This window comes from Salvia splendens, chromosome 4, assembly GCF_004379255.2.
Source record: "Salvia splendens isolate huo1 chromosome 4, SspV2, whole genome shotgun sequence".
Lineage (NCBI taxonomy): Eukaryota > Viridiplantae > Streptophyta > Magnoliopsida > Lamiales > Lamiaceae > Salvia > Salvia splendens.
Genome location: NC_056035.1, coordinates 15599935 through 15709603, shown reverse-complemented (window position 1 = coordinate 15709603; position 109669 = coordinate 15599935). Strand labels below are relative to the sequence as shown.

Here is a 109669-nt window from a genome sequence, read left to right as displayed (position 1 = left end):
CGCCCAACCGCCCCGGCCAAGCCACATGTGTGGCGCTCAGTTGGTCTCCCCCCCTGCCGCGGCTCTTCGTGGCCCTAGCAATAAGGAACCGCGGCCCAGCCACCCCTGGGCCGGGAGCCGCGACTCCCCTATTGTAGATGCTCTAACTCATTTTACTCATATTTTATTACTATAAAATTGGAAATGTATAAAAATGAGTCTCACATTCTACTGAGTATTTTTTTATCCACTTTTCATTGTATATTTTTTAAAATTCATGACAAAAAGAGTACTCCCTCTGCCCGCGAATAGGAGTCTCATTTTTCCATTTTAGTCCATCTGCGAATAGGAGTCACGGTTCACTTTTACCATAAATGGTAATAGGGTCATCACATTCCACTAACTCATTACACTCACATTTCATTTAAAATTAATATATACAAGTGGGACCCATATTCCACTAACTTTTTTTCACCCACTCTTCTTAACATTTCTTAAAACCCGTGCCGCCCATAAATGAAACTCCTAATGGCGGACGGAGGGAGTATTCTTTATAAAATCGACCATCTTTGACTAAAATCGAAAGTGAATTATTTTATTAGTGACATAAGTGCTATATGGACTACATAAATTACTATCCCCCGTCCTATTCAAGATGTTCACATTCTTGAATGGTACGGGATTTTAGGTGAAGTAATTGAGTATGATAAAGCAGAGTAAAAAAGTTGATTGAATATTCTAATGAGGAGATAGAGATTTATTTCCAAATATTGAAAATAGACATCTTAAATTAGACAAACTAAAAATGAAAAAAATGAACCTCTTGAATGTGAAAGAAATAGTAACTCAAAGTGATACATTTTTTCTTTTTTATTATCCTACTCAAACTAATGTACTTTTAAAAATTACAAACATTACTTTCTCTGTTTTATCATTTCTTACTCTTAATATTATTTGGAAGGACCTATTCTTACAAATTTGATCGAATTTACATGTAGTATATTTGAAATGTACATTAATTATAGAAGGGATATAGGCCTCTAAGCTTTGGCAAAATTTTAATATTTTTTAAAATTTTAAAAGTAATCTAAAATATCACAAACTTTACATATTTTTTTTTTATTTTCCAACCTAATCCAAATAAGATATATTAAGCAAAAACTTATCATACTTAGGCAATGGTGAAATGTTTATTATTTTAGACCACTTTTTAAGTTCGTAACAGGTAGACTAAAAAGTCACATAGAAAATCATCTTGATTAGTCAAGTGGGATAAAAAAATGCACGTAAGTTTGTCGGATATGATGAATGATCTGACATGGAAAATAACAAATAAAAAGTTTGTGAAATTTTAGACCAATTTTAAAGTTTGTAGAGCATATCAAAGTTTGGCCAAAATTGATGATTTTAAGGACCTATATCTCTTAATAAAATAAAATATTAATCTCAAATAATATAAAGTAGCATGATATATACTTAGTGTACTTATTAACGGAGTATATTAAGTCTAATAATAAATTTGATACAAGTATCTTAATTTGATACTCTCTCCGTTACGAAAAAATTTGTTACATTTCAACTTCCGCACTCGTTTTAAAAAAATGATAATAAATTCTCTACATTATTCCCTCTCTCCACTTTAAGGTATTTATTATTATTTTTTAAAAATGAGTGCAAAAATTGAAATATGACAATTATTTATAAAAATAAATCTAAATTGAGATGAGTTCTTATAGAAAATGAGGGAGAAATAACTTAAATAAATAAATAAATAAATAAAGGCATGAAATGTTGGGTAGGTAATGATCGAATATAACTAAAAGATATTTGTCGCAGCAACCCTTTACCCAAATAAAATAAACAGTATGATGCACATAATTCAATGATTGAATTAACATCGGAATGAAAATATCAATATAAGGATGTGTATTGTGATTTGCATGATTGATTGGGTAGGCAACAATAGGTCAATAACGATATAAGAAATTATTTGAGTGTGTGGTATTAAACAAAAGACAACATTCCTCTTCATATCTTTTCCTTTTTCTCCTTTGTCGTATCTAAACTTTGATGCTTCTAAAATTTAATCTCTTTTCTTTAAAATAAGTACTGTATTTTTTTTTTTGAGAGAATAAGAGAAATAATAATCACAAAATGTTGAGTTGTTAGCGTGATACCAATAAATAATTTATAAAATAAAATCCAATGCGGGGAGGAAGACGAGTTTGACCAGTCTAAAATTATAGTCCAAATTATTCGTTTGGTTCGACTCTTAATTTTATTAATTTGATGCCATTTTTAAGGTGTAGAATTAAGGTTCTTAATCAGAGTTTTGGATCCATTCACAGTTCCACATGTGTGTAGTGTAATCGAATTGCGCTAATATCCTTCTCAAGTTAAATTAATTTATTATTCAGTCAATCCATGATCGTTATTTTCCGAATAATTGGATTTCACAAGCTTAATTTAATTGAGTCCGAAAAAAACTTTTCATTAGATAAAATAAAATTAATTTAAGACTTAATGTAATACTTACTCCAATTGATAAGATGTAATTTTGTATACTCCTATGCTTTTTTTTCCCTTGACGCATGCTCCTATGCCAACTAATTAATAAAAGAAATTGATCATTCACATTGACTAATAGTACTATAATTTTGAAATATTATGAGAAATTTATGACACATTTATATATATATTAATAACTTTTTAAATTATTTTAGTCCTTCTTCCGTCCATAAAAAAATAGTTTCATTTTGTCATTTTGTGATGCCACAAATATAGTCTCATTTTTATAAATTCATACTCTATCCACTTTTTCTATCTCTCCCATGTTTTACCAACTTTTTCTCAATATTTCTTACTTTACCTATTTTTTTCTTCTTGTATCTTAATTTACCATTTTTTTTTATTAAAACTCGCGCTGTCCACACATGAGATTATTTTTTTGTGGACGGAGAGAGTATTACTTAATTGCAAATTGGAGCAGTTGAAACCTTAGATCATACTTAGTTTGTTAAACTTTGTAAATCACAATATGGTCGGCTAAGAAAATATTAGACTTGTTTAACTACAATCTTAATCATTAAAAGTTAGCTTCTATCTAGATTTTTAACAGCCTTTTATCAAGGAAGTCATGAGGTAATTCTTAATCAAATAAACATATATAAAAAGTTGTTGGAAAATATGCTTTTAATTAGAAGTTAACATTATGAAAATGCCAAATAGTAATATAACATATTTTGATAGAAATATTGATTTTGTGACTCAGAATTGTATGGTTTCCTGTGGAACAATCTCTCTCCTTTCTTGTGGAATAATCTCTCATATGAAGAGGAGTTGTTGATGACTTTGGAGGGCATTAGATTAATCAAATGAACTGCTGTAATGAAGGCATCATCCCAAAAAGGTTGAGGTAAAAAAGACTGAGCCAAAAGGGCCAAACCAGTCTCCATTATATGCCTATGTTTTCTCTCAGCTGGGCCGTTTTGTTGGGGAGTATAAGGATAGGAAACTCTATGCATGATCCCACACTCCTTAAGGTAAGGTACTAGACCTTGAAATTCACCTCCCCAATCAGACTGCAGGGTTTTGATGTTAGAACCTAAGAGGTTTTCAGCTAAGGCCTTGAAATGTTTAAAAACTGAATTCAGATGACTTTTAGCCTTGAGAAGAAAAATCCAGGTAAATCTAGAAAAGTGATCAACATATGACACATAGTAAAAGTATCCATTTCTGGATTTGACAGGAGATGGACCCCATAGATCACTATGATCAAGTTCAAGAGGAGAATGACATTATGATCCAGAGTTAGAATATGGCAATCTATGTGCTTTGGAGACTGAACAAGGCAAACAAAGTGAAGAATCTTTCATTTCATTAAAAGGGATGTTACAACTGTTCAGAACAAGCCTTACTACATCAAGAGTAGGATGACCTAATCTATTATGCCACAAGGACAAATTTTGACTAGATACACGGGAAAAGCTACTGCTGGATTTAGTATTGGCTAAACTCAAAGAGTGAACTGCAGGAAATCCTTGACTGGAGGGAGAAATGGAGCTAGTGCTTCTCTTGATTGGTGAATGGTCTACTAGAAAGTGATAAAGGCCTCTCTCAAGGGTTCCTTTGAGCACAACTTCCCTGGTGCTCAGGTCATTAACAAAACAGAAATTAGGGTGAAACTCAAAGAACACAGAGTTATCTTGAGCAAAATTGGATACACTAAGGAGGTTTTTAGTAATGTTAGGGACATGCAATAGATTTTTAAGATGAAGCTTTCTGAAAAAATTAGCTGAATGAGATTTAAAAGTACTCTCACCAATATTTGCAATATTAACACCATCTCCATTACCAAGCAAGAGTGTCTTACCTCCAGTATACTCTGAGTTGATGTTGAGATTGTTGAGATCATTTGACACATGATGAGTGGCTCCTGAGTCAGGGTACCAGCTTGAAGAAGAGCTTGTCCCATAGTTAAATTCTGATGGAGTGGCAATCGAGTAGGAACTTGATGGAGACCTTGGAACTAATTGAAGCAGGTGTGCAGAGGGATTAAAGAACCCCTGTTGTTGTTGCTGTGGTGCACTGTAACGAGCCGCTAAGCCAATATTATTATTAATTATATTATTAGCTTGATTATCTATATAAGTAACTTTTATGCGATTAAATCCGAACTACGTTAAATTATCGTTGTTTGTTTGACGATAGGGAAGTGAATAAATAATTAAGACCCCAAAATTTAAAATCTTAATGTCCGATACATCCAACAAAAGTCCAACAAAATTTAATCTATACATCATGCGTTCTAAGAAAATCGGGTACTTCAGCGCAGACAGCCACGAACATGAACCGATTATACCTACATCAAATTAAAAGAATAAGTAAACAAATACTTAAATAATTAATTCAATAAATAAATAAAAAGGGTCGATCCTATGTATCAACAGCATTAAATGCTGCATTAAAATATTTAATGTAGATAACCTTATCCTCTGACAGAATATTTGAAAGATACACGGCACTTGCCATTTTTTATGCCACTTGCCACTATCTTTTATGCCACTTGCCATCTTCTATATATATATTTTTTTTTTTTTTTTTTTTTTTTTTTACCAAGAGTGTCCACTGGCGGGTCTAAACTTGCCATCTTCTATGTATATGTACGTTTATGCAAATCATTTTCTTTCACTCACCCACATCACCATCACACATCCAAATTTCTCTGTACACACCAACCCCACAAAGGAAAGAGGAGTCCGAGGAGGGAGATTGCGTAGACTCAAACACTACAATCCAACACTTTACCTTCCACATCAACAAGGTAAACCCCAAACCTTCCTTTTTATTCATATATGTGCAAGCATGCATATATGTAGTTGGAAGTAGAATCTACCCAAATATTAACAATAAACACCAAGATTAACTTGTTTCACCATTAAGTCTTCCCAGTAGATACGATAGTTCAAAATTCACCAAATTTATAAAATAGACAATTTAGTTCTACAGCTAATAATAACCACTTAGTTGGAAAACTTATCTCGTGAGTACGATTCTGTGCTCTTCGGCAGCCCGGAGTCGACGGTGACAGCCCCCACCCCTCCAAATCCATCACTAAAATCGCAGCCTTGACGACTCTACAATTTAAAACCCAAACTTTTAAATCCAGGATTTAATCTATAGAAAATATAACAAAGGGGGAAAACGATAAAAATAAAATTTTCCTACCTCACCTGTCGGAGAATGGCGAGGTGCAGAGGAGAGGCGGCGAAGCCACTGCCTGTGAATGCACAGCAGCGACGGTCAGCCGCCGCGCGCGCAGCAGCGGTGGTGGCGGTATGAGTAGATCCGAGAGGGGGAGAGATAGAGGAGAAAGAAAAGAAAGAGGGAGAGATGAGAGAGAGAAGAGAAACGGACGGATGGAGAAAGAGAGAAGGCTGAGGCGGTGCGTGGCAGCGGCGACCGGAGATGGCGGCGGATACCGAGAGAGAGAGAGGTGGAGGGATGCGACGGCGAGCCGCCGCGCGTACAGCAACAACAGTGACGGACCCAAGGGGAGAGGAAGATCTGGAGATTACGACGGCGACTGGGGGCTGCACGCGGTGGAAGCAACATCTGTGGCTGTGCCGGAGAGAGAGAAACAAAGAGAGAGGGTAGATCGGCGATGCATGACGGCAGAGAGTCGATGTGCTCACCGCAGCGTCGGCGGTGGAGTAGGCCGTGAGAGAGAGGGAGAGAGAGGAGATGGAGGCCGCCGCCGGCGGCAGACGGCGGTGCTGGAAGTTGCAGCAGCGGAAGTAAGAGGAGAAAAGGGGGCTGTTCCATTTTGTGGAGGGATTTAGGGATTTAGTGGTGAAGGAGGAAAGGGAGAATGTTTATATGTGGGTCTCTTTGAATTGTAATTATTTTGGGCCTATCATAGAGTCGTAGAATATTTAGGGAATAAGTTAGGTTGTAGTGAAATAATCCCAGAAGTCCCATTTCTGAAAATCTAATTAATTAGACTACAATTTGAGAAAGAAATCTTGGCCTATCTTTGAAAATAACTCTTTACGGAAGAGATGCAAGCAATTTTCTTTGCCTACGTTGAGTTCAACTAATTTTTTTATATATACTAATTAAATTAGTATTGGTTCTTCTATTAGTGAAATTAAGTTTAAATATCTGAATTTAATTTAGTAATCGAACGGTGCCAAATTAATTGAAGAGATGGGCTTAAAAAAGAAGCAAAATAAAATATTATGCATGTCATCAAGTTATTGTATACTCTTGAAGCTAAATTTACCTTGCATTTTGTGTTCAAAAGGGGAGAATTGAGAGAAAGGTAAAAATTATGGAGCGGGGAATTGTTTTCAAAAAAATATTGGAAAGCATGCGAGGTGAGCTTTCTTATACTAAAAATACAAATCGTATTTTGTGAAAACACGAACTCATGTTCGTTATTTTTAAGGATGTTGTCTTGCCATAAATATTTTGTGTATGATGCCTATCTGTTGGCTACGGCCAAGTGAATTATGAATGATGATATATGTGAATCGATTCGAGTTTGAGTCCTGGTAGGGTGGTGTCCCTACTTGGAACCTCTGACTGTGAACGGCAGAGAAGGTGACCCTGGAAGGTGGCCACCTTCCCGGCACAAGAATACCTCTGACATGATGGGCAGGGAAGGTGACCGTGCGAGAACACCATCTCAACTGCACAATGTGATCAGATATGGCTAAGTACAGGAAAAAGGGACTGCAGTCCAATGTGAATATTTTTAGTAAACTCAGGCATTTTCAATAAACCCTCGAGTGTTACTGTGACGATGGCTTGACAATATTTTTAAATGTATATTTGTATTTTTCGGCAATGTGTTCACTGAGTACTTTTGTACTCAGCCCTGCATATATTTCTAAATGTGCAGGTTGAGCAGCGAAGTGGTGAAGGAAGTGCTATTGAGACAAGACATTTAATTCAGTCAGATTTTGACTCTCGGAGGTTCATGTCTTCATACATGGAACCGCGTTCATTTGCTTCCGTTGTGCATCTTAAAAGACTCATGTCTATTTTGTTCGAAACTATGATATTTTGAAATTTTACGAATAATTACTCGAATTTTCATGATCGAGTATCTTTTCTTCTATGTATCAGCACTTGATTAGTCATGTCTCGCAACCAATGTTTGATTTTATTTTCCCTTAATTCTTTTCCCGCTTCTTACACCCCCACCACTAGTCACGGTTCCCCGACTATGCTATCTTTCCAATATGAAAACAACGTCCAAAACTCACAACAAAAAATATCCATGATTTTTATGCTAAAATTCTCAGCTCAAGTGACGTCATCTTCCCGACCACTCCCTTGTTTTCTCATTAAATGTGAGCTTCACTTGCTCTTCTTTTTCCATATAGACTTCAAATAAACAACTAACTATTCCTTCTTTTATAACAGAGGAGTATGGGGCATCTATCAACAGCAAAGCAGAAGCGTGATGGAAATGGAAGAGACGCCCAGAAAAATGAGTTGGTGTTGAGGAGCTCAGGCACTCTCAATTCCGCTTCTGTTTTCACGAAGAAAGGCGACAAGGCCACCAACTAAGACCGCTGGCATCTATCTATATCTATCTATCTACTTCGCATTTATCCATATATAAATAGCATGATGATCTTGTTGAATTTTAGGACTTTGGATGCCAAAGTGACATGATCTTCGACGGGCACGGGGCGTGGGGCCATTTCGTGGCGAATCAAGTGAGAGAGGCCATGCATTCCTCTCTCCTCTGCACTTGGCAACACACGCTAATTGCTCAACCTTCCTCCTCTCCCTTCAACATATGGAAACCCTCGTATCTCAAGACGTGCGCTGCAATCGACAAGGAGCTTCAGCACCCTCGACGCATTCTACAATATATATCTTAATTAAAACTCTTTAGTGTTGATGCTTGATTTAAAACTTGTTTTGTTAAATAGGGAGATGACATATTCATAGCCAACGTTGGGGACTGTCGCGCTGTGTTGGCCACCTACTCTGAGACCACTGGCAACTTGGTGGCAGAGCTGCTCACGGTTGACATGAAGCCTAAGTGTCCGCTTTGTGATCATTTTTCATACTCGAATATTGCTGAGTGAATATGTTTGTATATATATATATATATATGCGAATAACTTGGTCACAGATTAGTGAGTGCAACGGGGCGGGTGTACCTAGGCTGTGGCTGCCACACGAGGAGTCTCCGGGGCTGGCCATATCGAGGGCCTTCGGGGACTACTGCCTCATTTCTGTGCCTCACCTCACCCACAGCCGCATAACTACTCATCACCACTTTATTGTGCTCGCAACCGATGGGGTATTATTCAATTATATATATATATATATTATATATATATATATATATATATATATATATATATATATATATATAGGGTCATGTTAATGTCCTTTTCTATCATTAGATTTAAGTTCCAATTCGATTTGGATCATTGGATCTACGAGATGAACGACCCGGATTTGATTAGTAATTAAGCACCCCGTAGTTCATTATTTCGACTATTTCGTGCATTATGAGGGTGAATTAGTAATTTTATAGTATCAAATCTGGGGAAAACGAGGAGGCGCGAATTTAGCGGGATACACCCACTGAATTCCATCTACCGCCTCATTCTTTACAAACCGCATTTACTCCCCTTATCTCTCCACTATCCTTCTCAAATTCCATCCGACTAGCAAATCCCTAGCCGCCGCGGACATTGTTATCGGTAATTAAACCGTTTTTCAATCGAATTCCATGCTTGTCGTCGGTTCCGAACATTACTCCAACGCGTTCTAAGCAGAGGTAGGGTTTTTCCGAATGTTATTGAACTGCTTCACTTTTCGAGTTTGAATAACCCTTTCTCCAATAATCGATAGGAACACAACACCCACACCACAATTAACCCGATTACCACCAATCGACCGGATTTGGTACTACAATCTAACTCCCTGTTGTTTGGTTGAATTCCTGCGTAGATCTTAAAATGCCGAAAAGAGGACGGCCCACCAATTCGCAGCAATCCCAGCAAGATTGGTGAGCTTTTGTGTTTCGCGTTCAACTGTAATTGCTTTGTATGTTTGGATTGTAATCCCACATGGTTTACCATAATTTGCACAGTATTTTAATAATTTTTGTGAATTAATTTGTCCACTGTATCCATTATGCGTGTTGTTTTTAATTTTTTGTGCATAAAATCAGTCAATGTTGGCTTGTTCCAGCATTACTTGATATTAAATGTGCATTATTTGTCAAAGTGATTACATTATTTTAATATGTGAATGCAGTTTGCGCATATGCGATTTCAATCGGCATATAACGAATGCACTTTGTTTATATTCATTTAATCACATGGTCTATGCATTATTTTGGTATGTCAATGCATTATGTTTCTTGTATGAGTACATTGTTAATGTTGTTGCTTTGGTTTTAGATTGTGATTAAGTAAATTGAAAATGTGTTTGTTCATTACAAGACATGATCTCTTCATTATTTTTAAAATGTGCCTACATTATTTTAATATGTGAATGCATTATGGTCATTTCTGATGTAAATTGGTAGATAACAAATATGATTGCATTATTTGGATGGTTAAGTGGCTACATGTATATATATATATCATGTATGCTGCAGCATGCTTGTCTTATGATTGCATTATTCCACTATGTGATTGCATTATTTGCTGATGTGATTTCATTATTTGAAAATGTGATTGCATTATGTTGGATCCTGTTGTAAATCTGTTTGTTCATTACTTGGTATAACATCTTCATTATTTGATTCTGTGATTGCATTATTTGGATGGTTAAGTGGTTACATGTATATATATCCAGCAAGAGGGTGAGCCTATAGTAAAAGAGGAAAGGTATTTAGTGTTACATTCTGTGTATTGAAACTGTACATCAATGCATTATGTACATATATGATTACATTATGAATGTTGTTAGCATGGTTATAGATTGTGAAAGAGTACATTGAAAATCTGCTTGTTCTGTACTTGTTAAAATCTCTTCATTATTTGCCATTGTGACTACATTTTTTTAACATGTGAATGAATTATGGTCATCTCTGTTTTAAATTGTCAGATAACAAATGTAATATTTATGCATTCATTAGTTCATATAATCTCCGCATTATGTTCATATGTGAATGCATTATTTTCTATATCATTTAATTATGTGTAATTTTGTGTTATACAGTAAAAGAGGAAATGTATTTAGTGTAATATGTTGTGTATTAAAACTGTACACCAATGCATTATGTACCTATATGATAACATTATGAATGTTTTTAGTGTGGTTATAGATTGTGAAAGAGTAAATTGAAAATATGCTTGTTCATTACTTGTTAAAATCGCTTCATCATTTGCCAATGTGACTACATTATTGTAACATGTTAATGCATTACGGTCATTATTTGAAAATGTGATTGCATTATGTTGGATCCTGTTGTAAATCTGTTTGTTCATTACTTGGTATAACATCTTCATTATTTGATTCTGTGATTGCATTATTTGGATGGTTAAGTGGTTACATGTATATATATCCAGCAAGAGGGTGAGCCTATAGTAAAAGAGGAAAGGTATTTAGTGTTACATTCTGTGTATTGAATTTGTACATCAATGCATTATGTACATATATGATTACATTATGAATGTTGTTAGCATGGTTATAGATTGTGAAAGAGTACATTGAAAATCTGCTTGTTCTGTACTTGTTAAAATCTCTTCATTATTTGCCATTGTGACTACATTTTTTTAACATGTGAATGAATTATGGTCATCTCTGTTTTAAATTGTCAGATAACAAATGTAATATTTATGCATTCATTAGTTCATATAATCTCCGCATTATGTTCATATGTGAATGCATTATTTTCTATATCATTTAATTATGTGTAATTTTGTGTTATACAGTAAAAGAGGAAATGTATTTAGTGTAATATGTTGTGTATTAAAACTGTACACCAATGCATTATGTACCTATATGATAACATTATGAATGTTTTTAGTGTGGTTATAGATTGTGAAAGAGTAAATTGAAAATATGCTTGTTCATTACTTGTTAAAATCGCTTCATCATTTGCCAATGTGACTACATTATTGTAACATGTTAATGCATTACGGTCATTTCTGTTTTAAATTGTCAGATAACAAATGTAATATTTATACATTCATTATTTCATATAATATCTGCGTTATGTTCATATTTGAATGCATTATTTTCCTAAATCCTTGAATTATGTGTAATTCTGAGTTATACATAAAAACCTGAAAGGTATTTAGTGTTACATTCTTTGTATTATAAGTACATATCAATGCATTATTTACCTATGTGATTACATTATGAATGTTGTTAGCATGGTTATAGATTGTGAAAGAGTAAATTGAAAATCTGCTTGTTCATTACTTGTTAAAATCTCTTCATTATTTGCGATTGTGACTACATTATTTGAAAATATGAATGCATTATGGTCATTGTTGTTGTAAATTGTCAGATAACAAATGTAATATTTATACATTCATTAGTTCATATAATCTCTGCATTATGTTCATATGTGAATGCATTATTTTCCTATATCCTTGAATTATGTTTCTTTTTCATGATGCATGTTGCTGCTGCTTGACAGGGACTAAGCAACTGAGAATGAACATAGAGAAGGCGGTTGATGTTTTAATTTACTCTCCAAGGGTTTAGCAATCTCGTGGGCTAGGGTGTACTATGGAGTAAGTAACACAACCGTCGGCAAAGTCCACGAGTTCCAGTCATACCTCTAGGGTTTAGATATCATCAACGTTAGGGATTAGTTATAACTAATAGACATTATGTAAAAATATTTATGTGTAATGTATTTTATTCACCCAGTAATGGACGATATGTGTCATGTAATGGATATGTTTCAGAGACGTTTTTGTTCTGATTTTATGAGTAGTTATAACTTATTAACATAATGTGGAAACATTTCAGTGTAATGGATTTTATTTACTCAGTAATGGACGATTTGTGTCCTATAATGTATATGTGTATGAGACGCTTTTGTTCTGATTTGTATGAGTAGTTTTACAAAATAAAATTGAATTCTTGTGGTGGTGCTATAACCTAGCCCCATGTGTTGCTAAACCCAAGGGGAATGATTCATACTCTCTTCCATTTGTGAAGGTTCCGTTTGTGAGTGGGTACTACAACCTAGCCCCATGGATTGCAAAACCCAAAGGGCAAGAATTCAATTTCCTTTCAACATTATTCTCTTCAATCTGTGCATTATTCAATTATCCGTGCGCATTATTAGATACTTTTGGTACATTATTTGTCGTACCAAATCTTAAACGCATTAAAAAATAAAATTGAATTCTTGTGGTGGTGCTATAACCTAGCCCCATGGGTTGCTAAACTCAAGGGGAATGATTCATACTCTCTTCCCTTTGTGATGGTTCCGTTTGTGAGTGGGTACTACAACCTAGCCCCATAGATTGCTAAACCCAAAGGGCAAGAATTCAATTTCCTTTCAACATTATTCTATTAAATCTATGCATTATTCAATGATCCGTGCGCATTATTAGATACTTTTGGTACATTATTTGTCGTACCAAATCTTAAACGCATTAAAAAATAAAATTGAATTCTTGTGGTGGTGCTATAATCTAGCCCCATGGGTTGCTAAACCCAAGGGGAATGATTCATACTCTCTTCCCTTTGTGATGGTTCCGTTTGTGAGTGGGTACTACAACCTAGCCCCATAGATTGCTAAACCCAAAGGGCAAGAATTCAATTTCCTTTCAACATTATTCTATTAAATCTATGCATTATTCAATGATCCGTGCGCATTATTAGATACTTTTGGTACATTATTTGTCGTACCAAATCTTAAACGCATTAAAAAAATAAAATTGAATTCTTGTGGTGGTGCTATAACCTAGCCCCATGGGTTGCTAAACCCAAGGGGAATGATTCATACTCTCTTCCCTTTGTGATGGTTCCGTTTGTGAGTGGGTACTACAACCTAGCCCCATAGATTGCTAAACCCAAAGGGCAAGAATTCAATTTCCTTTCAACATTATTCTCTTCAATCTGTGCATTATTCAATGATCAGTGCGCATTATTAGATACTTTTGGTACATTATTTGTCGTACCAAATCGTAAACGCATTAAAAAATAAAATTGAATTCCTGTGGTGGTGCTATAACCTAGCCACATGGGTTGCTAAACCCAAGGGGAATGATTCATACTCTCTTCCCTTTGTGATGGTTCCGTTTGTGAGTGGGTACTACAACCTAGCCCCATAGATTGCTAAACCCAAAGGGCCTGAATTCAATTTCCTTTCAACATTATTCTATTAAATATATGCATTATTCAATTATCCGTGCGCATTATTAGATACTTTTGGTACATTATTTGTCGTACCAAATCTTAAACGCATTAAAAAATAAAATTGAATTATGTGGTGGTGCTATAACCTAGCCCCATGGGTTGCTAAACCCAAGGGGAATTATTCATACTCTCTTCCCTTTGTGATGGTTCCGTTTGTGAGTGGGTACTACAACCTAGCCCCATAGATTGCTAAACCCAAAGAGCATGAATTCAATTTCCTTTCCACATTATTCTATTAAATCTGTGCATTATTCAATGATCCGTGCGCATTATTAGATACTTTTCGTACATTATTTGCTGCAATACAATGAAGAAATTAACTAAATTACTTTCTTATTGTTAAAAAAAATGAAACCAATCGAGGAATACCTCCAGAATTTGTGTTTAGGCGAGAAACTACACCACCATACGTGTTCAACGTAGAAAAGCGAGTCAAGTATGTGAGAGAAGAAAGAGAAATTACGAAGGAATACGAAATAAAAACAAACTAAAATACCTTCTTCCCTAATTGAAAACACCAAAACTTATGAAGAAAATCTATAGTAACTTCTCCAAATTAATGCAGACGAATTGAATTTGAGTTTTCTGATTTGCAGCAATGTAAACGGTGAAAATGGATGAGAGAAGAATTAAATATGGAAAATAAATTAGAAAATATACTTACCAAACTTAATGGAGAGAATTATGGAATTGAAATAACCGCTGCAACAAAACTCTCCCAACAATGCCCTTTTCGAATTAATTTAATAATATAAATAATGAAAACAAGCTTAAATTTCGGCCATCAGATCGTGAAAATAGAGGGTCGAGATTGAGAAGGAAATAGAACAAAAGATGGGAAAAGGATATGATCACATCCCTATATATATATATATATATATATATATATATATATATATATATAGGGTCATGATCTATGGCAAACACCCTTAAACCTATAACTAGAGAATAAATCATGGCCACAAGATCAAAAAAATCAAGGGCTAGTATTAATTTTTGAATTTAAGGAGATATTAACTCCCTCAATCACAAATTTACTCCACAATAACAAGGCAGGGTATAATTGTCATTACAACCAAAATTACGTCATTGGCAAATTCACAAATTCAATTCTTTGAGAACGAACCCGCGTTCTTCGTTGAGCTCCGAGAATCCGAGCAAGCGGAAGTAGGCGGCGGAGAAGAAGCCCTACCGCGGGGATTTCGGCGACGGCGTGTGATAAGTCGTATTCTAGGCCTCGGTTACTGGTCAGTATTACAGGTTTAAATGATTATATTTGCAAAGCAGTTGCTCAAAGTGTGCAGGATAAGTGTTCTGGCCAGTAGGGAAGTTCCGGAGTGTTCGGGTAGAAAAAGCGCCAGCATGGTCTCATACTGATCCGTATACGTGCTAAAACGGCTTGAGATGAAGAAGACGGATAGCCGGGACGGATTACCCACAATTAAGGGCAAAGAAGTCAAATTGCAGCGAGGATTTACCCTAAAATCAAGGGTAGCCTCCCTATAAAAGGTAGCCAAGTTGGAGAGAGAAGGAGCCTCGGATAGACTTCAATTCACCATCATCTTTAGGTAGAGAGTTCTCTCGGTAATTTCAGTCTTTCAGCCGTGTCCCACTTCTTGCCTCGCCGAGCCATGATCACCTGACGTTCAGAATGTTCCCGAGTTCCAGTCATCGTCCGTTCCAGTTAGCTAGATCGTAGTTCCAGTCAGAGATTTTATCGCCCGGAGTGGCAAACAATCTTTAAATTGCTTTCGTAGTTTAATTAGTTCTCCGTCTTTACGTTGGATTTCTGTTACATTTTGGGATTTTGTTGTTTTGAAATGCTTGCTTTGGATATCCGAACGTGTTAATGCTATGAAGTTGATTTCCGTTTCGTTCATTGTAGTGTTCTTTTCTTTCCTTGTCTAGTTAGCTTAGATCTAAGGTTTCTCGGTGTTTTAAGTGCTAAATCTCTAAATTCTGTTACGTAACAAATTTCTTTAGGATAGGTAAACAAGTACTGTTTGATCTGGAAGTAGATCGTTGCATGCAAGGCTTCGTTTTAGTTTCTGAATCGATCTTTCATGTTGACCAGCATGCAGAAGTCCAGTTTCAGCGTTTGATTTCAGATTTGATTCCTTAGTTTTAGATCTGTGTTCGCGAGTTGTTAATCTGTGTTTGCCGGGTTGGATCTGGAATTGTTATCTGAGTTTAATTTGTGTTGTTGGAGAAGATGATGTCTACATCCAGATTGGGGACCACCTTACTTTTATTTACTTTTGCTTTCTTTTGTCCTTCACCTCTGGTTGTACCTGCAGATCTGTCAGCCTAGTCACCACTACCTCCACTACACTCTGAATATTCTGTTTAGCCAAAAATAGAAATACCGTCCTTTCCAAACAATTTCTGTTACACCATGTCCCCTCATTTCCACGTACACAGTTGCATTCCATGATCTGCTCCCCCATCCTAGTCAGTAGGACGCCACCCTTTAATTACTCGCCTAGGTAGAAACTCAACCCGAGCGTGGTAGCTAACCAACCCTCCAAAATATCACCGCAGTAGTTTAAACGCACCATCTCTGTGGGATTCGACCCTTACCTCCACTATACTGATCAGTAGAAGTGGGTTGAGGAATCTTTGAAGACGAGGTCTAGGCTTAGTTAGGATCTTTATCCTGCCAGTAGGATATATCCTCACTTGAACGACACCTACGCACCTCGTACCTCTTCAGCGTGCCATTTTTTTCGTTTTGGCAATTGAATTGCGGCGGGTGGTTGGCGGCGTGAGGTTGGGGGAATTCGGAGGGGTGTGAGAGTGAAGGGATAGGATCTGTTGGGAGATAAGAAGGATGTTTGGAGCGGCAGGACTGCAGAGTGGTGGCGATGGCTCTGCAAATTCTGAGCTTCAAATTCTTTGCCATTGCTATTTTAAGCTGCCATAGAATGCAGTGTAAAAGGATTTAAATATTGAGGGAATTGAAGCTCACTTTTCATCTACCCTGGTTTTGATTTTTTTTATTTTTGTTAGTTTGAAGATTTAAATCAAAAAGATGTAAATCTGGTGGGGAAAATGGAATTAATTATAGAGAAGGTATTTTTAATTTTAGTTTCTTGATGAAATTAATTTAGTGACTCATGTTTTGTAAACAAGAGTGAAGTAAAATCATGTTAAGAGTGAAGTGTTTTGTAAACAAGAGTGAAGTAAAATCATGTTAAGAGTGAAGTGTTTTGTAAACAAGAGTGAAGTAAAATCATGCCTAAGAGTGAAGTGTTTTGTATACAAGAGTGAAGTAAAATCATGTTAAGAGTGAAGTGTTTTGTAAACAAGAGTGAAGTAAAATCATGCTAAGAGTGAAGTGTTTTGTAAACAAGAGTGAAGTAAAATCATGTTAAGAGTGAAGTGTTTTGTAAACAAGAGTGAAGTAAAATCATGCCTAAGAGTGAAGTGTTTTGTATACAAGAGTGAAGTAAAATCATGTTAAGAGTGAAGTGTTTTGTAAACAAGAGTGAAGTAAAATCATGTTAAGAGTGAAGTGTTTTGTAAACAAGAGTGAAGTAAAATCATGTTAAGAGTGAAGTGTTTTGTAAACAAGAGTGAAGTAAAATCATGCTAAGAGTGATGTGTTTTTTAAACAAGAGTGAAGTAAAATCATGCTAAGAGTGAAGTGTTTTGTAAACAAGAGTGAAGTAAAATCACGCTAAGAGTGAAGTGTTTTGTAAACAAGAGTGAAGTAAAATCTGAGTAAGAGTGAAGTGTTTTGTAAACAAGAGTGAAGTAAAATCTGAGTAAGAGTGATGTGTTTTGTGAATAAGAGTGAAGTAAAATCTGAGTAAAATTGATGTGTTTTGTGAACAAGAGTGAAGTAAAATCTGAGTAAGAGTGATGTGTTTTGTGAATAAGAGTGAAGTAAAATCATGCTAAGAGTGATGTGCCAATTTATCCATATTTTTATAGAGTTATCCCAAATTGATATTGACATTCATTATCTATTTGAGTTTAGATACATAAAAATCTATTTTCACAATTCCTGCATGAAGTAGGGTGTTATTACCATGAACGTATATATTATGTGTTGAAAATTGATTCCCTCTCTATTAAAACTATTAACCCTCTTTTGGAAAAACAAAGCTAAGAAATTGCGAAGAAATCGTAATCACAGAGATCTCCTAAATTAAAACTTATTCAATTATATCATACACTACGCGATAAAGCATACACACAAGAAATCTGCATTCTAAGCAGATGATCCAGAAACACTGCCTAAGGCGCAGAGGAAATTCTGTGAATCGGCGACGTAATTGATGCAGATTGGAAGGAGAAAGAAAAGGAAACCACGTAATTTCCGCATTCTTGACGACGCAGATTTCCCTTTCCGGAAATTCGATCCCGTCGTCTATGGGTCGTGATTTCCGCATTAACGTTAACCACCACAGTGCCCCCTCCTCGCCGACTGCCACCACCCACCGACCGGAAACACCCACCGACCTCTCGTCTTCGTTCAGCGAGATCGGAGGACTCAATCGCGATGAGCTCCGCGAAGCGGCCTACGAGGTCTTCTTCAATTTGTGAAGAGAGGAATTCACTCAACCAGCGTGAAGAAGATGGGGGAGGTTTAAATTTCATATTGTAATTTCCTAAAATACCCTCAGCATATTTTCAATAATTAAAATAAATAATATTTGTTCCATTAAGATGTGTGGCTGAGATTTGTTCTCTAGTTATACACTTAAGATTAGTTATATCTTGATCACTATCCTATATATATATAAATATATATATGGACTGTGATCAATACCAAACTAGTCTTAAACCTTAAACGCCGAACAACATCATTACAAGACAACCTGAAGTTCATTATAATGAACTAATAACAAACTTATAATAAACTTCAGATCTTTATATTATGCTAGATGATGTCATTGTTTTTAAATCTTTGAATTCCATATAATGAACTACAAATAAAATTGTAATGAACTCCGCGTTGTTTTATAAAGATGTGTTTGATGTTTAGCGTTTAAAATTAGTTTGGTATATAAAACAACCCTATATATATATATATATATATATATATATATATATATAGTGGAGCGTTATTCTCCTATTCATCCCTTAGATCCTTTATTCTTCTTAATATAAGCCGTTAGATCTCATTCATCAACGGTCCAGATGATCTGCATTATTACACTATAATGGTGCATTATTAGTTGGTGTGCATTATTCAACTGAAAATCTGCATTATTACACTATAATGGTGCATTATAAGTCGGTGTGCATTATTCAACTGAAAATCTGCATTATTAAATGAAACGTGGCACCAATCTAACTGTCGGATGACAAAATCGTGGGGTTGAGATTAAAAAGAACAAAGAACAAAAGATACAAAAAGAAAATGAATACATCCCTATATATATATATATATATAGGGTTGTATTCATCCCGATGCCTTACTGACCAGGAAGGAACCTCCTCAAGAGAAAAATCCCAGAATGGAGGCTCGGACCCAAGAGCTACCAAAGAAAGTTGCTGAGGAACCCGTAGAAGAGAAAAAAGGGGAGAAACCATTCCCATTCCGATTTGTTACAAAGAGGAAGAAAGAGAACCCGGTCGACTACTTGTCGATTTTTGGAAGGTTGGACGTCACCATACCATTCCTCCAAGCCGTGAAACTACCCCCGCTCGGAAAATTCATTAAGGATTTCATAGCCGGGAAAGCTCAAAAAGATGGACAAATCATGGTGGAAGGGATCGCATCCGCAATTGTGCAAGAGAAACTGCCGCCCAAGAGGGCCGATCCAGGTATGTTCACTTTACCCATAACTATAGGGGATGTGAAGGTTGAACATGCGATGTGTGATCTTGGAGCTTCCATTAATGTCATGCCATTATCGATCTATAACCGACTGAAAGGAGTGAGGCTGTCAAACACTAGGGTGTTGATCCAGCTGGCTGATAGGTCGTGCATAAGCCCTGAGGGAGTTTTAGAGAACGTGTTGGTTAGAGTACAGGAGTTCACATACCCTGCTGATTTTTATGTGATCAAAATGAGTGAGCATGAAGCGAGAGAGTCTAGTGGAGTCTTGTTAGGGAGACCTTTTTTGAGAACGGCTAAGACAATAGTGGACATGGCCGAGGGGACTATTTGCATTGATTTTAATGGTGAGAAGTTTACTTTTGATATAAATGATGCCATGAAGAAACCCATTGATTCTGAAAATCTATGCTTTGTTGATGTGATTGACCCTCTAGTCCAAGATTTTCTTGAGACCGAACTATTACAGGAAAAACTCCAAGCTTTAGATGCTTGTGATCAGGCCGACGAAGAAGCTGCTGCGTGGTGTGATTTGATCAGTAGCCAGGGGTTGACCGACGAAGAAATAGAAGGAGCGATCAAGGAATTCTGTCAAAAGTCGGCGTTCATTGGAGCCGCAGGGGCCAAGCTTCCAGTCAGTACGGAAGAACCTTCAGGGGAAGACTTAAAGAAAGACGGGGAGGCCCAGAAAAACCCTCTACCCGAAGACACACTTCCACCCCAAGTCGAGTTAAAAAAGTTACCATCGAACTTGAAGTATGCCTACCTCGGGGAGGAGAACTCATATCCCGTAATCATCAACAGCAGTCTCACAAAAGAACAAGAATCGCGGCTACTGACTGTGTTGAATAGGAATAAGAAGGCAATCGGATGGAGCCTTACAGATCTAGTAGGGATAAGCCCCGACGTTTGCATGCACCACATCAGGCTAGAAGAGGGAGCGAAGGCTCATCGAGATGCTCAAAGGAAGGTAAACCCTAACATGCGAGAGGAAATTTTAAAGGAAATCTTGAAGTTGTTGTCGCTAGGGATTATCTATTCAGTGCCGGACAGTGAGTGGGTCAGCCCGATCCACATGGTTCCAAAGAAATCCGGGATCCAAGTTGTCAAGAATGAGAGGAACGAGCTGATTCCAACAAGGCTGGTCACGGGTTGGCGAATGTGCATCGACTACCGGAAGCTGAACAACGCAACAAGGAAGGACCATTTTCCTTTGCCTTTCATGGACCAGATATTAGAGAGATTAGCTGGGAAAAAAATTTTCTGCTTCCTAGATGGGTACAGCGGGTACTTCCAAATTCACGTGGATCCTGAGGACCAGGACAAAACCACTTTTACTTGCCCGTTTGGAACCTATGCATACCGTCGCATGCCTTTCGGTTTATGCAACGCTCCAGGTACGTTTCAACGATGCATGATGAGCATATTTTCCGATTTGATTGAGGAGTGCATAGAAATATTTATGGATGACTTCACGGTTTACGGAGACTCGTTCGACTCTTGCCTTTATCATTTGGACATAGTTTTGGAAAGGTGTCAAGCAAAGAGTCTGGTTTTGAACTTCGAGAAGTGCCATTTTATGGTCACCGAAGGGATAGTCCTAGGACACGTAGTCTCAGAAAGAGGTATCCAGGTGGATCGAGCCAAGGTGGATGTCATATCCAAATTACCATTCCCTACTGATCAGAAGGGAATAAGGGGTTTCCTGGGACATGCTGGATTTTATCGAAGATTTATAAAGGATTTCTCCAAAATCGCCCAACCCCTTACCAGACTGCTTCAAAATGATGTGGAGTTCGTTTTTGATGAGCAATGCAAGGCAGCTTTCGATCTTCTCAAAGAAAAATTAGTATCCGCACCTATCATACGAGCTCCTGATTGGAACCATCCTTTCGAAGTAATGTGCGACGCCGGCGACTTTGCGGTAGGGGCCGTGCTGGGTCAGAAGATCGATGGGAGGAGGCACATAATTTTTTATGCGTCCAAGACTCTAAATCAAGCCCAGCGGAATTACGATACCACCGAAAAGGAGATGCTGGCAGTGGTGTTTTCTTTCGAGAAGTTCCGGCCATATTTGCTGGGATCTAAGGTCGTAGTATACACTGACCATGCAGCCCTTAAGTATCTAGTTACCAAGAGAGAATCAAAACCACGCTTGATCCGATGGGTACTCTTGTTGCAAGAATTTGATTGGGAGGTGGAAGATAAGAGAGGAGTCGAAAACAAGGTGGCAGACCATTTGAGCAGAATAGTGCAAGAAGGAAACAACGAGGAGGTGCACGACAAGTTTCCAGAGGAACACTTATGTGAGGTGATTTTTGCACCCAGAAAAATTGATTGGGAAGAAGTGTACAAACTTACTGGTCAGAATGATGCAGCAAAAGGAAAAGAGAAGGTAGGGCAGGAGCCATGGTATGCGGACCTGGCCAACTACCTAGTAACTGGAGAACTTCCAGAGGTACCAAGTGTTACCAAAGCCCAACGAATGAAGATCAAGAGTGAGGCAAAATATTATTTTTGGGACGACCCTTACCTATGGAGGGTAGGATCCGATCAAGTGATAAGAAGGTGCATTCCTGACTGGGAACAGCGGGATGTGTTGACCCACTGCCATTCGTTAGCATGTGGAGGGCACTTCGGATCCAAGAAGACGGCAAGGAAGATTTTGGATAGCGGCTTTTACTGGCCAACTCTCAACAAAGATGCATACGAGTTCTGCCGGAGCTGTGAGCGTTGCCAACTGACCGGTGGAATATCTGCCCGAGATGAAATGCCGCAGGTGCCCATAATAGTTTGTGAGCTATTCGACATATGGGGGATGGACTTCATGGGTCCGTTTCCTTCATCCTATGGGAATCTGTATATCCTAGTTGCTGTAGATTACGTCTCCAAATGGGTAGAAGCCAAGGCCACAAGCACGTGCGAAGCCAAGGAAGTGGCTAAGTTCTTAAAGAGTCATATCTTCAGTCGATTCGGTGTGCCCAGGGCGATCATATCAGATCAAGGTACGCACTTTTGTAATCGCACAATTGAAGCCTTAATGAAGAAATACGGTGTGCACCATAGACTTTCTAGCCCGTACCATCCGCAAGCCAATGGTCAAGCGGAGATCTCTAATCGAGAGATAAAGAAGATTTTGGAGAAAACTGTAAATCCTTCTCGGAAGGATTGGAGCGTGAGATTAGAGGATGCTCTCTGGGCATATCGAACAGCCTACAAGACCCCCATTGGTATGTCCCCTTACCGAATAGTTTTTGGAAAAATGTGCCACTTACCTGTAGGGATCGAGCACCGAGCATACTGGGCAGTACAGAAAGTGAATATGGATGCTACAGCCTGTGGGGAGGAAAGGAAGCTGCAATTACAGGAGCTTGAGGAACTTAGATTGGAATCTTTCGACTCGGCCATGTGGTACAAGGAGCGAACGAAATTATGGCATGATAGAAATCTGAGAACCAAGGAGCTCCATGTTGGCCAGAAAGTACTACTCTTCCAGTCGAGATTGAAGTTAATGCCCGGGAAACTCAAATCTAAGTGGACAGGACCGTACATCGTAACAGCCCTCCGAGCTAATGGAGCGGTGGAGATTTCAGGGAGTCTTTCTAACTCTGAGCCTTTTGTTGTGAATGGACATAGGTTGAAAATCTTTAGGGATAATAGTGAGGTGGGGGTAGTGGATGAAATTCCACTACTACCACATACTAAGGTCACATACTGATTAGTAAGATAGGAATTTGGAATTCCACGTGGCTAGTTTCATTTTTGATAATATTCTGCATATACTGGCCAGGTAGGATTCCAAATTACCTAAGGAGAATGTAAATACTGTATATACGTAATTAATTTTTGCATGCTTGAAAATTTTCTAAAAATCCAAAAATATATTTTCGGGCCTTAAATTTAGGTTGGGGTACACTTTGACCAAGAGATTACCTATTTAGTGTCACTCCAATTTGTATTTAAGTGCCATTTTGAATTATTTTCCGTAATAGGTAAGTATAGAGGGAAATTGTGGATAGGACGTAAATTTGAATTAAGCGTGTGCAGCTTTTGCAGGGTGGCAGTGCTGGAATGGTGTCGAGCAGAGAGAGTACACACGCTAGCCAATCAGGAACCAACGCCTGTCGCCCAACCACTTTTCACATGAAGCGGCATGACCGGTAACCACTGATAGCCGGTTGAAACCACCTGCAACTGCCATTTCTAATCCGAACTAAACCAACCGACCCTCCCTTTCTCCCTCAAAAACCCTCATTTCCAAAATACCTTTCAAGAAATTCTCCTCTATCCCTCTCACAGAACCATCGTTCTCAAACCAAACCCTAATTTCTACCGTCAAATCACAAATTACAGTCATGGGTAAGAAAGCTATCGCGAGGAAAATCAAGCCCCGTCGTGCGAACACCCAAGATACGCAGCCGCTGCGAGAAGAAACCCCGGAGGCCCAACCACAGTCGAACCAACCACCCGCACCGACTGCTCAACCGCCGGCCACTATTTCTTTGGATGCCGTAATGGTATTCCTTCGCCAACAAGACCCGACTAGGGACTGGACGGCGGCATTGACCAATTTCGGCCACACGGGGGGCATAGGAACCTCACCCAGTGGAATTCCTCATGCACAGGTCAGACACGCAGAACTACAGTCGGAGGAAGGATCTCCCTCAGCCACCGCGGCATCGGAACCCTCGGTACCAGATTCGGCAGACCTGGAAGCTATCGCCGCGTTTTACAGCTCCGACTCTGAGGAGCGAAAGAAAAGGTCCAGCCAAGTAAGGGAAACCCAGGGAGAGAGTGGCGGAGCAAAAATGACGCCCGAGAAGGACCCAGTATTTCAAGAAGTAAGACGGCCAGAGATAGATCTGAACGAATCAGCCAGGAAACAGGGCCTCATGACGGACGAGGAGTTTGACTCGATAATGAACAGGGTAAACCGAAGAGAGGAGACAACTGACTTGGTGGCTGAGGGTCTGGACCTCGCACCAAGATCAGTAGGAGAGAATGAACAAGCTCTTAGAGAACCCATACCGAAGGATAAGACATCCCAGTCAGAAGGAGAAGAGGAGAGGGAAAAGCAGAGTGAAGCCAAGGAAGCAGGAACAGAGACAACAGAACCAGAGGTAGAGGCATCCACCCCAGGGGCACCTCCGGTAGTTAAACCGATCCCCGTCAGAAGGAAACTGGTAGTGAAGACAGGCTCCAAGGCAGAGCCACCCAAACCGCAGAGGAAATCGCAACGTTGTTTGGGTAAGTGGGCACCCAACAGGGCGAAACCGAACACGGCGGAGGATCCCCTAGAGATCGTGAGTGACGACGAACCCTGTCCGGCGCAAGAGGATCAGGGTGTGGAAGCCGAGCGGGTGGCTGAGGGACTGGACCTCGCACCCGAGTCAGTGAGCCCCGAACAATTGGAGAAGGAAGATGCCAAGAAAGAGTGTAGCTCCACTACCCAGGAGACGCCACCAACCGAGGCGGAAGAGGAAGCTAGATACCAAGTAGAAAGGAAAAGAAAGGGCAAGACCGTTGTGGAGGAAAAATCAAAAACCAAAAGAATGCGTACCCCGAACACAGGCATAGTGATCACTGAGGCTGCCCGGAGGACCCCATCAAACCGGCAGACACAGAGTGATAGTGAGTACGAGGCCAGTGAAGAATCTGAATCAGATAGCGACACAACCATGGAAGAGGAGGAATACAAGGAGCGGGAACTCCCCAACGATCATCGAGAACTGTTGCATCCACCTGCCGAACCACTCCGGTATAAGCGTTGGACGGTGGAACTCACGGATGACGTTGTGGAAGAGATGAAGTTGTTTGACGACAAGAAGCTCCAGTCAGTTTACCGCACAAAGAACGCAAAAGGCAAGAAGGTTAAGTGTGGAAAGGTAATTCATCTCCCATCCTTAGATGAATTGCAAATTAGTGAATCGTTTCTAGCCCTTTTGCATGAGTTGGGTTTTGAATGGTTATTGAGGAATGAGAAGTTAAGTGTCCCGGTCGATTGGCCAAGGAGTTTTTCGTAACTTTTCGATTCGAAGTCACAACTGATTTGGATATAGAGTGTGTTAGCTTCAGGGTATTTGGAGGAGAAATTAGGATGAATCTGATTGAGTGGACTGTGAGGTTGGGTATATGCAGTTTGGAGGAGGCAATAGGACTTGAATGGAGAAACAGGGAGCGGGGGATTCCCCGCCGGCATGTGGAATTTGAGCCCCAGTCGGCTTGGGAGGAACTTACTCACCCCGGAGCAGGGCAGTTCAAATCCACGATCTCCCGATCGATCCACCTTAGCGACCCCGTTTTACGCCTGGTTCAACTTTTTTTAGACTACAATCTTTGGGACAGTCTAATTCGGCAGTCCGGACATCAATGACGGAGTTGTACCTTATATGGTGTGCAAAAAAAGGGCAAGAAGCTGCACTTAGGGTTCTGGACTGCATACACATGTCACCTCGTCGCAACTCACCAGCACGGAATATTTCCCTCTGCCATATATTGGGAATCTTCATGAGGAACAACATCACCGTTTCGGAGGACGAAGACCAAACCCCACTAACGATGGTGAGCGCCCCAGGATTGTTCGACACCCCTCTGTTCGTCCGAACGAACACGGTGTACATGAGGCAGGGCGTGCTCCACTTTTATGCGATGGGAGAAGAGGCAATACCCACTGCTCGGATAGCAACAGCTCAGGAAGCACCAGGACATGACCAGAGGCGAGACAGAATTGAAACAATCTGTGGAAAAGATGGCTGAGGAAAATAGACAGATGAGGGAAGGATGATTCGTTTAGCGTCAGCAATGGAACAGGTATTGAAGGAGTCTGCGGAGCAGAGAATACTGACTCAGAGGCAAGCCGCTCTAGAAAGGACAGTCACTGAAATGGCAGAGGAGAATCAGCAATTGAAGGCAGAGGTGATCAAGCTGGCAGGAGTTGTGGAAAGGATGTTGAAGGGCTCTGCCAGAGCAGGATATGATGCATCAGAGGCAGGCGGCCATGGAAGCTATCGTATCAGATCTCGGGGAGGAAAACTCCAAGATGCAAAAAGCAATGAACAGAATGTTAGCCAGTATGGATAACATCTTAGAAGAAATGACCTACCTGAGGAGGGAAGGAGCAAGCTGCAGGACCGAGTGGCCATGGTGGCGGACTGATGAACCACATATCCTAGAGACCGGAGTAGTAGCAGATGAGCAAGAGACAGCGGACGCCGAGGTGCCGGCAAGAGCAGAGGAGCCGGCGAAGGAAAATGAAACTGGAACGGAAGAGGACAACCCGAAGGAACAACCGGCACCACCTGCCCCACGAAGGAGCAGGCGACTTCGATAGACCCCCCCCTACTGACCAAGTTAGTTTTTTTTAAGCTTTTTTAACTTTTCGTATTTTGTTATGTTGTGGTATTCGGTTAGGTAGTATAATCTGTGTTTGCGAGCAAACCCCACTTCATAACACTTAGCCTATTCCATAGTCTAAGTGTGAGATTCTTGTTAGGGTTTGTTTCTTGGTAGCATGTTTCTGGTTTCTTTTGTATATACGTGTTTTTGTTTAGTGGTTTTGTCCGGTGTTCAAACCTCCCCACTTAGCCTATTCCATAGCCTAAGTGTGAGAAGTTTCTGTTTGAGTGTTATTTTGTTTGATGTTTGTTGTCCTTGTGTCTACCACACTGGCCAGTACCTTTTTCCACTTCCCAGCCTTATCTGGGGCAGACACTTGAGAAGGGGTGGGGGGGACGTAATGGCCAGTATGATGAATATATGTGTGTTATGTGTTTGTGCTCGTTTTGTGTTTTTTAGGTCTAGTTTTTTATGTTGTGTGCTGATTTGGGCTTAAAACTCAACCGTCCTGAGCTGGAGGTGAGGGGAATTGAGGGAGATAAGACAAGCGGAAAACCGAAAACCACTCTCCTTAGTACCTCCTGACCAGTATGGATGATGTGAGTATGAGAGAGAAAAGCCCACAACTTAGAGCCAAACACGAAAGCCCTCTAAAATGTGAGTTATAAGCCTTAAAGTGGAACCACTTTCCACATACACTTAAAGAAAAAGAGAGGCTGCCACAATTTGCTAGGGTGAAGTGATCACGGGGTAGCAAATACTGAAGGCAGTAGGAACCCCGTTTTAAAAAAAAAAAAACAAAAAAAACCAAAAAAACAAAAAAAACAAAAAAAAGGAAAGGAACACCACCTTTAGAACCCTTTTTTCTTAACCTTTTATACCCAGATAAACACCCCTAGCCCCTGGGACTGTGTGTAAGGCATGAAACAAATGGAGCTTACTGGCCAGGAAGAAGTGTGTGAAAAAAGCAGAGAAACAGCTGGGCAGGAAAGTTAGAAGAAAATCGACCAGGGAGACATTCCAGGTCCAAAAAAAGAAGGGGATAAGGGTGGCGAAGGACACGAAAAAAAAAAAAAGAGGAAGAAAGAAAGAAAGAAAAGAGAAAATGGTCAGAGATTTGACCACTCCAAAAAAATGAAGGAATTAAGGGTGCGAAGCCACGGAGAAGCCTACTAACAGTTGGAAAACTAAGCCAGAAGAGCACCAGATAAGAAAAGACAATGATAGAAGACGATGCACACAAGTACCCCTTCATAAATTAAATAGAAGTTTTGTGAACCTTAGAGCCTTAGGAAAAAAATACCCAAAACAATACAAAACCCACAAGCCACCGTTACAAGCCTTAAAAGTCCTTCAGTAGCTGCAAGTGGGGATCCAAGTCCAAAGCAATGTGGTTTAGCATGATGAGAGATTCAGTACTAACGTTCTGGTAAGTGCGAGGACTGAGTGAACCTCGTGGTTTGACCAAGAGTGTGGGCGATCTTGACAAGCGATGGACTGAGGGAGAGAAAGGGGGGGCGGCAGAAGTTCAAGGCTTCTAAGGCGGATTGCACCTGATCCCGAGGGAGGGAGGTTGGAAATGTTGCCCAATGGTTCGTGTTTTATGGTTTCTGTGTGTTGTGTTTGTGTGTTCCTTTCTTCTTCGTCGTCGTAGTCTAGAGTCCAGTTTTAGGTAGAGTCGGGGCAGGGAAGTTATAAACCCAGGCTAGAATTTCCATTCATCGTCCGTTCCAGTTAGCTAGATCGTAGTTCCAGTCAGAGATTTTATCGCCCGGAGTGGCAAACAATCTTTAAATTGCTTTCGTAGTTTAATTAGTTCTCCGTCTTTACGTTGGATTTCTGTTGCATTTTGGGATTTTATTGTTTTGAAGTGCTTGCTTTGGATATCCGAACGTGTTAATGCTATGAAGTTGATTTCCGTTTCGTTCATTGTAGTGTTCTTTTCTTTCCTTGTCTAGTTAGCTTAGATCTAAGGTTTCTCGGTGTTTTAAGTGCTAAATCTCTAAATTCTGTTACGTAACAAATTTCTTTAGGATAGGTAAACAAGTACTGTTTGATCTGGAAGTAGATCGTTGCATGCAAGGCTTCGTTTTATTTTCTGAATCGATCTTTCATGTTGACCAGCATGCAGAAGTCCAGTTTCAGCGTTTGATTTCAGATTTGATTTCTTAGTTTTAGATCTGTGTTTGCGAGTTGTTAATCTGCGTTTGCCGGGTTGGATCTGGAATTGTTATCTGAGTTTAATTTGTGTTGTTGGAGAAGATGATGTCCACATCCAGATTGGGGACCACCTTACTTTTATTTACTTTTGCTTTCTTTTGTCCTTCACATCTGGTTGTACCTGCAGATCTGTCAGCCTAGTCACCACTACCTCCACTACACTCTGAATATTCTGTTTAGCCAAAAATAGAAATACCGTCCTTTCCAAACAATTTCTGTTACACCATGTCCCCTCATTTCCACGTACACAGTTGCATTCCATGATCTGCTCCCCCATCCTAGTCAGTAGGACGCCACCCTTTAATTACTCGCCTAGGTAGAAACTCAACCCGAGCGTGGTAGCTAACCAACCCTCCAAATTATCACCGCAGTAGTTTAAACGCACCATCTCTGTGGGATTCGACCCTTACCTCCACTATACTGATCAGTAGAAGTGGGTTGAGGAATCTTTGAAGACGAGGTCTAGGCTTAGTTAGGATCTTTATCCTGCCAGTAGGATATATCTTCACTTGAACGACACCTACGCACCACGTAGCCTCTTCAAATGGCGCCGTTGCCGGGGATGGATGGCGTTTTAGATACTATTGTGTGTGATACTTTGGCGTAAATATTGTGTATAATTTTTTTTCTCTTTTTCTTTTGTTTCAGTTTATGAGAAGCAGTTCGGATCCTAATCCGTGGAAACCGAAGATACTTCAGCGAGGATCCATACTTGTGACCACTCGTTCTGGCCTGTCAACAACTCTGTCTGACCTAGACACGAGTAGCGACGAAGAACAGTACACCATAGAAGGACCAATTCCCGTGGAGTTGCCACTGTTGGAAGGCAATCCAGGAATGGCTGCCAACATGGACGAAGATCCAGAGATCGGTACGCTGAATGCGCATACCGAAGGAGAACCACCGCAAGCTATCGTGGTCACCCCGGGACAGACTGCTTGTGACGTGAAGCCTCATGTCATAGCGATTCTACCTACATACTGCGGGAAAAGCTATGAAGGGCCGTATGAGTTCCTTCACGAATTTTGTAAGATTTGTAGAGCGCAGAGAAGACCAGCAGGAGCGACTGAAGATGATTATAGGCTGAAAGCTCTGCCATTTGTGCTCAAGGGGGAAGCGAACACCTGGTTCATGCGCTTGCCCCCTGACTCTATTGAGACTTGGGCCGACTTCAAGTCAGCATTCCTGGGCGAGTTTTTTCCGTCATCTAAGACAAGCGCACTGAAGAGAGAAATAACGAATGTGAAGCAAGGATATGACGAGCCCTTGAGCGACTATTGGGCAAGATACATGGGTCTTTTGGAATCGTGTCCCAACCATCGCATGGCGGACATTGAAGTACATCATACTTTCTACGAGGGCATGAACGCGGTAACCAAAGACCCTGGCCAATTCATCTTCGGGAGGAAGCTTCACGCAATTACGGGTCAGCGAAGCAAAGAGAGTCCTAAGGAAGCTACTGAATGCAAAGAAAGAGTATGACCATTCAAGGGAAGGATACAACCGAGAGCGGGCTGCTGTTGCATCGACTACTGATCAGGAGAACAAGCTGGAGCAGAAAATGGACTTGAAGATGGATGAGCTGAAGAAGTCACTTTTGAGTGCCATCGAGAAGAGCACTCCACCACCTCTCCCAACTGGGAACTACAAGGGTGCAGAGCAGGGGAATCAAGGGGCCCAATACGAGCATCCGAATGACTTGATCAGTACGGAGCAAGCTAACGCTGCTGGGTATTTTAACCAGAATGGGAATTGGATCCAGGGGAGACAACGGGACGCACCATGGAGGGACCACCCGAATTTTCGATGGGGAGAAGGGAACCAAAACCAGAACCAATATAACCCTTACCCGAACCAAAACCCTAACCGTGGACCAGCAAACCCAGACTTCCAGCCCAACTGGTCAGGAAGAAACCAACAAGCCCAAAACCATAACCCACAAAGCTCAAACTCGAACCCTGTTTACGTGCCACCCCATCAGAGAAATTTCCAAAACTACCAAAATCAACCAAACCAAGCATCCCAACACCATCAGAACCAGAATCAATTCCAAGCCCAGCACCAGAATCAATATCCTCAAGATCAGTACACTCCTCCTGCCCAATATAACCAATACCCGCCTAATCAAGGACAGCAAACCTTCCAGAACTATCAACACCAAGGGCCGGGTCATTTCCAAAACTCGAACAGGCCGAGGAGATCCGTTGAGGACATGATGAGTGAAATGCTAGCATCACAACAGAACATCAAAGGAGAATTGCAAGCCCATAATGAGGTCGTGCAGGGGATGCAAAATGCCCAGAAAGAACATAAGGCGAACATGGATATGATGAATAGGCAGTTAGCTCAACTGGCCAGTTCGATGGGTGATTTGAAGGGAAATGCAGGAAAACTCCCATCTACAGTCCAAATGCCCGAGAAGGCAAATGTGAGTAAGGTCACGTTGAGGTCAGGAACTACTTATGATGCACCTCAACCGAAACAGCCGAGTGAAGGATCGAATGGAACGAAGATAGGAGGCGAGACAATTTCAGCTGAGGAAATAGGGAATTTCATGCCTCGAATGCAGGATCCATTCTTCCTGGATGATACACCAAGTATAAGAGGTGAACCCGATGCCTTACTGACCAGGAAGGAACCTCCTCAAGAGAAAAATCCCAGAATGGAGGCTCGGACCCAAGAGCTACCAAAGAAAGTTGCTGAGGAACCCGTAGAAGAGAAAAAAGGGGAGAAACCATTCCCATTCCGATTTGTTACAAAGAGGAAGAAAGAGAACCCGGTCGACTACTTGTCGATTTTTGGAAGGTTGGACGTCACCATACCATTCCTCCAAGCCGTGAAACTACCCCGCTCGGAAAATTCATTAAGGATTTCATAGCCGGGAAAGCTCAAAAAGATGGACAAATCATGGTGGAAGGGATCGCATCCGCAATTGTGCAAGAGAAACTGCCGCCCAAGAGGGCCGATCCAGGTATGTTCACTTTACCCATAACTATAGGGGATGTGAAAGTTGAACATGCGATGTGTGATCTTGGAGCTTCCATTAATGTCATGCCATTATCAATCTATAACCGACTGAAAGGAGTGAGGCTGTCAAACACTAGGGTGTTGATCCAGCTGGCTGATAGGTCGTGCATAAGCCCTGAGGGAGTTTTAGAGAATGTGTTGGTTAGAGTACATGAGTTCACATACCCTGCTGATTTTTATGTGATCAAAATGAGTGAGCATGAAGCGAGAGAGTCTAGTGGAGTCTTGTTAGGGAGACCTTTTTTGAGAACGGCTAAGACAATAGTGGACATGGCCGAGGGGACTATTTGCATTGATTTTAATGGTGAGAAGTTTACTTTTGATATAAATGATGCCATGAAGAAACCCATTGATTCTGAAAATCTATGCTTTGTTGATGTGATTGACCCTCTAGTCCAAGATTTTCTTGAGACCGAACTATTACAGGAAAAACCTCCAGGCTTTAGATGCTTGTGATCAGGCCGACGAAGAAGCTGCTGCGTGGTGTGAGTTGATCAGTAGCCAGGGGTTGACCGACGAAGAAATAGAAGGAGCGATCAAGGAATTCTGTCAAAAGTCGGCGTTCATTGGAGCCGCAGGGGCCAAGCTTCCAGTCAGTACGGAAGAACCTTCAGGGGAAGACTTAAAGAAAGACGGGGAGGCCCAGAAAAACCCTCTACCCGAAGACACACTTCCACCCCAAGTCGAGCTAAAAAAGTTACCATCGAACTTGAAGTATGCCTACCTCGGGGAGGAGAACTCATATCCCGTAATCATCAACAGCAGTCTCACAAAAGAACAAGAAGCGCGGCTACTGGCTGTGTTGAATAGGAATAAGAAGGCAATCGGATGGAGCCTTACAGATCTAGTAGGGATAAGCCCCGACGTTTGCATGCACCACATCAGGCTAGAAGAGGGAGCGAAGGCTCATCGAGATGCTCAAAGGAAGGTAAACCCTAACATGCGAGAGGAAATTTTAAAGGAAATCTTGAAGTTGTTGTCGCTAGGGATTATCTATTCAGTGCCGGACAGTGAGTGGGTCAGCCCGATCCACATGGTTCCAAAGAAATCCGGGATCCAAGTTGTCAAGAATGAGAGGAACGAGCTGATTCCAACAAGGCTGGTCACGGGTTGGCGAATGTGCATCGACTACCGGAAGCTGAACAACGCAACAAGGAAGGACCATTTTCCTTTGCCTTTCATCGACCAGATATTAGAGAGATTAGCTGGGAAAAAATTTTTCTGCTTCCTAGATGGGTACAGCGGGTACTTCCAAATTCACGTGGATCCTGAGGACCAGGACAAAACCACTTTTACTTGCCCGTTTGGAACCTATGCATACCGTCGCATGCCTTTCGGTTTATGCAACGCTCCAGGTACGTTTCAACGATGCATGATGAGCATATTTTCCGATTTGATTGAGGAGTGCATAGAAATATTTATGGATGACTTCACGGTTTACGGAGACTCGTTCGACTCTTGCCTTCATCATTTGGACATAGTTTTGGAAAGGTGTCAAGCAAAGAGTCTGGTTTTGAACTTCGAGAAGTGCCATTTTATGGTCACCGAAGGGATAGTCCTAGGACACGTAGTCTCAGAAAGAGGTATCCAGGTGGATCGAGCCAAGGTGGATGTCATATCCAAATTACCATTCCCTACTGATCAGAAGGGAATAAGGGGTTTCCTGGGACATGCTGGATTTTATCGAAGATTTATAAAGGATTTCTCCAAAATCGCCCAACCCCTTACCAGACTGCTTCAAAATGATGTGGAGTTCGTTTTTGATTAGCAATGCAAGGCAGCTTTCGATCTTCTCAAAGAAAAATTAGTATCCGCACCTATCATACGAGCTCCTGATTGGAACCATCCTTTCGAAGTAATGTGCGACGCCAGGCGACTTTGCGGTAGGGGTCCGTGCTGGGTCAGAAGATCGATGGGAGGAGGCACGTAATTTTTTATGCGTCCAAGACTCTAAATCAAGCCCAGCGGAATTACGATACCACCGAAAGGAGATGCTGGCAGTGGTGTTTTCTTTCGAGAAGTTCCGGCCATATTTGCTGGGATCTAAGGTCGTAGTATACACTGACCATGCAGCCCTTAAGTATCTAGTTACCAAGAGAGAATCAAAACCACGCTTGATCCGATGGGTACTCTTGTTGCAAGAATTTGATTGGGAGGTGGAAGATAAGAGAGGAGTCGAAAACAAGGTGGCAGACCATTTGAGCAGAATAGTGCAAGAAGGAAACAACGAGGAGGTGCACGACAAGTTTCCAGAGGAACACTTATGTGAGGTGATTTTTGCACCCAGAAAAATTGATTGGGAAGAAGTGTACAAACTTACTGGTCAGAATGATGCAGCAAAAGGAAAAGAGAAGGTAGGGCAGGAGCCATGGTATGCGGACCTGGCCAACTACCTAGTAACTGGAGAACTTCCAGAGGTACCAAGTGTTACCAAAGCCCAACGAATGAAGATCAAGAGTGAGGCAAAATATTATTTTTGGGACGACCCTTACCTATGGAGGGTAGGATCCGATCAAGTGATAAGAAGGTGCATTCCTGACTGGGAACAGCGGGATGTTCTAACCCACTGCCATTCGTTAGCATGTGGAGGGCACTTCGGATCCAAGAAGACGGCAAGGAAGATTTTGGATAGCGGCTTTTACTGGCCAACTCTCAACAAAGATGCATACGAGTTTCTGCCGGAGCTGTGAGCGTTGCCAACTGACCGGTGGAATATCTGCCCGAGATGAAATGCCGCAGGTGCCCATAATAGTTTGTGAGCTATTCGACATATGGGGGATGGATTTCATGGGGCCTTTTCCCTCGTCCTATGGCAATCTGTATATCCTAGTTGCTGTAGATTACGTCTCCAAATGGGTAGAAGCAAGGCCACAAGCACGTGCGAAGCCAAGGAAGTGGCTAAGTTCTTAAAGAGTCATATCTTCAGTCGATTCGGTGTGCCCAGGGCGATCATATCAGATCAAGGTACGCACTTTTGTAATCGCACAATTGAAGCCTTAATGAAGAAATACGGTGTGCACCATAGACTTTCTAGCCCGTACCATCCGCAAGCCAATGGTCAAGCGGAGATCTCTAATCGAGAGATAAAGAAGATTTTGGAGAAAACTGTAAATCCTTCTCGGAAGGATTGGAGCGTGAGATTAGAGGATGCTCTCTGGGCATATCGAACAGCCTACAAGACCCCCATTGGTATGTCCCCTTACCGAATAGTTTTTGGAAAAATGTGCCACTTACCTGTAGGGATCGAGCACCGAGCATACTGGGCAGTACAGAAAGTGAATATGGATGCTACAGCCTGTGGGGAGGAAAGGAAGCTGCAATTACAGGAGCTTGAGGAACTTAGATTGGAATCTTTCGACTCGGCCATGTGGTACAAGGAGCGAACGAAATTATGGCATGATAGAAATCTGAGAACCAAGGAGCTCCATGTTGGCCAGAAAGTACTACTCTTCCAGTCGAGATTGAAGTTAATGCCCGGGAAACTCAAATCTAAGTGGACAGGACCGTACATCGTAACAGCCCTCCGAGCTAATGGAGCGGTGGAGATTTCAGGGAGTCTTTCTAACTCTGAGCCTTTTGTTGTGAATGGACATAGGTTGAAAATCTTTAGGGATAATAGTGAGGTGGGGGTAGTGGATGAAATTCCACTACTACCACATACTAAGGTCACATACTGATTAGTAAGATAGGAATTTGGAATTCCACGTGGCTAGTTTCATTTTGATAATATTCTGCATATACTGGCCAGGTAGGATTCCAAATTACCTAAGGAGAATGTAAATACTGTATATACGTAATTAATTTTTGCATGCTTGAAAATTTTCTAAAAATCCAAAAATATATTTTCGGGCCTTAAATTTAGGTTGGGGTACACTTTGACCAAGAGATTACCTATTTAGTGTCACTCCAATTTGTATTTAAGTGCCATTTTGAATTATTTTCCGTAATAGGTAAGTATAGAGGGAAATTGTGGATAGGACGTAAATTTGAATTAAGCGTGTGCAGCTTTTGCAGGGTGGCAGTGCTGGAATGGTGTCGAGCAGAGAGAGTACACACGCTAGCCAATCAGGAACCAACGCCTGTCGCCCAACCACTTTTCACATGAAGCGGCATGACCGGTAACCACTGATAGCCGGTTGAAACCACCTGCAACTGCCATTTCTAATCCGAACTAAACCAACCGACCCTCCCTTTCTCCCTCAAAAACCCTCATTTCCAAAATACCTTTCAAGAAATTCTCCTCTATCCCTCTCACAGAACCATCGTTCTCAAACCAAACCCTAATTTCTACCGTCAAATCACAAATTACAGTCATGGGTAAGAAAGCTATCGCGAGGAAATCAAGCCCCGTCGTGCGAACACCCAAGATACGCAGCCGCTGCGAGAAGAAACCCCGGAGGCCCAACCACAGTCGAACCAACCACCCGCACCGACTGCTCAACCGCCGGCCACTATTTCTTTGGATGCCGTAATGGTATTCCTTCGCCAACAAGACCCGACTAGGGACTGGACGGCGGCATTGACCAATTTCGGCCACACGGGGGGCATAGGAACCTCACCCAGTGGAATTCCTCATGCACAGGTCAGACACGCAGAACTACAGTCGGAGGAAGGATCTCCCTCAGCCACCGCGGCATCGGAACCCTCGGTACCAGATTCGGCAGACCTGGAAGCTATCGCCGCGTTTTACAGCTCCGACTCTGAGGAGCGAAAGAAAAGGTCCAGCCAAGTAAGGGAAACCCAGGGAGAGAGTGGCGGAGCAAAAATGACGCCCGAGAAGGACCCAGTATTTCAAGAAGTAAGACGGCCAGAGATAGATCTGAACGAATCAGCCAGGAAACAGGGCCTCATGACGGACGAGGAGTTTGACTCGATAATGAACAGGGTAAACCGAAGAGAGGAGACAACTGACTTGGTGGCTGAGGGTCTGGACCTCGCACCAAGATCAGTAGGAGAGAATGAACAAGCTCTTAGAGAACCCATACCGAAGGATAAGACATCCCAGTCAGAAGGAGAAGAGGAGAGGGAAAAGCAGAGTGAAGCCAAGGAAGCAGGAACAGAGACAACAGAACCAGAGGTAGAGGCATCCACCCCAGGGGCACCTCCGGTAGTTAAACCGATCCCCGTCAGAAGGAAACTGGTAGTGAAGACAGGCTCCAAGGCAGAGCCACCCAAACCGCAGAGGAAATCGCAACGTTGTTTGGGTAAGTGGGCACCCAACAGGGCGAAACCGAACACGGCGGAGGATCCCCTAGAGATCGTGAGTGACGACGAACCCTGTCCGGCGCAAGAGGATCAGGGTGTGGAAGCCGAGCGGGTGGCTGAGGGACTGGACCTCGCACCCGAGTCAGTGAGCCCCGAACAATTGGAGAAGGAAGATGCCAAGAAAGAGTGTAGCTCCACTACCCAGGAGACGCCACCAACCGAGGCGGAAGAGGAAGCTAGATACCAAGTAGAAAGGAAAAGAAAGGGCAAGACCGTTGTGGAGGAAAAATCAAAAACCAAAAGAATGCGTACCCCGAACACAGGCATAGTGATCACTGAGGCTGCCCGGAGGACCCCATCAAACCGGCAGACACAGAGTGATAGTGAGTACGAGGCCAGTGAAGAATCTGAATCAGATAGCGACACAACCATGGAAGAGGAGGAATACAAGGAGCGGGAACTCCCCAACGATCATCGAGAACTGTTGCATCCACCTGCCGAACCACTCCGGTATAAGCGTTGGACGGTGGAACTCACGGATGACGTTGTGGAAGAGATGAAGTTGTTTGACGACAAGAAGCTCCAGTCAGTTTACCGCACAAAGAACGCAAAAGGCAAGAAGGTTAAGTGTGGAAAGGTAATTCATCTCCCATCCTTAGATGAATTGCAAATTAGTGAATCGTTTCTAGCCCTTTTGCATGAGTTGGGTTTTGAATGGTTATTGAGGAATGAGAAGTTAAGTGTCCCGGTCGATTTGGCCAAGGAGTTTTTCGTAACTTTTCGATTCGAAGTCACAACTGATTTGGATATAGAGTGTGTTAGCTTCAGGGTATTTGGAGGAGAAATTAGGATGAATCTGATTGAGTGGACTGTGAGGTTGGGTATATGCAGTTTGGAGGAGGCAATAGGACTTGAATGGAGAAACAGGGAGCGGGGGATTCCCCGCCGGCATGTGGAATTTGAGCCCCAGTCGGCTTGGGAGGAACTTACTCACCCCGGAGCAGGGCAGTTCAAATCCACGATCTCCCGATCGATCCACCTTAGCGACCCCGTTTTACGCCTGGTTCAACTTTTTTTAGACTACAATCTTTTGGGACAGTCTAATTCGGCAGTCCGGACATCAATGACGGAGTTGTACCTTATATGGTGTGCAAAAAAGGGCAAGAAGCTGCACTTAGGGTTCTGGACTGCATACACATGTCACCTCGTCGCAACTCACCCAGCACGGAATATTTCCCTCTGCCATATATTGGGAATCTTCATGAGGAACAACATCACCGTTTCGGAGGACGAAGACCTAACCCCACTAACGATGGTGAGCGCCCCAGGATTGTTCGACACCCCTCTGTTCGTCCGAACGAACACGATGTACATGAGGCAGGGCGTGCTCCACTTTTATGCGATGGGAGAAGAGGCAATACCCACTGCTCGGATAGCAACAGCTCAGGAAGCACCAGGACATGACCAGAGGCGAGACAGAATTGAACAATCTGTGGAAAAGATGGCTGAGGAAAATAGACAGATGAGGGAAGAGATGATTCGTTTAGCGTCAGCAATGGAACAGGTATTGAAGGAGTCTGCGGAGCAGAGAATACTGACTCAGAGGCAAGCCGCTCTAGAAAGGACAGTCACTGAAATGGCAGAGGAGAATCAGCAATTGAAGGCAGAGGTGATCAAGCTGGCAGGAGTTGTGGAAAGGATGTTGAAGGGCTCTGCAGAGCAGGATATGATGCATCAGAGGCAGGCGGCCATGGAAGCTATCGTATCAGATCTCGGGGAGGAAAACTCCAAGATGCAAAAAGCAATGAACAGAATGTTAGCCAGTATGGATAACATCTTAGAAGAAATGACCTACCTGAGGAAGGAGCAAGCTGCAGGACCGAGTGGCCATGGTGGCCGGACTGATGAACCACATATCCTAGAGACCGGAGTAGCAGATGAGCAAGAGACAGCGGACGCCGAGGTGCCGGCAAGAGCAGAGGAGCCGGCGAAGGAAAATGAAACTGGAACGGAAGAGGACAACCCGAAGGAACAACCTGCACCACCTGCCCCACGAAGGAGCAGGCGACTTCGATAGACCCCCCCCTACTGACCAAGTTAGTTTTTTTAAGCTTTTTTTAACTTTTCGTATTTTTGTTATGTTGTGGTATTCGGTTAGGTAGTATAATCTGTGTTTGCGAGCAAACCCCACTTCATAACACTTAGCCTATTCCATAGTCTAAGTGTGAGAAGTTAGGGTTTGTTTCTTGGTAGCATGTTTTCTGTGTTTCTTTTGTATATACGTGTTTCTTTGTTTAGTGGATTTTGTCCGGTGTTCAAACCTCTCCCACTTAGCCTATTCCATAGCCTAAGTGTGAGAAGTTTCTGTTTGAGTTGTTATTTTTGTTTGATGTTTTGTTGTCCTTGTGTCTACCACACTGGCCAGTACCTTTTTCCACTTCCCAGCCTTATCTGGGGGCAGACACTTGAGAAGTGGGTGGGGGGACGTAATGGCCAGTATGATGAATATATGTGTGTTATGTGTTTGTGCTCGTTTTGTGTTTTTTAGGTCTAGTTTTTTTATGTTGTGTGCTGATTTGGGCTTAAAACTCAACCGTCCTGAGCTGGAGGTGAGGGGAATTGAGGGAGATAAGACAAGCTGGAAAACCGAAACCACTCTCCTTAGTACCTCCTGACCAGTATGGATGATGTGAGTATGAGAGAAAAGCCCACACTTAGAGCCAAACACGAAAGCCCTCTAAAATGTGAGTTATAAGCCTTAAAGTGGAACCACTTTCCACATACACTTAAAGAAAAGAGAGGCTGCCACAATTTGCCTAGGGTGAAGTGATCACGGGTAGCAAATACTGAAGGCAGTAGGAACCCCCCGTTTAAAAAAAAAAAAAAACAAAAAAAACAAAAAAAACAAAAAAAACAAAAAAAAGGAAACCACCACCTTTAGAACCCTTTTTTCTTAACCTTTTATACCCAGATAAACACCCCTAGCCCCTGGGACTGTGTGTAAGGCATGAAACAAATGGAGCTTACTGGCCAGGAAGAAGTGTGAAAAAAGCAGAAACCAGCTGGGCAGGAAAGTTAGAAGAAAATCGACCAGGGAGACATTCCAGGTCCAAAAAAAGAAGGGATAAGGGTGGCGAAGCCACGAAAAAAAAAAAAAGAGGAAGAAAGAAAGAAAAGAAGAAAATGGTCAGAGATTTGACCACACAAAAAAATGAAGGAATAAGGGTGGCGAAGCCACGAGAAGCCTACTAACCAGTTGGAAACTCAAGCCAGAAGCACCAGCTAAGAAAAGCAACTGATCAGAAGCCTGATGCACACAATCCCCCTTCATAAATTAAATAGAAGTTTTTGAACCTTAGAGCCTTAGGAACATCTACCCAAAACACTACAACCCAACAGCCCCGTTACAAGCCTTAAAGTCCTTCAGTAGCTGCACGTGGGATCCAAGTCCAAAGCAATTGTGGTTGAGCATGATGAGAGAATTCAGTCCTAACGTTCCTGGTAAGGTGCGAGTGACTGAGTGAACCTAGTGGTTGACCAAGAGTGTGGGCGATCTTGACAAGCAGATGTACTGACTGGGAGAGAAAGGGGGGGCGGCAGAAGTTCAAGGCTGTCTAAGGCCGGATTGCACCTGATCCCGAGGGGAGGGATGGTTGAAAATGTAGCCCAATCTGTTAGTGTTTTATGTGTTTCTGTGTTTGTGTTTGTGTTTTCTTTCTTCTTCGTCGTTGTAGTCTAGAGTCCAGTTTTAGGTAGAGTCGGGCAGGGAAGTAACCAGGCTAGAATGCGACTTATTGCTTTTTGTTTGTTCTTCACGCTTGAGGGCAAGCATGTGGTAAGTGTGAGCAGTTTGATAAGTCGTATTCTAGGCCTCGGTTACTGGTCAGTATTACAGGTTTAAATGATTATATTTGCAAAGCAGTTGCTCAAAGTGTGCAGGATAAGTGTTCTGGCCAGTAGGGAAGTTCCGGAGTGTTCGGGTAGAAAAAGCGCCAGCATGGTCTCATACTGATCCGTATACGTGCTAAAACGGCTTGAGATGAAGAAGACGGATAGCTGGGACGGATTACCCACAATTAAGGGCAAAGAAGTCAAATTGCAGCGAGGATTTACCCTAAAATCAAGGGTAGCCTCCCTATAAAAGGTAGCCAAGTTGGAGAGAGAAGGAGCCTCGGATAGACTTCAATTCACCATCATCTTTAGGTAGAGAGTTCTCTCGGTAATTTCAGTCTTTCAGCCGTGTCCCACTTCTTGCCTCGCCGAGCCATGATCACCTGACGTTCAGAATGTTCCCGAGTTCCAGTCATCGTCCGTTCCAGTTAGCTAGATCGTAGTTCCAGTCAGAGATTTTATCGCCCGGAGTGGCAAACAATCTTTAAATTGCTTTCGTAGTTTAATTAGTTCTCCGTCTTTACGTTGGATTTCTGTTACATTTTGGGATTTTGTTGTTTTGAAATGCTTGCTTTGGATATCCGAACGTGTTAATGCTATGAAGTTGATTTCCGTTTCGTTCATTGTAGTGTTCTTTTCTTTCCTTGTCTAGTTAGCTTAGATCTAAGGTTTCTCGGTGTTTTAAGTGCTAAATCTCTAAATTCTGTTACGTAACAAATTTCTTTAGGATAGGTAAACAAGTACTGTTTGATCTGGAAGTAGATCGTTGCATGCAAGGCTTCGTTTTAGTTTCTGAATCGATCTTTCATGTTGACCAGCATGCAGAAGTCCAGTTTCAGCGTTTGATTTCAGATTTGATTCCTTAGTTTTAGATCTGTGTTCGCGAGTTGTTAATCTGTGTTTGCCGGGTTGGATCTGGAATTGTTATCTGAGTTTAATTTGTGTTGTTGGAGAAGATGATGTCTACATCCAGATTGGGGACCACCTTACTTTTATTTACTTTTGCTTTCTTTTGTCCTTCACCTCTGGTTGTACCTGCAGATCTGTCAGCCTAGTCACCACTACCTCCACTACACTCTGAATATTCTGTTTAGCCAAAAATAGAAATACCGTCCTTTCCAAACAATTTCTGTTACACCATGTCCCCTCATTTCCACGTACACAGTTGCATTCCATGATCTGCTCCCCCATCCTAGTCAGTAGGACGCCACCCTTTAATTACTCGCCTAGGTAGAAACTCAACCCGAGCGTGGTAGCTAACCAACCCTCCAAAATATCACCGCAGTAGTTTAAACGCACCATCTCTGTGGGATTCGACCCTTACCTCCACTATACTGATCAGTAGAAGTGGGTTGAGGAATCTTTGAAGACGAGGTCTAGGCTTAGTTAGGATCTTTATCCTGCCAGTAGGATATATCCTCACTTGAACGACACCTACGCACCTCGTACCTCTTCAGCGTGCCATTTTTTTCGTTTTGGCAATTGAATTGCGGCGGGTGGTTGGCGGCGTGAGGTTGGGGGAATTCGGAGGGGTGTGAGAGTGAAGGGATAGGATCTGTTGGGAGATAAGAAGGATGTTTGGAGCGGCAGGACTGCAGAGTGGTGGCGATGGCTCTGCAAATTCTGAGCTTCAAATTCTTTGCCATTGCTATTTTAAGCTGCCATAGAATGCAGTGTAAAAGGATTTAAATATTGAGGGAATTGAAGCTCACTTTTCATCTACCCTGGTTTTGATTTTTTTTATTTTTGTTAGTTTGAAGATTTAAATCAAAAAGATGTAAATCTGGTGGGGAAAATGGAATTAATTATAGAGAAGGTATTTTTAATTTTAGTTTCTTGATGAAATTAATTTAGTGACTCATGTTTTGTAAACAAGAGTGAAGTAAAATCATGTTAAGAGTGAAGTGTTTTGTAAACAAGAGTGAAGTAAAATCATGTTAAGAGTGAAGTGTTTTGTAAACAAGAGTGAAGTAAAATCATGCCTAAGAGTGAAGTGTTTTGTATACAAGAGTGAAGTAAAATCATGTTAAGAGTGAAGTGTTTTGTAAACAAGAGTGAAGTAAAATCATGCTAAGAGTGAAGTGTTTTGTAAACAAGAGTGAAGTAAAATCATGTTAAGAGTGAAGTGTTTTGTAAACAAGAGTGAAGTAAAATCATGCCTAAGAGTGAAGTGTTTTGTATACAAGAGTGAAGTAAAATCATGTTAAGAGTGAAGTGTTTTGTAAACAAGAGTGAAGTAAAATCATGTTAAGAGTGAAGTGTTTTGTAAACAAGAGTGAAGTAAAATCATGTTAAGAGTGAAGTGTTTTGTAAACAAGAGTGAAGTAAAATCATGCTAAGAGTGATGTGTTTTTTAAACAAGAGTGAAGTAAAATCATGCTAAGAGTGAAGTGTTTTGTAAACAAGAGTGAAGTAAAATCACGCTAAGAGTGAAGTGTTTTGTAAACAAGAGTGAAGTAAAATCTGAGTAAGAGTGAAGTGTTTTGTAAACAAGAGTGAAGTAAAATCTGAGTAAGAGTGATGTGTTTTGTGAATAAGAGTGAAGTAAAATCTGAGTAAAATTGATGTGTTTTGTGAACAAGAGTGAAGTAAAATCTGAGTAAGAGTGATGTGTTTTGTGAATAAGAGTGAAGTAAAATCATGCTAAGAGTGATGTGCCAATTTATCCATATTTTTATAGAGCTATCCCAAATTGATATTGACATTCATTATCTATTTGAGTTTAGATACATAAAATTCTATTTTCACAATTCCTGCATGAAGTAGGGTGTTATTACCATGAACGTATATATTATGTGTTGAAAATTGATTCCCTCTCTATTAAAACTATTAACCCTCTTTTGGAAAAACAAAGCTAAGAAATTGCGAAGAAATCGTAATCACAGAGATCTCCTAAATTAAAACTTATTCAATTATATCATACACTACGCGATAAAGCATACACACAAGAAATCTGCATTCTAAGCAGATGATCCAGAAACACTGCCTAAGGCGCAGAGGAAATTCTGTGAATCGGCGACGTAATTGATGCAGATTGGAAGGAGAAAGAAAAGGAAACCACGTAATTTCCGCATTCTTGACGACGCAGATTTCCCTTTCCGGAAATTCGATCCCGTCGTCTATGGGTCGTGATTTCCGCATTAACGTTAACCACCACAGTGCCCCCTCCTCGCCGACTGCCACCACCCACCGACCGGAAACACCCACCGACCTCTCGTCTTCGTTCAGCGAGATCGGAGGACTCAATCGCGATGAGCTCCGCGAAGCGGCCTACGAGGTCTTCTTCAATTTGTGAAGAGAGGAATTCACTCAACCAGCGTGAAGAAGATGGGGGAGGTTTAAATTTCATATTGTAATTTCCTAAAATACCCTCAGCATATTTTCAATAATTAAAATAAATAATATTTGTTCCATTAAGATGTGTGGCTGAGATTTGTTCTCTAGTTATACACTTAAGATTAGTTATATCTTGATCACTATCCTATATATATATAAATATATATATGGACTGTGATCAATACCAAACTAGTCTTAAACCTTAAACGCCGAACAACATCATTACAAGACAACCTGAAGTTCATTATAATGAACTAATAACAAACTTATAATAAACTTCAGATCTTTATATTATGCTAGATGATGTCATTGTTTTTAAATCTTTGAATTCCATATAATGAACTACAAATAAAATTGTAATGAACTTCGCGTTGTTTTATAAAGATGTGTTTGATGTTTAGCGTTTAAAATTAGTTTGGTATATAAAACAACCCTATATATATATATATATATATATATATATATATATATATATATATAGTGGAGCGTTATTCTCCTATTCATCCCTTAGATCCTTTATTCTTCTTAATATAAGCCGTTAGATCTCATTCATCAACGGTCCAGATGATCTGCATTATTACACTATAATGGTGCATTATTAGTTGGTGTGCATTATTCAACTGAAAATCTGCATTATTACACTATAATGGTGCATTATAAGTCGGTGTGCATTATTCAACTGAAAATCTGCATTATTAAATGAAACGTGGCACCAATCTAACTGTCGGATGACAAAATCGTGGGGTTGAGATTAAAAAGAACAAAGAACAAAAGATACAAAAAGAAAATGAATACATCCCTATATATATATATATATATAGGGTTGTATTCATTTCCTTTTCCTATATTTCCTCCTTTTTCCTTCTTAATATCAGCCATTAGATTAGAGAAATGGACGGTCAAGATCAACATTGGGTAATTAATCCCGTGTTGCATTATTTGTCCTATTTTATGCATTATGAGGGTACAATAGTAATCTAATAATGGCTTGAAACCGCTACGAATAATGCACCACATGGTCACGAGTAATGCATATAATTGTCTATATAATGCACAATATGTGAACTGCAATGCATACGAACAAGATGTGTTGTGTTATGATATTTGACACACGTTTCTTGTTTCCCCTAAGGGTTTAATAAGCTTAGGGGCTAGGGTATAGTACGTAGACATGTATGTAATCTTTACATGGTAACGAGTAATAGATATATTTGACTATATAATGCACAATTTGTGAACTGCAATGCATACGAACAAGTTGTGCTGTGTTATGATGTTTGACACACGTTTCTTGTTTCCCCTAAGGGTTTAATAAGCTTAGGGGCTAGGGTATAGTACGTACGCATTAATAACAAATTATAAAACGATACGAATAATTCACCAAATTGTCACGAGTAATGGATGATATTAACTATATAATGCACAATATGTGAACTACAATGCATACGAATAAGATGTACCATGTTATGATGTTTGACACACGTTTCTTGTTTCCCCTAAGGGTTTAATAAGCTTAGTGGCTAGGGTATAGACATTACTAAATGCACGTATGTAATCTTCAATTCGTTGATTAACCCATATACACAATACCTCTAGTAATGCATAATATACTGAGATAATGACAATTAACAGCTACATAATGCACTACCTAAACCAAATAATGCACATACGTATATTCCAATAACAACAATTTGTTAGTAATGTCTACGTACTATACCCTAGCCCCTAAGCTTATTAAACCCTTAGGGGAAACAAGAAACGTGTGTCAAACATCATAACATGGTACATCTTATTCGTATGCATTGCAGTTCACATATTGTGCATTATATAGTTAATAACATCCATTACTCGTGACAATTTGGTGAATTATTCGTATCGTTTTATAATTTGTTATTAATGCGTACGTACTATACCCTAGCCCCTAAGCTTATTAAACCCTTAGGGGAAACAAGAAACGTGTGTCAAACATCATAACACAGCACATCTTGTTCGTATGCATTGCAGTTCACAAATTGTGCATTATATAGTCAATTATATCCATTACTCGTTACCATGTGAAGATTACATACGTGTCTACGTACTATACCCTAGCCCCTAAGCTTATTAAACCCTTAGGGGAAACAAGAAACGTGTGTCCAAACATCATAACATGGTACATCTTATTCGTATGCATTGCAGTTCACATATTGTGCATTATATAGTCAATTATATGCATTACTCGTGACCATGTGGTGCATTATTCGCAGATACCAAAATGTGGCAGTTACTTTTCCGTCAAATGTCAATAATAACCCTGTAATGCATACAACCACCTTCTATAATGCAACACAGAACCAGTTTTATAGAATCAATCTGATCCGTTGATGCCTTAGATCTAACGCGTAATATTAAGAAGGAAAAAGGATCTAAGATGTGAAAAGGAGAATAACGCTCCCCTAGCTTCTTTTTAATCACAACACTTGGATCCTTGAATTGGATGGTTGTGATGATCTGCATTATTACACTATAATGGTGCATTATTAGTCGGTGTGCATTATTCAACTGAAAATCTGCATTATTACACTATAATGATGCATTATTAGTCGGTGTGCATTATTCAACTAAAAATCTGCATTATTAAATGACACATGACATCAATCTAACCGACGGATGATAAAATCGTGGGACTGAAATTAAAAAGAACAATAGAACAAAAGATAAAAAAGGAAATGAATACACCTATATATATATATATATATATATATATATATATATATATAGGTTTTAAATTAAAATGTTTGTTTAATTATGGGTTGATGAATCAACTTAATTGACGAATTGAAGGTTTGGGATGTTATATCGAACGAAGAAGCAGTGGAAATCGTGGTAGGGACAGAAAGGGAGAAGTCTGGGAAGCGTGCTCGTGCGAAGCGGAAGAGAAAGGGGATTGCCATGGATGATATCTCTGCCATTCTACTTTTCCTCCATTCTAATCGCACTTTGTTTTTCTTGTATAACCGCACTCCAACATATGCATCTAACCTTTGTATATATTTATGACTATCTATCAATCTTCACTCTAACAATCACCTTTTTTTTGTTTTTAGTGAAAAATACTATCTCCTTCAACCAATGAATTGTTGATCCTACATGGAACGAGTGTAACTTTGTTTATATTTCCATGTTCAAAAAGATATACTCCTTCTGTTCTATAAGTAATAAATGAAAAATGTAAAGAGATAAAAAAATATAAGTGAGAAGAAATGAGTTAATTTTTACTAAAAAAGAAAATCACTCTCGTTTCCAAGGTGGGCAAACTCTTAAACATAAAAGATAACACTTCCTGAGGCCCCGCAGCTAGTTTGCAAATGCAATTTTCAAATGAGTAATTAGTTGACAATTGCAAAATGCATATAACATGTGAAACAATAGCTAAAGAAAAATAGTCCATTTTTTTTTAGAATTTTGCTCGAAGAAAATGTTATACAAATACAAGAAGACCATAGTTGCTTTAAATTTTTACTATTTCAATTTCTTAAATTTTATAATTTTTTTAATAAATTTTATTATTATATTTTGGCTCTTAGAAAATGGAGTACGTATATAAATTTGATAAAAAAATGAAGAAATTATTACTATGAGTCGATTGATGCGTCTGGAAATATTGTGCACCGTAAAATGGAATCTGATTAAAAAATTTACCGTTAAATTTAATTGGATACTGAAATTAGAGAGTCGAGGAATATGTAGTGTACTCCATATTGAAGCTACAACGTTGCAGGAATGGATTTTAGGACTCCACGCCCATCCATCTTCTCCACCGCTCAATCCATCCACCCATGAATAAATTGAATTGAAATACAAACCATCATAAATTTATCTCATGCTTCTTCTGACTTGGCGTTGCTCTTAAAAATCCAGATTTTGTTGTTGGGCAATGGCGTTGCGCTCGAAAGGTGCGATTTTCACAAACATTATTGGCATGTGGGGCATGTTAATTTTATGTTGTTTGCTGTGATCGATTCTATTTTTATGTGAATTTTGCTTGTAAATCATCATGTATTATACTGCAGAAGACAGGTATGGATGCTGTAGTGAATAGATTTTTAGACGCCACATGTCTTTGAGGGTTTTTGCTTGATAGTATTCTATTTGTGTATGGGGGCATATTTCTATGCAGAATTTGGAGTTGCACTACTGAACCGGACACATTTTTAGGAAATTTCTGTTTTTGAGTTAAGTCGTTCAAATTAGAAATTGTGTGTGCATTTTTTTGGTATGTGTGAGTGTGTGTGTCGACAAGCTTTAATTTACTGGAAGTAGAATATAAGGTAGAGGGGCAAGGTCTTCCATTCGAATATAAGATTGCTTATTGCAAATTTCTTACTCCTCTGGCCACAGTACTTGAGAGTTGAAACTTGTAGCCTTGACACATTTAGATGGAGATAACATGAACGTTTCCTTCTTTTCTCATAGCTAACAGATTTGGACACGAACCATTGGTTCTTTTCTGTTGCCCAAGACAATTAGCTTTTGGACCTCGCCAGTTCAAGCAGCAAGTTACTGAATAGAACATATTTTTCTACCTCGGAGTGATAAGCTACTAGTATAATAATGCTATGCACGTTCTACCTCTCACACTTTGTTATGATTGTGTTACAGTTCTACAGAAGAAGGCAGAAAAGTTTGAACTGAAGAAATTGCAGGCTATTAAAGTAACTAAGGAAGGAGTATCTTCCCTTGACACCCTGCTTCAAGATGTTTATGTCAATCGGCGCCCAAAGCAAACTGATTATGAAGCTCGAAAAGAATTAATTCGCGTCTTCAATGAGATAGCAAAGGAACTTTATGGTAACCTCTCTGCCTTTATGGGATTTCATTGCCTTACAGCGCTTCTGGAAATAATTTGATTTTGTTATCATTTGTGTTATTTTCTGGAAGAAGCTAGGGTCATGTATTCTCCTTTCAAATTGAACCATGAACTTGGTAGTGTAGTTCAATACTATCTACTTGTTCTCTTTCAAGATGTCAAATGAATGTATATGAATTATGTTGATATTTCTTGTTAATGTTTGTCTTTTCAGGCACCTCAAAGGACATTCCCATAGTTGTGGAATTTGGTTCTTTTGTAATGGATCTTTTCAGCACTACAAGTGATCTGGACCTCTCAGTAAATTTTAGCACCGGTGGAGTTAATTTTCCGCGTGAAAAGAAGATCCAGACTTTGAGAAAGTTTGCAAGAAAGCTGTATGCTATACAGAGTATAATTTCCAGTTCACATTTTTACTTATTCTTACAATTTTAATATTTCATTGTATTTCGGAATATATTTCTTGCTATCTTGCTAACTTAGAAAAGATTCTAGTCTAATTTAACCTTAAAAAAAAGTAGAACACAGTTTTCAAAGGACAACCGATATGTACTCCCTCCGTTCCACAGTAATAGAGGCATTTCATTTTGAGCACTCGTTTTGAAAAAATGATAATAAATGGTTAAAGTATAGAAAGAGTAAAGTAAGATAGAGAATAGTGTAGAGAAGAGTATTAGCTACCCTATTCTCTATCTTACTTTACTATTTCTCTACTTTAACCATTTATTATCATTTTTCCAAAACGAGTGCTCAAAATGAAATGTCTCTATTACTGTGGAACGGAGGGAGTACTTTTTTATTGCAAAACCAACTTGAAGGAACTTGAGTATCCTTGAACTTTACCAAGTTCAATTTGGATACATTTTTACATTTTCACTCTTATGTGACCTTTGCCTGCCAAAACTATTCTTGTGTAAAATTCAAATAGTATGGGGCATATTTCTTCTTTAGGTATGGGGCATGTTTCCGGTGTCCTTCCTATCACTACTGCAAAGGTACCCATTCTGAAATGTGTTGACCGTGGAACTGGAGTTGAGTGTGATATATCAGTCGAAAATAGAGATGGGATTTCAAAATCACAGATTATTTGGATGATCTCATCCATTGATGAAAGGTTTAAAAAGCTTAGCTTTTTGGTGAGACATCATCTCCAACTCTTTGTTAGTATGTTTTATTATGCCATTTACCATTTCAGCCTTTAGTTATCCATATTTGACCTTTACAGTACAGACCATTCCATTTTTGTTTGCTATTTTTGGGTTGGACAATGTGATGGCAATTTCGTAGAAATGTGCTTTGTAATCTTATTACGGTGGATATGTATTTTTTTACTATGCCGAGTTCTGAATCAGCTCTTGATAATTATGACCGCAGACCTAAATTCTTACCAATCATTAGGGTCATCTCATATACCAGTTTAAATTGTGAAGGATCTTCTAGGTTTTCGTGGAGCACTGCTAACAACTAAGACTCATATAGTCAGTTTGTACTCAGTTTATTAGTTTATTGACTGTTAGCTACTTTTAGATCTTTAATTGTTCATTGGAAATGAACTTCTGATATTTTGTTGCCAGTGCCACTCTAACACTGGCTTATTTCCCTGTTCAAAGTCTTGTGGGTTTGTGATGCCCTTCTGGCACTGGAATTGAATTATATGTGGTAATTGATTTGAAAGGCATGGTAATGAATTTGGTGGTACAGAAATGGATAAAAAGAATGAGAGGTGATGGGCGTGAAGGTGGTCATTGCGCTACACATGAAAATTATGCGTGTCAATAATTTTAAAGGATTAAGGAACGAGTCTTGCTAGAGCTGATGTCTCCTCCAATTTAGCTTGTGACAGTTGACTTTCCAATTCTAGTTTTAGAAGATCAATATATATGCATTTTCTAGCCTTTCCTACAGAGAGTAACTGAGGATTGTTACAACTTACGTGGCATATTTTTGTTGTTAACTAGTAATAAATTTTCTATTGCATGTTCTAAACTCTAATAAACATCAACTTATCTGCCTCACAGATGAAGACTTGGGCTAAAGCATACAACATCAACAGTTCAAAAGATAAAACCCTTAATTCTCTCTCCATAATTCTCTTGGTTGCATTTCATTTACAGGTATTGTTTTTTGATGCTCATTCCATGCCTATATTATATCTGTCGTTGCAATTTGTCATGTTTCTTGCTTTATGGTTTGTTCTTATTGTCATTTTTCTTTTTCTTGTTGGTTGGGGGTTCAGTTGTTACAGGCTTACAGGCTAATTCCCTTTTGGGTCCATGCTTGGCCTGGACGTGTTTCTTAAGCTGTCTTCATTTTAATGAAAAGTATCAGTTAAATCTGTTTTAGAGACGAACATTGAACATCACCTGTAATAGACATGCCTTAAAATGACTATACACAGTATCGGATATATAGATGTGGATAGATGTAAGTGGAAAACATAGCATAACCTTTCACAAGCTCACTCAGTTCTTTAGCCAATATCTTATCCCCCTTTCATCTTTCCGTCTTTCTTTGTTTCTTCTTCCTAACTTTTTCCTCTCTTCGCTTTCTTATTTTTTTTCGTTAAATGCCTTTGCAGTCAAAATTCTTGTGATATCTGACTTGTCAGGCCTATTGCAGACTAACAATTAAAAAGGCAGATTAAGGAGAAGATGTGTTAAAACAATCTTATAGGCTTAGTGGTTTATCGATATAATGGGACTGGTAGAAGAAGAATGATAAGGATCTTCAGTTTTTAATTTTTCGAGTTGGCTTTGGGCAATGGAACTGTTGGGCTGTGTTTGGGCAATGGAACTGTTGGGCTGTGTAGGTTTGATTAATGAACAGTGAATTTTGGCTAACTGTTTTCATTTTAAGTGAACTCAGCAAACTTAAAACGGTGCAAATATTAATTCCCCAAAAAAGTTGCCAAATTTTACTCGATTTTTGTTTTAGACACATTATTTGTAGCGGAATAGATTTTCCTAAAGAATCCATTAACCAGAAAAATGCTGTGAAATAATCTTTTTATTCTTGAAGTGTCAGAAATCCCAATAAAACAAACGGTTGATCTTGAAAAATTATTCCATAATATTTTTCCAATTTCCAGTCGGTGAAATTTGAGAGTGTCTATTTTTGCTATGAAATAAAATAATGGGATTGTTATTAAACGTTTTATAAAGCTCGTTGAAAACCAAAATTGGGCCAATTAGGTACTTTTCTGTTTTTCTCAAGAAAATGATTGTTAGCTTTACCCGTGATTTATTTTCTAAGTTAGTATTTTTCTTGCAATATCATATTGTAGAATAAACTATTACTGCTCTTTGGTTTGACACTGAGCTATGACTTGTGGCATTCCTTAACCGACGCCTCACTGCTGGTTTAGCTTCTCTTTTTGCCTGAAATGATCTTCTGGGGTTTCGCCATTATTAATTTCCTTTCGTCCTTTATAGTACAATACATCTTTATATACTGAAGTTTATTCTGTCTTCCTTATTCCATGGTCTTCCTATTCCCACAGACTCGGACTCCTCCTATTCTTCCTCCATTTTCTGCCATATTCAAAGGTAGATATCCTGCACCGAACTTGTTTCTTTCACATTCTTCAGTGTACAAGGTAGCCATAGCCTCCAGTGTTGTATTCTTGTCACCATCCCTATCTTCGGCATACATTTTCCTTGCATTATCATCTCTCTCTCCTTCATCATTCATGTATTATTCTAAATATGGAATGTATTTCTCTTAGAAAGGACACCTTTCTGTCCACACTACAAAGGTGTGGGCACATGCTTCTAAATATTTGTTTTGAGTTTGAGTTATTCAAACTAAATATAAACATTAATATGAATAGAAGATATTTCTCTTAATTTATTTGTATATGTACATTAATATAAATATAAACATTAGAAAGGAGTACCTTCTGTCCAATTGAAAATTGTGTTTTGGTCTAAATAAGTACTAGGAAAAACTGTAAACATTAATAATATTACTTCGTTATGCTCTTGTTATTTATTTGCATATTGTAACATAATTACAATAAAAAATATATTTTGGGATGGATAATATAATTACCAAGATATTAGTCACATAGAATATTATGCTTTAGTAATAACTTATCAAGATTTTCAAAAGTAAAAAAATAATTAATAGAGGAAATTACTAAAAGCTAAACACATTAAGTTGAAGTGATTATTTAAACAAGAAAACCAAAATCACTAAGATGTTGGTTCTGTGGTACCCCTGGGCCCTGGAGAAATAATTCTGGTGTTACTTAACCGTGTGTTTCCATATGTTCACATCCATGCCCTCATGTAATCCGGAAATCCATGGGTATAATTATTCTCATATAATTTCTCCAGCAGTAGCATAAGACCACTCTTTAAAGGTTAGTTACTTTTGAGTTTGTGTTTTGGGATAAAGTACATGATTAAATTGCTGCACAGTTTGGGAGCTGGTAATTGTCTTTAATAATTGCTTAGTCGCGTCATGTGAATGTAAGTTCAACCCCACTTTCTTTCATATCTACTTACTAAGTGACCTTTAAATGGTTATCACGTAGATGGCACTGATCCCGCAACAGTTGAAAAATCAATTCCTAATTTTGTAAATTATGGGAAAAGAAATAAGGAATCTTTGGCTGAGCTCTTCATCACTCTACTTCTCAAGGTACTCAGTTACTTATCAATTTTAAGAGAAATGCCTATTTCTAATCCTTAAAGTTAAAACCCATTTTATATCATTTTGTGATGGGAGAGGATCAACAGTAATGGGTTTTGTTAAATTTGCAGTTATCTTCGGTTGAAATACTTTGGGCGAAAGGTCTCTGTGCAAGCACATGCACTGCTTCTTGGACATCCAAAACTTGGAATTCTAAAGTTGGCTGTATCAGTGTAATTACTATATCTACTTTTCTTTTGTCTCTAAATTTGATGATCTTTGATGCAACATGACGAGTACCAGTTCCACAGGTAGAGGATTTTACTGATATATCCCAGAATGTTGCTCGGGCTGTTGGACCCGGAGAAGTGAAACAGATCTATAATTGTATAGAGATATCTATTCAACATCTCACCTCCTTCATGGGGGGGCAGATTGGACTTCAACTCAAGGATCTTCTGTTTGGGGTTGATGGCATCCCTTCCTCAATTCCTAGAGTTATTGCAAATTTCAATATGACTGCACAATTCCCTCATGTCCAGTCTCATGGAAAAAGAAAAGTAACTGGGAAACGAGAGAAAAAATCAATGCGTCTTCTCAATAAGAATAGTACAGCCCACATGATAAGACAGTCAGGGAAGGGGAAGCAAGTAGAGCAAGCTGTGCTGGTTGAGACTTCGTTGGCAAAGAGGATGCGGACAGATGAGGGATGGACAGCAGCACGTGGAACTCCAACAAATAGTCAGCAGTGGGAGGTGACGCGTGCAGGAGCAGGTTGGGAACAAGCTGCAGCGGGATATGAAGCTAGAGGTAGTGGGGGTTGGGGGGTATCTGAGCAAAACAGATGGGGAGGCTGGGGAAGGGGAAATCAGCAACAGCAAAGCAGTTGGGGATGGGGAGCCGTTCAGCAGGGCGGTGGTTGGGGAGAAGGAAATCAGCAAAGCAGCGGGGGTTGGGATAAGGGAGGTTTGGGAGCAATGCAGCAAGGCAGTGGTTGGGATGGTGGAATACGGCAGGGTGGTGGTTGGGGAGATGGAAACTACGTGGGTCGGGGTTGGGGTGGTGGAGGTTGGGAAAGAAGTGAGCAGGGAAATGTTGGAGGTTGGGGTTATCAGCAAGGCTCAAACCTATGTTGATAGGCTGCTGCAGCTATGTAAGAAAACTTGAGGACAATAGAGTTTTTTTCCATTGTCTTCTACTCCTCATGAGCATTTAGCTTAGTTATAATATAAAAGGAAGCTTTAAATCTTTCCCAAGAAGGTTAGATGAATGGATAAACAGGTAAAAAATCGTAATTTTAAAAAGTCGAAAGCAAAAAGCATTAGAAAAGAAGAGCTGTTAATGTGTTGATAAAATCTTGAATCTTAATCCTTGTCTCCAGTTTTGAAGAGGTGTTGGGGAGGTCCTTGATATAGGTTTTCCATAAAGATGTTTAATTCAACGAACAAAATTAATGTCAGCCAAACAACAAAATGAATTTCAGGTTTACATATCAGTTGCTATGTTTTCAAACTTACATGTGGAGCCCAGAAATTTACATATGTGCATGCAAGACTCACATGTAATCTGCAATATATAATACATAGTCAAGCAAGATTCCAAGCAATGAGATACAAAATCAGAGCACTATCGTGACACCATAGTTAAAATGATAACCTAGGCAAGCAATTTGCGATACATAGACAAATAACTCGGCATATGATTCCAAGCAATATGTGATACGAAATCAAAGATAATCAAACAATCTACGATACACAGGCAAGCAAGCCTACAACGTGGCAGACTAAGATTGAATCTGCTCCTAAATTTAAGGGATCTCATTGGTGGTACATTGTTATTTTAATACAATCATATTTATGTTACATGTATAAAAGAATTTTTAAATAAAGATCATATGTTAATTTGTGCTACACTATCATATATTTTTGTTATATCTCTTATTTGACTATTATATGATCCACATCTAGTATCAATATACCTGAAAATGAGATGCACCAAACTTGTAGTCAAGTTATATCCACACAATTTGTGAATGACATACAGTACCATAATCCAAATAAAATGGTATATATTGAAAAAGAATTTAATGCAAAAAATGAGGTATATTTTGTTTAAAAAAACATTACCTCAAAACCACTAGTAATGCTGCATTATTTATACGCATCTACATATACCTATATTTTCCTCATTTTGTTCACGTCTCACTCAAACATGGACACACTTGTTTTCTTCGTCGGCGTCATAGGTAACACCATTAAATCTCTAAGAATTCCTTTTTTTTCACTTAGGATTATGAATTGATTGACATATGTATTTGAACTTTACATTTCAGGGAATGTAATCTCAGTTCTTATGCTTCTTTCTCCGGGGTAATCAGTTGAGTTACATAGTATAAATTAGTATATGAATAGATGTAATAAATGTATGGATAAATTGGTTGCAGGAAGACGTTTGTTCGAATAGTGAAGAAGAAATCGACAGAGGAATTCGAGAGCCTTCCATACATTTGCACGCTCCTCAACTGTGAGCTTTGGACTTACTATGGAATCATCAAGCCTGACAGCTATCTCGTTGCCACCATCAATGCTTTTGGAGTCGTGGCCGAGATCACATACATCGCCTTGTTCCTCATCTTCGCCCCCCCTAACTCTAACAAACGCCTTAACACAGCATTACTTGTGGGAATAGTGAATGTTGGATTTGTAGCATCAACCTTTTTAGTAACGTGTTTTGTTTTGGATGGAGAAGACTTGAGGATTGATAGCATCGGATTCCTAAGCGCAGCCCTTAACATCATCATGTACGCTTCACCTCTTTCTGCCCTCGTAAGTTCACATCTCAAATTAATCAATATACACATTCCATGTTAAGTAATTTATTGATGCAGAAAACAGTGGTGACAACAAAGAGTGCCGAGTTTATGCCCTTTCTTCTCACATTTTTTCTATTCTTGAATGGTGGGATTTGGACTTTCTACGCTTTTCTTGTGCAAGACTGGTTTCTTGGAGTAAGTCTTCTCTTCTACCTTTTTTTATCTTTAATTATTAAAGTATATATATACTAAACCTTTAATTAATTTGACGTACACGCAAATACATCTTCATGTGATAACTTAATCTACTACTACGCCTTAATTAATTTGACGTGCACAACAAAGTTTGTATGAGTTGTTTCATTCAAGTTGCGTGTTTTAGGAAAGTCTAATTAACATGTTTCATGGAGTGTATATATATATATATATACCCTATATACATATATATATATATATATAGAGAGAGAGAGAGAGAGAGGAGAGGTAGCTCAGGTAGGTATATATTCTAAAACCTTAGCGTACAAGTTGAAAATGTAACAATATAATCCAATCTTTGAACCCTCACAAAATTTCAGGACTATCTTTCCTTAATTAACTTTATGGTTTTTAATCCTTTCAAATTGTAAGAGTAATTGTTTGATAATTCGACACCATATAAGCAAATTGTAATTAACAATGAGTGGTGCAATTTGTCCACTTTAATGAAAGTGGCTTTTCCGTAGCATGGTGGGGTGCTGCATAAATGGCTGAGATTCTGCCGTACTAAAAACATCTGATATATAAAAAAAATCATTTGTCGGGAATTTAATGCAAAAATGAGGTATATTTTGTTTAAAAGAAATTACCAAAATTATAGAGTTTAATAGTTTTTTATAATACTGATAAATTATACTCCCTCCGTCCCAAGCTACTCGCACTTATTTCCTTTTTGGGCATCCCAAGTTACTTGCACTCTTTCCATTTTTAGTAAAAATGTTCACCTATAGCCGTCATTTTTTACTTTCCTATACACTCATTCCTTAATCTCCGTGCCGAAAAGAAAAGGGGCGAGTAGCCCAGGACGGAGGGAGTACTAACTATCAGTGGAGAGAGAAACCACAACTGATAATCGTTTGTCGTCAACGACGATTATTCAGTCGAGATATTTTATTAAAGAAATCACTACTTATCACTTGTCGGCTTGTAAATATTAGTACTATCATTACAAAGAAAGAATATATTGTTTTAATCACATTAATATGACGTGGGAAAACATATTCATATTAAAATACAAAACTTCACTACTTTCTTTTTTTCAACTAGAAAAAAATAGTTATTTTTTGTTGATTTAGTATATCTCTCTTAACATTAAGGGAGACATAAAAGAGAACAATATGAGAGCATTTGGTACATGAGATAGACAAGATTCATATGATAAATAAGATTGGATGTTAAAAAAATATTATGAGGACGTTTTGTATGATGAATGAGTTAAATAATATTCATATAATAACATAAGTAATTATTTACTTTTGTGTTTGGATTGATTGTGGTGTAGAATAACTTAAAAGATTATTAGTATGACTAAATTTTCACAACGCATAATATTCTTAAATTATGAATTGGGATGATTAATAATCACCCTGACTTTAGGGAGATGCAATAATCATCCGATTTAATGATTAGTACATACCTAGTTACCAAAATTTTAATAAAATTAAATTTATCTAAATTGATATGTCTATGTAAAATAGGAGTACCTTTATGACAGGAAACCTATTTTTCACTAACAAATACTAATCATGTTACAAATACTTTTTTTCTATCTCTTTTACTTTAAGTGTAAGTTGCCATCAACTACTCCATAAATTAGTAGGCCATTCTGCACATTAGCTGGTGAATGCAAAATTATTACAGGGAGTACATTATATGGACCCATAATAGTCTGTAGATGGAAAATCCACCTGTAGAGACTATAACATTTTGTCAGTTGTTCTTGGTAGCAGCACAGCTAGCATGATAAATGACCTTTTTCAAAGAGAGAGCAATCATACGATACCATCTTTCAAGGTCATAACCTTGAGGATCGTAAAGGGGATGCCATAATTATAGAATTATCATCCTAATAAGGGAAGGATAAATATATCAAAAGGTATTTTACTGATTTCTTATTGTTTTAAAATGGCCAGTCATCCTATGTCAATGGAGGCAAGCCCAAGAAAACGCCAAAGCATTGGCAGCAACGGGCGAATCCAGACCCAAGGAAATAGCCATAAAAATCAATAATTAATCAAACCTGGATATATCTTCCTTTCGATATTAAAATTATATTTCCATAATTAATTCCTTAGTATCTTATCGTCTAGTTTATCCAATACTTATAAACTTAGCCAATCATAAATAAAAACTTAAAAACAGAGGAGTAGAGGAAACTTACAAAATATATATTGCTAAACTTTTCCCGAAGGATATCTTACAAAAGAGTAAGGATGGAGGGATACGAGAGAGAGAGAGAGAGAGAGAGAGAGTTCTTATCTCAACACATGAGATCCTGATCTCTTCCTATCAAAAGACCTTATTTAAAGACAACAAAAGTCGGATTTCAAATCCGGATTTGAAATTTATAATTTTCCAGCTGACGTAAGGGCTGACGAAAGTGCTTGCACCCTTTATTCTTTCATCTTTCCACTTTGTTGGCTCCCATTTGCCTTATCTGGCGTTTTCTCGATCATCTTGATGAAGTTCTCAAAATTATCTTCTGTTGAGAAGCCTTCTTCTTCTTCGTATGGATCCTGAGCATCCCTAAAATTTTTATGCTCATCATTGTTTGGAGAGAGTTCTGGAGAATTAATATCTGTATCTCCTTCTTCGTTTTCATCTTCATCCATATGATCAATGTCTTTTCCAATACTAGCCATATATTTTGCTATAAGTTCCTTCTCATTCATTTTTGAGATATTCTTCCTCAAGAATTCTTCAAAAGGAGTAATGTCTTTTTTCAGAGATTTATTAACTCTCTTTTGTTCTTTATAAAAAGAAACTCTTTCTTTTATTAATTGAAGAGTCTGGAGACCTTGGATATCTCCTGACTTGTCCTTCTCCATCATTGTAGGCCAAAACCTAGTGGAGAACTGCCTTTTAAGGCACGGAACATTGTTATGATCAAAACCAATTTCTGGTTCCCATTTCCAGATCCACGGGATGCCAAACTCTGCATAAAAATGAAGAGTCTCCATATTATGGAAAAATCTATTTTGATTCTCTGCTTCTATTAATGCAGGAGAAACATGTTTCCATTTGAAAAATAAGGATTTAAATTCTTCTGGAAGTATTTTCTCAGAAGTTCCAAAGGTCTGCCACCAGTCATATATCCAGGTTGGCAGTCCTTGTTCATAGACTTTTGGGCAGATTTTAATCCACCACGAATGTTTATGATAAGGATTTTGGTAAAAGAAGGTTTTATAATAAGCTTCCTTTATATCCCAATAATTGAAGTTTATAACTTCTCTGCCACCATTATTATTCTTAATCTGACATTCTCTTTCTCTTAGGGTTCCAAAACCCCAATCTTCAGCTGTTATTATTTGCTTAATTATTATTCTGCTAAAATTATAAACTTTAGCCTCCTTATAAGTTTTGAAATGCCTGATCTCACAAGCTCCCATACTTGTCAGGAATTCTTCATAAAAAATTCTTTTTTTATAAGCAGGAGCAGCATATGATGTTGTATCCATATAACGCTGCATAAGCTTCCAAGGCTCTTTTTCCCATTTAAGGTCATGAGTTTCAAGGAAGATAATGATATCTTTGAAGGGAGAAGGAATATACTTTTCTTTCTCTTCTGATGAAGTTATTACCTCAGCATAGGATGTTGAACCTTGTACTTTATTAGCCCAAGATGATGAGGTTCCCTCACTATCCTTTTTTGAGTTCAGATATTCCTGAACTTTCTGAAGTAATTCTGGATTATCTTCCAGTTGGTCGATACCTGTGATATTTTCCCTAAAAAGTTTCTTATTACCATGCTGAATGATGGGGATTCCACCTCCTCTTCCTTTATAAAAGGAAGGGTATTGGCTCCTTTGGCCTCTTCCTCTGGGGAGCATAACTACAAAATGAAACGTTTTAGGTTAAACCAATGAGAATAATTATATTAATTTTTCTCTCACAATCTCTTATAAGTCTTCTGAGATTAAGAGTTTCCTCCAAGATAGGTCCGAGGGAAGTAGCCGGGCGCCACCTTCTAATATAATACCTTTCTCTATCAAGTTCTTCTATTCTAATCTTATAATTTAAAATCATATTTTGGAGATCACGTATCTCCTGGTTATAGCAAATCCTATATGGATTAACCATTAGTAATAAATTCTCTAGTTAGGAAATCGGGTAAATTATTGTCCGATCCTTTTTTATAAATAATTTCAAAATCAAAAGGAGCAAGTTGCGCTTGCCATCTAGCAAACATCTGCTTAGAAACACCGTGCTTAAAATCTTTATCAAACAGAAATTTTGCTGCCTGGCAATCTGTTTTTATTAAAAAACTCTTATTATATAAATCGTCTTGAAATTTCAAAACGCATTTAAGGATAGCCAGGATTTCTTTAACAACCGTAGCATAGTTCTTTTGACTATTATTATAATAGACCAACTCCCCCAGGATGTCCTTATTGAAGAACAGGAGTATACGATAAATAATTCTTATAATGGAAAAAATATTTATGAATGGAATATTGATGGTTATAACGATAGGCACATTCAAAATATTATCCATAGAATGCTCATGTATAGTACTGTGGCAAAAAATCTTGGTAATACTGATAGCCAAATTGCAAAAATGATAACAGCAGGCTTCACAGGTCAGTTAAAAGGTTGGTGGGATAATTATCTCACCGCATAAAATAGAAATATTATTCTTACCTCGGTAAAAACAGAAGACAATAATATTACAGAAAATTCTGTTTATACTCTTGTCATAAATATTATGGAACACTTTACAGGAAGATGATCTGATAATAGTGAGACTATTAGAACACTACTTCAAAATTTAAGATGCAAAACTCTTACTAATTTTAGATGGTATAAAGATACTTTTTTAAGTAGAGTTATGGAACTCCCAGAAAGTAATAGTGCTCATTGGAAGTCTAAATTCATAGATGGGTTACCTTATCTCTTTAATATAACCCATGGTATTAATAAAGGATTCGTTATCAATCAATTTATGAAAAGCTTTAAAATATCTAATTTCATTGTCTTCCTCTATTTGAAAAGATCTAGGAGGAGGAAAACTAGACCTAATATTTTCTCCCGTTTGGGAAAGAGTATAATTCCTTTCAATTGTAGAGATGTAATTTTTTACGTAAGTATTTATGAACCAAGGAACAAACGAAATTTCTAGATTAATTTCAGCAAGTTCTTTATAAAATTAATTTGGTTTTGTTTATTAATAATATTTGCTCATTGGAAGTCTAAATTCATAGATGGGTTACCTTATCTCTTTGCTGAAAGAGTAAGAACCCAATTAAGAAAAGGAAATATTAATATCAATTATGATAATTTTACTTATGGTAAATTAATAGGATTCTGTATCCAAGAAGGATTATCTCTTTGCAATGAGATAAAACTTGATAGACAAATTAAGAAAAATAATCTTAATGAGAAGAGACAATTAGGGCAATTTTGTGACCAATTTGGGGTAGAAAATATCCCTGTTACAAAAGAAAAAACTAAAAAAATATGATAAAAGAAAAGATTATAATGTTCCCACTAGAAAAACTCATAAAAGAAGAGAAAAAAGAGAAAAAAGGGAAACTTATAGAAAGAAAAAGAATATTCCTATAATATGTGATTTTTGTAAAAAACCAGGTCACTATGCTAGTAATTGTTGGATAAAAAATAAAAAAAATATAAAAAGAAAAATTAACAATCTTGAGATAGATAAAGATCTCAAAGATTCTATTATAGAAATTTTAGAACAAAAAGAAGAATTTAGTGATCAAAATTCCGATGAAGATATGACTTGTGAGGAAACGGAAAATATTTCTGTTTCAGATTCCAGTAATGATTCTTGTAAATGTGATAATCTTTACGAAATCATAGCCCAGTTTCAAGATGAAGCAGGAAGTAGTAGTAATATTAATGTCATAACTAGTAATGATATAACAGAACTTTTGAAAATAATAAAAGATGAGAAATTAAGACTTGAAATCTTTGATCAATTAAAAAACAAAGATTTAATTGAGAAAGATAACTATGATTCTGAACCTTATACTATGACTTATAATAATTCGGAGCCATATACTATGGCCGAAGTTAAAAGATTAATGAATCAAAAATACTCTAATAAACCAGTGGTAAAAGATTTAAATTCAGAAATAAATAACCTTAAAGAAGAAATTAAAGAATTAAGAAATAACTTAAGAATCCAAGATTTACGTATCTCAACAATTGAAAAAGGAAAAGAGGTTTCTACTACAAACAGCAACGATGAAGGGTTATTCCTTTCAAAACTTGAATTAATTACTTCTCAGAAATGGTTTATAAAGATTATCCTTCTTATTGATAATAACTATAAAAAAGAATTAATTGCTCTTGTTGATAGTGGAGCAGATCTTAATTGTATTCAGGAGGGTTTAATACCTACTAGATACTTTGAGAAGACCTCGCATAATTTATTCTCTGCTAATAATCAAAAAATGGAAATTAGTTATAAACTTCCTAAAGCCTTTATATGTAAAAATAAAGCTTGTATTCCTAATAGCTTTCTTTTAGTTAAGAATATATCCAACCAAATTATATTAGGAACTCCTTTCCTTAGGAAAATCTTACCTATCAGAGTTGATAACAAAGGAATAATAGGAAATTTCGGTAATATATCTTTAGAGTTTCCCTTCGTCACAGAACCTATTAGCAGAGTTCTGAATAATATTAGAGAAAATATTATTAATAAACAAAACCAAATTAATTTTATAAAACAAGAAAGAGGAGTTCCAAGGTTAGTTATCAACTATAAACCGCTTAATAAGGCCTTGAAATGGTTTAGATATCCGATGCCCAATAAAAAAGATTTATTAGATAGGCTTTTAAACGCTATTATATTTTCAAAATTTGATCTAAAATCTGGATATTGGCAGATTCAGATTGATAAAAGGGATGTTTATAAAACTGCTTTTAATGTTCCCTTTGGACAATTCGAGTGGAAGGTGATGCCTTTTGGTTTAAAAAACGCACCTTCAGAATTCCAAAAAATCATGAATGATATATTCAATCCTTACAGTGATTTTATCATCGTTTATATCGATGATATCTTAGTCTTTTCTAAAGACATCCAAACTCATTTTGAGCATCTTAGAATTTTTAAAAATCTTATTTTCAAATAATGGCCTTGTTATATCCAAATCTAAGATGAAATTGTTTCAAGTTTGTGTTAGATTTTTAGGTCATAATATTGAGAAAGGAAAAATAATTCCTATAGATAGAAGCATCGAGTTTGCGTCTAAATTTCCAGATGAAATAAGGGATAAAACTCAATTACAAAGGTTCCTAGGGAGTATTAATTATATTTCTCCTTATTATAAAAATCTTGCTCAGGATACAGCTATTCTTTATGAAAGGCTTAAGAAGGATCCTAAGCCCTGGAATAATAGTCATACAGAAGCTATTAAAAAAATAAAAGAAAAGGTTAAAAATATCCCTTGCCTCTTAATTGCCAATCCTGATTTGAAAAAAGTTATAGAAACCGATGCCTCAAATATAGGATATGGAGGTATCCTTAAACAAATTGATCCCAAAAATAAACAAGAATATCTTGTTAGATTTTATTCGGGAAAATGGAATAGTAGTCAAAAGAACTATGCTACGGTTGTTAAAAAAATCCTGGCTATCCTTAAATCGTTTTGAAATTTCAAGACGATTTATATAATAAGAGTTTTTTAATAAAAACAGATTGCCAGGCAGCAAAATTTCTGTTTGATAAAGATTTTAAGCACGATGTTTCTAAGCAGATGTTTGCTAGATGGCAAGCGCAACTTGCTCCTTTTGATTTTGAAATTATTTATAAAAAAGGATCGGACAATAATTTACCCGATTTCCTAACTAGAGAATTTATTACTAATGGTTAATCCATATAGGATTTGCTATAACCAGGAGATACGTGATCTCCAAAATATGATTTTAAATTATAAGATTAGAATAGAAGAACTTGATAGAGAAAGGTATTATATTAGAAGGTGGCGCCCGGCTACTTCCCTCGGACCTATCTTGGAGGAAACTCTTAATCTCAGAAGACTTATAAGAGATTGTGAGAGAAAAATTAATATAATTATTCTCATTGGTTTAACCTAAAACGTTTCATTTTGTAGTTATGCTCCCCAGAGGAAGAGGCCAAAGGAGCCAATACCCTTCCTTTTATAAAGGAAGAGGAGGTGGAATCCCCATCATTCAGCATGGTAATAAGAAACTTTTTAAGGAAAATATCACAGGTATCGACCAACTGGAAGATAATCCAGAATTACTTCAGAAAGTTCAGGAATATCTGAACTCAAAAAAGGATAGTGAGGGAACCTCATCATCTTGGGCTAATAAAGTACAAGGTTCAACATCCTATGCTGAGGTAATAACTTCATCAGAAGAGAAAGAAAAGTATATTCCTTCTCCCTTCAAAGATATCATTATCTTCCTTGAAACTCATGACCTTAAATGGGAAAAAGAGCCTTGGAAGCTTATGCAGCGTTATATGGATACAGCATCATATGCTGCTCCTGCTTATAAAAAAGAATTTTTTATGAAGAATTCCTGACAAGTATGGGAGCTTGTGAGATCAGGCATTTCAAAACTTATAAGGAGGCTAAAGTTTATAATTTTAGCAGAATAATAATTAAGCAAATAATAACAGCTGAAGATTGGGGTTTTGGAACCCTAAGAGAAAGAGAATGTCAGATTAAGAATAATAATGGTGGCAGAGAAGTTATAAACTTCAATTATTGGGATATAAAGGAAGCTTATTATAAAACCTTCTTTTACCAAAATCCTTATCATAAACATTCGTGGTGGATTAAAATCTGCCCAAAAGTCTATGAACAAGGACTGCCAACCTGGATATATGACTGGTGGCAGACCTTTGGAACTTCTGAGAAAATACTTCCAGAAGAATTTAAATCCTTATTTTTCAAATGGAAACAGGTTTCTCCTGCATTAATAGAAGCAGAGAATCAAAATAGATTTTTCCATAATATGGAGACTCTTCATTTTTATGCAGAGTTTGGCATCCCGTGGATCTGGAAATGGGAACCAGAAATTGGTTTTGATCATAACAATGTTCCGTGCCTTAAAAGGCAGTTCTCCACTAGGTTTTGGCCTACAATGATGGAGAAGGACAAGTCAGGAGATATCCAAGGTCTCCAGACTTTTCAATTAATAAAAGAAAGAGTTTCTTTTTATAAAGAACAAAAGAGAGTTAATAAATCTCTGAAAAAAGACATTACTCCTTTTGAAGAATTCTTGAGGAAGAATATCTCAAAAATGAATGAGAAGGAACTTATAGCAAAATATATGGCTAGTATTGGAAAAGACATTGATCATATGGATGAAGATGAAAACGAAGAAGGAGATACAGATATTAATTCTCCAGAACTCTCTCCAAACAATGATGAGCATAAAAATTTTAGGGATGCTCAGGATCCATACGAAGAAGAAGAAGGCTTCTCAACAGAAGATAATTTTGAGAACTTCATCAAGATGATCGAGAAAACGCCAGATAAGGCAAATGGGAGCTAACAAAGTGGAAAGATGAAAGAATAAAGGGTGCAAGCACTTTCGTCAGCCCTTACGTCAGCTGGAAAATTATAAATTTCAAATCCGGATTTGAAATCCGACTTTTGTTGTCTTTAAATAAGGTCTTTTGATAGGAAGAGATCAGGATCTCATGTGTTGAGATAAGAACTCTCTCTCTCTCTCTCTCTCTCTCTCTTATCCCTCCATCCTTACTCTTTTGTAAGATATCATTCGGGAAAAGTTTAGCAATATATATTTTGTAAGTTTCCTCTACTCCTCTGTTTTTAAGTTTTTATTTATGATTGGCTAAGTTTATAAGTATTGGATAAACTAGACGATAAGATACTAAGGAATTAATTATGGAAATATAATTTTAATATCGAAAGGAAGATATATCCAGGTTTGATTAATTATTGATTTTTATGGCTATTTCCTTGGGTCTGGATTCGCCCGTTGCTGCCAATGCTTTGGCGTTTTTCTTGGGCTTGCCTCCATTGACATAGGATGACTGGCCATTTTAAAACAATAAGAAATCAGTAAAATACCTTTTGATATATTTCTCCTTCCCTTATTAGGATGATAATTCTATAATTATGGCATCCCCTTTACGATCCTCAAGGTTATGACCTTGAAAGATGGTATCAGAGAGCAATCATACAATACAAGTACTACTATGTGTTGCATCATATTGACAAACAAAGTTGGGCCTTCAATTGTAGTATCACTATCCAGGTTATTCAGGATCAACCATTTTGCTGACACTTAAATTTGAAATTAAATTTAAATGTGCACATTCAAAATATTAATAAGTGGCGTATTGATATTTTTCAGAGAAGTCTGCTTTGTAGTACACCATATTATGATACAGGCTTTTTGCATTTATTCTATTTATCCATCCTTTCTACTCACTATGGTGGGTATTAATTGAATGAGTCTCTTGTTAGAAAATTAGAATGGAATTTATCAATTTTTCTGTTTGTGAAATATGCAGGTTCCAAATTCAATTGGATTTGTGTTGGGAGCTCTGCAGCTGCTGCTTTATGCCATTTACAGAAACCCTACAAATTCAGATGAATTTGAAACTAATCAAATTTCTCAAACAGAATCCCTCCTTCCACGTTCTTCCATCTGTTGACTTGCACTTCATATCTCTAATTTGTATGAGAGATTAAATTTTAGAGTCCCATTTTAATTTGTTGCATATTTGCTATACATTTTGTGATTGTAAGACCGAGCATATACCAACAAAGACACATTTTTATTTGATTGAAGATATTTTATTTTATGGGGGCAGACGATTCCCAAACTATTATCATTTTTATGAACAACCATTATGAGTTGACGAGAGGCAAAATTGAAAGGGAATAAAAGTTCACCACTGTTGTTTAACACTAAATACAGAAAATATATATACTACTCTCAGTTTAGAGAACATAAACTTGCTGTTGCTGCATTGATGATCATCAGACTACCATACAAAGAGCCATAGCTGAAGTCAGAATGGATGTACAAATGATGCTAGAAATCACATTAATATATTAAATGAGTTGGTGTAGCTACCCAAATGTAAACAAGCACAGTGCTTGCTTTAAATATCCCACACCTAAGAGGGTTCTAATCCATAAAGGGGAAACAGCTTGCTTCTCTTTTGCCTGATAATCCTTTCCTAATGGATTCTCCTCAACTTCACAGCTTCCAAGTTTTCTAAGCTATGGGTATCAAACACTCTCTACGAGACAGCTTATGAACAAAGAAATGCAAGCCACCCATTCACTGAAACAAACTTGTAAATATACTTCGTTGTGCATCAGGACCCTCCAATTTTAGGGGGCTGCCAATCAAGATGCCGAAAGAAATTATCAAAATTTAAACCTTCAAGACCAATTTTGGGGAGATATGTAGGAAGAAGAGGAATCATCGTACCTTTTTTAAAGGCACCTTTGGATTGACTAACAAGGGTTTCAATATCTCAAAGGAACACACTAGTGATTCATCCACACTTAAAAGAGCACCTACGTTGTCAAACTCTCCACCATAATTTGGAGCCGAGAATATGGTAACTAGTCTTCTTTTGGCAAAGAATTCATACCCATCCTCCACCACCTGCATTTACCATTTAGCATGTGGTAAATCTTCATTCTAAAACAGCAGCATGACACAGAAATTCTAAGCTATACGTTAAGCTTCCAGTAGCTATCGAATCAATGATCTAGTATTGAGACATTAGCCAAACACTCAACAAGATCCAAAGAAAAGAGAATAAGCATTAAGATCCAATTATGAGCACATGTACATAATTGTAATAATAGGCAAACCACGATGTTCCATTGCATATTTTTCATACTGAGATCTTCAGTCCATCTCACACTCCAACTAACAGATAATATATACTCCCTCCGTCCATGAAATGTTGTCCAGTTTTTCCATTTTGGTCCGTCCGTGAAATGTTGTCCACTTTGTTTTTTTTTCTATTTTTGGTAAATAGTCCCCACTTTCCACTAATTTTTTACACTCACATTCTATTATAAAACTAATATATAAATGTGGGACCCTCGTTCCACAAACATTTTCAACTCACTTTTATTTACATTTCTTAAAACTCGTGCCAAGTCAAACTTGGACAATATTTCATGGACGGAGGGAGTACATCTCTTCAAAATAAAAAAATATTTCCATTTTAGCCCGTCTTTTAAAATTAGAAACTTTCTATTTTAAGAATTTTTTCTCTCTAATGAGGTGAGACTCTCACTAACAATACTTCAATCGCTTTTTCTTTCTATATGTCTCTTACTTACCAATTGTGCATTAACGCCCGTGTAGTTTCAAAAGTTTCTATTTTTAAAAGACAGAGGTAGTATAAGAATCACGAGAAAAATAGCCTGAAAGTTAAAGAAGATAGTCCTATACCTGATGGCCACGGCAAATGAGGTCCAAATCATTTTTTTGCAAGAATTCTGCAACCACATCTGCCCCAAAAACGCTTGAGACACCTCTATCACTATCGGTCCAACCACGTACCCTAGGATCAGGATCAGACCAAAGCAAATCACAGAGGAGACCACTATCTGGAATGTCAGTCGGCCTAGTAATCTCATTAATCTGGTCCAATTGTTTGAGCTCAGGAGAAAGTCCCCCATGCATGCAAAGTATCTTTTCATCTATGACGGCAGAAACAGGCAAGCAATTAAAGCACTCGGTAAATATCTTCCAGAGCCGAACATTGAACCGCCTCTTACATTCATCATAAAATCCATAAATACGGTTGATCTTGGCATCTTCATGGTTTCCCCTTAAAAGGTAGACACTATCTGGATACCTAACCTTGTAAGCCAGCAATAAACATATTGTTTCCAAACTCTGCTTACCTCGATCAACATAATCTCCTAGAAATAAGTAATTTGCGACAGGAGGGTACCCACCAAACTCGAAGAGCCTTAATAGGTCCTGGTACTGGCCATGTATGTCTCCTGTAAGAGAGCTATTTCATTTACCAGCACAAAGCAAAGTTGAGAAGCAATGAGCAACAACTAGTGTGGCAACTGTAAGCACATAATGATTGAAGAGTGCACTGCTAATATTATTCAAGCAACAAAGAGTGACAATGTGACATACACATATTGCATGAGAGGAAGGCTCAAACACGGAGAGCTACACAAACCAAGTTGCCTAAAGCAGCCTGTACTATAGGGAGTTATACCGGGATTTAATTTGTAGTCAAAGACGAGCAATACTCCGAAAAGGTCATTCCTTGACACTAACACATTGGCGTCAGCAATGTCCCACTTCTGTGGAGCTCCATCTCCCAGTAGAATAGGTCCTACTAGTGATAGCAACTTTACATTTATTCTAGTTTTACAAAGAAAATTAAAGCGTCTATACCTGGTAATTAACTCATATCCTCCTAAATCAAATGTAAGAGATCACAGTAACGTAATCATGGGACTAACTTCAAAACATATTTTTAACTTGATTTACTCCCAAACTAGGCTATGGATAGGCTGATAGGCATATCAACATTACAGGATTCACATAGATCCACAAATTGATACAGACCTCACGAGACTTAAACTGCTAAAAGAAGCAGAATCTAGATATTGACGAATTAGCATCTGATTTTTCCCCAACTTATATGCACTTCATGATTTAGTGATCTTATAAGTTGCAAAGTGATTTTCACAGTTGTACCAACATCCTCAAGACCATTAACCATGCAGAAGCTGACAAGGAAACAAACTTGAATCTTTATAACTGCATATAAATTATCCCAAATCATCATGATAACCAGCAATAGCTAGTCAATATATTTCTATAAGAAACTAAATTACCTTAAATTAGCGTTTCATTACTTAAAAAGCTAGGTCATAGTACAATTAATCCATACTCAAACGTCCAGCATGTCAATAAAAAATATAAACAAATCCAGCAGTAATGAATTCATCAAGCACCAAAAACCCCAAAATTCCACTGTCAAAAATTCGGGAGACCTAAACTGAATTCAATGCCACGTATGTGCAAAATTTGATCATATAGAATGGGCGAAAAACAGGAAGTGAGAGAGAGAGACCGCAGATCCTAATAGGGGAACGGAGTTGGAGGAGGTTGGGCTCGGAGATGAAAATTTGACGAGCGTTGACGCAGAGCTGGCGGATCTCGGCCTCGGAAAGCTGCACCTGTTTCCCTCCTTTGCCTTCCAACAGCCGGCGTATTATGTCATCCAACACCCCCTTATCCATATTTCCTTCAATTGTCATCATTTTTGGTTTCTTTTCTTAGAATTCGATTCAATTTCACTCAGACAGGCGCAGGAACGAAAAGGGTTATCACCAAAATTTCAAATTGATGGAGTATGAAGGAGAGAGGAATTGGTTTGATGCACAATCGAAAAGTGAATTTGATATTTTTTGGTCAATTTGGGCATTGACATTTTTGTATGATTGATGAGTGCTCGACCGGATTATCTAAGGGCATCCACAACCGTGCTCTTGCCAGCGAGCATGGTTGAGGGCTCGGACCCACTTTTTCTGTCTGCTCTCTGGCAAGAGTACAACACCAACACATGTGCTCTTCCGCAGGGACGAGCACAATTCAATTTAAAATTTAATTAAACAATAACATTTCCATAATATTAAAATTCATTAAAAAAACCTAAATAATATTACAAATGACAAATAAAATAAAATCGACATAATTAAAATCCTAAAAATTAAAAATTACATAATTAAAATACTAAAAATTAAAAATTACATAATTAGACTCCTAAAAATTAAAAATTATATAATTAAAATCCTAAAATTTGAGATTGAGAGAATTGTTTGGTATAGTGTCATTTTTTTGTGTTTGAAATGAGACTATTTATAGATGAAAGTATGAATTTTGGGGTAAAAATAATGAAAAAAATTAAATTAAAAGTGTGGAAAAAATGGATATATTTTATTAGGTAGTGGGAAAATATTTTTTTATTAATTTGGAATTTTTCAGATTTTTTCAATTTTTTTAAAAAAATAATAAAAAATGATAAATCAATGGGTCAATCAGAGCATGCCACGTCGACGCCTCGTGCTCTTGCCGTTGGCACTGACGTGCTCTTAGCTAAGAGCACGTCCGTGCCAGCGGCGGAGCTCGTCCTTGTCAGCGGCACGGACGGACGGACGGACGTCGTCTGTCCACCGTTGTGGATGCTCTAATGTTGCAATTTCATTTTTTAAGCGTGTCTACCTTTTTTCAGTTTTGTTTTTAAATTATGTAGACTTATTTCGAAGTAAAAAAATATAAACTCTTTCTTTTTTCTATATTAATATAAATAATAGTGAGTTATATTTTTGCAAGGGTGGAAAGTGGGGCGTATGAAAAAATAGTATAGTACTAAGTACTACATTAAAAAAAGAAAAAAGAATATGCAATGGTCAATGAAATTGGAATGAGTAGGGTAAGAAAGAGTCTAAAGTATTTGCGTGAGATATAATCTACACATATATAACTCGCATGAATAAAATATAGTAGAATAATTTAATATACTCTATTTTGTGAAACATTTCAAAGTTGCATATTGTAAAAATTGTATGCGCTATTTTTTTTGACAATTGGAATATTTTTTTAGTTTAATATTTTGATTCTTATAAATTACTCCCTCAGTCCGCGAAAATATTATCCATTTTTACGATTTCGGTCCGTCCGTGAAATGTTGTCCACTTTGTTTTTTTCATTTTTGGTAAATGGACCACATTTTCCAGTAACTCATTACACTCATATTTTATTATAAAACTAATATATAAATATGTGTTTACATTCCACTAACTTTTTCTACTCACTTTTCTTTACATTTCTTAAAATTCGTGCTGAATCAGGCATGAACAACATTTTGCGGACGAGGGAGTAGTAGTATAGCATATTAGCATTACATTGTTAGTGGATATGTTTTAAATTGCATGGTTTTAGGGGAGGAGAGATAGGAGAAAGAGAAATTATCATTTAATAATGGCGTTGGAAGAAAAAGTGATAAGAGAGAATATTAATTATAAAAGTATACAAATGTTATTGACGATGTCGTGATTTCATCAACGTCGTTATTTAGGCCATCCACAATAGGAATAGCCCAGCAATAATCCAGCCATAGCCCAGCCACTGTCACATCAGCAGCACTAAAAATCCTCCTGCCACATCATCAAAACAAGCAAATAGCCCAGCAATAGCCCAGTCATAGCCTAGCCACTAATATCCACATCACTATTAACAAATATATACAAAATGAAATAATTAACAATCACACAATATGCGAAATTTAATTTACGAGACATATACGGGAAAAGTTTAATAATACTATTAAAATTTAAAAAGTACAATAATTTAAAAAGTACATTAATTAAAAAAAAATACAATAATAAAAAAAGTACATAAATTTTAAAAAAAATACAATAATAAAAAGGAGTGACAATTCACTCCTCGTCTCCGTCGTCGCAGCCTCCGTCGCTGTCGCCTCCGTCGCCACCATCGCCATCGCCACCATCGCCGCCGCCACCACCGCCGCCGCTGCCGCCGTCCTCCCTCCGTATCGCCTCCAACTCATCCTGCAGGCTCATGAGCAAGGTTTGAAGCACGCTCTTCTCCACGGGATCCGTCGCCACCCGCCATTCGGCCATCGTCTTGATCAACTGAGCGCGCGTTTGGGCGCGAGCGAAGAATTTGAGTTCCCGGGTGGAGTGGCCAAGGGGGGATGCCGACTGGACCTCCTGGGAAGCCCCGGCGTTCCCCCTCGCCGCCTGCTGAGCGCGCTTGCGCCCAATCGGTCGAGGTCGGCCACCGACCGACCGCGGCGTGGGGAACTCCTGCGTCGTCTCGGGGAGGTCGTGGGAACCACCGCTGCTGCCGCTGTAATCGCCGGTGTAGTTCAGTCGTTGCTTCTTCGGCCAGCCAGCGTCGACACCTACTCGAAACTTCTCGGACTCGCTCAGTACAATATAGCAGTTCCAGTAGGTGAAGTCCTTGTATAGCCCCTTCACTGGGAAGGCTTTCTCCGCTATTCTCCTGCAGTCATCCTCCGTTTGGCCACTGCTCATCATGCGGAGTGCGTTGGTGTACAAACCCGAAAATCGGGAGACCGCCGCCCTGATTCGGTTCCAGCCCTTCCGGCAATCCTCCCCGTTGCGGGTCCTCCCCTTCGGGCAAAATCTCTTGTAGGCTGCTGCTATCTTGCCCCACATGTTGACGATCCTCTGCTCGTTCGAAACGAGAGGATCGTCGCAAACACTCACCCACGCCTTGCTGAGGGCGACGTTCTCGTCGTCCGTCCACCTCCTCCGTACCTCCTCCTCACCCGGTTGCGACGACTCGCCGACCTTCTTCTTGCCCTTCTTCTTTGGGGCGCCACGCCCCGGCCCTGCCCCCCCCTTGACCTACAGTCACCGGAGCTCCGAGAGTATCAAACCTCAAGTCATCTAAGGAGAAACTATCAAACCCCAAGGGCGTTTGGGTCGATGTGTGCGAAGACCCAGTCGAAAAATCAAAACTGGGGCGATAGACATCCCCCGCCGTCGCTGGGGACCCCCCAGGAGTCCACTGTGTAGCCGGTACGACCCCCGGAGTCCGCTGTGTCGCCGGTGGCCCCCCGGGCATCATCTGCATCCCCGGTGCCCATCCCGTTGGGGTCGGAATACTTGGTGCCCAGCCCGGTATCGGCGGACTCCCCCCGGCGGACTCCCCCCCGTTGGGGCCCTGGGCATCATCTGCTGCTACGGGTACATGCTGTAGTACCTGGGCACCTGTCCCCATCCACTTCCCACAGGGATCGCCGGAGTTTGTGACCCGCTACTTCCGGAACTAGGCTCGTTGTTGAGATCCATTTACCGTTGTTGATCTTGAACATAAATTAAGATAGAGAGAATACTCGTTAAAACAAGTGGTGCGAATGAAAATGACGAACAAAGCGCGTATATATAGTGTTTCGAAAAAAAAAATTATTTTTTCGCGCTAGGCGGTGCGCTGGCCGATCCGGGCGCTGCAATAGCGCCGAACGGACCGCCCAGCGCCACGCGACCGCCCAGCGCTGCGCGGTTTCTCTCTCCAATCGCCCGCTGGGCGGCTGCAATAGATCGCCCAGCGAACCGCCCAGCGCCGGCGCTCGGCTGGGCGGTCGCTGGGCGCCTATTGTGGATGGCCTTATATCTCAAAGTAAAAGGCTTATTTTGATTTTATAACGAATCAAGGAGAATAATAGAGCAATAAATTAATTAATTAGGATTTTAATGTACGTATTTGTTTATTTCTTGTTGTGGGAACTTTTTATGTTGGAGTAATGTCATGAAATGCAATTTAGATTATAAATCTGGCAGTGCAAATTAAACATAGTATTCATCATTTTAAGAAGCAAGAAGTATTACAAATTTTCACACATTCTTATACATTTGGCACACTAAATATTTGAATGATAATCTAAATACAAATTTAAGAGCACCCGCAACGCGTCGCGCGGGTGTCTCGTATCTCGTCCCTCCAAGACGAGACGGCAGCGAGACGAGTTGCAGTCCCGTCTCGTCCCGGTCTCGCCGAGACGCCCGTCCCACCGAGACAGCTGGCGCGCCAGCTCGCCACGCGCCCGCGCGACGTGGCGCGTGCTGGCTCTAGGCGTGACGCCCACTCGCCGGCCCGCGAGTGGGTTTGGTTACGCTGACGCAATAAATCATTTTTTTTAAATTCAAATTTAATAAAAAATAAAAATAAAAATTCAAACGGTAATGTTACCATTTATTTATTTTTTTTTTCTTTTTTACTCTATAAATACTCATATTTCATCCTTATTATACACACAAACACACATCTATTCTTCCCAAATCATCTTCATTTCCTCTCCAATTTTCATCTAACCTCTCCAATTTTCATCAAAAAATGTCCGGCGACAGAAACTCTGGCGGCTCCGGTGGGTTTGACATCAACGTGTTTGGCGACTGGGGGGCATGTACAATGTTTTGGGTGGTTCCGGTTCCGGTTCGTCGACGCCATGCACCCAAGGCTCGTCGACGTCGGCGGGGTACCAACCACCCCATTTTGATGTGGATGCATACGCTCGTCCCTCCGCCCCGAGGTATTCGCTGGGATTATCCCAAATTAGGGAGGATTATCCGGATGAACCCAATCCGGAAGGAGGAAGAGGCAGTGGAAGCTCCAGGGCATTCGACGCCGTGGAGGAGGAGGAGGAGGAGGCCGAGGAGGAAGAGGATGTAGGCCTGTCATCCGTACAGCCGCAAGGACACGATGGCTCTGTACAACGCCTGGATCAGCGTCTCGTACGATCTCATCGTCGGGAATCAACAATCCCGGAAGTGCTTTTGGGAAAAGGTCACCGAGGCCTACAGCGAGATTAAGCCGAAGGGGTCCCGCCGCCGCACATTGAAGATGCTCCGAAGTCATTTTGACCGAGTCGACAGAGAGGTCAAAAAATTCTGCGGCATCTACAAGAATGAAGCGGCTCATTACCAAAGCGGTGCCACTGGAGCCGACATTCTGAGATCGGCTTTGCGAGTCTATTTCGACGACAACGACAAAGAATTCAAACATGTCAATGTTTGGGAGGCCGTCAAAGACGTCGAAAGGTGGGCCAGCGGTGTCCAGTCCAGCACGGGCTCGACCTCGAAACGCACGAAGCACACGGCGGGTGGCCAATACTCGTCTAGTGGGGGCGGTTCAGGCAGCGCCGCACAAGAGGTTGTCTCGCAGGAGGTTGAGGGAACGACAGACGATGCAGGGGGGTCGAGACGAATCAAGGGACCAAGGCGGCGAAGGCGACTAGAGGGAGGAGGGGCCAAGACGAATCAAGCCAGGTGGGTTTCCCAAGGGCCGCCCTCCTCCTAATGTCCATGTACTTCACCGCCACGATGGCGGACACTTCCCGGATGACGCCCACCCAGTATCAAGCCCATCATGCCGGCATTGTGTATCTGGCGGGACAACTTGGTATTCCGCCTCCATTCGGTGCACCGCCACCGCCTTCGGGGGATGATTCGCCGGCGGAGTAGTTTTTATAATTTCTATAAATTTGTATTTTAAATTATGTCTTTTTTTTTTATTTTTTTTTGCCACGAATTTAATTATGTATATTTTTAAGATTTTAAGTTGTAATTTTATTTTATTTAATGAAGTGTCTTTTTATTAATTGAATTTGTTGGAAATAAAAATAAAAAATGAAATTAAATGAATAGTTAAGGGATGAGATGCTTAAGAGACGGATAAGATATGGAGGGTTGCAGGTGCTGTCTCTTAGTTAAGAGATGGAGTGAAAAGTACAGTAGGGCCCATTAATAGTTAAGAGATGAGACGGTTAAGAGACGGATAAGAGACAGCGTTACGAATGGCCTAATTTTCTAATTACAATGCCTAAAATCAGCCTACACCACAACATTAAAAATTAGGTCAATATTTAGGGAATACTCCAATAAAATTTTAAATAATCGTGGATAGTTATAATAATTGGATAAAAATAACTTAATTTTGTTTGACAATCAGTTTTTTATGGCTTCATAGAAGAAGCAAAAAATGAACCAATTTCATAAGTTAGGAATACGAAAGTATCTAGTAGTATATACTATTACTTCATTCGTCCGCTATTAAGAGTATTTGTTTGTTATTTTAGTCCGTCTGTCATTAGAGTTCTTAGTTCACTATTATTATGAATAGATAGACCTTACTTTCCATTAACTCATTTAATTCATATTATATTAATATAAAATTAAGAGTAATGTCAAATTTGGTCGTAACATATGACTAAAATACGAATTTTGTCCAAAACATTCACTTCTAAAAAAATAGGTCCATAACAAATGAAATTCTCGTTCAAGTGATTCTTTTTTTACTGTTCCGTAAAAAAACAAACGGTCACGCCACTATGCAATTAGCATTGATCGTTAGTTTTTTTACAGAATCGTAAAAAAATGACTACTTCGACGACATTTTCAATTTTTATGGACCTATTTTTCAAAAAGTGAATGTTTTGGACCAAATTCATATTTTGATTATATACAGAACCTTTACTCTAAAATTAATATATAAAAATAGATTACATATATTATTATCTATTTTAAATGGAATAGTGTTAAATGGCCACATTATAGCCCACCGTAAACTTAAAATATTAATAAAAAAATTATTCATTTATTGCTGATTCACTTTATTTTATTTCATCTAAAAAATAATAATTTATTTTTTAATATATTATCCTTCAACATTAACACTCCAGTAAATAACAAAGAGAAATGTAGTAATGTACCATCTTTTCAATTCTTTTATGTTGATTTCGTATCACTTTTTGTATTTTTATTCTTTATTTTTGCATTATTATTTTAATTTTGTGTAAAATTAATTTTAAAGTTATAATATAAATATATAATGATATTATAACTCAATTGTTACTAATAATTTTTGTTCTCCTTTATATAAAATAAGTCAATTATTAATAATTAGTATTTACATAATTATAACAAAAAATATATAAATATTATACTAGTATACAATGCATTTATATAAAAAAGTAATTCAGATTTTTAGAGGGGACAATGTTTCAATATTAAAAGTATACACAGAAAATATCTTATTCTGGAAACATAAATTAGACAATTGGAAATTACTTAATTGAATCCATTAAATAAATTAAAATCCTAGATAATTTATAAAGCTAAGTTATGACAAAGACGCATATAGTTTATAATCAGTTTAATATATTAAAAAATTCAATTAATGGAAAATGAGTAGTATACATTATTATTTGAAATTAATACTACTGTATTATGTAAAAATAAAATATTACTATTATAAAACTCAAATAAACGTTAGAGAAGTCTATCACTGGGCACCAGCTACCAAAACTCATCCATTAAGCTCAATTTCATCCCTCATTTCTTACAAGTAAATAAAATTCTACTCTATAAAAAACATAACAAGTTAGGAGTATAATTTTAAATTCAAACTTATATAGACAAAATATCATTACGTAGCACCCCCACCCCCCATCACACTTTAACTATGATGTCACAGCCAATTATTGTATTATCTCACAAATTAATTCATGAAATATTGAATACTTATATATGATATAACAACTTCTTTATCTCACTCTTAATTCTTCATCTTGGTCATTTTAATAGTACTATTAATTTGATTGCATAAAATATTTTATTAGGATCAAAGGAAATGAATGGTTTGTGGAGAGAAATGAATATGTTATTTATGAAGAAAACAAGAGCTCTCAATAGTATATACCTTCTTCGTTTGCCAAAAATAGAAATTTCTGAAACGGAATATGTTTTAATGAAAAATTGAAAGTAAGAGACAGAAAGAAAAGTGTGTTAATGAAAAATGAGTCTCATTAAAAATGTTCTCAGAAAGTTTTTATTTTTAAGGAAAGACAGATTAAAAAGAAACGTTTTTATTTTTAAATCAATGATAGTTTTATTTAAATAATTTAATAATAGTAATAATACTACTATTATTAAATCTAATACACAAATATATTACTATATATTTCAATGATTAATAACAAATATTTATTGTTATAAATAGATTCAATCAGTATAAAATTATACTCCCTCCGTCCCGAAAGAACATGCACTTTGGGTTCCGCACGAGTTTTAATGCAAAATTGGTAAAGTAAGAGAAAAGTAGAGAGAAAAAGTAAAAAAAAGTATTGTTAGTGGAGAACGAGTCTCACCTCATTAGAGAGAAAAGACTTTCCAAAATTAGAAAGTGCATATTCTTGTGGGACGGACTAAAAAGGAAAGAGTGCATATTATTGTGGGACGGATGAAGTATTGATCAAATTTTCAGTTTTCTCGATCATAAAATTAATAACTGTTATACACGTTATATTTTAATAAATAATACATCACATATAAAATATATTAGTAAATATAAAAACTGAAAGAGCTTGAAAACAAAAGAAATATAAATAACGAATTATAGAATTGAAATTTACTACTGCAATTAAGTAAAAGGGTAATAGTGTAAACATTTTTTGATCATTAAATAAGGTAAGTAAATGATTTCTATTCATCTTATTTATATTTACTAAAATGTCATTTTATGGCCCACTATAATGTGACTGCATAGCATTGATTGTTAGTTTTTTTATGGAATCGTAAAAAAATGACTATTTCGATGATATTTTCAATTTTTATGGACCTGTTTTTTAAAAAGGGAATGTTTTGGACCAAATTTATATTTTAATTATATACGTAACCTTTACTCTAAAATTAATATATAAAAATAGATTATATATATTATTATCTATTTTAAATGAGACTCTTAATGCACACGACATAATAAATGTTAGGGGCAGTTAACGCAGCCAACAGATAAGTGTGTCGAATTAAAGCGCCGAGCTAATTCACCTCATTTCCTCACAACAGACAAAATTGGTCTCGCCAAAATTATTATCGACAAAATTGATAGACACAAAAATAAAACTGGTTCACAATTTCTCCTTTACGTCTCCGGAGCAGTTTCCAAATTCCTATCTAATTTTCATCTGAATTCGTTAATAATTCGGTTTCAATTCCATTTACTTTCAACTTTCTTTTGTTTACGTTGCAATTTCATTGCTGGATCGTAATAGAGTGGTGGTTTTTATGTGAATTTTGGATTATATATTAAATTATGGGGCTGGGCGATGCCGATCTTCTCGACGACGGCGACGGTGGTGGCAAGGCGTCAGATGCAGTTGTGCCGTGCTCGATTTGCTTGGATGTGGTGACGGATGCCGGCGTCAGATCCTGGGCGAAGCTTCAATGCGGCCATCAATTTCATCTCGGTGGGTAATTAATTTCGCAATTTGCTCAATGATGCTTTTATCTGCCTTACTCCATTGCATTTTCATTTATTTTTTTGGTTGCAAATTTTGTTTTTTTTACCGTACTCCGTTGCAACTGTTAATTTTTTCCCTTGTTTTTTTGGGTGCAAATGAGGTACGGGAGATGACTGGATTTATAACTTAGTTTAGGTGAAAAGATAATTTTTTATTCAAATATAAGAGTTGCTGAGATTGAAAATTTAGTAAAATGGAGTTCATTGTACGGAATTATGCGGTTAGTTTGGAGTATTCATTTATGGGTTTAGATGACCTGTTTTAGGATATGGGAATCATGTTTTCATATGAATTTCAGTTCTTCGGAGCTGCAGAGCAAACATTAGCTGTAAAGATGACCTATTGAATTGAAAATCAAAGTTTACTTGCCACCGGCAGAGAATTGGTGAGGTTAGTTCTGTGTATAAATCCAATGCTTGGTGTAATTTAGCATTTCACATTTATCCAAGTAAAACAATTGTGGGAGACCTGAATGTACCCTGTTATTCTGAGGCTCTCCTGATGAATAATGGGGACATTCACTGTATTATAGTACTTCCTTTTGTCCACGAAAAATAGTCATCATTGGTGCTACTATTGTGAAAATAGAATGGTATCATGTTATAGTATTTGTAATGATTAAAAAATGTATTGGAAGTGAAGAAAGTGAGGGCAGAATGGATCCCACATATATGTAGTTACTATAGATAGAAAGTGACTATTTTTTGTGAGTAAACCATATGGCGAAAAATGACTATTTTTTGTGGATGGAAGGAGCATTGTAAGTAATTATTACTAACATCTTGTGGATTGGGTTGGTCGAGGTGGTGGGTGATTCGTTATATGTTCATCTTGTGGATAGGGTCCCATGTATATGTAGTTACTATAGATAGAAAGTGACTATTTTTGGTGAGCAAACCGAAATGGTAGAATATGACTTTTTTGTGGACGGGGGAATATTATAATTGATGATCACCAACATCTTGTGGATTGGGTTGATCGAGGTCGTGCCTTGGTTATATGTTCATTTGTCTACTAATCACTGATAATCCACGAGGAAGAGTCGTGGTTAGGATGGACTTGTATGTTTTGGTGTGACTGAAGTGTGTATAGTAATGATGAATACACTAAATCTCTCTCTATGGAGTGATAATGGTAACAGAGCGCTCATAGTAATGCAGTTCAATTGCCGGATCTCGAAATTGTTGGATCTGATGCAAATTTCACACTGCTTTTATGATTATGCCATTTATGAAGTTGAACGCATAATCAAATAGTTTTACTTCTACCAGGGATTCAACTAGAAACTTTGTTGGTTTATGTCAAGCACCTTTCTTGCCTACTTTTGTGCTTATCTAGATATTACCATCATGTTTGATCTTATAGAAGTTAACCAATGCCAAACAAATCCAAACAATTGTCAACATAGATGTATCATTTTAGATTTTTTAGATTTTCTTTTGGCGATACAAGATACATCTATAAAATCTTAAAGAGCTACCATTAAGGATTCAACTTTTGTAGGAAAACCAAGATTGTATCTTATCATTTTTCATCTTTAGTGAGTGCATTTGTGTGTATATTTATCTGGGGGTATTTTAATGCAAATAAAAATCTAAGGGGTATTTGGCACTTAGGCAGTTTTGGTTATTTTAGAACCATGGTTGTGACAGAAACATGTTAGATCTCTTGAGTTGTTTATGTCCTTTCGTTTTTACTTTGACTTTTAAGAACAGTTTTTCAGCATGAGGTTCTTTTAATTCATTGACCATCCTCTTGGTTTTGTTGTGGCACCTATTTTTAATTTCATGCCTAGCCTCATATGAAGCATGAGATGTACACACTAATTGATTAGTGTTTCGAGAATCAGAATGTGGTTGTTGTGTTATAATTTATTCATTGTATGCATTGTTGTGTTATAATTTATTCATTTCATTGTGTGTGATCTGGCAGATTGCATAGGCTCTGCGTTTAACGTAAAGGGAGCAATGCAGTGCCCTAACTGCCGGAAAATTGAGAAAGGACAATGGCTCTATGCAAATGGTGGTCGTCAATTGCCTGAGTTTAGCACAGATGATTGGGCACATGACGAGGATCTATACGATCTAAATTATTCTGAAATGGTAATTTTCTGAATTTATTCATGATTGTGAGGGTATAATGATTTTTGCTGTTGGGAAATACCGTCTTCTGTCCTTAGTCAAGTAAATGGTCCGCTTTTTCCTCATCGAATCTGCCTAACTATTGAATTCAAGTAGCATAATCTTGATCCTTTTCCCATTGTACCATCCCAGATGAGTTTCATCTCTATGAGTACATTTTGTTCTAATGAGGCTATTCCTTTTATGATGTGTTATGTCATTAACTTCTTGCATGGTTTTGAGTTATTTGAATGTGCTGATTTGTTGGAATTGTGCAACTTGTAAAAGTTGGTGGTGGTAGATATGAGTTTTATCCTTTGTCCACTTTTACTTGTTCTCCCTAGTGATTAGTCTAAATTTCATATGTAGAATTTATATATAAACAATCTTTGTTTACTTTGACTCTACAGACGTTTGGAGTTCACTGGTGTCCTTTCAGTGGTTTAACTAGGCTTCCTTCTTCTTTTGAGTAAGCCTCTTCCCTTATAAGTTTGATGTTGACCTCGAATTTCATAGTATGTCTCCCCTGGGTGTTCAACTACACCACTAACGATTCCATTTTCTATTGAATGTTTGTGAACCAGTGCTAGGATTCTATAACAATAGAGATTAATATATTATGGCATTTATTCCAGCTGGTATCTCTGCTAATATATGCATGCGTCCAGTATAACTGGATTTTGTGGAGTCTGGAATATGAATCTTTAATTCCTGAAAGCGCATGTTGGTTATTAGCTGTGAGAAATTTCGCTTTGCTTAAATCAGCAGGGGCTGGAACAACCATGTCTTTTGTGCCTGCCCTAGATTTTATGAAGCCTGTAGTGAATTTTGTATCAATTTCGGCTAGGTTTGTGTTTGTAGAAATTCCTTCAGCCGGTTTTCCCCCTGCTATTGTATGTGCTCATTTTAACAAGGTTTCGGAAATCTTCATTTCATAAATTGAACACACCTATTCCAATAGAATGGTTCTCCATTTCTCATTTACAATATTTTATCTACAAAGAGAACATGCTGATAAGTAAGCGCCAGTATGGCGGATGTTGGAGAGTTTACCTTTTGTATCTCTTTGGCATCAATGCTGCATTACATATATGTTGACTGTCAGTTCAACTATCATCTTTCCCCTTGTACGGTTGTACCTACCCAGTTAACAAGTCTTTTGTTATTTGTTTTTATTTGCAGTGAAGGAGAATTTACATCAAGTGCGTGTAAGTTTTTTTCCTCAAGTTACTGTTAAGGCTTACTAAGTTTGTAATAATAAGATGGTGGTTTGTTTTGTAGACCATGATCATGTCGGACACCATGCTCACTTTGTGGAACATGGACCCGTGTCCTCTACAACTCATCCTTGTCCGTATATTGCATATTTTGGGACAACTTCAACATCCAGTGGGAATGTATCTGATGGGTCTAATTTTAGTAATCACTGGAGTGGGCTGTCTGCTCCAAGTGAAGTACGGAACTCGTATGCTTTCCCTTCAATGGATGCCCATTATCACAACAATTGGGACCACCCTTCTCATCTTGCTGCAACCAACCGAATTGGTAGTGCAGATCAACCACCTATTCCATCCGTCAGACATGGAATGCAGCCTTTCGTCGTTGGTCACAGGTTAGTAATTGATCAAACTTTAATTTTGGCATCAACTCAGGTCATCTTGATTGGAAATATGTTGATAGTGGGTGCAGCTAGTTGGTATTAGCCCTATTACCACTGATAGGAAAAATGGGAAGGAGATTGATTAATCAGTGTGATGTTTTCTTACAGCGCCGCTAGCAGAGCTCCCAGCTCTATCACTTCATCAGTGCTTCCACCGTACCCTGGTCCAGTTGCTCGGCCCCGTGACCGTCCTCCACTTCAAGCTCATTTCCAGCAATCCAGTAGTGCACGTGCCTCGCTTGTTTCTACTGGACATAGATCTGCCAGCCATAGGGGTTTGCATCAAGTTCCCCCAGTAGCCTCATCATCGGATGGATTTTACTTCTTTTCATCGAACCCATCTGGAATAAGTTTTCAAGATGCTGAACATCCCCCACGCGACCACTTTCAGGGTTGGGAGCGCGAGCAGCAGCCAGGTTTCCCTGTGACCCAGGTTGATAGGGATTCAATCTGGGCACCTTTCCACCACCACGCTTCATCCAATTCTGGCACCAGACCAAGGCAGAGGCATCGGTCTGAGAGGATGCCATCACAAAATCAAACATAAGTGTTAAATCATGTTGCAATGAAACTTTGATTCCTGTTGCTCACAACTAAGAACTGAGAACCCGAATCGTATATGCTTGAGCTACAGTCCTATAATGTGTAGACTTATGAGTGCGGCACTGCAAATATTTGTGTGATGGTTGTGGGTTTTGGCTTGCTGTTGTTTCTGAGCCATTGGGGTAAATAACACCATGTTCTTAAATCATTTGGGATTTTAACAAACTAATTGTGGCAACGATCACAAACCTTTATGGAATTATGTGCCAAGTTATGGTTTAGTAGTCTGACTGAAATATTACTAAATTGATAATCTGGACCCCAAATCCCATCTGAATGTATCTTGAACATATCCAAGTTTTTGTTTAATAAACTAGACAGCTAGACACGGCTGCCAGTCTACAAAATTCATTTCAATCTTTCAACCGCAAATGCACTTCAATCAGAATGCACCTGCCAACCACAAAATTAAGACCACATTACTATCCATGAACTGACAATAGAGCTGACAGGCATAAGAATTCTATGACAAAAAAGGTACAGGGAAATAGGATATACCGATCTCGATTGGCTCCGGCTCACACTGGCACTTCCACGCATGGATTGATGGGGCTGCAGCATCAACAGTTAGTGAAACATATACTAACCATGGCTGGTGTCATTCTAAAGCAATCTAATCATGGCGACTATAACTGCCTGGCAATATCCCAAGCTTCTTCACGTAATTAACTTACTGAGGAATCTTGGGGGTCTGGAAATATTATTCAAGATTACCTACTACAAAGATTAGGTGCTACAAAATATACTTACTGGCGGTGATGCTGCAGGTCTAGACTTCCTTGGGGATCTACAATTTTCATGAAGGGTAAATTCAAAACTTCGAAGATGAATCTTGTAAACCTCAACAAAAAAGCATTTATCGCATTCAAGATGTCGAGTAATATTGAAATATTTAGCCGCTACCTGACTGAGTATGTACCGTAGCATCACTCCTAATTTATAAGATCACATCAACCGAGGAAATTAACTTGAGCACTAATAAGTCAAGTTATCGACGCAAGCTATATTTCATCCCCCAACTTACTTCTCACACCTTTTATATGCATTGACCACATATAGCATATACTAAAATGAAATTTACCACCTTGGTTTTGCCGCAGATGCTCATCGACTTGCAGCTTATTGCCAGAAAGAAATGAGTAGCAAGAAACTGAGCACCGTAAGCCATCAAGTCCCTAACATGCAATCCCCAGAGTGCCACGAAAAGCCAAATCTAGAAACAAAAAGGCAATATTCATAATCATAAAACCATATCCTTGAATCCAACATATCCTTTTAACCAAAACCCTCTCCATTGAGTTCAAAATATTGGTACCACAATAAGGGACCAGAAGGGGCAGAAAACACAATATGTAAACAAAAATCAAAACTAAACTTCCCAAACTGAAGACAAATCAAACCAACAATCAATAAAGCCCATTATCTACTTTCCACTCATCAGGAGTTCTTTCAAAAAAAGATGGATATTTTGGAAGTAAAGGGAGATATATCGTACTCAATTCATCTCAGTGTAATTGAATTGTTTTTTAATATATAGATCATTTTCCCATCTGTGGGTTAGCTAATAGCTACATATATCCTATAAACAGATCATCAAAAGCACTCCTCTTTATCTGATCAACCAGCTATTTGTACTCTAATTTGGTTTCACATCCATCATGTTAATAGCAATTCTTATGTTTCTTTGGCGAAGAAACATAAACTGCACATCTCACAAGATGATTCGATACCTTGATACGGAGCGAGGAGACCTAGATTCTGACTTGGATGCAACAGACCTTGAACGAGATCTAGACACATCTCAATGGGAAATTTTATTCCTTGGAGAAGCACTGCTTGATAGATTTAGGACAAAAGATAAATACACGGATACAGAATAGCATGTCAAAATTATGAAAAAAGTTAGTTAACCTTCTACTCCTGTCCTGATCTTCGGGGCTGCGAGAGATACTTCTGCTTCTGGAGTAAGGACTCTTACCAGGACTCCTGGAGTAACTACGTATCCTGTCATACTCCTCCACCTGGATTTAAAGATGCATCAATAACCGAGGAAAAAGCAAACTGAAGCTTCTTCAAACTTACCCTTATATATGCCCTTGAAAATTGGTTACGGAAAAGCGAATCATCAAGCTTTCTTATCTGCACAAAGAACCAGCTGAAAGATCACCAAGATAGGCCACATAGATAAAGGGGGAAGTTGACTAAAAATTTGCCAAAATTCAAACAAAAGTCAACATGAGCAACTAAACACAGAAGTTATTATACACACTGCATATTTCATGTCATCGTAGTTATTATAGTCGACAACTCCACGCATTCCTGAATAGTGAATACATTAAATAAATTCATACATCACCAGTACAACCACCTTCAGCAAAACATTGAATATATCTACAGCTAAAACCATCACAAGAGAGCTTCAGGGTGGTTAGTGCAGACACATAATTAACAACTTTTTAACTGGCAACAATTAATGCATGTTCAGTGGAACCAAGTCCGCAAAGCTAGTAGTTATAAGAGATAATATCTCACCATCACGATCCGGTAAACTTGAGAGAAACAAACATCTCCAGCTCGACGCATGTGATCCTAAGATCAGAATCAGCAAGTAAGGTGCAAGCATTAGCAAGTCAGTGGATACATTTGTAATTATAGGAGAGACGCCATTATAGATACAAGAGAAAGCAAAAGCAAACCGTTACCTTCAAGTATTGCCAAGAAGCAGAAGAAGGAAGTCCAGTAACCAGCACTGAAACATCACGAATTATACTAGATGTCGACAAGGAAATAATAAGATTAAAATCAAACTATTTATCCAACTGCAATTACCCCGGTAGTCAGAATGCTTTGAAACTCCACCACGACTACTTCCACTGTTGTAACTACTGTGACGGTCATACGATGATGATCCTCTCCCTCCATGAGTAGGTTCAACCTGCATATTGATAGAAAGAGTCGGAAGCTAACTTACGAGGCACAGGAGCGAGCAACTGTATCATGGTAGAAATAGTATATAACTCACCCGTAAACGACATCCATCAAAATCATAGCCATCCCGGCCATGTATGGCATCATCAGCATCACGAGAGTTTTCAAACAGGAAGACAACCGATTGAGAATTTCTGGTAAAGTCAGAATAAAAAATGAACCAGCCCAGCATCCAAATGGGCAAGTTCTATCTTTTGACAACCAAGTTACTTATCAGAGCAAGAAATACAGCATTAAATAGCTTGCTCGCTCAAAATGGTGCTTACCTCAACAAAAGCATAACCAGGAGGTCTTGGAGGCATTTTCAAATTGATATCAACAATAGGCCCATACTGGAGGGGAAAAAACAAAGATAAATAGTAAGCACAATTGCACAAATAAAATCATAAAATCAAAACCAGAAATAAGGGGAACCTGTTAGAAAAGATACAAAGAACTGATTATCATGAACCAGAATCCAGCATGAAATTGTTTCAGCTGATTGTATCCCATAAAGAGGAGCAGAGGATTGATCAGCAGCAACTGGGGATAACTTAGGGAACATAAATTATTATTATTAAGGGAAGAAAAAATGATGTGATTGCTTGACCTCTATCATAATCACTTTTTAAGTGGTGTGATGATAATCAGATTATCACAGTCAATGTGAAAGGTGGATAACCTTCATGGGCAAAGTTTGCAGGGATGTAACCAAACATACCTAAATATATGTGCAATTTTCATTCTAACATTTGCAAATAACTCTTTTATCAGAGCAAAACATGGAGTACATATTATAGAGTTTTTGTAGTATTTGTATGAACAAGACAAGTATTTAGAAAAATATCCATAAACATAATTGCACAGACATGTGAATATGCATATTAATATATAAGTATAGAATAGTTATAAATACAATTGAATATGCACATAAGCTACATGTATTTACAAATAGACAAGCATATTATGTTATCATGCACCAGCTATAAAGGAAACACTAAGGTTTCAAGAAGATTCAGCACATTCCTTCTTCATTCAAGTTGATGGAAGCTGGCAATAATGTTTCTAAGAAAAAACTGAGTTACATGTAGTCCAACCTTGTAAAATATATCTTCAACTTCACTCTCGCGAACATCACTAGGAAGATTGCCAACATAAATTGTCCTGCTTGACCGCCCCATATTTGCTGAAAAAGATGAAGACGTCCATAAGTATATATCATCAACTGCATTGCACATGAGATTTTATGGAGGGTTTTTGTAAAGGGAAAAAAGTATGAAATGACTACATGCGTATCGATGCAATAATATATTGAAAGGAAAAAGAAGTGAAGACAAATATAAACCCTAGGGAGCAGCAAACATAATTGAAGACCGGAAGATAGGCCTAAAACTGAATCACATCATCAAATATATAAGAGCAAATTATCAAAACAATTGATAGGATTGCAAGGCATTTGCAAAAAAAAACAACAATGAGCAGGAAAGTCAGGGGATGGAATTACAATGCGTATATTGGAATGAAGAAGAAATGAGAGAGGCATACACATACCTTTTGGATCCTCAACAACGGAGGGTTTCTTCTCTTCTCTTCTCTTCTCTTCTCTTTGGAAAGACCAGAGAGCAGAGTGAAGCCAGAGAGAGCTCAGACCAAACGGTAAGATATCAGTTCATTTCATTTCCTTTTTCGGCATACCTCAAAAGTTTTAAAATTTCTTCAATATTTTTATCACATACACAAAAATTAAAAATTGTTTTTTATATGCTAAGTTAAAAGAATGAAACTGATAATATGATTTCAAAAATTATAATGAATTACATTACTAAAATTTTGAAAATTACATCACCATTTTATTAGCATATAGAAATCTACCTTTTTATGTAAGCAAAAATTAATGATTAAATTAATTTAGAAAATAACACTCCATATTATATTTTTAAAAATTATATCACCATTTCATTCTAAATCTATATTTTACATAGGAAACACATTTTTATTTAAAAAAAACTAAAAAGTTAATTAATTAAGAAAAATTACATTACAATCTTTAAAATCATACCACCATTTTCATTCTGTGTTTATTTCTTTAATTGGGAAATATCGCATTTTTTAAAATGTTTTTCATAAGAAAATTCATTCTCATAGGTAACACTTTCTATTACATACATAAAAAATAAAAATGGTTTTCTATATATTGAGTTAAAAGGAGTAAAAAAAACTCTATCCTCAAAAGATTCAAACTCGGGTGTGCGCGATTGAAGACACTTATTCGCGCCTCCTTGCGCTACTAACGGAATATCCTACCTTAATCCTCCCCTTTAAGAATTTTCACCCGTTTGGGAAATGGAATATAAGAGTATCGTCAAAGTTTTGATATTTTTCTGCGCATTTTTTGGTTGAAATCAATTTGTGTTTTTAATAGCAAGTAAATAACTATTTTTCTGTGCAAGCAACAGAAATGTAATTTCCTGTTGGTGGTGTGGTTAAATAAAAATTAAGAATGTAGTATCATTCATTTGAAGAAGCGTTTTGGACCTGAATTGATACCATTAGATGCTATCATAAAATAGTTACTGGAATCAATCATATTGCAAAAGAGGAATTGAATGTGCATAGAGGAGATATCATGCAAAAGATGAATTGAATGTGAATAGAGTTTAGCACACCTAGTTAATAGTTAGCATACGGCGCCATACATAATCACTCACTTGTCACTCGAAAACGACACTGTATAGCTGGTTTACGACAGCACAAGACATTATCTACTGAGCAAAGCTCACCATATTACATCAAAGCTCATTCAAGTATAAGGTCTGGCTGTTCTAATACACATCCTGCTTCAGAATACAATTCCTTCAAAACCGAGAGGGTGGTGGAAACCTTCAAGTCATGTTCATAATAAGCAAAGTCAAATGTAGATCTAACCCGACCAATTAGCATGAGTGTCCTGTTCAAGAGTGTCGAAACAAAGGTGTTTTGGGTGAATTCAACACAACGATGTTTAGCCTATGTAATATTGAGACTACGTGCAAGTAGAATATTGAGTAAGCACTTCCCAGTCCAAGTAAAGACGTTCCCATGTATTGTGAAAAGAAATAGCCTTGAAAAATGTTACTAAACAAGGGGTAACACAAATCTAAATATATCTATAGCCAAAATTACAAAGAGGGAGGAAGATGAGGTGGCATTTTTTGCATAACTTACTCGCCTGTAAGGCTGTAACAAAGGGGGCGTAATATGCTTGGCACTCATTTTCCGACATTCTTTCTGTTCCCGTGGCTAACAGGGGATGCAGGAGGGCTTATCCTAGTTCCTAGTCTCCTTCCAGTACGCTGGATAGCTGCTTGCTTCTGGCGTTGACCGTTGCTCTTCCTTCTACTACATCATCATTGAACTAATATGATAAGCCACAGCATAATATTCTTATGGAGGACTAATACTGAATTACTAATGTAGAATCTCAGTAAAACTAAAAGTACATCAATCAAGAAAACAAAAGACATTACAATTGCAACACACTAGCATTAAGATTGATATTAATATCTCTTTCATTAGTGAAAGGAAGGATGGACTATTTGGCCTAATTAAAGATGCTTTAGAAGCAGCTGTTTTTTTTTCTTCCGTCTCTGAACGCAGGTGACCCACTCATGATTGCAGATTGTTTAGACTTCTCAATGTCAAAAGTAAAAGGGCTACATACATTGTGGATATAGGAAACTAAATGGAATAAACCGAGGAAACACAGACCAATATAAGTTGATGAACAGTCAAGCCAGTTCCAAATTTCTTATATATCTCCTCTCATATTTCTTTTCTGAGAAACCACACACACACACATATGCAGAAGTTACAAATTAACCCTCAAAATAAACTCTGACCTTGCAAACAGAAGTCCAGCTGTAAGCACCATTCCTCCAACAGCCCAAGAAATTCTCTCACTCAATGGCATATCAGCAATCAATTGCATAAAATCCTGGACAACCTCAGTATTCTGGTCTCCACGTACAATCTCATAACGTGAAGATTTCCAGGAATTTGCAATATAATCTAGGCTACTCTTCCCTCCATAGCACGGAAATTCACCAGGTTCATCGAGAGGCTTGACAGAGAAACCTGCAGCATTGCAGAGCTCAGTCCCATTAGAGACCCACTCTGAAGCTCTACCACAAACAAAGTCACCTTGGCCACATGGTGCTAGTACCTGAAATATGATTATCCGATCAGCAAATTTACTAAAAAAATTAACGTTTAAAATAAAATTCTATTCCATCATTCAGTAATACCAACATTATGCACTATCACTTTTAGCAAAGCCCAGCTAAAACAAAAGCAACCTGCGCTCTTGCATGACAAGTTATTTTGGATAATTTAAAAGCATAGGCACATATCATAGATAAGAATATGAGGAAATTGCAAAAATGTAAAATAAAAAGTGCAAAAAACCTGTGTCTTTCCATCAATAGCAAAGTATGCTGTTGAACATGCTTCATAGATCCTATCACAAAATGATGCACAGATGTTAGGAGGTCCTCGCTGTACCCCCACCCTTGGATCGCAGATAGAACATTCCAAGAATTCCCATAAATTCAAGCACTCTTGGCTTGCTTCTCCAGACGATGCAAGTCTCCTGATGGACAGCAAAGCAGGATGCGTCTGAGTTACATCACAGCATGTCTTTTTGCGGAAAACCCTACAAAGTGTAAGATCTCTGGGACCTTTGCTTGCTTTCTTGGGGGGTTTGCCTACATTTGAAAATGGGGGGAATCGACCACCGGGAGAAATGCAAACTTCACTTGTTTTACCTGCAGTGAGAGTATCTAAAATCAATGATGCACTTCTACATAACTGACGGGCTTTTTGAGGTTTTTTTCATTCCATTCCATCTAAAATAAGGTTCACCGGCATTTCAAATACTTGAAGATAAAGATCGCAGTGGAGAATAGCACCTTGAAGTGCTCTTTCCTCTTCTCACCTAACTTCTCTGTTCTAGAGTCTATTAATCCTTGCATATTAAACAACAAGTGGCTATTCCCATCACTTAACTGAGTGAACACTATCATTCTGTTGGGATAAGTTATCCAGTAAGCATTACTAATACTCTATAAGTCTCCATCCATTTTATAAACAAATGAATTGATTGTAAAAATTGGTATAAGCTCCCAACTTGTTGTTGGGCTCCCCAAGAAAGAGGCAAGAAGTCCAATCACTTCACTGCCGCACTTCCCCTAGCCGGACAAACCATTTTACGTTAGTTATTTTAGATAAATTTTTAATACTATTAACTAAGACTTCCTGTTCACACAATCTACAAAGAAAGATATATATCACTGAAAGTTCTTTCCAATAAAAACTTGGAAAATAGGTGAAAAGTACTACTATATCATTGGGGGAATATGGGCATTTCTTCAAGGACAATTAGGACACTGACTGGACCAATCAAATTCCGCAACAAATTGGCACAACCCATTTCAGATACGAAAGTACCTGCTGCTAAAGTTTATGATCCAGTTAGTCTGATCTAAGATAAGGTCCTGCTCTCTATAAATCACTAGAGATGCTTATCTAATGTAGGGTACTTTTGGTATACTGTTGCCTGTAGTACACCATAGGCAATATTTGGGCAAACTTAAGAGTGGATTTATGTGCAATGAATCATAAGGGATGTGAATATGATCGAGTAACATTGGTCAATGGTGAAAATAACCCCCCCCCCCTCTCCTGTAAATCATACTATAAATTTCTTATTTGCAAAGATAGCTCATACACAATTCAGAGAAGATGAATCACACAAAGAATAATATTGATGGATTTTTTATTTTTTGCTGATAACGTTAATGAGTCATAGGAGCTGAATGATCTACTCGCCTCTCTTAGTTTTCAGGTTTAAGAGACTGCCCTCATGCACTGATAATCTGGTATTTACTCATGCCCTGTCAAAAGTGTGATCTTCAACTAATATTCTACACTTGCAATACATATATTAATACAGTGTACCGACATATGAAGTACTGGATTGGATATTATCACCTTCAGTCCAACAATCTAATGTTTATCTTCACATCCAAAGCCATGAGCAGTACATGTTCAATATTAGTCATAACTCTTCCCACAACATATATGAAAAATGATAAAATAGTGCATGGTATGATGGTACAGTTTCATCACGTTTTCACAATTTTGTAACATACTTATAGCAAAAAGACATACTCCTATTATATTTCTGCAAATTCTGGAGAAAATTTGATCACAGCATGGAAAACTGATAAGTCATATCCCATATAGAAACTAAGAAGCATTGGGATCATTGTATTTTATTTTTCCTCAAAAAAGAGAGGATAAATGATGTTTCTCCATTTATCCCTGCATAGGGATAATATATTAAAAACTTGGAAAATGCTGGAAACTAAAACCCCAAACACAATTAGTCTATCCATTTCTCCACCTTTTTTCTTGAAAGAAGTGCATTCACTCTCTTCTAGAACACTACTTGACTACTTCCCAATACAACAACAAAATAACAGCTGATTAGGTGTATCACAAATTGCGATCTTGCGCTTCATCATTGAATAACACAATCCTTAAGAAGTTCCGTACATCGAGACTTAGGAATCATATGAACCAATTGAATCAGAAAGGATAATTCATACTTGCACTTTACAAATCGTTTCAGAATACAAATCAGCCATTAAACACGACACGCTCTGTACAAAAAAACTAACCACCTGAAAAGTTATGAACTCTGAGAAACAGAACGAGCAATTAAAGAGCGTATAATCAAGTGAAGATCGAATAAGAGTGAGATAAGCACTCACCAGCGCACTGGAACCAAAAATTGATGGAGTTGAGGAACAAGAAGATGCAGAAACGGTGGAATCTCCTCATTACAATACTCGATTCTGTATTATATTGTGTACAGTATTGAATTTAAGGTATAAACTAGAAAGGAATCGCGAACTGAAAATCTTGCATTCTGACCATGGCATTGACTCGTTGTATTTGGAATTGGGAGAAAAATCACTGCCTATTCATTGTATGGCTCGAAATAGAAATAGAAATAGAAATAGAAATAGAAATAGAAATAGAAATAGAAATAGAAATAGAAATAGAAATAGAAATAAAAATAAAAATAAAAATAAAAATAAAAATAAAAATAAAAATTGAAATTAAGTAGCACTACTATAAACTCCTATGATATTGAAATATGAATTGGAACTGAAATCGGAATTGAAATCGGAATTTAAGTTAAAATTGACATTGGAATTTATTAAATTGAATTCGAAGAATTGAATTTCACAAATCTTTTATTTAGTAAAATACTTATTTTGTTAGATGGGGTGTATTCATATCCTAATTCTAAATATATGCAAAACACGTTGTTAGATTAACGTAACGCTTTATCTAATACTCCTCTTGGTTAGCTAAGATTAATTTTATTGATAGAGAGAGAAAAGAAGAAATTAGATTAAAAGTTAAAGAAGAGAGAGGAACCATATATAAAGTAAGTTGATAAAAAAAATATATTAAAATAGTATACTCTCCGGTCCCTAATAAATGTCTCATATTTTCTTATTTGAATGGGATTCAATAAATATCCAATTTCATCTTAATCTTAATATACTTAAATAACACCCATAAATCATGATAATCACACTCCTCGTCACTTTCATTGGCCGAACTCAACAAGAGATCCATACCCTTGTCGGAGTTGTATCAAAAGCTAAAAGTGGAATTTTTCTAAGTTTCTCGAGGTGGCTATCCTGTCGCGAACCGACAACCATGTTGTCCCATAGGTGGTCAAGCAACCCCATGGTTCGCAGAACCTACTAGCACAAGTTAGCACACAAAGAGCTTGCATGCTACCAACCAAGTCATTTAGGTTTCCATCGGCATCCAACCAAGGCTAGTGTTGTTATTTTAAAGGTGACGTGGGTGACTGATCGATTAGCACGTAAGGAGTAGATAAGGGATTTGGATCTCCTGTTGTGTTATTGTTCCATACATTTAATATTTTATAATAAAAATTAATATTTTAATTTCATAATTTATGAATTATTTAGGTTGTATGGAACACCTGCCCTGCAAAAAAGTATTATAAATACTCCCTCCATTCATGAAAATAATTATTTTTTCTCTTACTTTACCCTCTCTTCATTTTAACTAACTATGGAGTATCATTTTTTTCAAAACAAATACAGAAAATGAAATGTAACAAATTTTTTGGGATGAAGAGATTGTATTTTAACAAAACAAATAAAATCCTAACAATTATAACAATAAATATAATGGAATAAGTTAAATAGTAGTAATATGAAAAATATCAGCTAACTTCCTATATAAAGTAAACGTCTAGATCCCTATCATTATTCTCTTGCAAATCTTATCGCCTTCGTTTCAATTGTTTTCAATCTTATCTTCACCCAAGCTAATACTACTTCTACTGCTACTAGTACATTGTACTCCTATAAATTAGATGTGTAGGTGAAGGTGGGAAAATGCCTATTTTTAAAATGAAACATGAGTTGGGACTAAAGTTTTTTAATTTGTATATTTAAAGTGAAAATAATATTTTAATTTGATTAAGATTTGGAACACATAATGAATTAGAAAAACAAATATGCATCAAAGCACACAATAGGAAAGTAATGATCTGAGGTGTAAACTTGGAAGCCTGAATTGGGCTACAATGGAATTGGGTAGGAGAAGTAGTCTTTTTAAGATATCAAAGGAGCCCATATAGATGTACATGGCAATAATGAAATTATGTTTCAGCATCGGGTCGGGATTACTTAGCTGATCATTGTGCAATAAAAAGTAAAGCGATAGAAATGGAATAATTTTAAAATCAAAATATAGATTTGATTAATTAACATTAATTTTAAAATCAATATTAGCTAGTGCAATAGCAATATATGTAGAGTATTTGATATCACCTCACCAAAATTCAAGAACATTAATTTAACCTATATAAAAGAGTAGTAGTACATTTTATAAGGAACCTCAAATTTCCTAGTTAATTATTAACCAAAGAAAACTTGAAAACAAATTTTAGTAGTGGTCTATAAATTAAAGAAAATTTAGACCTTTAATGCCAGATTCCCCATGTGACTATACTGAGTTAGTTAATTAACATTAACACAAAGAAACTCTATATACTATTGGTCAAATGACTGGAATTATAAGAGATAAACAAAAACCGGGCGTAATACAATTCAAGAAGGAAGAACAGAAACTGAAAATACAATGAAAACAATGAAATCAAACTTAGCCGAGTCGAGGAAAGCCCTCTTTCCAGAAGACGAGATACGCCCCGGTAGTGCGCTCGGTTTGGCGTGTCGTCCCTAAAGATAAAACGGCAACGTCTCTGGTGAAGCAGCACCGCTATCAGCAAAGCTCCGGCGAACTGAAAGAGAAGAGGGCAGAGCTTCGGGAAGAAAAGACTATGCAGAGAGAGTATGATGCTTTGTGTATGTTCTATGTTGATGCAAGAAATGACTAGCCTATTTATAGGCCTAGTCCACTGCATGGGTCAACTCAGCCTTGATGGCTGTCATCATGGCTCATCATGGCGTGGCTGTAACGGCTGGCCGTTACGGATTTGAAAGCTGGAGAGGTTGACGATGAATCTAGACGCGATACATGCCCAATTCATCCGTCACACGTGGACTTCGTTACATGGCAACCTCGTAGACTTTGACTGCGTCATAGTTGACGATGTGTTATGCCACTGGTCTCGCTGACAAAGCGTTGGTCCAAAACATTAAGTTTGGGCACAAGCACCAAGCCCAAAGACCACCCAAAAACCAATTGCCAAGATCCAAGAACAAGAGCAAGAGCAAGGGCAAGGGCACGTGCACAGGTTGGCTTCTTCAACCCATCTTAGTCCATTATAATTATTAAGTGTAGTAAAGTCACTTAATAAATACACATTAAAAGATGTGTCTAATCTCCTATGTGGGATAATTAACACTAGTTAATTACTCCCTAAGCTTTAATCTCATAGCTTTATTAAAAGCTACAATGTGACCAACTTTAATTCACTTTTTCTCACTCACCGTAAATCGGATTTGAGAAAGTGAATATACTACGGTCATCTACGCGGAACGTAGATCGACGCTATATCATTTAATTTCCAAAAATTAAATATCTCATCACATTTATTATTAGTCAAATTTCATTGACCGGGCATCTTAAATTCAAGATTCCAATAATCCTCCACATGAGTGGAAAAAGCCAAATGCATATGCATGCAGACACAAGCTCAAACCTCACGAGGTATATAAGTATAAGGATAGGTAGTTTTTGGCCTTGAACCATCCATAGAGAGCACCATCGGATACACAGGAGGACTAGTAGCGAGATGCTTTGAACTATTCCTCCACGGCGTGTACCGAGACAATGATGTTAACACTTAAACACCTCAACCTCTTCCGTTCTTACAGTTTGTGTCCATTGCGGTCTTGGACACCACTTTGGATTCATAAATGCGTTTTGTGAAGCGACCACACTTCGCATTTACATAGGTGATTCTTAGTCAAGTACCTTGCCCTACTTGGTCTCTTTGAGAACTCCATCTCTTTGAGATCCTTAAGAACCATTAAAAGTCATATACTTAACCTTTACCACTTAGGCAGGTTTTTCAACACTCTATTGCTCTTTAGGAAATAGATGTAGATGAGTGTTTCTCATGAACTCTCATAGCTTAGTTTTCCCGTTGAACCGAGTTCTTGGGATCTCCAGTCATCATGGTTGGGTTACCACTATGATTGTTCTTTCAGCTTGTGGATTTTAGACTCATTCCCTCTAGCAGTTTATTCATTTGATCACAGTTTAACCCTTTGGTTAGCGGATCCGCTAGATTATCTATTGACTTTACATAGTCAATTGTAATCACGCCAGTTGTGATCTAATGCCTCACGGTGTTGTGTCGTCGACGAATGTGTCGAGACTTACCATTATAGAAGCCATTATTTGCTCTTCTGATAGCTGCTTGGCTATCATAGTGAATTAACACTGGAGGTGCAGGCTTGGACCAACAAGGAATGACCTCTAGGAAATTCTTAAGCCACTCGACTTCTTCACCAGCTTTATCTAAAACTATGAATTCATATTCCATTGTTGATCGAGCTATACAAGTCTGTTTTGTGGATTTCCACGAGACAGCACTACCCTCAATAGTAAAGACGTATCCACTTGTAGAAAGTGTGTCTTTGTTATCGGATATCCAGTTTGCATCACAGTACCCTTCAAGTACCGGAGGGTATCTCGTAAAGTGTAGCCCGTGATTTTGAGTATATCTTAAATATCTCAAAACCCTTACAAGAGCAGTCCAATGCTCTTTGTTTGGATTGCTCGTGTAGCGTGCTAATTTGTTCACAGCGCAAGCGATATCGGGTCGGGTGCAATTAGTCAGATACATAATGCACCCAATGACCTTCGCATAGTCTTCTTGTGCGACAGGTTCGCCTTTGGTCTTGGTTAAATGAACATTTAGCTCTATTGGTGACTTAGCCGGTGTGCTATCATAAGCGTTGAATCTTTTTAGTACTTTCTCAACATAATGAGATTGTGTTAAGGTGATTCCTTCAGATGTTCTTAGAATTTTCATTCCAAGAATTACATCGGCTAGACCCATGTCCTTCATGTCAAAGTTTCTTTTTAACATGGCCTTCGTGTCGTTAATCACTTGGGTGTTACTACTCATGATTAACATATAATCAACATAGAGACACACTATAACGTATCCATTAATCGTGTTCTTAATGTAGACACATTTGTCACATTCGTTGATTTTAAATCCATTTGATAACATCACGTTATCAAATTTCAAGTGCCATTGCAACGACGCTTGTTTCAATCCATAGAGGGATTTAACCAGTCTACATACTTTTTTCTCCTGTCCAGGTACTACGAAACCTTCAGGTTGATCCATATAGATTTCATCTTCAAGGTCACCATTTAGAAACGCAGTCTTAACATCCATTTGATGAATCTCAAGATTGTGTACAACAGCAATCGCGAGAAGCACTCGAATTGATGTAATCCTCGTTACAGGTGAGTAGGTATCGAAGAAATCGTACCCTTCCTTTTGTTTAAAGCCTTTGACTACCAGTCTAGCTTTATACTTGTCCACTGTTCCATCGGCCTTAAACTTTCTTTTAAGGACCCATTTGCATCCTAAAGGTTTAGCATCTTCATGAAGATCAACCAACACTCATGTGTGGTTTAGCAAAATTGAATCAATTTCGCTTTGAACAGCTTCATTCCAATGCAACCCGTCTGGGCCTGCAAAGGCTACTTTTATCGATGTTGGTTCTTCGTCCAACATGAATGCAATATAGTCAGGACCAAATGTCTTTGGTGTTCTGACCATATTCCCACGTCGCAGTGTTGCCTCATTCGGATCAGGCCTTGCACGTTTGCGTGAATCGGGCTCTATCTCCAATGGTTTAGAGCTGGTGGTTTCATCCTCAATTCTTGTCTCAGAATTGGATGCTACGCTTTCCTTATTTTTACAAGGAAACGTATTTTCAAGAAATATATCGTTTCTTGATTCAATCGTTGTTCCTACAGTCACTGTTGGAATTTCGGACTTGTGGACCACAAATATGTATGCACTACTATTAAGTGCATATCCAATGAAGATGCAATCAACCGTTTTAGGTCCGATTGTAACTTGTTTGGGCGGGGGAACCATCACCTTAGCCAAACACCCCCACACTTTGAGGTATTTGTAGGATGGTTTCCTTCCTTTCCATAGCTCATAAGGGGTAACATCTTTGCCCCTTGAGAGGGATTTTATTCAAGATATAGTTGCCGGTCAAAACCGCTCCCCCACATGTTATGTGGTAATCCTGAAGTCAGAAGCAGTGCATTCATCATCTTTTTTAGAGTTCGATTTTTGCGTTCTGCAACCCCATTAGATTGGGGTGAATAGAGAGCAGTTGTTTGATGAATTATGCCACTTGCGTTGCATAGTTCTTTAAACGGGGCTACATATTCACCTCCTCTATCACTTCGAATCATTTAAATTTTACAACCAAATTGATTCTCAACTTCGTTCTTATAATTCTTGAACGCTTCTATTGCTTCATCTTTGCTTTTCAAAAGATAGATGTAGCAATATCTTGTTCAATCATCTATAAAGGTGATAAAGTACTTTTTACAGCCTCTTGTTTGCACAAATTTTAAGTCACATACATCGGTGTGAATTAATTCAAGGGGTTTCGTGTTTCTTTCAACTGAATGAAACGGGCCTTTAGCCTTTAGGTCGTTTTTGCTCACGTCAGATTCAATGCGCAACTTCACGATCAGTTCTTCAAGGGTCATTTCCTTTCGCTTGTGCTTAAGGTAGCTCTTGAAGTCCTTCCAACTAGATGGAAGCTTCTCAATTATCGTGCCAGAAGTAAAGTTTTCTTTCAAGATCATCCCCTCGGCGGCGAGTTCGTGGATGATTATTTGGAACTCTTGTACTTGGTCTATCACTGGTCTTGAATCGACCATTTTGTAGTCCAAGTACTTAGCTATTACAAATTTCTTAGTACCGGCATCATTACTACGGTACTTTTTCTCTAGGTTTTCCCACATTTATTTAGATGTGGTTACATTAGAGTATACATTGTAGAGGCTATCATCTAATGCACTTAAAATGAAATTTTTACATAGATAATCCCCTTTGTGCCATACGTCGTAGTCGGAGAAGACCTCCAACCTTGTCTCTTGATCGCTTGGCGTGGGCGGCTCATCTTCCTTGAGATAGTGCACGACCCTCAATGTTGTCAAGTAGAACAACATCTTCTGTTGCCACCTCTTGAAGTCGGATCCTCCAAACTTGGAGGGCTTCTCGGCGGGAGGCATCATTCTCGGCATCAAAGGCACCGAGCTTAGTCCTTGATATGGACCGTTCATGTTGGCTCTAGTTGAGCCTCCAAAGTTTGTGTTGAGCGTATTGCCCCCCACATATGTTGCCCATAGATGACCCCACATTCGTGTTGATCCCAATAGATCCAACACTAGTATTGAGCTCGGAGGCACCAACACTCGATCCATTAAAGTATCCAAAGGAACCACTAAAAGTGGAACCTATCGACCCACCAAAGGTGGATCCAGTGGATGCCCCAAAGGGGTTGTCCCATACCGAAGAGGTATTTGAGGCAGAAAAGGGAGTGCCTTGTCACATCAAGGTTGATGAGAAAGCGGCAGCAGTGAAGGCGGCGGTGGCCGGAACAGTGGAGACTGTGGTGGCCGGAACGGTGGAGGACTGTGGTGGCCGGAACAGTGGAGGCGGTGGTCGCCAGAGTAGTGGCAGCGGAGGTGTTGGCGTTGGTCGACATCTCCAAGCAAAGGATTAGGTTTCGATAGTTTTAAGTTCAGTTAAGGTTCGATCCTTCAACGGCAAGTATATCTCGTCTTGCGATTGTTGGTGGAATGACTGGAATTACAAGAGGTAAACAAAAACCGGGCGTAATACAACCCAAGAAGGAAGAACATAAACTAAAAATACAATGGAAACAATGAAATCAAACTTAGCTGAGTCGAGGAAAGTCCTCTTTCCGCAAGACGAGATACGCCCTAGTAGTGCTCTCGGTTTGGCGTGTCGTCCCCAAAGATAAAACGGCAACGTCTCTGGTGAAGCAGCACCGCTATCAGCAGAGCTCCGGCGAACTGGAAGAGGAGAGGGCAGAGTTTCGGGAAGAAAAGACTATGCAGAGAGCGTATGATGCTTTGTGTGTATGTTCTATCTTGATGCAAGAAATGACAAGCCTATTTATAGGCCTAGTCCACTGCAGGGGTCAACTCAGCCTTGATGGCTGTCATCATGGCGTGGCTGTAACGGCTGGCCGTTACAGATTTGAAAGCTGGAGAGGTTAACGATGAATCTAGACGCGATACATGCCCAATTCATCCGTCACACGTGGACTTCGTTACATGACAGCCTCGTAGACTTTGACTGCGTCATAGTTGACGATGTGTCATGCCACTGGTCTCGCTGACTAAGCGTTGGTCCAAAACATTAAGTTTGGGCCCAAGCACCAAGCCCAAAGCCCAAAGACCACCCAAAGACCAATTGCCAAGATCCATGAACAAGAACAAGAGCAAGGGTCAGCTCGGCGCGCGTGTGCACGCTTGTGAGCTTCTTCAACCCATCTTAGTCCACTATAATTATTAAGTGTAGTAAAGTCACTTAATAAATACACATTAAAAGATGTGTCTAATCTCCTATGTGGGATAATTAACACTAGTTAATTACTCCTTAAGCTTTAATCTCATAGCTTTATTAAAAGCTATAGTGTGACCAACTTTAATCCACTTTTTCTCACTCACCGGGAATCGGATTTGAGAAAGTGAATATACTACGGTCATCTATGCGGAACGTAGATCGGCGCTATATCATTTAATTTTCAAAAATTAAATGTCTCGTCACATTTATTATTGGTCAAATTTCGTTGACCGGCTATGTTAAATTCAAGATTCCAATATATACATATAGGCATATATTGATTCAAATAACTAATACTCTCGTATGTGATTCGAAAGAGGCAAATTTAATGCACGCACATGAAGATACGGCTACAGCTTAATTTTAAAGACAATATTAATACAATATGCGTGCTATTACACTATAACATGTGAGTTGGCTATGACATTTAATTTTACAAATTTTGTTACACCTATAATATATTTATTATTTTATTTTTATTTTAAGAGTAGTTTATCATACTGTGTACATAGATTAACTTTATTTATTTTGATATAAGCCAAACGTCTTCTTCATATGAAATCTTATGTTAAAACATATTTCTTTCTAAAGAAATTTTATCCTAAACTATCGAATTTGACCAATTCACACTTGAAAGTGTTCAATTTGATAAATTAGATAAGATTCACGTGTTTGTTGGTTGGTTGGATAGAAAAGACTAAATGCTTAATCTTGGGATAATATCACGTATGATTGGTCTCGAATTATGAGTCATAATCATCCCATGTGAAAAGTTAATCTTCAATAATCTTGTAATGTTAAGACAATTAAACATTAAGCAAATCACTACAAAAAACTCACAATTTACCAGCGAAAATTAGTAGTATGTTACTATTAATAGCGAATTGGCATTGGAATGTGTCCACTAATAATTTAAGAAAAAGGAATTAGTAGCAAATTTATGATAGATTTTGATGCATCGATCACGCATCATAATTAGCTATATGTAGCAACTGATTGCTGGTTATTGGTAAGTAGCAACGAACAAATGTCATTGGTAATAAATTACCAATAATATTGTAGCGTATTGATATTCACTAGTAAGTAGCAATAAACAAATGTCGTTGGTAATAAATTATCAATGGAATTACAACGGACTAATATTCACTGGTAATTAGCAATTATATTTTGCACATATATTTCTGGTAAAAATTTCTGTATTTAAAAGTGGAACATGAACATGAACATGATTATTGTGAATTCAAACATCAGTTTGAAAATTTTAAAATAGTTGGGGGCCTTAGATTTGCATGCATAACTTTTTGTAGTTTGAATATTAATGGGTCGATCCGAGATCCAAAAATAGAGGGGGCAAAATAAAATTTGTTGGAAGCTAGTGGAGGAGGAGTCGGGCGACGTCGGAAGCTATCGGTGGGGGCGACAATGAAAAATTCACATCCAGATCCATGGTAGAGGGTCGCCAAAAAGGGACGGTCGCCCCCTCCTACCCCCGGATCCGCGACTGGTCAAAGTTGATATTAATTATAGTAGTATTGAGAAATGGTCAATAGATTAGATTACATTTGAATATTCAGGCAATAATAAATTACATTTACTTTAATATTTTTGTTAATTGTGGTGTTTGATTTATGAGTTAGAGAAAACTATCAGATTTTGCATTACCATGCGATACTACCTTCGAGAATTTAATCTTCATATATTTTCCAATTTATTTATAAGGGAAAAAAATATGGATGGATGCGTGTTGAGTAGGATAGTAGAGGTCATATCTGAGATATTGCGTGAAACAATTAATACTCCACTCCATAATGAAATAAAAATAAAGAAAAAGTAGCGAGTGTCTCATCCTTCCAAATAAAGCGGCCTTTTTTCTTTGTTCTTTTCCATGGCCAGCTTGCTTCCCAATCTGCACAATCAATTAATTTTGTCTATTCATAAAAAGAAGAAAAGAAAAATAAAAGAAGAAGAAGAAGTGATTTTATAATTGGTATACAAAATCAATGACTATTTACTTGTTTACTTTTCCTTCCAGTCGAGATGATGATGAATCTTTAAAGAATTCCCACTCCAACAATCCAATCCCTAATAATTTTTAACCCTACTACCCTTTCTCTCTCCTCTCTCACCCCCTATAAATATATGCCTCATTTTGCTATTACAACAACAACAACAACATTGTGACATTTGTTATTCAGCAATGGTAGTTATCGGGCGCGTAGCTCCCGTTGGAGAAGCAGGGCACGTGCAAGAATTTGCAAGGCGACTTGTGTTAATTAGTTGCACGTGGTCTCCTTCTCCAACAAGGGTTCCTCACCCCCAGCTTAGCTAGGTTCAACTCACTACTTCACTATGCTAGTAAGCATCCACCTCAATTCAAATCTCTCTCTTTTTATATCTCTTTATGTGGTTGTTTTGTAGCAGACAAAATATGTGATGAAGTACACATGGGGGTCCATATAACTCCGGATACAAGTGGAGACAACATGAAACTGTAACATTTGCTGCAACCATATACTATTTGTCAGTAGCTCATATATCATGTGTGTGTTTGTGTGTGGTAATCTAGGCGCTTGGATTTTCTCCTTAGATTTTCAGCAGATAAGAATATTTTAATGTAATTAAACCAGCTCAGTTTGTAAAATCTCTTGGCGTCTGATGTTTGTTTTGCCACATTTTTATTCATGGGATTTTATGAAATCCTTTACTTTCCAAAATTTAATATAGACCCTTTTTGCTATGAATTAAAAACTCGAGTTTAAAATTCTTCTTATTCTATGTCGATTATAATATGGTCCCTTTATCAACAATTAAATAAATATAAAAATCAATGTCGTCATTGAATATACACAGCAGCGCTCCATTAAATCATACACATTGTGACATTGTGCATAGTAAACTAATAATGCGGTTGAATATCTTGAGGTATACGTTCACTTAATTTAATTTTATATGTCTATAAAGAATAATAATGTACATGTGATAAATCAACCATGACGTACATCTAGAGCTGCTCAAGGTTTACCGAATAGGAGGTTAAAACCGAAACCGTAACTGCCGGTTACGGTTCTGAACCGAAACCGCGAGAAATATCCCGAACCGAAACCGTGAATTTTAGAGCCGTGGTTCGGTTTAGGTTCTAAATTTTTCGAACCGAAACCGCGACCGAACCGCCGGTTTCACGGTTCCGAACCGCCTATGCAATGATAAATTTAAACATAGTTAATCCTTATATTAAAACTATACTCCATTAAATAAAACATTGTTGAATGATCCGGTTTTTTAGTTTTATACTTTTATAAGTAACTTTCATTTTTGGATTTGGTAATATATGTGGAAACAATAATGTGAGACAATTTTGTAGTAAAAATAACTTTATAATACTATTTGGTAAAATTGGATGGCAATTTGGTAAACATAAGAGAAAAGATAATAAAAAAAAGACTAGATTACAAGATGGAGTCTATGGAGTATGGACCATTGATTATGGTAATAACTTTATAATACTATTTCTGATTTTATTAATTAACACAGTTTTTTACGTATGGAGTCCATGAAGTATGGATCATTATTAATAAATATTTATTGAACATAGTTTAATAAAACTTAGAAGAACTGATTACTTTAAATAAAGCATAATACTCTGATTAACATTGGTTAATGAATTTGTAGTCTTCAAAATTGATTAGTTCGAGTCTTCAAAATTGATTGGTTGGCGGTGGGTGATGGCTGCACTATTCAAAATTGATTGCACAAAACACCATTTCTTTTATTTTTATTTATTTATATATATATTTAAATGCTAATTTTAAATTCAAATTGGATCTCATTTCCCCCTATTTATATCACTTTGTAATTTGTTTGTAAATTATATCACATTGTAATTTGTTTATAAATTTTATCACATTGTAATTTGTAAATTGTAAATTTGGTATCATTTTCAGCTTACTCGTCTTAATTCAATTTAAACTATCATTTCTTTGGAACTTAAACTATCATTTCTTTGTTCCAATTTATTTTATAATTTCAAACTACATGGCAAAAAAAATTTAAGGAAAAAAAACTGCGAAACCGCGAAACCGAACCTAAACCGCTACGCACCGTCCGAAAACCGGAGGTTCGGAACTGAAACCGAAACCGCCGGTTTTCGAATCGAAACTGAAACCGTGAAACAACCTCACGGTTTGGTTCAGGTTCCATATTTCCCAAAACCGGAACCGGCGGTTCCAAACCGAAACCGCCGGTTCATGAACCGTGGGCAGGTCTACGTACATCTGCGTTAACTCATTGCCTGAAATAAATTTCTCTAAAAATCATTCAATTTTGACACCTAATAACTGTCCGATTCCGATTTTGTTACCCCGGTTTACTGATGCTTTGATCTATTTGTTTTAATACTCTATATATAACACTACTATACCTAATTATTTCAGCAAAATTTGTAGTACTGGGTTATACCATTACAAATTTTCTTATTAGTAGTTAATAAAGTGAGAGACACTCACGACTTCGCTCATATACTTAGCCACTCAATTATTAGACCATGAAGACATGATGGCTGATGCCCATTGTCAAAGAAACATGTATAATTGTATATGAGTGGAGTGGCCAGCATGACGGGCGTCACTCTCCATTGCGAGAGCTCGACGACGGTCAGGCCACAGGCCCGCGCCGGATGAGGGTTGCTGGGTCGCTGCGTCGCACCGGGAGCGTGGTTTTATAATATATACTCATATTTTTTTAAAAATTCGCTGGTTTTTTGGAGAAGAATGCAGAAGGGTTTCCGTAATTAATGGTTTCCTTAATTAATTTCTTAAATTCTAAATTACTAAAAAATGATTTCCTTAACTAATGGTTTCTTTAGTTAATTCTTTAACTAATTATTTTTAATTAATGGTTTCTTTAATTAATTTATTAATTAATGAAAATTGGTAGAATTAATTAATTAATAGAGTATATATTTTCTGCATAATATATTTTTATATTTTATTTTTTAAAGTTTTTATAATTTTTAATGAAATATTTTCGTATTTTTTTATCTTGTATTTAAATTTTAAAGTAAAAAAATTGCAAATTAATATTTTGGTGTGGGGAGACGGCGCTTGTCAACTTGTGGAAGTTGCATCTGTGACAGAAAAAGAGGTGAATAATGACGTGGTGGGAGTTTTGAAATGGCGGAAGTTTTTTTTTTTTTTTTGTCTTGCGATTGTTTTTTGAAGTGGCGGGAGTCATCCCACTCACCCACTGTGATTGCTCTGAGATTTAATATCATAACTAATTAATGAAACCCGCATAAAAATGCATCATAGGGTTACATAAATGGTTAAACTTGATAAAAAAAAGTTTTGTTTAATTTATATATGTTCCTCCTCAAAAATTAAATGTTAGATATCGTCATTACTTTAGAAATTAAATATTACTAGACTATATTAGTACAAATTTCTTTTAAATTTGTGTGTTAAAGTGGATTAAGAATAAAAAATAAATGTATTTCTATTTGTAGTAATAAATTAACTTGGTTGGAACAAACTAAAAAATGGTTATCTTCGATAAGACATATGGAGTATGTAAGAGAATTCATTTTGTTAGGAGAAAACCTAAAAATGAGATAGACACGAACAGTAAAAAAAAGTAAGGAAAGTAAGATATTATATACTTCATCTGATCCACTCTAAGTGATACGTTTCTTGAAATGGAAACATCACTATCTATTTTATTTTCTCTACACTTAACTCACAAAACAACACTACATAAAATCATGTGCTGAATATGAATTACTCCACTTAGAGTCAATGGCGAATCCAAAAATTTTAATTTTAGGGTGTGAGAAATAGAAATATAGTAGTAATACCTAAATTATTTGTTAAATTTTTGATATACTTGTAAAAAATTAATACTTATATAATATCATAAAGAAGAATAGTAGACAAAGAGAAAGATAAAGAGTAACCTAAAAACACAAAGAAACACAGTTGATAAGAATCAAACTCGGATCTCAGCTTTAACAATGTTTCTGTGCCTGCTACTCAACCGACTAAGCTAGCTCTAAACCTGGCTCAATA

General features: G+C 38.0%; 7 protein-coding genes, 1 long non-coding RNA gene and 1 pseudogene across 19 annotated transcripts; 5 read left to right on the top strand and 4 right to left on the bottom strand.

Moving 5' to 3' along the window:
* The first annotated feature begins 4643 nt into the window (after nt 1-4643).
* Nucleotides 4644-47698, top strand: LOC121800720 (annotated as a pseudogene).
* LOC121798818 lies at nt 8918-12430 on the top strand. Its single transcript, XR_006050096.1, has 3 exons — nt 8918-9292; nt 9466-9523; nt 12116-12430. It is a non-coding gene; the product is annotated as an uncharacterized LOC121798818 (long non-coding RNA).
* Nucleotides 47699-48365: 667 nt separating the features above from the next.
* Nucleotides 48366-55391, top strand: LOC121798817 (protein HESO1-like). Its single transcript, XM_042198020.1, has 9 exons — nt 48366-48594; nt 49301-49489; nt 49723-49899; nt 50460-50644; nt 51527-51622; nt 53008-53053; nt 54046-54152; nt 54275-54376; nt 54455-55391. Exons 1-9 carry the CDS (start codon nt 48576-48578, stop codon nt 55277-55279), a joined length of 1746 nt encoding a protein of 581 aa, XP_042053954.1. The 5' UTR covers nt 48366-48575; the 3' UTR covers nt 55280-55391.
* Nucleotides 55392-56266: 875 nt separating this feature from the next.
* Nucleotides 56267-68030, top strand: LOC121798816 (bidirectional sugar transporter SWEET17-like). Its single transcript, XM_042198019.1, has 5 exons — nt 56267-56388; nt 56476-56512; nt 56587-56968; nt 57031-57150; nt 67694-68030. Exons 1-5 carry the CDS (start codon nt 56286-56288, stop codon nt 67835-67837), a joined length of 786 nt encoding a protein of 261 aa, XP_042053953.1. The 5' UTR covers nt 56267-56285; the 3' UTR covers nt 67838-68030.
* LOC121798813 lies at nt 57157-62710 on the bottom strand. The gene is made up of 2 exons (XM_042198016.1): nt 62421-62710; nt 57157-62096 (listed from the first exon to the last, which is right to left on the bottom strand). The coding sequence occupies exon 2, from the start codon at nt 61038-61040 to the stop codon at nt 59604-59606; it is 1437 nt and encodes a 478-aa protein (XP_042053950.1). The 5' UTR covers nt 61041-62096; nt 62421-62710; the 3' UTR covers nt 57157-59603.
* Nucleotides 68031-68125: 95 nt separating the features above from the next.
* LOC121798814 (serine/threonine-protein phosphatase PP1 isozyme 9-like) lies at nt 68126-71627 on the bottom strand. 2 transcript variants are annotated; one of them, XM_042198018.1, is made up of 5 exons: nt 71267-71627; nt 69939-70169; nt 69610-69860; nt 68626-68805; nt 68126-68533 (listed from the first exon to the last, which is right to left on the bottom strand). In XM_042198018.1, exons 1-5 carry the CDS (start codon nt 71454-71456, stop codon nt 68510-68512), a joined length of 876 nt encoding a protein of 291 aa, XP_042053952.1. In that variant the 5' UTR covers nt 71457-71627; the 3' UTR covers nt 68126-68509. The 2 variants fall into 2 exon arrangements, with proteins under 2 accessions (XP_042053952.1, XP_042053951.1); XM_042198017.1 differs by having other exon boundaries at nt 69610-70169; nt 71267-71626.
* Nucleotides 71628-80554: 8927 nt separating this feature from the next.
* LOC121798810 (E3 ubiquitin-protein ligase RFI2-like) lies at nt 80555-85625 on the top strand. Of its 3 annotated transcripts, XM_042198004.1 has the most exons (7): nt 80850-80989; nt 81342-81433; nt 82976-83145; nt 83574-83632; nt 84346-84371; nt 84445-84775; nt 84932-85625. In XM_042198004.1, exons 3-7 carry the CDS (start codon nt 83011-83013, stop codon nt 85368-85370), a joined length of 990 nt encoding a protein of 329 aa, XP_042053938.1. In that variant the 5' UTR covers nt 80850-80989; nt 81342-81433; nt 82976-83010; the 3' UTR covers nt 85371-85625. The 3 variants fall into 3 exon arrangements, with proteins under 3 accessions (XP_042053937.1, XP_042053936.1, XP_042053938.1); XM_042198003.1 differs by lacking the exon at nt 81342-81433 and having other exon boundaries at nt 80555-80989; nt 84346-84365; XM_042198002.1 differs by lacking the exon at nt 81342-81433 and having other exon boundaries at nt 80557-80989.
* Nucleotides 85626-85643: 18 nt separating this feature from the next.
* LOC121798812 (serine/arginine-rich splicing factor SR30-like) lies at nt 85644-90215 on the bottom strand. 5 transcript variants are annotated; one of them, XM_042198015.1, is made up of 14 exons: nt 89945-90215; nt 89491-89579; nt 88682-88746; nt 88449-88524; nt 88256-88361; nt 88129-88175; nt 87959-88015; nt 87509-87565; nt 87338-87447; nt 87157-87258; nt 86511-86639; nt 86177-86213; nt 85925-85978; nt 85644-85819 (listed from the first exon to the last, which is right to left on the bottom strand). In XM_042198015.1, the coding sequence occupies exons 2-10, from the start codon at nt 89572-89574 to the stop codon at nt 87228-87230; spliced, it is 633 nt and encodes a 210-aa protein (XP_042053949.1). In that variant the 5' UTR covers nt 89575-89579; nt 89945-90215; the 3' UTR covers nt 85644-85819; nt 85925-85978; nt 86177-86213; nt 86511-86639; nt 87157-87227. The 5 variants fall into 5 exon arrangements, with proteins under 5 accessions (XP_042053949.1, XP_042053947.1, XP_042053948.1 ...); XM_042198013.1 differs by having other exon boundaries at nt 88449-88548; nt 88681-88746; nt 88829-89579; nt 89945-90171; XM_042198014.1 differs by having other exon boundaries at nt 88449-88548; nt 88681-88746; nt 89945-90170.
* Nucleotides 90216-91017: 802 nt separating this feature from the next.
* Nucleotides 91018-95418, bottom strand: LOC121798811. 5 transcript variants are annotated; one of them, XM_042198006.1, is made up of 5 exons: nt 95206-95418; nt 92837-93195; nt 92272-92594; nt 91598-91771; nt 91018-91340 (listed from the first exon to the last, which is right to left on the bottom strand). In XM_042198006.1, the coding sequence occupies exons 1-4, from the start codon at nt 95273-95275 to the stop codon at nt 91642-91644; spliced, it is 882 nt and encodes a 293-aa protein (XP_042053940.1). In that variant the 5' UTR covers nt 95276-95418; the 3' UTR covers nt 91018-91340; nt 91598-91641. The 5 variants fall into 5 exon arrangements, with proteins under 5 accessions (XP_042053940.1, XP_042053943.1, XP_042053941.1 ...); XM_042198009.1 differs by having other exon boundaries at nt 91018-91273; XM_042198007.1 differs by having other exon boundaries at nt 91602-91771.
* Between the last annotated feature and the right edge of the window lie 14251 nt (nt 95419-109669).

Bases quoted from the DNA above. Each gene is read 5' to 3' on its own strand.
- LOC121798817 (XM_042198020.1), top strand. The intron at 49,490-49,722 runs GTAACCTCTCTG...TTGTCTTTTCAG, and splicing joins GATAGCAAAGGAACTTTATG to GCACCTCAAAGGACATTCCC. The intron at 51,623-53,007 runs GTATTGTTTTTT...CTATTCCCACAG, and splicing joins TGGTTGCATTTCATTTACAG to ACTCGGACTCCTCCTATTCT.
- LOC121798813 (XM_042198016.1), bottom strand. From the start codon at position 61,040: ATGCTCCCCAGAGGAAGAGGCCAAAGGAGCCAATACCCTTCCTTTTAT.
- LOC121798814 (XM_042198017.1), bottom strand. From the start codon at position 71,456: ATGATGACAATTGAAGGAAATATGGATAAGGGGGTGTTGGATGACATA. The intron at 70,170-71,266 runs GTCTCTCTCTCT...GCTCTCTTACAG, and splicing joins TTCCCCTATTAGGATCTGCG to GAGACATACATGGCCAGTAC. The intron at 68,534-68,625 runs GTACGATGATTC...CTTGATTGGCAG, and splicing joins CAAAGGTGCCTTTAAAAAAG to CCCCCTAAAATTGGAGGGTC.
- LOC121798811 (XM_042198005.1), bottom strand. From the start codon at position 95,275: ATGAGGAGATTCCACCGTTTCTGCATCTTCTTGTTCCTCAACTCCATC. The intron at 93,196-95,205 runs GTGAGTGCTTAT...CTCTCACTGCAG, and splicing joins TTTTTGGTTCCAGTGCGCTG to GTAAAACAAGTGAAGTTTGC. The intron at 91,772-92,271 runs GTCAGAGTTTAT...ATGATGATGTAG, and splicing joins GCTGGACTTCTGTTTGCAAG to TAGAAGGAAGAGCAACGGTC.
- LOC121798812 (XM_042198015.1), bottom strand. From the start codon at position 89,574: ATGGGGCGGTCAAGCAGGACAATTTATGTTGGCAATCTTCCTAGTGAT. The intron at 88,362-88,448 runs GTGAGTTATATA...ATCAATATGCAG, and splicing joins TTGATGGATGTCGTTTACGG to GTTGAACCTACTCATGGAGG. The intron at 87,448-87,508 runs GTAAGTTTGAAG...CTTTAAATCCAG, and splicing joins TTTCAAGGGCATATATAAGG to GTGGAGGAGTATGACAGGAT.
- LOC121798816 (XM_042198019.1), top strand. From the start codon at position 56,286: ATGCTGCATTATTTATACGCATCTACATATACCTATATTTTCCTCATT. The intron at 56,389-56,475 runs GTAACACCATTA...TTTACATTTCAG, and splicing joins TTTCTTCGTCGGCGTCATAG to GGAATGTAATCTCAGTTCTT. The intron at 56,969-57,030 runs GTAAGTTCACAT...TTATTGATGCAG, and splicing joins CTTCACCTCTTTCTGCCCTC to AAAACAGTGGTGACAACAAA.
- LOC121798810 (XM_042198002.1), top strand. From the start codon at position 80,836: ATGGGGCTGGGCGATGCCGATCTTCTCGACGACGGCGACGGTGGTGGC. The intron at 80,990-82,975 runs GTGGGTAATTAA...GTGATCTGGCAG, and splicing joins CGGCCATCAATTTCATCTCG to ATTGCATAGGCTCTGCGTTT. The intron at 84,776-84,931 runs GTTAGTAATTGA...GTTTTCTTACAG, and splicing joins CCTTTCGTCGTTGGTCACAG to CGCCGCTAGCAGAGCTCCCA.